This window comes from Chlamydotis macqueenii, chromosome 2 (genome assembly GCF_036417535.1).
Source record: "Chlamydotis macqueenii isolate bChlMac1 chromosome 2, bChlMac1.mat, whole genome shotgun sequence".
In the NCBI taxonomy this organism is placed as follows: domain Eukaryota; kingdom Metazoa; phylum Chordata; class Aves; order Otidiformes; family Otididae; genus Chlamydotis; species Chlamydotis macqueenii.
Window position 1 is genome coordinate 102,303,205 of NC_141557.1, and position 144,179 is coordinate 102,447,383.

The 144,179-nt window shown below is 37.1% G+C and overlaps 1 protein-coding gene across 1 annotated transcript; it reads left to right on the top strand.

Moving 5' to 3' along the window:
- The first annotated feature begins 6,266 nt into the window (after positions 1–6,266).
- NETO1 (neuropilin and tolloid like 1) lies at positions 6,267–78,258 on the top strand. Its single transcript, XM_086742166.1, has 11 exons — positions 6,267–6,661; positions 10,264–10,317; positions 12,241–12,378; positions 20,906–21,154; positions 45,434–45,475; positions 45,609–45,736; positions 60,179–60,407; positions 72,207–72,320; positions 74,619–75,177; positions 76,331–76,405; positions 77,651–78,258. Exons 1-10 carry the CDS (start codon positions 6,634–6,636, stop codon positions 76,389–76,391), a joined length of 1,602 nt encoding a protein of 533 aa, XP_086598292.1. The 5' UTR covers positions 6,267–6,633; the 3' UTR covers positions 76,392–76,405; positions 77,651–78,258.
- Positions 78,259–144,179: the final 65,921 nt, after the last annotated feature.

Here is a 144,179-nt window from a genome sequence, read left to right on the forward strand (position 1 = left end):
GCCTAAAAATTGGAATCCTGGCTAGCACTTTCGCAAGTATCATTTGCTCCAAAGAGGATAGTTGGTAGTGGTTTTCTAGGTCAGTGGTCTCCAAACTTTTTTGATTGTGAACTTCTATCAGTAAAAGATTTTTGAGCACACAATCCCAATATAGTATATTTATTTATTTATAAATTATATACATGTATTACTATACTAATGTATTTTGTACATTATAAAACATACACAAAAATATAAATTAAAAAGGATAAGATAAAGATGAAATAAACACTATTTTAAAAAATATATTTTGTTTATTAATGGTGCAAAAAAAAATTTCTTCCTACATCCCAATGGGTTGTTTTGTGCACCTCGTGAATGCACAATCTTCCCCCATTTTGGAGACCACTGTTCTAGATAAAGCAAAGAAAACTGAGTACAGTAGACAACTTTGTAAATTCCTGTGTCGCATAACAAATACTTCCTAATTCATTCCATTTCAGAGTGAGACTAACCAACTAACCAAATGAGAAGGAAAAAAAAAAAAAAAAGTAAGGATCTGTAGAAGAGAAATTTGCTATCTCATTGAAATTGTGGGGTACTGTGTAAAGCCAGATTGCACTTAATAAATCCTAGGCCAATTATGAGTAACTCTGCAGATAAAAAGTGTCAGATTTTTTTCTTCTTTCCTTGTTAGGACTGCTTTCTTCTCATATTCCAATACATTTCTAATACAAGTTTGTGAGAAGAGGTGTTTGAACCCTGCTGTCTTCAGTAAAGCCTTTGCCAGAAGGGTGCTGACCCAGAGTCCTCCCGCATTTACAGGAGAGAGGTCTGCGAATGACCAGAAAATGGATAATGAGAGAATAGATTTTATTTTAAGGGACCAAAAGATGCCATTATCCTGATATCAAACAGGGAGACATATATATATATATATATAAAATGCCTCTCGGTAGGTGTTTCATCAAAAGAAAAGAATGCAGCATATTTCATTTTTTTTTCTTGTTTCAGCTTCTATCCCAGTGGAAAGAAATATTGGATAAGTCCTCATGAATAAGCAACTCAGTGCAAAAGGAGCTTATCTGAAAGGTGAAATGGTTGGTACTGAGATCTCCACACCTTCTCTGTATCTGTTTTAAGGGGTATTTATTTAGCATGAATTGTACTCTGTTCCTGTGGACTGCATGCCCTTTAGAAGTTGGAAAATAGAGTCTGCTCCTGGAACATTATCTCTCAGCTTAGTTTCATCCATAAGTAACACAGCTCACACACTCAAAGACTGCTCCAATTTTTGATCCAAAATGCAGGAAGTGGAGGCAATTGGGAGATTCACTTCAAAACCAAACTAAAACACAAACGATAGATGTGCTGATTGACATGGTGATTCATTTTAGCATTTCCAAATGTCACACTGCGCAGAGCAGTATTATTCTGAGCCTGCAGTTTGGATTTGCTACATTCTAGCAACACAAACCATTCACAAAGATATCGTGACAAAAAGTGCATCTGCGATTACATATGTCAGCACAGAATTCACACTGTTTTTAAAGAAAGTGTAGAGAAGTGACATATCACTCTCTTATTTCTTCTTTTCCACCCTCAGATGGGTAGATTGCTCTGTAAAACAGGAAGCCAATGTGTCCTCCATTTCATAACTTTGCTGTTTCTTGCAGTTCAAGGAGTGTCTCAGTAGAAACATGGCTACTTTGAATCCTTTGAGTCTTATTTACACACGGAGCAATTAATTCACTTAGTTATTAAGGAGCATAGTTAGGACAGTAGTCAATGGCAGAGTAGGGACAGCACAAGATGGAGGCAATTTACCTGGGATGCCTCCACATCGGGAAATTTTTAACTGAGGCTGAATAATTTTCCATTGTAACTGAAACTCAATAATCTCTTGTTCAAGGAGAAGACAGTTCAGGTATATTGTCTAATTCTATTATATCTTACAAATGAAAGTAAGCTAATTAAATCTTGAATATTAAGGAGTTTCTTTTCCTCACTAACCATAACAATGAATCTGTTCCCCTCCTTTATGCTTCTTTGTCCCCTAGTGCTTATAGAATCACAGAATGCTTGAGGTTGAAAGGGACCTCTGGAGGTCATCTGGTCATCCCTCCTCGGGTAAGGCCACCTACAGCTACTTGCCCAGGACTTATTTCTGCTCTTTGTCATATAAACACAGAGATTAATCACAAAGGGGGAAAGCAAAGTAATGGGTTTTTTTAATCTTTTCTTGTGATTGAAACTTCAGCATAACACAGTTCAGAGGCAAAAGCTTTTCTTCTGTCTGTTAAAGAAAAGTGTCCAGTCCTTCACTTAGCTCTCAATAGGAGACTGTACACTACTGTTCTGATCAAACTGTAAGAAATATTTTTGTACTTATCTTTTTTTCACTTTGTAATCTCAATTTGAAAATGTTCCATAGTGCTTAAATTGTGCTAACCGTCATCAGGCTGACCAGTGTCTTAGGTTGGCCTAAAGATGTCAGACCACAGGAAGGAAGTGCTTCATATCTTGCTGAATATAATATTCTGAGTTCAAACAAACTCCCATAAAAATCAATAGAAAAACTCATCTGTGAAAGAGAGGCTGACAGAATGTGCTATATGAAGACATTACCATCTAATGGATGGTTTAAAACTACAAAGAATAACATTGTATGTACTGAATCAAGGAAGATAATTGTATTTGGTTGTCTTGCTTATTTTTAAAAATAAGATTTCAGCTGACATCCAATAAAGAATAAAAGTACATTTCTAATCTAAAAGTGTAGGTGTCATTCCATGTAATAAAATAAGGCAATGTTCTTACTCTAAGGAAAATGCAAAACTTAAGACTTAAAAATAACTTAAACTCATTTAAAAATCAATAGGACTTTTGTCAAGTAAAATCCAAAGGATTCCAAACAATACTAAGTTGTCATTTGAAACAATTGTTTATGGTCACTATTGTTTTCCATTAACTTTTTTTTAACTTTTCATTTTTTATTAAATGTGAATCTCCTTCTCCCTTTTTTAGTTTACTACCTAGTAGAAAGGCTATTAGCTAATTAAACATACAAAAAAAATGCACACTAATTATATTAATATTTTCCCATATAAAACCAGGGTAGTGAAAGGAGCATGCTGGTTGGAGAGCTACTACCTTTTTAAAACAAGTATTTACCAAAACTCACATAAACAGATTTTGCAATGAAAAGAGACATGAAGCAAAAAAAAAAAAGGTGATGGTGAGGACTTTAATAGTCATATGAAGCTCAAAATTTCATACTTTCTACAGGAGGGAGATCTATTGAGGTAGCGAGTGATTTTGACCAGCCTCTAACTTACAAGCTCTGTGTGCTTGCTTATAAACACATTTGAGCAAGCTTTTAGCATCCAGCTAAGCAGGTCCTGAGGTATCCCCTTAAGGTCCCATTAGCAGAATATGCAATGGTCACTGTGGCCATTCCACAGCTATTTTGTGGATGTCTCCCTTCGTAACAATGGTGACTGATTACATTTTGACATATTTTAAACATAGTTGGTATGTATCACACGCTATTCATCAATACTATTGCCATGGTGTCCTTAAAATTAAGAGTGCCAATCGAAAGAGATCTAAGACCTTTAAAGATGAAACACCCTATTTCAGAGAAGGAAAAATGTTGAAGCTCGCTGTTATATGATGTGACACAGCACATTTTCCCAGAACAGCAAAATCAGCTGTTTTCTGCCTACTTGTTCTATAACCTTTTTTTTTTTTTTAAGTAACTATAACTTGAAACTTAGCCATATGGATGTCTGCATCATCCTGCAGAAGAAACATCTGAGTGTCTATAAACACTCCTATGACTGTTTCCATGCTATCCTTTCTCAGTTACTCTACTGTTGCTTGACTGAGGCAGATGGCACATCTGTACTGTAGAAGTTTATCCTATGGATAAATCAGGTGACTTTCAATTACTGCACAAATAAAGTTCTTTAACTTGAGGCGGGAGAGAATAGGGAAGGTCAGAGAAAGTGCTGAGAGAGTTAGACAGCAGAGTAGGACAGTTTATTAAGATTAACAGCTGCAGACGAGATGTTGCTAATGGCAAGACAGATTACACAAAACATAGGTGAATCCTTTCATGGAGTCTTATATCTTCTATATTCCTTACTATAAGGAGCTTACTGCAGAGCCCTGTAGCTGAATCCTGTGCCCTTCTCACCCAGCAGGATTTTTAAATGCTTAAAGTCAGGCTGGCTGGGGTGATGGCCGGCTGGCTGGTTGAATGGATGAATTCTGCTGGCCAAGATCACCTCAGATTTATCCTAATGTGCATACTGCTATGGCTGACTGTCTGCATTCGTAAGCATCGATGGCAGATATATTCTTGATTTCACAGTACAAAGCAGACAATCCACAAGCTGAAAAAAAAAAAAAAAAAAGCCCTGAGGTTCTTTGTTAAAATAAGGCGATTTACTGAGGAAAAAAAAAATAATAAAAATCGAAGCTTCCTCATCATTCAGCTTCTGGAACAGCAGTTGTGCTGTTCGGTGCTGTCCCAAAGGGAGCAAAGGTACCAGCCTCATTCAAAAGCCGTCCTGAAGACAACAGCTCACCTGACCACATTATTAGTGTCCCCCCAGGCAGCCGGCAGACTCCGGGCCGTGGGTCCGGACCCCCGGCGAGCAGCCTGGCTCCGCGGGCGCGCACCGCCCCTCCGCGCCCACCTGCGGCACCCCCGGCGCCGCCTGGCCCGCGCTCGCCTCCCCTTTGCCTTTCCTCATCCACGCAAAGGTGGACCCTGGGCCATTTTTTATTTTTAATTGATTTACAGCCTCCTCCCCCCGACTCCCCGCACCCCCCCCCCCCCCCCCCCGCGCTCCCGGACACACTTTTCTCTTTTCGCAAACGGCGTGAGCATCAGGTGTGAGCGGGGAGAAGCGGGGCTCCCCTATCTCCGAGGTGCCGGCTGCGGCGTCGGGAGCCCGCGGAAGGGGCTGGGGGGACCCAGATCCCCCTGCTCTGTCCCCCATCCCCCCCGGGGGCGGGGAGGTGGGGCGGTTCTCCCGCGCCTGTTCTGCCCCAGCCTCGCCGCCGCAGCAGCGGTGCGGAGCTGGCGGGGGACCGTATGCTGCTCCCTTCGCATTTCTGCGGCACAAAGCTTCCTTTCTCTTCGGCCCCCGCTCACCCTCGCCGCCCTCCCCTTGCCCAGCCCCCTCCAAGGCCGGCTCACGGGGGCCAGAAGGGGACGCTGCCCTTTATCTCCATCCACTCCTCGTCCTCTCTTGTTTTTTTTTCGCTGAAATCGTTTCAGGTCCTCTCAGTACTGTTATTATCGATATATTTTCCCTACTCTTCAGCTCCCTGGCAGCTAGCCCTCGACAACCTCGTCAAAGGGACCGGTGTTTGGGGTGGGATGTAGCTGGAGAGGAAGAAAAGCCTGAGGAAGGGAAGGGGGAGCGAAAGGGAGAGGTTTTGCTGTCGTCTCTGGGCTGATTGGAAGAGGCAATCATTGTATCTGCGGCCGGAGGATTATCAGCTAAACTTTTATTGCTCCCTTTCCTTCGTGTCTCTGTGTGTGTGTGTGCGTGCGTGTGTGTGTGTGGGGGGTGTAAATAAGAGTCGCCTCTCAAAGGGGAAAATCTTTTCAATTTCCTTTTGGCAGGTGCAGTTCAAGGAGGAACTCACGAGCATTCTGTCTGATCCATGAACTGATTAGGGGAGGGGAAACCATCCCTCTCCTCTTACTCTTCCTTTCCCAGTTTTGAAATCATTCTTCCCCCACTACCGTCACCCTCCCGCCCTTCTCCTCGCCTTCCCCTGCACTGAGTGAATGGAAGAGTCTCCAGGGTTTTCTTCTGCTTCTCGCCCTGGACTGGAGAAGTGAGGGGACATCTCTTTATCCTCATCCGTCTCTATCTCGCTCCATCCATTCCCGAGAGGATTTCAGACGGTGCAATGTGTTTCCAGCCTCCTGCCGCTGCTACCGCTTGAGACGACGCTGCGCGCAGGGTTTGCAAAAAAAAAAAAATGGATTTGTTCGATTTTAAAGAATTTCTTCCTTAATAAGGATCGCATTGCACACAAATATGACTAAATCCCCTATTTGGTAAATCTTTCTCCCCCACTCCCCCCTACCCACCCCTCCTCTTTGGGTTCCCTCCTGCCCGCCCCCACCCCTTCAGAGGGAGCAAGCACAGGGAGGCTGATGACGGACCCATTAATCCCTTCTTCAATGCCTCAAAAGAAGCCGAAGGGCTGGAAGTCGCTGGGCTCGGAGTCCTGCAGGAAATGCTTCGACCTGCTTTTGGTTTTGTATGAAACTGGTGACTAGGGGCTCGGCTCGCCCCTCCGCCGCCGCCGCCGCCGCCCGCCGGCACCTGGATGCGCGGGTCCGCTGCCGCCGCCGCCGCGATGCAGCGCTCATGGTGGTGCTGGTGATGGCCCGGCTGTGATGGGATCGAGCCGGCGGTGATCATTTGAAGGCGGTGAGGGAGAGCGACCGAGAGGAAGGGCTGCTCCGCTCTGCTGCGTGTGGGCTTCGGGATTTTTCTTTTTCTTTTTTTTTTTTTTTTTTTCTTCTTTTCCTACTTCCATCCTCTCCCCGCCACTGGAAGTCCTCCCGTATCTAAATGGAATTAGTGGAGACCGAAGCCCCTTGTGTAAGGAACAGACATGACCCATGGGCGCAGCTTCTTTCACAGTGAGTATCTCCCCCTTCTCGGCCCCCCCGGGCTGAGCTCCGCCGCCGTGAACGGGCTCCTGCCCTCCGCAACTCGCGTAACGGGACGCCCAGATCCCCGCGGCGTGGGGCTAAACTCCCCCCCCCCCCCCCCCCCACGCACACACGAGACCCCCTTCCCCACTGCTCTGCGGTGCAGCGGAGAGGAGCTGGTGTTTGTCAGCCCTATGGGGAGGGGTGGGAGGGGGGCACGCTCCTGCGGGTTTCCACCTGGGCGCGATCTGTCTGATGGCTTTGGGCGTGTGGGGGAAGACAGGAGGAGAAGGGACCCCCACCGCACGCGGCCGTGCGGTGCAGCTCCGGGCGGGGCTCGAACCGGCGGTCTCGGGGTGAGGGGGCGCGGGGCAGCACTGAGCACCGCGGCGGGGGCGGCCCCGGCGGGCGCGGATCCCGGAGGGCTGCGGGGCGGAGGCGACCTCCTCCGGGGAAATCCTCCGGGAGCAGCAGGGAGGCACCGAAACGTAACCATTATTCGTCGAAGAACACCCCCCCGCCCCCGGGGTCTCAAGCTGCGTGGACGGGACACCCTCTCCCGCCCCAGTTTTGCAGAGGGTCCGCTCTACTGAAGGGGCTTGACTGACTGCACAGTTCCTCCCAGCACCTTTCTCTACGCCCACACCTGTAAAACAGAAGCGCTGTGGCTAGGTATTGTTTGTCCAACAACTCTTCACTGGGCTAAGCCGCATCCGTGCCAAATCACAGCCTCCAAAAAGCTGCCTGGCCAAGGAATAAATCTCTTCATGTACAGCTTGTAACGGAAAAATGCACAGGTCCAGAAAGATGGAAAGATGTGTAATCAGAGTGGCACTAGAAAGCATGATTATAATTACACCCATGATTAGGAGGGAAACGGGGAGGAGGAAGACAGAGAGAACACAACAAGAAATTTGGTGGAAACTTCTTTAAAATGATCCCCAGACCCAGATAATAACAATATTGTTGCTCTGCTGTCAAAGCTTCCCGAGTGACAGTTTCAAATGAGTGAAGACTGTGTGATTGGTCTCTTTGTGGTCTTTTTTTTCTTCTTTTTTTTTTTTTTTTCTCTCTGTGAGAAGCACTGTTCTTTTCCTGTGGCTTGAGAAAGAAAAAGGCAAGGGGTCATAGAATAAAATGGACTGCTTTAACTGCTTAAGTGAAAAATACTGTGTTATCTTTTCCCATAAAGCTCATAATTTTAATTACCTTCTGGCAATATACAGATTTTGGTGATGCCAGTATTAATGTCACTAAATCAAGAGGCTTTCTCTCTGGAAACATGAGAGAAGCATTTGACTTCATCCAAATGTTAAATGTGATATGTCAAAAAAACCTTAGTCTCTTCCTGTCTATTACATTTTATTATCAAGATTATTTTGTTTTACTCCTTATTAATAATGAATACTGGCATAATTATATGTAAGTATAGCTCCTTGTCTTTGAATAACATGGCTCTGTGACTTGGAAGCAAGTCTAGGGGTTACAGCTGGAATTGAAAAGACCTGTGGTTTTTCTGTCCTCTTTGTAACAATATCTCAGTGACTTTTACCAACTCTCTTCACTTCTCTGAACTTCAATTTTTCCTGTATAGAAAAGGACTAACAGATAATGGTGCTTGAAATGAGCCTGTAAGAATCAGATGTGAATTGTCATTAACTGCCTAAGAAGAAACGTTTCTCACACAGGGTTTGTTTAGCTGCTGTGCCTCCTATTCTAGCTTCCATAAATTTGTGGGCAGAAAGAACGCCAGCAGCTGGCTCCATATTCTAACCTCAATCCACCTCACACTATTGAGAAATTAGGTTTTGATTGGTGAGGATTACAGGCGTAGATGCAGTATGTTCACTGCATGAAACACAGCTAAACTAAATGAGCAACACAGTAAATGGGTGAATCCTGCATTGCCTTCAGATTCTGACACAGCTGGTGGGCAGAGTCCCAGCTAGCATGTATTTCCAGAATCCATCCCTGAGGAGAGTAAGAGCATGAATGGCTGGGTAGCATTCAGATCAGAGCAGAAGATGTAATGTTCTCACTGAATGCTCATGACACAGAAGAGTTTTTAACTACCAGCTCTGCCAACATCCGTCTCTGTTAGCTGGGGAATTCAAAAAGACACAGGGGCTGTGAGCCTGACTAAGAAATAGTGAATATGCTGCCAAGCCTTCTTTTTCCCGGTGCTTCAGACTTTCCCTGTTTAATAAGATAGCCATCATTCATGCCTTAAATCCTCTGTCACATGGAAAGGGTCAAAAGCACAGAAATAGAGATCCCAATGCCATCAGAATACTTGAAATATGGAGAAGCTGGGTTCCTTTGGGGTAAAAATTGCACAGGACTTGCAGTATAAAAGCTGAAAATGATGCAAGCACTGTTTCTGAAAGGATGGTTTGGGTAGCTAGTTACTAGCCCGTGATGCCTTTTTGTATCTCTTGTGCATAAGAAGAGGAAAGTGTGCCATTCAGTTACATTTGTTAAAGACCAGAGATCCATCAATTTCTCATCATAGTCAATAATACAAATGGCAGCTGATTGGTCCAAAATACTCAAAATAAACATCCATCTCCACTTTAATTTTATGCAACCTGGGCACTATGTCTGGGCTTAATACCAAACTAGCTGAGGTCAAAACTCCGAGTGCTCCCAGAACTGATGGATCTGTTCATTTTGCTCTTGCTATCCCACTTTTCTCCAACAGCTAAAGAAGTTATGGGTGATGACAAGAAAATACTATCATCAGTGCATGATTTCTTCATCAGGTAGCTAGCTCGTCACTTTGATCTTCCAAAGTAGTCTCATTACAACTGTCTTAAGTGTTTACCTCTTAGCCTTTTCTAGTTAAAATGCTATCTTCAGAAACACCCAGAAACTCAGGAATTAGCTCCTGGTTGAAGTCCAGCTAAGAAAGGCCACATTTGTTCCCAAGAGGCACGGCTGTTGTATCATGATTGGAAACAGGAGATTGTAAAATGGGCTGCAGATTCATTGCAGCACAGAGCAACATCCTCTCAACAAGTCAAACAAACTAGATTAATGAGACTGTTAAGCACACACAATAATTTACTTCACTGGGGATTTGCAAATGCTTTGATGAATGTGAGGAGCCCAACCCCTCACTTCTTTCATAGTCCCAGTACTAATTTTCAAATTTTATTATGCCATGACGAGAGACATACATGAGACCAGTGGCACTGAAACTTAGCAGGCCTTTGTCTCCCTCTCTTAAAAGCCATCACTTTTCTATTACTGGCCCAAGTTATGCTTATATAAATAAATATTGGTAAAATGTTTTTCTCTAATAAAAAAGGAAAAAAAAAAGGAGGGAAACATCAGTGCCTGGGGATTTTGTTTTAAACTTAAAATATATCCTCTTCATTTGGATGCATTTACAAAGGTAAATACTTACAAGAACATATCACAAAGAAATTTCTTTATACAAAATGTTCCGTTTAAAGATGCAAGTAAACACGAAACATTTTTTTTACAGTAATTCTATTTAATTTGTATTCTTCTAAGATAGCTACTTACAATCAATATAATGACAGGCACTATCACATTGTGATATCTAATGCATATTTCTCTTTCAGTTGTAGCAAGTCTAATCATCCTACATTTGTCTGGGGCAACCAAAAAAGGAACAGGTATGTACACTTCAGACATTTTTTTTCAGACGTTATGTTAGAGTCCAAAGTATGGATTTGAGTTGTTAGTTTAGTTCTTGACATTTTTAGTAGTTCATCTACTTCCAGTGTCCATCCTTTGTTCATTGGTTTTGAGTATTAGTGTGCCCATACACACACAAAAATCCAGTGGTATTTTTTTTAACAAGTTAGTGACCTATCCACAGCTAGATCTAACTAGAGACTCAGCCTAAGTCTAACTAAAGACTGTAAAGTGCCCCCACTTTCAAACTGGGACACCTTCTAATACCTAAAAGGGGCCTAGAGGAAAGATGGGGAGAAACCCTTCAGTAGGGCCTCTTGCAATAGGATGAGGGCTAATGGTTTTAAAACAGGACGTAGATTCAGACTAGGTATTAGGAAAACATTTTTTACACTGAAGGTGGTGAAACACTGGAACTGGTTGCCTAGAGAGTGGTGGATGCCCCATCCTGGAAACATTCAAGACCAGTTGGACGGGACTCTGAGCAACCCGATCCAGTTGAAGACATCGCTACTTCCTGCAGGGAGGTTGGACTAGATGTCCTTCACAGGTCCTTTCCAACCCAAGCAATTCTATGTTTCTATGATTCTATGTCCAGTTTGGGCACTAAGCTATCTATTCTTAACATCTTTTTGCTTGGTGAACTAGAAATCTGAAATTGGTGGGGGTACAAAGAGGTTCTTGAAAGCCCTGGATGCTAAGTGTAATGAAAGCCAGGCAGGGAGAGCTGCTAAGCACAGTGTGTGTCTGAATTTGTGTCTGAATGCTCAGTCCCTGCAGGCCTGAATTCATTTCAGGAAATTAGGATCTATGTTGTACTCAGCTTGAACACAGACCAGGAAGAAAGTGAAATGCTTGCAGAGCATAAGGCAGATCTCAAGTGCTTAAAATCAACCTTTGAAGGTGCCTGTCTTGCTCCACTAATAGTAAGAGGGAGCCTCAAATGGCTCTACACACGAGAGGCTTGAGTTAGGTAGGACACTCCTTGGATATAGATACCTTATTCAGAGCAAACACGAGAGTCCTCCTTGGACACTTGTGTGCGGTCTACAACCTACTATCTTTCTTTTCAATACAAACCTAGGTATTTTTCCCTCTGAATAATCCATCTTCTTTTAGCCTACTCGTTAAAGCATGATGCTCAGGAAGCGATTCTTCATCTTCTTCAGCCTGTACAGACCCAAACCTTTGTCTCCAGGCTCTCTGCCAATGTGCAGAAAGGAGTGCAAGAGTTTCAGAGCTAGGAAGAAAGCAAATAAGAAGGTCTGACTCTGCTCTCTCATGATTCACTTAGGAGGAGGAAAGTTCTGGGCTGTGATTCCTGGCCTCAGAGCTATTTATTATTTTACAGCAAATAGCAAGATAAAAATAATCTATGAACTAGAATCTGGGAATTCCCCTGTCTATCTCTATCTAGTGAATATAGAGTCAAGCTACTGTGAATTTAAAACAATTTGTATATTCTATCATAATTCTGTGAGTTTTTTCCTTGATTTTGCAGCTCTGATGTATTCCTGTATTACAGCATGTAGCTTACTGATAGAGCACATGCTTGAGCCTTTTGACATGTATGAGTGGGAAACTCATGCCTCCCATTTCTTGAACACGTGTTTTCCCTACAAGGTTATTATTTAAAAAGCAATATAAATACATCTTCCCCTAGACATCTGAGCCTCTCATCTACTTTGAAAAAATGTTTTGAGTAAGAATTATATGTTTATACCCCTTAAGAACAGTCTCATTTTCCCCCAGGCTAATGATCATACTCTTAGTCTCACCGGAAAAAGTGCTGAGACTGCTGACAGAAGGGACTGTTTTATTCTGTAAGAGAGCACTAAGTGTCATAGGGACAAAATAATTTATGAGGTAATTATATAATGCTTAATGTGATCATTTCACAGAAAAGCAAGCTACTTCCGAAGGACAGAAACCAGTGCAGTGTGGAACTTGGACAAAATATGCAGAAGGAGGCATCTTTACTTCTCCCAATTACCCCAACAAGTATCCTCCTGACAGAGAGTGCGTCTACATTATAGAAGGTGACCAGCCAAAGGATCTTTATATTCTATCATCAATTGTAAAGTGTAAAAGTAAAAAAGTGTTTTATTTTATTGTATGTGAAGAGTAGGTAAAGCCTATATGATCATGATAAATCTTTTCAAGACACAAGATTTAGAGAAGCTCTATCCTTGAACCTTTTTTTTTTGTTAAAAGTTTTAAATTTTTGTAGAGCAGATGAAGAAATACTGGAAAATACTTGATTTCTTTCCTGACATCACTCATAAATTAGTTCAGATGGTAAGTATGCATGAGTCACTTAGTAATAAACACAGTATAATTTATTTCAGGATATTCAGAGAACTAATAGAATCTGAAATGCTGTAACATGACAGAAAAAAAAATAGTATTTTATAATTGGTAAAAAAAGTGAACACAGGAAACAAAAATGCTTTTGACTTTCATATAGGTGTTTTAAACTTACTGTAAGTGCATCAGAGTTGACAAGCATAGCTAGGCAAAGTAGACTAAAGAAAGTCATACAGAAAATATCCATATAGTGAGTGTAAAAATTATTTTCCATCCAAGTGTTCATGAGAAATGAAAATAAATTAAAAAACAAAACAAAGTAAAATCAGAAAAGACTAAGCATTAACACCAAATGGCTGTAAGAGATAGTTTTAAAGAGTAGACAGTTGCAGGCGTGGAGGTGGTGTAAGAAAGGCTAGAGGTGTATTACAAGCAAGTTTTGCAGTTTCTTTTCATCAGTCTTAGCACAATAGATGTTAAAGGGATTGTTGTAAAAATGAATCTGTGGAAAGTAATAGAGATTAGGTGCTGTCAGAGTCTAGTAGCAGAGAAGATAAATCAGGTACAGAATAGTAAGTCACTGGAAACAAGAAAATTGATTCATGAGTTGTGGATACATGCAGAATGCAACACTGACGCTTGTTCTGTCCATGCTTAGCTGGACAGAATTATTAGCTACAAATAATGGAACTAGGAATTATAGAAATATTTGTTTTACTAAAGATGCAGGTAGTTCCAAGGGCACTTTTCAAAGGTGTGTAGTGTATAGCTAATTCAAATTTAATTAGCTACTTTAGAACACCCCACTAGGTACTTTTACAAACCAGTCTATCTTTTCAAATCTAGTGCTGAGTTACTAAAAGAAATATATTTCATAGAAATCTTCTAGGGAAATTATGGATAGTAAATGTTGTATGTATTGGTTAGGAAAAAAAAAAGAATCACAGCAAAATGACTGAGATCTCTGAATTCCACTTCAGTGCTAGGTAACCTGACTGAAGTCAGAAATAGAGAGGTGTTCATAAATCATGGAGTCAAACAAGCCCTTTAAAGAAAATTTATGCTTGTCCAGTCTTGCCTCTTGAGTCTGGAATTTAAGCGGACTTATGGTAAACATTTAAGTTCTTTTATGGTTTAGGAATTGATTTTAAATAAAAATAAAATTGAAAAAAAAAGTATAGATTTAATACATGCTACTTTGTGTTATATTTTTGTTACACTTATGTTGCTAGATCAAGATCTTTTTGCATATATTAATCAAATTATCTTTCTAAAATTCCTATAAGACTGGTAAGAAGTAAGCCTATTTTGTCTTTAAGGATCTGAAACACAGAGGTGTTTTATCATTAAAGAGAAAGGCTGTGGAAAAAGAAATAAAATATAACCATTTTTGTAAACCTTAGTCCAGTATCTCAGGCTATAAGCTGTTTCTCATCTTTGTAAGAAGGTGCCTTTACTGTAAAGAGTTTTGTCTTTATTATATTAGTTAAGTACTCATAAAAATATAGTTAATAAGCTGAAAGGTGGCAAAGTATGCTAATGAAATAGCCTCTTCATATTGGAAATGTCTAAGAACAATTTAGGAAGGAAAGATTTAATCAAACAGCTTCTATGATGAAGATGAAATTCCATGCTGACAAGTTTGGAGCAATATATAGTAGAAGGAATTATCCAAATTCAACAGACATCTTGTTATATTTTATGGGAAAAATCAGTCATGCAAAAATAATTTCTTGTGACACTGATATGTTCTGCTTCCCGTCCAGCCATAATCAATGGCTTGGATTTTGCCTGCGTCTTTTAAAACGCCTGTTCATAGCAGCTCTATCAGTGTATAAATTGATGAGAACCTTGCATATTGACCAATGTTTTCAGCTGTGATCTCCCCCGTCTATTTCTGTTTTCTTAAAAGGTTAGGAATAGTCATGTCTAGAAAATGTCACAAATATAAACAAAGATATAGTAAGACTTCTAAGCAGTGACATTTTAAAAAGTGGTAGTTTTCAAAAAAGGCAAAAAGAGAAACACTGAAGGACAACAAGAATTATTTTGTAATTAAACACAATTATTTGTTCATATGTATTCCTTTTACAATGTATAAAGATGGCAGAAAATGATAAAGGCTAACAAGTGAAAATCTTTCCCCGTGTCTTTTATATTCTGTGGAACTCATTGGCATAAGATATTAAAATTAAAGGACTGCAAAAAAAGATTAATTATTTTACTAATAACAACATCTCTGAGGTAGGATAACAATCTACAGAGTTAATACTCCTTCTTAATCTGGGACATAAACATCCATTCAATTTTAAAGTAAGCCAGAAATATCTCTGTGTGCATCCTATCCCTATATTTATTGTTAAGATTCCAGCATGCTTCAATTAGCTTCTGGCTGCTGTTGAATACCAAGCACCAAACTAGAGGGCCTGTTGATGTGATCCATAATAACATTCCCACTTTACCATCTCCCCTTTGTATATCTTAGAGGGTTCAGGATACTAGGACTGTATATACCATACTGATAGCTGTGTGATGTGTTTAAATATATATATATGAATCAGTAGTTTCCTTCCTGCCTGCTTACTTTCATTCCTTCATTTTAGCTATCAAATGGGCAAATTTAGCTAGGGCAAATTCTGATGGCTTCCCTCAAACACAATTCCTACAGACCAGTGGATTTGAGTGAGGACTCCAGTATGTAGTGTGTTGTAATAAAATTGAATTTTGTCTAATGATACAATTTTTTTCCCCCACATTGTAGCTCATCTTAAATGTATGCAAGCCTTTTATCATTTCAAAAATACTTTGAGAAAGTAAAGGAGCTGGCAAAAATTGCCATGATCATAGGCCGACTTTCTAAGAGAGAAGCTGATTTCTGACTGCAGAGGCTTCTATCCTAGCAGTCAAAGGCGTAAGCAGATCAAACAGCTAGAAGTTTCTTTTTCTTTTCCTATTTTTTTCTTTTCTTCTATTTAGTACTAACGATAATTAACTATTGGAACAACTAGGAATTTTAAAGTTCATATTGGATGCCTTTCTTAAAGAAATCCTTTAGGTCATCCAGAAGTCATGGACTCAGTACAAAAATTGTTGCGCTATAGAGGAGGTTCTGGTGAAGCCCATCTGCCTTTCAAAATGCATTGAGAATTTGTTCTTTTTATTTCTTTTATTCTTATTTAGCATCTATAAAACATGGGAAATATCTGAGTATACACATTGAATTCCCTGTTAGGACCAATGTGACCCTTGTTTCTCATATTTGTGACTCTAACCTGGCAAAATTCACAGCTGCCCAGAACAGCTTCAGCAGTGGCAGCATTAGCCTTTGCTAGACTGTAGAAAATATGGCATATGTGCTCCAAAGGGAAATTTGCACAGGAGATTTTGTAGGAGCCAAGGTTTTTGTTTGTCTTAAAAATATTTGGGGAGTGGGATAGTCATACTTTGCAGAAAATATCTTAGGAATTGGTTTGAAAATCCTGTAAGATAAATACTTGTAAGATTTTATCTATTCTTCAGTTTTTAATAATAAAATGCTTATTTATAAATATAGGTATGGACTAGAATTGCTTCACAGAGATATGAAATAAATCTTCCACTTCATATGTTTGGGGACATTTAGAGTTAGCTCGCTTGAAGGTCTTCCATGTTTTCAGTAAAGACCATTAAACTCTTTAATCCTAAATATTTCACAGGTGTTAGAAAATGGTTATGTATCACTGTACGAAAAATCTCTGCTCAAAGTCCTTTTGTATTTCATAGTGATTTTTGTGTCCAAAAAGTTTTCATCAGAACAAGGAAAGAATCGTCTGTTAAAAGGAGACTGTAGGGGGCTTTCTTATCAATAATAGCTGGACAAGCAGAAAGACCAAAGATTATTGAAAACTATTAGTACTGTAGCAGCTCAGATAGATAGAGGAAGATGTTGAGTTCAATGGCTCATTTCCATGCAGTCTGGTAAATTGAAACAAATTTTTTGCCTAACTGCAGCTGTCAGTTACACAGACTTAGAGGCTGATCAGAATTAAAACCTTAATCATGTGTTTTTGCTGCAACTGTTCTTCTACTGCAAGTTGGAACCCAATGCCTTTTTTTTTCACTGAATGTAAAATCTCAAGACAGCAATTGTATGAGATAATTAGGTGAAAAATATGACAAGACATGCAAGCATTAAGTAGTCTTTCCATGGTATTAGAAATTTTTGAAGAAAGATAATTGGAAGCTAAATAGGTAAGATTTTAAAGATTTGTAGAAAAATAATTTTATGAGAAAGCTTCAATGTATTTCATTTGGATTTGATAGCAACTTTTTCCTGACATTGTAGCCACAGAAAAAGTTCTGAAGATTTGAATGGGCTTTAACTGTGAATAAGGATACCAGAAATGACCATTTCACCCTTCCTTTTCTGATTAGATGGACAGATTCCAATTAAGTCTGGAAGAATTGCATATTCTGGGCTTTTTGTTTGTTTGTTTTACTTTGATTTTCAGTAGCTATACATACATTATTATTAGTCATTATTCTGGACTTGTTCTCAATGTATTTCTGTAAGTTTGACTGTGACCACATTTGCACACACTTTGTTGTAAAAGCTGTGGCACAAGATGTGTATATATACAATATCTGCTTGGTTTAGCTTGTGTTTGGCAAATAAACTCTTTGCTGAAGCCAGAGTATGAGTTCAAAATGATACCCTTTTTTGCAGAAAGGAAGTTAAAGTTTGGAGTTTGAATTGTGTGTTTTCATCCCTTAGGACTGATGGAAGATTTAAATAATTTTATTTCTTAGGTAGATTATCGCAAACAAAGCATTTACCTTTAACTTTAAATATTGTACAAGATGAAGAGCGGAGATGCATTTAAAAGCACATGATTAAGAGATGCTTGTATAACCTCTCTTCTTCCGTTCACCTAATATTTTGTGATCACTACAGTCTTCACGGTTACGGAAATATGAGGTGTTGCATTCCTTGGGAGAGTTAAGAGAAAGGACCTCGTCCTGTTTGGAATAGATTGCAGAGCAGGCAATGCCTATGCTAATACCTAAAACAGGTCAGGAAGTGTTCACTGGCCTCAAGGCTGATAGGCACAATCATACATGTACAGATTAACTCTTTTAATCTGCCCAGTCAAGAGTACAGATACAAAGTGCTTGCTATGATTGGTCCTTGACTGGTCAAACCACCACATCATGTTTAAGAAAGGGTTTTGACAGTTCTGACTGGCATGGCCAAAATGATGCCAGGAGGTGACTTTAACATTTAAGGAGTGTGAACAGCCAGAGGTCTAGCCCCCAAACTCATTCCCCAGCCTTGTTTTATTTAGTAGTGGAGAAGCAGTGCTAATGAATGGTCAATACTCCATTCTCAGAGTGGAGAGGCCTCTACACATGGGAGCTTTGGGGGAAAGTAGAAACTTCCTTGAGTGCTCTTGAGTTGATGCAATTCTCTGTGATCCTCTAGCAAGAACCAAGCTTCACTAAGAAAAACTTCATCTTGACTTTGTTGAAAAATAAATAAAAGCAGAGAAGAGTAAACTATAGCTATATTCTGTTCCTAAAACTAGTTTGCAATGCAAGATTCAGAGTGCTATATGGAGGTTGTGGAAATTGAGCAGTCTTTTCTCAAGTCGTGCTTTCACCGAGTCAATAGATCTCATGCATAACTCTGTAGGCCTAATTCTCTTTCATCCAGGAAGACTCCTTTTATATTATACTGAGGCTATAAATGGCTTTAATGCTCTTTTTCAAAATGGTATCAAATAACCAAGCTATAACTCAGAGGGGACCTCCTGCCTATTTTTATCATGTTACACAAGTCTTGGATTCAGAGAAGACCTGTTAAGGATTTCACTATGGACCAGTACTTGTAAGCCTCCTCTTGGTATGAAATGGAATAGCAAAGTCCTAACACAGAAAGTTTATAAAGGAAAAATGTGTTATGTTAGTGGCATATACACAAGCACAATGACAGGCAATTTTTGAAGCAGGTATTTCTTTGTTGCTGTGGAAAGCAGAGCAGCCATAAACTCTGCTATGATGCTGTTTGACACTCATACTAGCAGAATTCCTCTTCATATCTAGTTTGCAACATCAAAACATTACAATAAAGCTTTAGGTAGGTTAATAACATAATATTTGAATAGTGTGTATATAAGACTTTCAAGTCCTAAAGAGTATTCTTAAGATGACCTAAAGCATTTCCAGGATGTATTTTCTGATACCTGCCTCTGCAGTACCTAGGTGAAAGGTGAGCAGTTCTCAACAAATCTCCTTAAATGGAATAAGAGCATACAAAATACAATCCCAGATGGAAAGATGTTGATTGCTTTCTTCTGCTTTAGTATTGCTCAGCTATGTTTAATCAATATTTGTTACAAATAAGTGAAGTCAAGGGTACAGATATCTGAATAAAATTAATTGATGATGTCTTCACTATAATCTAAAAGATCTACTTTGGTCTTCAGACATCACCAAGGGTAGCATTAATAAGATCTTTTTTGCAAACTTTATTAACTGATTTTAATATTGTAAGGTTTTTTTTTTCACACTTTCAAAGTGGTTTCATGTCCATGGGCTGTGAATTTGGTGCAATTATTTGTATAGTTTTAGGTTTTGATTTTGCTATTGAATTTGTATGGGCACAAAGATTATAAATTTCTTACAAATTGGTACAAATAATAACGAGGCAATAGTAAGTGCTTTCCTAAATGTGAATTTCTTCAAATAGAGACAAGTAGGTAATGTTTCTTTCCTACACTAAAATAAATATTTCTGTAAAAATGAATCACCCAATGATATTAACATTGAATGTAAAGCTATTAAAATAATCTTTCTTCTCAAATATCCTGTATTATTAACTTCTTCAATACTTCACATAAAATGAGACTGTATTTATTTACATGTAGTAGTTGTAAATGGGATCTGACTGTGTGCTCTTATATAAAGATTATAAGATTTACTAATTTCTTATTTAGCTCATTTTAAATACTCTCGTCTTAAGTGAGTGATGAGCTTATGCCGAATGCTCCAATTTAAAACATTTCAAAATAGATACATGATCTAGGTTCTAGTTACACTGATAGTTTTCCTATTATTCCCGAGGAAAGAAATGGAAGGATATTGACTGTTGGAGTTGCAGCAGTGTCCATGTTAAGCTTATGTGCTCGACTTGGAGTTTGATCTTGCATGTTTCAATGTGAAAAGCATGGTAACTCAGGCAAAACTCATAACAATTTCAATCTTTTCTAATATTTGTAAAGCATAGGACACAATCCCATAAGAGGCACAGCGTGCAGTGACACAACAAACCCTTTTCTTAGCAGAAGACTTTGTCAGCAAAAGGCTATATCGCACTATGATCTGTACACTGAAGGCATATTTTTTTTGCTATGAACATAGGAACAGCACAGCACAGGGATGCTGCAGCTGTTAAAATTTGTAGAAAAAACAATTTTTTTTCTCCTTTTAAGAAAATACTGCAGTTCAACCAGTAATTACTTTGCTTTATACAAGAGATGCCAAGGAATATTTGTTTTAGAGTTCATTCTGACTGCCACTAGCCTTAGTGTCTATGAATAAAGATGCTTTTTATATCTAATTGAGTAACCACTACAAAGTTTCTTAAAGATTTTCAGTAGAATGTTTTTTACTCTTTAGTTAGACATTAATTTTTCTTCATCCTTATCTAGTTTCTTAAGTGAGAATTCACTACACTTGTCCTTATATTTCAAATGAGATGATAAGTAATTCTGAGTATGAGCAATTACACTCAAGCCTGTCATTAACTGTAATACATATAGTAACAGAATTTGACCTTCTTACTATAGCACAATTCTGATCAGTTTTTTCTTAATCTTTGTTCATCTTTTTTCTTCATCTATCTTCATTAGATAAAAAAGAATTCTGATTAACTTCCACTCCCCAATATAAGAAAACACAGGTTTTCCAGATGCATAAGTTCTTTAGAAAGACTTTGTGTTTGAAATCATTGTTCCTGAAGTGTATTTTGCTTTACATCATAGACATCTCTGTTACTTTTGCTAAGAACTACTATCATGAACACTTTTTAAAAGAAAATTAGACAAGTAAGCTGATGGTGGTAAAATCCATAAAAATATAGCTGTACTCATTTTCAAACATTTTTTAAGCAAAGCATTAATATGCATACAAATTTGATATATCTGATTTACTTTAATTTTGTTTTAAGTTTGAAGGATCTTGGTTTAGAAAATAATAAGATAATTTTCTTTTCATCTCTAGCTGCCCCTAGACAATGCATTGAACTACACTTTGATGAAAAATATTCCATAGAGCCTTCTTGGGAGTGTAAATTTGACCATATTGAAGTACGAGATGGACCTTTTGGCTTTTCCCCAATCATTGGACGTTTCTGTGGACAGCAAAATCCACCTATGATAAAATCCAGTGGCAGATTCCTATGGATTAAATTTTTTGCTGATGGTGAGCTGGAATCTATCGGGTTTTCTGCTCGGTATAATTTTACACCTGGTGAGTACAAATCATCACACTTTTTGATAGAAAAAGCTTAGCAGAGTAACTTTGTTAATGTTGTATAATTGTGCTGTTGAACAATATCTTTAACTGGAACATGTTTACTATCAAGGAAAGTATTAACAGATAGGAAAACAATAGAAGGTATATATATCTTTTGCATAACAAGTAAGGCTTATTCAAGGAAAAAAAAATTCAATGTAGTTTTGTCCAAGATGCACATAATCAGCCCCTGCAGTTTTTAAAAGAATTGTTTTCAATCACATTTTATTATAGAAAATAATTCAAAATGTTTCATGGGAAGTTACGTGGTTTATGCTTGATTGCTACACTGCGCAGCTTTTCTTTCAAAATGATCACAGTTAAAGTATTCTAATAAAAAAATGCAATTATCTCACAAAATTCTGTCATTACTTTTCCACTTCACCAATCGTTCCCCCAACTGAGGAGTGGAATAGTTCTCCCTTTTCAATAAAGCTAACTATAACAAGTATTGCTAGAGGAAGTGTGAGGTTCAAATAGTAGAATGTATTAAATATTTTTCTAAAAAAGATGTAAATCTTAATTGTAATTGTACAATTATTCCTTGTCACTTTTTTATTTTAATTCATTAAAGTAAAACAAAATTCATAGTCATACTTTCCATTAATTCCCCTCCTCCTACTACTTATTAACAAAAGATTGCTGATTTTAAATTTCATTTTTGGCTGAAGCTACACTATACTGCACTACACTGATGGATTTGACGTAGTTCTGTACCTTCTTATGTATTGAGTGATGAGTCATATCTTAATATAGCTTGCTCTAAAACACTGTAATTATTATGTAATTTTGTCAATTATGTCACTATTGTTTCAACTAAATTGTTGTATTAGTTGGAACAATGTTCTTTAGAATATGTGTTAAAATTAACAGGCCCAGAATTTTACTTGCTTAATTATTCCAGTAGCATCACAGAAGATAGCAGGACAATCTGAATATTCCCCTTTGCAGTTTTCTTTCCCTAATGCAAGGAAAATAGTTACAGAATTACCCAGGATAGTTCAATTTTCTTTTAAGTCAAAGATACAATCTTCCGGAGGGTAAATTTATTTAAGAGGTTCAAACAACAACAGAACACAGAATTTCTGTAGCAAACAACCCAACAGCCAGATATCTCTGTCTATTATAAATGCAAAGACAATGCGTGAAATTTTAATATATCCACACATACTTGTCTGTGAAAAATGAGTTAAATTTGTATCTCTCATTTACTATGGCTCTCTGGACTTTTGCCATTTTCCTCCCTATCTCCACCCAAATTCTTTGCTTTAGATTTCATGTCCTTCTTGTTTCAAAGAGTTATGTATTATGGTTGAAAAGATGTTCATAGCACAATCTGCAGCTTATTCTGTCTAAAAAACTCTCAAGTGAAAAACAATTTCATGGACCATGTTTTATCCTCGTTCATTTTCTACTGATGTAAGGTGGATTTCTACAGAGATCAATGCTGGTAAATTGCTATAGCAGCATAAATTATTCCAGACTTCAGATGGAATAGCTATGTCTTTTTTTCTTTCTTTTTTTTTTTTTCTTTTCTGCATAGATTTCAATAGGAAGCTCTGCAAATGATAGAGGGTTTCTAGGGATATCGGCCGAAATGAAAATACAATTAACCTGACAAGTACAAAACAGCACTGCTCTCTCCTTGGTCACCAGTAACAGGATGATTGCTTGACCAGTCCTTTATTATGTAGGCATGCATAAGGCTTGACATTTTGAGATCTGTGGTCCAAATATGCGCAGTGGGAGGGGGTCACTGTCAACTCATAAAAAAGAGTGATGGCTTTCAAGACTATATATAAGAGTAGCATAAAGAAGAATTACCTCCAGAAATTAGCACATAAACCATCTAGAACCATCTTGAGTAGTGACAACTTATGAAATTAAACTATGAATAAAGGAGAGATCAGAAGAAGATTTTCAGCTAACCTCTCTTTAAAGAACATCAAGAAAATGATCCAAAGCAAAGATTCTTTTGGAAACTATTTGTGTCTAGAGCAGCCGAACACTGAGAGGAGACACAGTTTGTTGCATCTATCTCACTAGATGCAAGCAGTATACTCTGCCTAACACAGCATGCATAGGAGCCATTCTCCATCCCAGTGACAAACATAACAGAGCTGTCTCTTTAGTACCAGCAATCTTTGATGTTTCCCACCTGTGTGGTCCCCACCCACCCTTGAAATGTTCCTCAGCTGCCACTTTTGCGTTAGATATCTTGATGGAGGCTCTGTGATGTTGAATGTGTGGGTGCATGGCAAGATTTAAAAAAATTAAGTAGATTTGACTAAATGTAAGCTGCAACCTTTTATTATTATTTGAATGGTACCTGGAGAAGTTGGGAAATAAATTATTTATTATGTCTCCAGGTTTACAAAACCAGATAACTGGGTGAAGTTGAAAAAAAGATCAATTAGGCTATCAGGAAAAATGTTCCAATGAAGATCTATTAGTTTGTGCAAATGGAAACAGCCCTGTCACCTGAGGCATTTTAAAACTAGTTTGTACTAAGTCCTAAGAAAAGAAATTATATAGAACAATACTAAGGAATAGACTAATATTTTGCAATTACTAGAAATTTTATGTTTAATAATTTCTTTGGCTACTTGGTATTGAAATGGTTGGAACTCCATCCACCAATGCAAATGCTCAGCGGAGTTTCAGCAGTCTCTCAACAGGCTAGTAGTACAGGCATCTTGAAACAAACATAATCCTCCTGCATAAATTCTGTTCCATTTAAATAGGGGTTTTTTTCGGAGCACTTTTCAGCACTCGAAAAGGTGAGATCTAGCAAAATAAGCAACTTAAAAGACAAATTCAGAATTGCACACAAAACCAACACAAACACACCCAGTAAGTGGTAAAAGGACTGAAAATTTTGAAAAAAATATTTTCTCATCAAGAGGATAATTTAGCTTTCATTTTTGTGATTTTATAAATTATAGGGTTAAGCAAGATGTAATTGAACAAAACTGTATATATACTGTAAGGATCGACTACTTTAAATGTAAAAACTCTGGGTTAAGGGAAGAGGTTGTTTTCTTTTTTATTATTACAGCTAAATACTAGTAATAACCAGATGCAATTCGTATGTAACGTAAATTTTCAACCATTTTGTATACATGATAGTTTGTAAGCAAAACAAGACATACTTATTCTTTATGTACTATTTATTTTTTTTTATTATTGTTGAGTGCTGATTAACTGTGATCATTTCTAAGTGGAACTGTCTGTAACCATGAAACCTTCACAAATGTATACAAGCATATTGTTGATTTTTTTTTCAAATTGCAGGTATAAAAGAAATAACATATCAGACTACTATATTTTCAGGTTGCTGTGGTTCATTTTGAATCATAGGATCATAGAATAGTTTGGATTGGAAGGGATCTTTAAAGGTCATCTAGTCCAATGCTCCTGCAAGGACCAGGGACATCTCCAACCAAAGCAGGTTGCTCTGAGCCCCATCTAACCTGGCCTTGAATATTTCCAGGGATGGGACATCAGCCACCTCTCTGGGCAATCTATTCTAGTGTTCCACTACCCTCATTGTAAAAAAAAAAATTCTTGGTGTCTAATCTGAATATGCTTCTTTCTATTTTAAAACCATTACCCCTTGTCCTGTTAAAGAGTTTCTCCCCATCTTTCTTATAGTTCCCCTTTAAGTACTGGAAGGCTGCTGTAAGGTCTCCCTGGACCCTCCTCTTCTCCAGGCTGAACAGCTCCAACTCTCTCAGCCTGTCCTCATAGGAGAGGTGCTCCAGCCCTCTGATCATCTTTGTGACCCTCCTCTGGACTCACTCCAAGAGGTCCATGTCCTTATGGACCATCCAGAGCTGGATGAATGCAAATATGATTAGGTAGGGAAAGACACACAAGGCAAGTCACATAGTAATTCTTTCTTGCTCTTGTTTTGTCATTCTTTGAGCCTACAGCTGACATTTCATTTCACATCTCTGGGTCCTTGGGCTCAATCTGTTACCCTCATTTTTCCTCAAAAGTTATATCTCAAGAGCATTTTCTGAAATGGTGTTGAATCACTGTTTTGTGTAGGAAAATTCAAGTATTCCTTCAACGGGATTTATTCTTGACAACTGTTCATTAAAATGAGTCAATTTTTTAGTGTAGACAAGGATTCAGACAAAGAGCGGATATGTTTATTTGAGCTTTCTTGCTCAGCTAGAATAATCAGATTTGTGTTTATCCTGGTCCCTGATTTTGCAGGACAGTGGCTTAAGATAGCACATCATTACTTTCAGTTCCTTAACTTAGTAGAAGCCATCTGTGGTTTTATTTAGCCTCATTAATATAAAGGTCAGTCAGTAACGTTTTCTGTTCAACTGCCTGATAATGGAAAAAGAAAAAAAATCTGTACACTCTTATGTCTTGAAAAGTCGAGTGTAAAACACTGTCTAATCAGAATAACAATACTTTTATATCCCCATTGCAGTGGTACAAGTAGCAGTAGAATGTCAGAGTAACAAAATAATGACATCATCTATCTTGAGGAAAAAAAAAAAACCAACCCAAATTCTTCCTAATTGGGGAATTTCCATATCTTAGGATTGATGAAAAATTTATCATGAATTTATTAATTCAATCACAGTTTTAAAGAACTTAGATAAGATACCATCAGATCACTTTGCCATTTAATGTCCATGTCTTGCCTTGTGTATATTTAAGGAAGGGATATTTCTCATTAGTTATTAGAAATTAACATTAGTGATGACAACAACTTTTAATCGAATCACAGAGTAGTTTGGATTGGAAGGGAATTTTAAAGATCATCTAGTTCAACTTTCCCCTGCAAGGTGCAGGGATATCTCCAATCAGATCAGGTTGCTCAGAGCCCTGTCCAGCCTGGCCTTGAATGTTTCCAAGGATGGGACATTTACCACCTCTCTGAGCAGTCTGTTCCAGCGACTCACCACTGTTGTAAAAAATTTCTTCCTTAGATCTAATCTAAATCTACCCCCTTTTAGTTTAAAACCATTACCCCTTGTCCTATTGTTACAGGCCCTACTAAAAACTCTGTCCTCTTTCAGTACTGAAAGGCCACAATAAGGTCTCCTTGGAGCCTTCTCTTCTTCAGGCTGAACAACTCCAGCCTCTCATAGGAGAGGTTCCATCCCTCTGACCAATTTTGTGGCCTCCTCTGGACTCACTCCAACAAATCCATGTCTTCCCTTTGCTGAGGACTTCAGAGCTGGACGCAGTACTCCAGGTGGGGTCTCATGAGAGCAGAGTAGAGGGGAAGAATCACCTCCCTTGACCTACTGGCCAAGCTTATTTTTGTGCAGCCCAGGGTACAATTGGCCTTCTGGACTCTGAGCGCACATTGTTGGCTCATGTCCAGCTTTTCATCCACCAGCACCCCCAAATCCTTTTTGGCAGCACAGGGCTACTCTCAATCCCTTCATCCCTCAACCTGTATTGATACCAGCGGTTGCCCCGATCCATGTGCAGGACTTTGCACATGGCCTTTCAAACCTCATAAGGTTCACATGGACCCACTTCTTGAGCTTGTCCAGGTCCCTCGGGATGGCACCCCATCCCTCAGACGTGTCAACAGCACCACTCAGCTTGATGTTGTTTGCAAACTTGCTGAGAGTGCACACGATCTCACTCTCTCTGTCATTGATGAAGATATTAAACAGTCACAATACAGATATCTGAGGGACACCACTTGTCACTAATCTCCATCTGGACATTGAGCTATCAATGGACCACTATCCTCTGGATGCCTCTGGATCTGAGCAATTCCTCAGTCACTGAACCATCCATCCATCAAATCCGTATGTCTCCAATTTAGAGAGAAGGATGTTGTGTGGGAGTGCGTCAAAGGCGTTATAGAGTTCCAGATAGATGACATCCATAGCTCTTCCTTTGTCCACTGGTGTTGTCACTCTGTCACAGAAGGTCACTGGATTGGTCAGCAACCAACTTGTAATCCAGTTAAGTTTTTTGAGAAATGATAAACGATCTCAGAGCCATGTGACTTTGAATGAGTCAATGTTTTTCCTTTGGGATCAGAGTTGGTTTGTAATTATAAGAAATTACTCATCATAACTCTTCATGTAAACTTTTAAGCCAGAACCTTCTGATGTCTAAAAAAAAAAAAAGTCTGATTTTGTTTTATTTATTGACATTTCTAACTCCCAGTACTTCAAAATGTTATAAGCAGCTTCCTTGAGTTATGAACTTTTAGTATGTCCATACAAGTGCACAACAGTCAAGCACTTCATTGTTGTTTACAATGTGTTAGGACTTCTGGTCTTGTGAATGACAATTAATTTCACTGTAGCATCTAGGATGTTGCATTTGCATGTTACAGTGAAAACCATGATCAGCTCATAAATATTGTCCTTTCAAGGTAACTTGATTTGCATTATGCTGTTCTATAGATTCCATTGACTTTAATAAATTGTGGGATTACACCCAGAGTATTTCAGTACTATAAATATGAGAATATAATGGGATAATATGTTTCTTTTAAATGTCAAGTGAAAAAGAATTCCTTGTGTGGAGCAAATGAGTATCTAAAAGATCTCACAGGATTCTCAGGTCCCACATTACCTCTTTTTATCACATACTTATATGTTTCTTTCTACAATACCCAAAAGGCAACTGAGGAACTTCCTGGTTTAGAAATCCCTTCATGCTGGGAGTATATTACCAACAGGAAGAAGCTGAACACCTGAGTTCCTAATCTGTTGAGTTTTGCTGTAAAAATAAGAGTAATAGAAAATAAGATGCAGTTTTAAGTATTCTAACTCTGGAAGAAAGAAAACACTATCGCCTGCTGTGGTAAGAGCTGCATTAATTAGGGACATTAGAGTTGCATTTGTATTGACTGTGTATGAACATCTGAATGAAAGGGCTTTCCAAGTCCAAGTGTTGTCTCACACACTGGGACCACAAGTAGCAAGTTTCCAACTCATCTCATAAGTGTTTACATTCATATCCCTCTGTTGATGGACCTTGAAAGACTTTCAGAGCTAATTTTATTTGGATGTTTTCTGCTTCAGCCATTGTTATGGAAGGCTGTTTCAGGATCCAAATTATTAGGAATGTTCTTCTCATGTCTTACCTAAAATTTTTCACAGCCAGCTTATGTCTTTGTATGCTTATACCAATATTACTTGTTAGCTTTGAAACCTTTTTTCTCTCCAGGACTATATGCCACTGCATCATGGGCTTACAGATGGCAGTCATCTCTTTTTTAAGATGTCAGTTTGCTTGTCTACCCAAGCCAAGTTCTTATATTCCCTCTTTATGCCATAGACTCTTTGTTCCCCTTGCTATTGGTACCACACCCACCTCTCTCCAAGAATCTCTCCTCTGTTTCTATTCCACAACAAGTTGAACATAGACTCCTAGAGGAGGTTTACTAGGATTTTTACAGGTACAAATAGTTATTTTCTAGCTCTGCATGAAATACCTCTCTTGATATGTAGGCGATATCACCAATAAAGGTGATTATGATGTTGCATTGCCAGATATTATTTACAGAGCAACCTCATTTCCCTGACAAAGTCTATCTTTTCATCAGCACCTGGGAGGAACCTTTAGCAAGCTTAGATGTGCATTCAAAAATAATGCTAGAAAATCAACTTTTTTAGGTTAAGCTGTGTTTTTACACCACCATTGTAATAATTCTCGAAATAGTTTAGATTATTACTTGTTGCAGAACAATTAAAACTAAAATGTGGAGGCAGGAGAGGATTTTCCTTGAATATATTCCTTTTCTTATGCTCTTTCCCCTAAGGATATACATTTGGCTTTATGCAAATACTATACTAAATTAGCTTAACCTTGGGTCCAATATAGAGTGATTACTCTTTGCTTTAAACACTTTAAAAATGTGGAAATAACTAGTGAGCCCTGGGCATTATTTTTCCCTATTAATCCTTGATTTTTCTGTAATGTTTGTGAAGCACCTGGAAATGGCAGAGCAGGGAAAATAATATGGAATGTTTACTGAACAGAAAGCCTAGGTAGACATCTTCCACAAGTGTTTGGAAACAACATGTTTACAATGAGAATTTTAACTACAAATATGCATGTTCAGAAGAGCAGCTCCAAAACCTGTTGTTAAGTATCTTACTTTGTAGTTCTCATTCAAGCATTTTAACACCTATTTCTTCAGGTAAAAGATTAGAAACTTCATGCCTCATATGTAATGACTAAAGAGGTTTTGAATACTCTTTAAAGTTGTTCCAGTTCATCTGACTTACTTATCTGGCAGATTTTCTAATAGCTCTTACTGGGATGCACTTCTGGCTGATTGTGTTGTGGCCTCATCCTGGCAACAATGCTGTCTCTAATAGTTTCTTTTAGTGACCTTGGCAATGTGGATGTCTGCAGAGATTCTGCTGACATTGAAGCAATTCCTTTTCTGTACTTACACATTCCTTAAGTCGTTGAATTTTCATCTTTATGTATTGTATCTACAGGTTTCTGAGGCGTTATGGGTATAGCCAATAAATCTTGACAATCACCTCAGTGCTTCTTTTCTAATCAGCATGATTGTGGACCTTCTGTTAGGCAGAGAAATTATTTTTCATTCTAACTGCAGAGTTGCAAGTGGTCTGATTCTTTAGCTGCCCATATAGAAAATAATGCTTTTACGCTAGATACAAAAACATGTTTATATCACTTGTTTTCAGTCAGTTAGTTATATTTGTTAATTTGATATTTGCATAGGTTCAAGTAACTGTGACTGTTGATTTTGTTGTCATTGTCTGTCATTTAGTGAAGTATTTCTCAATTCTAACAGCAATTAATAAGGATTTTTATTGACATATTTTGCTTTCCTTAACAGATTTTTTACTCTTTGAATAGTGCTTCTAGCTAATTCTCCTAAAAGATATGCACACAAACCCTTGTTAGAAAGATCGCAGTCCTCTGTAACTAATAAAAAGAGTTATTGCCAAATAATTAACAGCTCTGGTTCTGCACACTGTAGTCTTTGGAAAAGTCAGTCATGTTTCTGCTTTTAGAATTGAGTATTTTAAATGAGTAAATGTGTCAAATTCAAAATGTATCCTCTCTCAGCCTTTGCTATGTATACGCATCAACTGTTTAGCATTGGTTCAATTTCTTAGGGTAGTATTTTTTTTTTTTGTTAAAGAGGTCAATCTAGAGAGTCTCTTTCGCTTACCAGGACTGAGGTGAATGTTGCTGAATATTATTTTGTATATTTGTAGTGCTAGTGGATGTATGTTGTAACCTTAATATATCATTTGTGATACTGATGGCTATGACCAATGTTGATTTGTTTACTGTCTGTTGAGAAATGCAGACCATGTAATTATTTAATCTCAGATATTGAATTTCTTTGGTGCTCAGGTCCAAAAGTAAGGTTGTGCATCCTAACTTTTTTTTTGTAAATAAACTTTTTACTGGCCCATTAGATTATCTATGCCTTTGATCTGTATTCTCTTTCTCTCTTATTATGTGGTATCAAAGACCCTGCAATCTTTAATATCAGACTACACTTATGGGGTAGAGAAATACTATTATACATATTCTTTTCCATGTGGGGATAGAGAAATACTATCATGCATAGTCCTTTCCATAAGAAGAACAGAAATACAAAGATTTCTATGACAGGTAGATATCATCTCTATGACTAATTCTGGCAAATGTATATATTACTAGACATGAACGTGGTGGAAAATCAAGAGCTTGAATCAAGCATCTGAATACCTGGACTTACTTCCATCTCTTTTTTTCCCTTTCTCTCTTTCACTCTCTCTCTGTGCAATTATAACCTACCTCAGGCTACCGACAAGGTCTTTTAACCATATATACCTTTACCCTGTACATGCATTAAGGAGTTATGAACAAACCTCATCTCAGTGATGTTAACTGATATTATGTTTAAAATAAATGCAGGTATGTTATCCTAAAAATCATCATAACAAATTAAGGAAGTGAGAAGTTAATTTTTAAAGTCCAATCTTAAAACAATCCAAGCTTTAAAATACAAAAATCTATAATGAAGAGGTATATAATGGTAATAATGTGTTCATACAGGAGTTACCAGCTTATTGCAAGTGTTGTTTAATGTTTGTGAATTCTGAGTAAATTAAAGAGTTTTTTCTTTATCATACTAATTCATATTATTTCATATTATGCAGAGATATTCCTTTAAAATCTCATAAGTAGCATATTCTTCTGGTCAATACGGTAAGGTTGACAAAAAGTTCAGCCACCTAATACAAGATGCCACAAGTGTCTGACATCCCTATTTAAAATTCCAGAAGTTACTAGCCTCCTGCAGTCTATTTCCATAAAGGCAAATAATGTAATTTCCACTGTATCTTCTAAGTGTTTTATCAGTTAGCTTTGAAATAAAGAAAAAAAGAATCACATTGTTTTCGTTCTTGCAAATGTTTGAGTTAATGTTTACATGCAGAATACCACTAGCACAGCTAACGTTTGTCTTTTATTTGGGAACACCTATAAGTAATTTTTGTTCAATTTATATTCAATGTGTAGATACTTCCAATTTGCACACTTTTTTTTTTTTTATTCGAGTCCAAATGATTAGTGTCTTTATTTTTTTTTTCTCTGCAAAACCTGTTCATTTCACTAATGCCCTCAGGCTAAATAAGAATAACTACAAATAATTTAACACTATAATCCATCAGAAATCTCTGAAATTGCTTTCTGATATGCCCAAAGATCATTCCAATGAACAGTTGCTTAAGCTCACTATACTCAAATGCTGCCCAGACAAGCCATTAAATCTAGTCCTAATTTAGCAAAGAACTTCAGGAAGCTTACATTTAAGCATGTGCCTAAATCTGGGCAATCTCTAGGCTTGAGTACTTGCTTAAAGGTAAGTATGTTTAAATACTGTCCTCTACTTTTTACTCTATTGAACTAAGTGAAAATGAAATATTTTTTTTTATTTTGAAGAACTTAACTACTATTTATTCAAATCTTTTCATGAATTAAAAACTAGTTTTCTACCTTTACACAAATTATGTTGTAGATATTTACAAATTCAGTCTTTGTCTATTTGATCAATATTGCACTAACATAGCATTAAGTAACCTCAACTCTTTTGCTAACTCCTGGTTTTCACTTGTTTTCATATTCTGTTACAGTAAGTTGAGTTTTTGTTGGAGTTAGAACGTCATGATTACTGTTTTATCTGTCTTTTTATACTATTCTTCCTCTAGATATCTTTGTCCCTAAAAAAAAATCACCTCAGAATCATCTGAAACAAAATTATTTTCTGTGTGTAAACATGTATAATTTTCTTCAACCATGCTGGGCACTGAATTAATTCAGATAAGTTTCCAGGTCAACTCAGTTTGTCAATCAGGTTTACTACTTGTAAAATGAAGTGATATTAGTTCTCCAACCATTTGCAATGAGTACTAGTTAAACTCTTTGGATTTAAAATTTTAAACATAAAGTAAATTTCCCAGTAAATTTTTACTGCATTCCCACTACTTAAACTTGTGGTAGTGCATGCCAAATGGGCTTTTTAAATAAAGATGGAGCAATACTTAAAGATAATTTTTGAAAGGAACAATTATTTATTGATAGGAAAAGAAGCTGTCATTTTTTTGTGTTACCATGTGTTCTTTTCTCTAAAATTGGAAGTTAAGCTCCCAGATAAAATCTCCACAAGCAAGAGGAACCTAGGAAAAGCCAAGATGATCTTCAGTATCTTGCTCTTTCTGCAAAATCTCATCTCCCCACTCTAGCTGATTTTGGAACTCAGTAGATGTGAGGACCGAGGAGTAGTTGCCTTTACTGCATGCCTTTCCAATAATGAAGAAACTCAGATGTCTTGAGGCTGAGTTGGCTCAGCTGCGGATCCTCCAAAGCATGGTGTCTGTCTTCCATGTTGTACGTTGTAGACAACTATGACTATTTATTTACTCTTCACTCATTAATTTATTCAGCAATCTGCAGACATTTAAAGATGCCTACATTCTCTGTTAATTTATTTTCTCAATTCATTTAGGATCAAGCATGAAGACATTTAGGCGGTGAGATGTCTGTTGAAATAAACAATCGTTTAAGCAAAAGAACTAGATTTAGTGAGATTCAAATTTAAGAATTTAACTTTCTTTGTGGACTTGGCACTTTGTTATCTTCCAATTACATTTTTCATATTTGTGTTGTCTGCCTTTTCTTTCCCCTTTAGCTAAAAAAAAAAACGAAAACTTGATTGTTTGCTAGAAATTACATTCTATTAATAAAAATATGATCTTTTAATTTTATTACTCTAAGGAAATATTTAAAACTACTTTAAAAACTCGCATTTATTACTGAATGAAAACTACAGAATTCCTTAACTCCTCATCTTCCTAAAGTTTGATTTTTTTTTTTTTCCCAAAGTGGTTTTGCTACAGTCCAGTGTTCATTTAACTAGCATAATCTGATGCATAAAAGCATTATCTATAACTTCATACAATATAGAAAAGATTTCAGCTAAGCAGACCCAGTTTGTCTCTGGTTTAAGCATGAGACTTCTATTCCTACCAGTGAAGCTGGATTCAAAGTCAGGCAGGTTGGATTTAGTCCTGTATTGTGGTCTGCCATGATATTTCCAATCTGTTTTGAGAGTGCTTTGTAATCATACGGACATACAGTCTAACTGAAAACCTTTTATTAAAAATATGCTGGTCATTCATAATCAAATCAGGTAACATTACTGTTAGCAAAATTACTTCAGCCTTTAGAGAGTAATTATCAAGAAAGACATTTTGTTTCTTATTAAAAATGCATTATATAATAAATACCACAAATATTCAAGTACATAAATATCTTTTGAAATTGAAAGATGCAGTGACCTCAAATTATTTTTGCTCTGAAGACTCTTCTCACTTATATCAAATGCACATTGTTTAGAGGATCACAGCAGAGTCTGCAATTCACTAGGTAAATGAGTGTCTGACGTTAGTGTTTCCTCAATAGATTTGTGGAGGAGGATTTAACTTCAGTGAGACAGTTTTATTCTGTGCTACACAGTCTGAAATAGACTTTTGATTAGGTGTTGGGTTTTTTTTTTATGTTTAGGATGATGAGATCTACCAAACCATTAAGAATGCCTTGTAAAGGAATAAATTCATTGCGAAATTGTAAAAATAATAAGCAAATGCTTTTGATTAATATTTTAAAATACTATTTCAGAGATCATTACACATTAAAAAGGTTATTTGAATACTTTGATGTCAAAAGATTACATCTAATATCCAGCAATTTGTGTAAAGAAAGGTTGCTTGAGTCATGAGTGAGATGAAGAGAACAGGATCGCCAAGTATTTCCTGAGAATTTAGATTCAAATAAACTGACATCTGTGGCACCTCCATTATTAAATTTTTTTACTAGCATGACAGAAGCAGACAGCGTGAAATGTGTTATGCTAGTCACATATCAGTCACCTAGATGACACTGAGAAGCCAGAAGATGTTGTGTAACAGGCCTTACAAACATAATTTGCCAGATGTTATCTGATAGTTGAAGCTCAAGAGACAATGTTATAAAATCTGCTGGTTGCAGTATGTGGGTTAATAAAAGATTGTATGATACCACTTCTTTCTTTCTCTTGATTTTTTTTCCTTTCTTTTTTTTTCTTTCCTGTAGCTCATTTCTCAACACTATGTGCAAATAAATATTAAAAGAGAATGCAAAAAAACCCTATTATTAAAAATATTTTACTCTTTATTACTGATCTCATTATGTGTATTACATGGTTGGTTATTAACTGCTACCAACTGCAAAACCCATACTGAAATTATATACAATAAGTTTATAGATTGTGGGTTTTTTAATAAAATGCATACTGACTTAGCAGTTTAAAAACTATATTTGAGTAATTTGAATCTCTGTAATTGTCTGTGCTCTCCCCACAAGAATAATTTGTTGCATTAGTATAGTTGTTTATATTCCAGAATACTGCATATCAGTGCTATTCCACTATACATATAAATTAATGATTTGCAAAGTGCTTTTAAATGAAAGGGATTTTTTTTTGTTTTGTTGTTTGTTTTTTTTTTATCGCTAGAGCTTTAAATGACTCTTTCAAATCAAGCTAAGAAAAATCCCGCTGTTTGGCAGTCAAAAACCTGGTCTGGTCAAATGAAATTTAATTATTGCCTGCTTGTTGGATAAGCAGCTGACCCATACTTAAAAATCCCTAGTGCTGTGACTGACCATCGTGTTTGACCTGCTGCTGCTGAAAGTGAAAACTATCTTGAGAGTTCATTTCTGCTAAATATTGCCACATCAACAGAAGAACTGGACAATCTCTAATCAGTACTCAGTTTGCTGTTCTTTTCCCAGTCCCTTCATCCACTTAATGGCAAAATGGATATTGTATAAAGCAGTATATTTGCATTGTATGTGTGGCTTTTAGAGTTACTCTTCTTGCTCACTAAAACTGTATGTTTAAGCGCTATTGTATTGTCTGTGGTGGACATATATAATTACAATTAGACTTGACAATTTGGTTTTGTTCTTCCTTTAATTTGTTTGGGTTTTTGTTCATTTGTTGTTGTTTTTTTTAGAAAGAGAGCATTCAGGTTCCAGTGGCAATGAATGCTTAGAATGCCCCCTTTGATGCTAAATACTGATAAATTTCTACTCTGGATGTAGAATACATTTTTAAGACATCTTGTGACATTGGCTTTTGGAATCATACAAAGACTTTGTTATAGGAGAGGACTACAATATAATTAATCCAATAACTTAAAAATCTATCAGTTGCACAGTAAACTAATGAATGGCTTTTTGTATATGGCTATTTCACTTCTTTCTAGTCTAAGAATCGTATTTTCTGGAGTATTGTGTCTGGTTAATCTTTCTGGTATCTTATACAGCCAGATGATTAAGCAATCAATTGTTTTTACAAACACAATTCAATTCCCTTCCAGTGCTCTCTGACACGGTTATTCACTTTAACAAAAGTGCACCTGGTGTTTTGCTAGGCTGTAAGAGAAAAATATTCAGAGTCAGCACAAGAAATCTCTTATTAAATTGGGAGATGAACTAGTCACACTTGGAAACTAGAGGAGATATTTGAGTTTCTCACGTGAGATGCAGTTGCCTTAAGAAATATGCCAGTAGCCTACATAGTATAGCTGGTGTTGCCAGCTGCCAGTGAGGAAATGTCAGCAGGTGTGAACATGATCCTGAGATTTCTGTTTATATTGGAACTGTGTCTTAATGGGTGGTCAACTACAGGTTATTCAGTACTTTTGAAGTAGCACAAATAATATATTCTGTTGAATATGATAGTGGAAAAAGATGTAGGTCTTCAAAATTTGGAACACTGTAGTGAATTTATTAATTCTGTTGAATTTTCTGAGGTAAAACTAGGAGAAAGCATTTTTCCTATGATAACATAAGGTTACTTATGTCACCAAGTTATAGAATCATAGAATAGTTAGAGTTCTAAGGCACCTTCAAAGGTCATCTAGTCCAACCACCCTGCAAGGAGCAGGGACATCTTTGACTAGATCAGGTTGCTCAGAGCCTCATCCAACCTCGCCTTGAATGTTTCCAGGGATGGGGCATCTACCACCTCTCTGGGCAACCTCTTCCAGTGTTCCATCACCCTCATTGTAAAATATTTTTTCCTTATGTCCAGTCTGAATCTACCTCCCTCTATTTTAAAACCGTTACCCCTTGTCCTATTACAACAGGCCAAAGGCATAATAAGGCACAACTTGTTCCCATAAGTTCCCTCTGTCCTAGGAAACCCACTCTATGGACTGACATAGCATGAATGGCTTCTCCGAAAAGGATATGTAGATTTAGCACTCAATGGTAGCAAGCAGTAACCATATATAAATTGGTTCAATCTGAAGAAGTAATGCCTAGCAACCAGTTGTGGCTAGGCTCTGTACAATTTTTCCTATACTTCTGCCATGAACTTAAAGTGTTATTTCCTTGGGCTAGGCTAGAAGTCATCTCTAACACACCAGTGAGACAAATCTGAGGCATTAGTAGTTTTAAGCTGAAATTGCATGACTAGGCCATACTTAGCGTCATTCAGGAAGAGCTCCATAGCACTTTTATGTTGCAAATCTTTCTTTCTAGTCAAAGTCAGAGACCATTAGTCAATCACAGAAAGCCACAGGGATGTTATATTGGGGAGATGCATATGAGATAATGCCCTTGACTGACAGTCAGTCGTGGCAGTCAAGTCAGCTGCACTGTTGCAGCAAGGCTACATTGCTCAGATAAAGTCGGTTCCTGAGCTCATTCATTCTTGTTCCACACATTTCTGGGCAACTGGCAGATAAAGGTATGCAGCCCCTGGAATATCCTCATAGGATCATTTTTCCCTGTGTTTCCATACACAGTGTACTGCATAAAGGGAATATGATGTCTAATTGGAGCACTCAGCTGCTAGTGTAAATATCTAACATAAGATAAATGATCTGCCAAATAATCCTGTATAAATCATCAAGGCTCCTAGACTTCCTCTTCCCACTCAGAAATCTGATTACGACATTGTTGCCTGTTCTTGCTTTATTTTCTCACTAGGTCTGTTGCAAGGAGCACGTCTCACTTCTGGGATTTAAGAGCACATATGAAATAGTCCAAACGCTGTTTGAGGATCAGACCCAGGCTCTCATGAGTCCTCCTACCTTCTGACATGGTTCCCACTCGTAAAAAATTTACCCTGGAGAAAAAACCTACTCTAAACTGTTCACAGAGTAGACAAAGGATAAAGGCAAGCTAAGATCTCAGAGCCTGCCATTGTGTGGGTGAAAAGAGAAATATAGGTGCAACCTCTATAGTCATGTGGTCTGTTCCAGTGGAGTTCATTCAGGCACTTCTTGTTGGCTCAGTTTGACCAATCATAGCAAGAAGTTATGCCGAGGCATAGGTTTTCTTTTTCTGATAAGACTGCCTTCTCATTTCCAAGTAGATGTTAAAGAAACAAGTATTAAATTTTGGTATACAGATGTCTGACTGTTGCTAACACTTGCAGCATATCTCATCTTAATGAAGTCACCATAGCTGTGCAGTTTGTAAATCACTATAATATATTAATTACACTATAAAGATACTTTGATTGTGAGTATGTAATTGTGATATGTTGTAATCAGTACATGTGACAGAAGAAAAAAACCTAAAAAAAATAATTGAGTGTTTTAGAAATCAAACTTCTAGGGGGGCAGTTTGTGTTATTTCAATAATATAAGGAATCTAGCTAAAGCAACTAGAGTAGGTTGACTATATTTTTCTAAATATTATTTTACTTCACCTACTGCTCACAGAATTTATTTATAAAATTTCTTCCTAAGACAAATAGCAGCTTTAGTGTACTTACTGTGAGTGAGATCACCACAAGCAAAACAAAGTAGTATGTGCTTATGGAGCTGCATCCTCAAACACAGAGTTTCTCAAACTTCTCTAGAGTACAAGTCTTTTTTGGCTTATTTGTCTTCGTATGACTTCTTAGTGATCTAATAGCAAGTAGAACTTCAAGGCGAAAAACAAGAATCATATTTGCTTCTACGTTTGCACTTACGACCTTTAAGTTCCTAAGGAGTGAAAAATTTCACAAACATTGTTTTAGATTATAAAAAGTTAGCCTCCAAAATAGCTGCCCTTGCTTACAATATTGTTCCTAAAAGAAAGAACATAGAAGAAAAAGAGCAAATAAAGCACATACTATTGCCAGCTATAATTATTATAGAACTGTTTTTCAGGGTGTCTAGCAAACTGTAGGCTTTCTTTGAAGATCCTTTTGTGTCTTTATTAAACATAAACATATATATTGAATTTTCAACAAGAATACAGAGCTGAAAAAAAAATTGTCAGAACAAATTTAATTTTTGGCTAACATGACAATAATTTGTGTACTTTTGCACATCTATTTCATCTAGGTTTGTTTTTTTTTTTACTTCCTACTTTTCCTCCCCAGCAGAATAGCTAAGTCCACTTGTTTGTACACCTCACAAAAAAGGTTTACTTATATAAATGGTTTTTTTTTCTGTTTTAGAATTGCTTTAGTCATTCTCTGAGCAGACTTTTATACTTTTAAAATCTTTTAGTCATCATCTTCCAATATTTTCACTGTATCATCAAATACTAGGAGAAAACCACATAAAAAACCTTAGAATAATCCTGCTGCTCTATACTGAGTTCTGCAAGCTCTGTTTTTACCAAGAATTATATTTCACCCCTCAAGAGGGTAGGACTGATTTGGGCTCCCAGAAATGATTGTAAAAGAACCTAACTTCATAAACTTGAAAACAAATAGCTGGTGGCTTGCTGAATAGTGCGATTCTCTTCACTTTTCCATGAGCATTTACATGTAAAATCAGGTGTCTAATCAGTTCTATGACTGATTAGAGAACAACATGCATGCATTTAAATTTCTTAAATATTGAAGTTGAATACCTATTTCTAGTCATTCAAAGACAAGAAAATGAAAAGACATATCTACAGCTGTCTGTTCAATGAGTAAAAATGGAGTTTCCCTATTTATCATTAGGAAATAGGATTTCTCTGTATTGTGGCTACTTTGTGTATATATTCATTAAAAAAGGAGATTTTTGTATTCACAAAGAGCAAAAACTCCTTTATGTTTCAAATGACAACTCTTTGTAGTGTATAGCTTGATCAAATAATTCCTTCATTTCTCATTTATAGATGAGAAGAAAGCATAATACCTCAAAACTTAATCACAATTGGGTCTCATATCTGCATCAGGATTTTGTGGTACATGTTTCCTTCATCTGGACTTCTGGCCATACAGTAATTGCTCATATTAATCACTCTGTATACTGTATTTCAAATAGAAAAAAAAACGGTTTAATTAAGTATATTCTAGTCCAGATATGCTAAGAAAAATACCAGCTCAATCTTCAATTTTTAAAAAAGAGATATTGAAACATCTGTTAATCTAAATAATTTGACTTCTAAGAGTGAGATACCTATTATTTCTGTCAGTACAAGCAACAGGTTTGACGTTGACAGTGTAAGAAAGACTCCAAATGAACTTCATATGAAAACCTAAAGAAACTGATGAAAAAAATATGACAGATTTACTCACAAATATATGCATTTGTAAGAAGAAGATACTGTAATTTTTCAGTATGACTTAAAATTACGTTTAAAAGCCTTGAGGAATCTGTCTTTGAAGACAAGTTGAACAGTTTTTATAACTGTGGATTTTTATTCAAAATTTGTTCTTTTAAAATAGATTTATAATATTTACCAGCAGAATATCAAGTTGCTAATAATTAGTTTGATCTTTATGCATTTTCCCTATTTCTATTAGATAGTATCTACCTGTCTCTTACAGAATTCACTCAGGTAATAGAATTTTAAACAATTTCACTGTCTGTGCAAGTGACTTAAAGTGAGAGAGTGCATGCATAGGTGTATGCATAGGCGGGTAAATATGTTTCTGTGTGGATATGTCACAGCTGGGCAAACACATAAGATGCTGCATTTTACTTGTAAACAAAGTGGTTTACGTGCTTCTTGAAGAGTAAATCCAGTTAATCTACAATCCCTTTTTACTTCACAATTTTCTTTATTTTATAAGATTTTTGAGCAATCAGTTTTCCTAACTCATTATAATTGTCCTCTAGTTTTTGTGTTTAAATTCCATGATTGCCCACTGCTTAGAAAATCTAGACTTGTTGCATCTTAACAGTGAAACTAAAACCAAAGAAATGTAGCATGGTTTCCATGGGGGAGGAATAGAATAGATCCCAGAGTTGGCATTCAAAACTTTTAAAGGCTCCCATTAAGACCTAGAGGATCCATTTGAAAAAAAGTCCTAAATATTACAGATTTCTCCAGGGGGATATATAAGTTCCCATGACTCAAAGTAAATTCCACCAAAACAAGTCTACATTGTGATAGAGATTTGTTTAACCTCTGCTATTACCTTAGATTTGTCTTTCGACTAGTTGTTTCAATATTAGCCAATTCCAGTATTCAGTTATTGCAGAATCACAAGATCACAAAATGGCTGGGGTTAGAAGGGATCTTTGAAGCTGATCTTGTCCAACTCCCTGCTCAAGCAAGGTCACCTACAGCTACTTTCCCAGGACCATGTCTAGACCGCTTTTGGATATCTCCAAGGATGGAGAGTCCACAGCTTCTCTGGGCAACCTGTGCCAGTACTCAGTCACCCTCATAGAGGAAGAGTGTTTCCTGTTGTTCACTGGGAACCTCCTGTGTTTCAGTTTGCGCCCATTGCCTCTTGTTTTGTCACTAGGCACAGCTGGAAAGAGCCTGGCTCCATCCTCTTATAAATATCTTCATTCAGATATTTATACACATTGGTAGAATCACCTCTGACCCTTCTTTTCTCCAAGCTTAACAGTCCAATCTCTCTCAGCCTTTCCTCATATGAGAGATGCTTCAGTCACTTACTCAGCTTCATGACCCTTTGCTAGACTGTCTCCAGTAGATCCATATCACTTTTATATTGGGGAGTCCAGAACTGAACACAGCACTCCAGGTGTGGCCTTACCAGTGCTGAGTAGAGGGGAAGGATCACCTCCCTCAACCTGTTGCAGGATTCTCCCTAATGCAGGCTGGGATACTGGTGGCCTTTTTTGCCACAAGGATACCTTATTGGCTCATGTTCAACTTGATGTCCACCAGGACCCCTGGGTCCTTTTCTGCAAAACTGCATTCCATCTGGGTTGACCCAGCATATACTGGTGCATGGAGCTGTTGTCCCTCCCCAGGTGAAGGTATTTCCTTTTCCCCTTGTTGAACTTCGTAAGGTTCCTATCAGCACATTTCTCTGGTGTGTTGAGGCATCTCTGAAGGGCAGCATGACCTTCTAGTATATCAACCGCTCCTCCCAGTTTCGTGTCATCAGCAAACATGCTGAGGGTACACTCTGCTTCATCATCCAGGTCATTAATGTAGATATTAAACAGGATCAGACCCAGTATTGACCCCTTGAGTACACCACTCATTAGTGGCTTCCAACTAGACTTTATGCTGCTCATCACCACTATTACAGGCCTGGTTGTTTGGCCAGTTTCCAGTCCAACTCACTGTTTGCTCATCCATTCCATTTTTTTACTGATTAAGACAATCTACAGGTTATCATTATTTTCTCCTTGGGCCACTCTAAAGTTTCTCATTCTACTTGTTTGCCAGTGATTCTAAGAACCTGGCACAGATTTTTGCATTTTATAAGGAGTTTCAAATGTAATTCTGTGCTTCACAGAGACTTTACAGAAAAGCTTATGGTAATACACATAGCAGAAATCTATTATTTGTGGAATAGGTTGTAATATATCACCAAAGGAAATTTCTGGATAGTCTTTATTTATTTGGTTTTTGGTTGGTTATAAAAGAGACATTGAATGCTTCAGGAAAGAGCCACAGAACTTCTTTTGGATGTCGGGTCTTTCATTTACATAACCTTTACACATTTTCACATTTCTTATGAAAATGCCTGGTTTCCTTTTTAAATACTTCATTTCCCCATTAAGAGATTCCCATTAAAAATGTACATGTAGAATCAGAGAATCATTACAATTGGAAAAGACCTCCAAGATCATCAAGTCCAACCATTATGCCAACACCACTATACCTACTAAACCATGTCTCGAAGTGACATGTCTATGTGTTTTTTGAACACCTCCACGGATGGTGACTCCACCACTTCCCTGGGCAGCTTGTTCCAATGCTTGACCACTCTCAGTAAATAAATTTTTCCTGATATCCAATCTAAACCTCCCCTGACGCAACTTGAGGCCATTTCCTCTAGTCCTGAATGTATTGCATTCCACTCAAGGCCTATTTCTTCCTGTTTTTCCTCTCTCGTTATAGGTGATCAGTCTTATTTTTCATAGCAAAATTTTCTTTTCTTGGGAGGTTTTCCTAATGGGAACATGATTTTCATCAGGGCTATCTGTCTATTGGAAGATCTAGCCAGTCACTGTTTAGATATCATTAAAAGGATTCTGACTCAGCCAGACTGATAATAACAATTTGATTGAATTAGCATACAAAAGATCTGCTAAAGTATAATCTATTTAATGGTAGACTATTTAAAAAACAAACATTTGCTGGGTAAATATGCTTAAATATGGTTGAATTTTCAGCATCTCTGATAATACCTTATTTATAGATTGTTGGTTTATTAAAATACTGTTGGTATATTATTAATGTTTGATGAAGTGTATCACCTCAGGTGTCATAGATTTTATTTCATTGTTATTCTTGATATGTTGAAAGTTTGCAAAATGATAATTTTTTAAAACTGAGCAAGATCTACCATATTTCTAGAATTTTAACAGCTCATGGACTTCTATGTGTTTTTTTTCTAACTGTATTGTTAGCAAGTGAGAACACACCTTCAGAATTGTTTTATGGGTCAAATTGCACGGTCTAGATTACACTTCAGCCTGGACTCTTGCTCCTAGCTCTTCTTTATATGAAAAGTCCTTCATATGGGAGAAATCCTGTGTGGACGTTTTTCTCCTTTCCTCCTCTGTACTTTGCTGATATGGTGGCATGTTTTCAGTAGACCAGAGTGATTCTTGCAAACTCAGCAAAAGGTAATGGTTATACTAGACACGGTTTGGATGTTAATTTCAACCAGTAGTCAAAGTAGATTTCCTTTAAGTATCTTCCTTTCAGCATTAGATATTAACATCTGAATACATTAATTACATTTAGTGTTCTTGGTTATCATAACTATCTACTTTTCTATAAAACTGCTTAACAATTAATGTTAATTACCTACTCAATTACATTTGCAGTGCCTTAAGTTCATGCGTACTCACAATTTGTATTCTGCAATTGTAAAAGATAACTGGGAAGAACAACAGACACATGGTTATAGAGCAACAGTTTTTAAAAGTGATTTTACAACGACAATTTTTGAAGTCAACACATTCTTGTTGTTCAGATTATAAAGGCTGATCTTGTTTACAGAGCACTGGACTTTTGGGGGATATTATTTAGTTATGATTCTTACTGTTCTGACTTGACTAAGGCTAGAGGAGGACTGCAGTTTTCATTTTGTGGTTTTTGTTTTTTTTTTTTATTTGATACATTTCCTACGTCCAGACTTTCTTTATATTAATTTACTTATTTATAGATTTTTCTACACTAACCCAATCCTTAAACAATAAGACCAGTTTCATGAGTGGACTACATAACTTAAACTCTACCTTGGTTTTCCTCTTGTGCAATCTTTTTGAAGCATGGGCACTATGTATGTGGTTCAGGAGAAGCTTAATGCAGAGTGTTTGTATGTAAGCATGTATCACTGATTTCAGAAGACCGGATACTAACAACTGTCCAGAAAAAATGTAAAGGCCAGTAGATTTCTTTCTTGTTCTTTTTTTTTTCTCCTGAAAATGAGAAAAAATAGTGCAACAACTGAGAAAAGCAGTACAAGTAATAAAAATCTGCCAGACAAGACCCATCTATTCTGAAAAGATCATCTTTTCTTGAAATACTGCAGCCTCTTTCACATTTGTGGTTTTGGACAGGATCTTCAAAGTAGGCCAAAATTTGTGAAATGATGATTTGTTTATGGATAGCTGTCTGTTGAAGCATAGGTCTAAGACCAAAGTCATTTCATCTATGTGTTATACCTAGCTATAAAAGCATGATACAAAGCATCTCAGATAGTAAATATAATCATGTTTATCTGATCAAAAATAGCACATATATTAGATGTATTACCTTGTTAGTACAATGAATTCCATGATAAATCCTTATGGTATTTATTCCAGGAAAACCGAATGAATGCTTCTGACAAAGACAGTTTCTCCTCTTTGTCAGTAGGGATGACAGAGTATTTATAAATATGGAATGAAGTTTAGATTTCTCTAGTTAACTTGAGTGTTATCATCATATCACAAAATGCAAAGTAGGCAAAATGGTTCAGAGTGGATCTGTAAATATATCTCTTTTCATTGGATTGATGTATTAAAATACCATGTGGTTAGCTAAGTGATATTCTTGTTTGATAGTGTATGCAGAAATATTTTTGAATGCACTCTTCTGAAAGAGAGAGGTAGAGAAAAGCAAGATTGCATAACAGAAGAAAAAGAACTTGGTATGATAATATCAATAATTTCTGCATTAATAATTACTGTATTGCCATAGTTTTGAAACATTTCTCATTTCCAAGAAATATGTGTATAATTATATCACTGGAGTGCAATGTCAAATTTTAGCACACTGACGTTATAGTCAAGATATTGAACAAAATTAATTTTCTCTTTCTCGATTTTTAAGATCCGGATTTTAAGGACCTTGGTGTTTTGAAACCATTGCCAGGTTGGTATGTTGTTGGTTTTTTTTGTTGTTGGTTTGTTTTTTTTTTTTTAACATGGAGGCCTTTGCACTCTGCTGTAGAAAATATTTTTGTTTGCTGTTCAGGTTTCATTTTTTCTGGTATTTTGTTATTCAGTTTGTGAGTTTGAGATGGGAGGACCTGAAGGAATTGTGGAATCTGTACAAATTGTCAAAGAAGGAAAAGCTTCTGAAGCTGAAGCAGTAGACTGTAAATGGTTCATCCGAGCACCACCCCGATCCAAGGTCAGTCTTTCATCCACTTGCTGATTTGCCATTTAATTTAACAAATTGACTTTTCTAATATCTTATGCATTTCTTAGTACAGTCAGATCTTGTTTAATAACTTTACAGCTTGAACTTGTAAACTATTTTTTTCCCTCTACTGTGGAAGGGTAATTTGTCACCTCAGCCAAAATAACCTTCCTTCTCTATAAATAATGATATGGGCAGCATTAATGTGCTTTTTGCACCATAAGTAATTTTCTTAAATCCATCTTTAATTTTGCTCATATTTTTAAAGAATCAATGTGTTTTCCTAAGCAAGAGGTAATTTTGTTACTTTAATTTTCAATATATTTCACAAACCTAGTATAGAGACTACTAAGGGAACAATACTGACTCCCTAAGGTCATCATTGTTTCTCATCTGGGAACCATGAAAATGGAGCCAAGGTAAATTCACGTTCCTCTGTACAAGACCTTTAGTTCCTTTGGTTTAGAGCCACAGACAAAAAGAGATAGTGTTCTCATTTTTCTCCCACCACAGTCAGTGAGCCATGCCTTTGTAACCAACAGGAGAGGGCTGCAATTAATTTAACAACTCTTTTCTTGGATTCTGTTTGAGTTCCTCTCTTATCCATGGCTTATCAGTTATTATATGTGTTCATTGTTGATGGCTACACTACTGTTTTTCCACTCCTTGCAATTGGAACAGCTTTGTTCCTCCCACCTACTTTCATTCCCTGTGTTAAAGACAACTCCACATTGTATTTTTTTCTAGCTGTCTTTTATTGGACAGAAAGGATTTTATGAAGTAGAATTTATATATCCGCTAATCTCTGCCTTCTTTAAACAGATAAGATTTTTTTTTGGTATGATTTCAGAGCAGACTGTACTGAATATATCTAACTGTTCCAGCATTTGATATTGAATAAGCAGGAGTAAGGGTTTCCAGAAGAGAAAAAGTCATTAGTATCAGCATTTTTCTGTTGTGTAAATTTAGGAGAGGAGTTGAATAGTTGGTTTATAAAGACTACATATAAATTATTTACAGAATATAATTTAATATATTTTAAAAAAAAACTTTTGGATAAATTCAATATTCATAGAGGTTTTCAGTTAAGTAGGTGAGCTTCCTGCTTTGCTACAGTAAGTAGCTATAGATGTGAAATGACTGGACCAATGAATGATTATTGCATATGTTATATACTTAGGTATAAGTAGAAAGAAAACAAGTAAACACAAAATTAGAATGGTGCTTATTAGAATCAGCACAACAAACTAATAAAATTTTCCTACAATCTTAATTTCAGTTTATGCTTGGATGGTCAGATAATGTCATTGTGATATTCTTACTTGATCTGACTCTAAAATTCTATATGATTGAAAGTCCTACTAGAAATCCTGTACTTACTTACTGGTAGGATTTATGCACACTTCAGTCCTGATGTAAAAAAACAAATTGTGTAGCTACGTAACCATAAACACAGTGTGTAACAGAAGAACGCCACACTACTGCTGCTAATAGAGGATTAAGGATTGTTTAGTTCTTCATGACGTTCTATATCTGCAGTTAGTTGTGTTGCATTTCAAAAGGTTTATACTAGCTGAAGAGCATTTGGAAGGGAGACCAATGAGAGAGTTCTAGAAAACCCAAGGAAAGACAAAATTATTTAATGTCATCTAGAAGATTTTGTGAAGGTGCATGATACCAGGTAATAAAAGACTTTCACAATTGAGGAAGGAGTGCTCTGATGTCCATGTCTCTAGATTAAGTCATGGTCCTGCACTCTGAAAGAAAGATTCTGGTTACATCCTAGGGAAAAAAAAAATCAAACAGCGAGGAGAAGATGGTCAATATTTGCTTAAGGAAGTTTGTTCAGCCAGCATTGCTAGTGGTCTTAAAGTGCAAGTTAGGTAACAATCTATGAAAAATGAGAGAAACATTACTAATCCTACCTTTAGGCAGAGTGGTGGGCTGGGTCATTTCGATGAATCTTGCTGCTCCCATTTTACATAATTCTCTAGGTAGAGAGATAGGGCAATATAAAAGGATATAAATCAGTGTTTCCTAACATGTGGAGCTGAAAGCCTTTTTCAGCAAGCTATGAAAAAAAGTTTTCAAGTCTAGATTCATCTTAGAGGGGTAAATCCAATTTAGCACTTGAACTTTCTTACTGTGGTTTTCAGATACATATATAAACACAAATATGTATGTGTATGTATACACACATAAACACACACATGTTTATGGTATCACCATATTGGGAAAGCCTGAACATTTTTCAGATATTAAGGAAGGAATTATGGTTACAATTTGAAAAAAAAACCCAAACTGGTATGAGGTAAGATTTATGGTAACATTGTTTATGGGCCTGATTCAATTGAACTGGATTCTATTGTCCATATTTTATAGTCAGCTTCCTTTGTGCATATCTAACCTTGAACTAATGACATATTCAGTACAATAATTTAGTGATATCTTTATAATTTATGGCAGCTTGTACCTATGAGAACAGGCTTTCCTGCTAAAAACAGTTAGAACTCAGCAGAGGTCTTTAAAACCGCATGTTCCTGTACTCCAGGCTGCACAGTTTGTTACTGGGAACTATGCCTAAAAGGCCAGAGTTTCTCAGACAGAGTTTGATTTGGATCTTTATATCTTTAGTTTCTTAATTAAACTGTGCCAGAATATGGGCTGCTTGCAATTTCATTTGGCTTAAGCTCATCCAATCTAAACTGTCTGCAGAAGCAAGATGCAAGCCCTTTCCTTCGTTTGCAATTCCAGATTCAAGCCAAGTCTGAGCTCAACATACGAGCAATGAGATCAGTTAGGAGTATGAACCTGAGATCTCTAAACCCGAGCTTCAAACTAACAATCTGGATGTAACATTGCTGCTATCTTCAGCAAGCTGGCGTGGTACAGGGACACAGCAAATTTCTTGCACACATTTAAAATACAGCCATTACTGTTTACTTTATTGAATGAAAAGTAAAATGCTGAAAATGCATGCAGAACTGAAACTTTCTGGAAGTACCAAAGACAGGAGAAGGCAGTTTAAACATGACTTCAATTCATGCACAGATTGAAGCCTTATATTTGATAGTGACTTGTTGCAAAGTGTATGTTTCTTGTAATCATCTGAAGTCCGTTCCTGCTCAATAAGATGGATGTGAATCTGCAGTTCAGAAATGCTGGGAGTTTTGCACTTTGTATAGAAGCAGACTTCAAGAGGTAGAAAGCAAGAATGGAAAATGAAGAAGAGAGCTGCTGAGCAAATGTGCCAGCCTACTCAAAACAGTAAAGAGCTGGAGGAACCTTCTCATCCCCAAATTCTTCACTCTACAACAAAGCCCAAAGGAGGAAGTGTATGAGCTTATTGCACTAGGATCTGAAAAAAAAAAAATCAGAGATATCATTGGCTACAGCAGTGGATAAGTAGAGAATCTTCTATTTATGAATAGAAAATATTAAAATGAGGAAAAAATGGTAGTATTTGATTACTTTCTGTTAAGGGTGAATTGTTAGAAGATAATATTGGTGACAAGCCTTTTTCTATTTTGGATGTGTCAGCTGAGTTTGACAAGGCCCTCAAGAAGACAGAAGGCATGTTTGTACTCAGGTAGTGCTCCCTTTGGTGGGTAGCTTTCCCAACAAGGTATTGTTGTATCATGCTTGTTCCGTGAGAGGTTTATAGGGAAAAAAAAAAAAAGACAGCAGAATTTGATGGCAAAAGTAAAATAAGCTTTACAAAGATGATGTTCTGATGCTGAGAAAAAAAACAGTGAACGGTGCTTATAAGCCGAAGCTCTAGTCTGCTTAGGAAAGACCATCCAAGCCACAGATATAGAAGTATTAATTTGAGTCCAGCCGAGTGGAAGTTATCTGTTCAGGAGAAATGAGCAAAAAGTACATTTAGGCTGGGCAAGTAGACTAGACACACCACAAGAAATAAAATGAAGTTGTAAGCTAGTTAGGCAAAGTGGTGCCTAATTCTCCCACCCCACCTGAACACACTACTGGCAAAGAAGACACTTTACAGATTATAGGATGCAATAACTTAAAATAAACTTACATACGACTGGAGCGTCAACATGGAGGGGTATAGGCTTTTTAGAAAAGACAGGAAGGGGAGACGAGGAGGGGGTGTCACTCTCTACGTCAGCAACCGGCTGGAGTGTGTGGAGCTCCACCTGGGGATGGAGGAGGAGCTGACAGAGAGCTTATGGGTCAAGATTAGAGGATGGGGATGGACAGGGGACGTCACGGTAGGGGTCTGTTACAGGCCGCCTGGCCAGGAGGATAGAGCGGACGAAGTGCTCTATAGGCAGATAGGAGCAGCCTCACGGTCACAGGCCCTGGTCCTCATGGGGGACTTCAACCACCCTGACATCTGTTGGAGAGACAACACAGCAGGGCACAGGCAGTCCAGGAGGTTCCTGGAATGCATGGATGACAACTTCCTCCTGCAGGCGATAGAGGAGCCGACAAGGAGGGGTGCCATGCTCGACCTTGTGCTCACCAACAGGGAGGGGCTGGTGGGGGATGTGAAACTAAAGGACAGCCTTGGCTGCAGCGACCATGACATGGTGGAGTTCAAGATCCACGGGGCAGCAAGGAAAATACATGGCAAGCTCTCTGCCCTAGACTTCAGGAAGGCGGACTTCGGCCTCTTCAGGGACCTGATGGGCCAAGTGCCATGGGAGGTGGCCCTGGAGGGAAGAGGGGCCCAGGAAAGTTGGTCCATATTCAAGGAGCACCTCCTCCAAGCTCAGCAGAGGTGCATCCCGATGAAAAACAAGGCTGGCAAAAAGGCCAGGAGGCAGGCGTGGATGAGCAAGGAGCTCCTGGACCAACTGAAAGTGAAAAAGGAAGCCTATAGAGGGTGGAAGTGGGGACAGGTATCCTGGGAGGAGTACAAAGAGGCTGTGCGAGTGGCCAGGGATAAGGTAAGGAAGGCCAAAGCCCTGGCAGAACTGAATCTGGCCAGGGATATAAAATGTAACAGGAAGAGCTTTTATAGGTACGTAGGGGACAAAAGTAAGTCCAGGGTAAATGTAGGCCCCCTCCAGAAGGTTACCCAGGACATGGAGAAGGCTGAGGTTCTCAATGACTTTTTTGCCTCAGTCTTCACCGACAAGAGTTCCTGTCCCACCGCCCAAGCTGTAGAAGGTGCAAGCAGGGACTGCGAGAATGAAGAACAGCCCATTGTACTCGAAGAGCAGGTTCGGGATCATCTGAGGAACCTGAAGGTGCACAAGTCCATGGGTCCTGATGAGATCCATCCACAGGTCCTGAGGGAACTGGCGGATGAAGTTGCCAAGCCACTGGCTATGGTATTTGAGAAGTCGTGGCGGTCTGGTGAGGTCCCCGATGACTGGAAGAGAGGGAACATAACCCCAATTTTTAAAAAGGGGAATAAGGAAGACCCGGGTAACTACAGGCCGGTCAGCCTCACCTCTGTGCCTGGCAAGGTCATGGAGCAGATTCTCCTGGAAACCATGCTAAGGCACATGGAGAGCAAGGAGGTGGTTGGTGACAGCCAACATGGCTTCACCAAGGGCAGATCGTGCCTGACCAATTTGGTGGCCTTCTATGATGGGGTGACGGCATCGGTGGACAAGGGACGAGCAACTGACATCATCTACCTGGACTTGTGCAAAGCTTTTGACACTGTCCCGCACGGCATCCTTCTCTCTAAACTAGAGAGACATGGGTTTGATGGACGGACCACTCGGTGGATAAGGAGTTGGCTGGATGGCCGCACTCAGAGAGTGGTGGTCAACGGCTCAATGTCCATGTGGAGACCAGTCACGAGTGGTGTCCCTCAGGGGTCCGTGCTGGGCCCGGCCCTGTTCAACATCTTTGTCGGCGACATGGACAGTGGGATAGAGTGCACCCTCAGCAGGTTCGCCGACGACACCAAGTTGTGTGGTGCCGTTGACACGCTGGAAGGGAGGGATGCCATCCAGAGGGACCTTGACAGGCTGGAGAGGTGGGCCCATGCCAACCTCATGAAGTTCAACCAGGCCAAGTGCAAGGTCCTGCACCTGGGTCATGGCAATCCCAGGCACAAATACAGGCTGGGCGGGGAATGGATTGAGAGCAGCCCTGAGGAGAAGGACTTGGGAGTGCTGGTGGATGAGAAGCTTAACATGATCAGGCAATGCGCCCTTGCAGCCCAGAAGGCCAACCACATCCGGGGCTGCATCAAGAGAAGCGTGGCCAGCAGGTCGAGGGAGGTGATTCTCCCCCTCTACTCTGCCCTGGTGAGACCCCACCTGGAGTACTGTGTCCAGTTCTGGAGCCCCCAGCACAAGAAGGACATGGACCAGTTGGAGAAGGTCCAGAGGAGGGCCACGAAGATGATCAAAGGGCTGGAGCACCTCTCCTATGAGGACAGGCTGAGAGAGTTGGGGCTGTTCAGCCTGGAAAAGAGGAGGCTCTGGGGAGACCTGATAGCGGTCTTCCAGTACCTCAAGGGGGCCTACAAGAAAGATGGGGAGAGGCTGTTTAGTAGGGCCTGTTGCGATAGGACGAGAGGTGATGGTTTTAAAATAGAGGGGGGTAGATTTAGATTAGAAATTAGGAAAAAAATTTTTACGATGCGAGTTATAGAACACTGGAACAGGTTGCCCAGAAAGGTGGTGGAGGCCCCATCTCTGGAAACGTTCAAGGCCAGGCTGGATGAGGCTCTGAGCAACCTGACCTAGTCAGGGATGTTCCTGCTCCTTGCAGGGGGGTTGGACTAGATGGCCTTTGAAGGTCCCTTCCAACCCCAACCATTCTATGATTCTATGATTCTATGATTCTAAAAAGCTTAAGAAACTGAAAGAATTAATTAACAAGTATCTAGTTTTGACATATTGTTGCAGTATCCTTAAACCTGTACTGTTAGTGAGTAGTCACGTGTTTCAAGCAGAGGTGTTAGGGAGCAGTGCACAGGGTGAGGGCAGGGCGAGGGAAGCCACAGAGCCAGGGCACGGCTGATGAGGAGAGCCGGGCAGGCCCAGCCATGGCAGCTAGGGCATGGTGATGGCTTGGCTCGCCTGTGACAATGGCACCAGCCATAACTTGAGCTGGGGTGGCAGCTTGGTGAGGCAAGACTGGGGCAGTGAGACTCAAGGCCGGGTGTGAGCCAAAAGCGCAAGTGGGACCAAGACGTTTGCATATTTACAAAGAACAGGTACTGCTACCTGGTAGAGGCTCTAAATCATTTATCACTGTTTTCATGGTAGACCTGGTATCCGCATACCTGATCAGGGAGATGACGTTTTCAGTTTCAGATACTTGACTTTCAGATCAAATATTGTCTGGAGAGAGAATGGGCTGTTGCGCACACATTTCCCGGACAGTTAGGAACAAACATGTGGCAGAGCTGCAAGCCAGTATAAACCAATCTGACTATACCAAAACATTTTCTTTTCTCACATGTGAAGTGGAAACTTGTGCTTTCAGATAAGACCTGCATGAAAAACATTTTAAGCTGTCAGCACTAGCAGACTAGCATATCCTTAATTTTTGGAAGTTTCTTAATCAGATGTAGAAGAGAAGCATTAAGTAGTAGACTAAAATTTGTTAGGAGGCATTTGAATGGTGATTCCTGAAATGTTACAGAAAAAAAAATGAAATTTAGAGACTAAAAAACCTAATAGGCAGAGGCACTTTTTACAGGATCCATCTCTGAAAAAGCTCTGAAACTCACTAACATACAGATAATGTGAGGAATATTATGAATGGAAAAAAAATCCCAGCACATTTATGTGGCATCCCTGGAACAACTTGTTTTTAAATAAGTAGAAAATATTGTTTACCTATGTTAAAAATCACCTCTTTGAAAGAGTTTTCTTAGATGAAGATGTGAGACAAGCATGTGTGTAGAGTTGTGTATGTAGAATCGTTTCTAGCAGGCATGGTAATGCATGTCCCAGAGTAGCACTGACAAAAAAACCACCCACTTTTATGTTAACATTAATCTATTCCATTCAGGTATAGAAATACAATCAACCTCAGCATCTTCAAACCAAGTAATTGTTAGGAAGTGCAATAAAAAAAGCTAGTGATGAAAGTAATAAAGCATCTACCAAAGAGAACAGCGGAATCAGTATGTGATCTACAGTTTTCAGTGTTAAAAAGCAGCACAGCATCAAGGACCTGTAAAGGTTGTCACTTGCAAGCGTTTTACCACTGTATAAGAGAAAAATGAGGATGACTTGACAGTTAGAATGAATGTCAGTTATTGGAGATTTGCAGAAGCCTGAAGAAACAAATAGGACAAAGTGAAGAAATATGAAAAGCTTCACTTGTCCAGGAAAATGGTGTTTTGATGTCTGAGCCTGGCTGTGAATCACAGGGTGTTAGAAGAGATACCATATGAGGTTGTCACCTTCAAGAGACAGTATTCTCCAAACCCCTCTTAGCAGAGAGGAAAATATGAGTTATAGAGTTCTCTACACAGCATGGTCCTAGACTAGTAACAGCAGGCCCAAAAATGTCAAAAAATCTGAAACAAACAAAAAATGAAACTAAACATATACTGTTAACACTTTTGAGCTGAAGCAATATTGATTTTCAGGAAATAAATTTAGGATTCAAGTGATAGAACTGGCTACTTTAGAAGACAAATTCAGTATTGTTAGTAATATGCTTTTTGGGCTGATAAGTTTGTCATCCTTTTGCCTTGAAGGAAATGAATTAGCATTGCACAATCTGCTTTAAAAAACTAGACTTCTCAGGCCTAAATACTGGAGGTATCATTTTGAAACTCCTTTGTTAATCGCGTAGAGCTGAGCAAGATGCAGAACAAAGCAAACACTGTAACTGATCACTGAGCAATGGGGAAGGACGTAGGACCATTTAACCCAGTCCTGTGCATGCAAAAGAATTGACTGAACCTAGAAGCCGAATATGCAAAAACTGATGTGAGGCCCTGAAGAGATGTTTGCCTTACATCTAAATTACTTTTGGCAGTTAAACAATGGGTTTTTGTTTGGTTGGTTTGTTGTGTTTTATGTTGATGCATTATAAAGGACTGAATGTCTGTGCACATATATTAAGTCTGATATGCTGGGATATGGTTTGAAGCTTTTCCTGACTGGACTGATCAATCATATTGTCAACCCTAACCTTCATCGATTGATTAAAAAGCAGAACTCATCAAAAGTGATTCACTATGAAGAGATGGTAATCTGACCATTTTACTGAGGTGATATATTATTCATAGTTTACAACCATTCTTTTTTTTTTCTAATATATGCAGTCAGAGCCTTCTGTTGTTTCCAAATTTAAATTAAAAAATACTAAAACTTATACAGCATTTTCTTTTTCATTGCTATGATGACAATACAAATCTTAAAGGTGACAAATCAATTTAAAATATAATGTGACTGAGTATAAATTGCATATGCCACAGTTGCAGTGAGGCTTTATCAGTTTTGTTGCTAATGGCATTGGCATTTGCAGTGACATCTCAAAGCTCAGTAAAAGCTAATACTTGGGCACTAGCCACCTGTTCTTCTAAGTAATGTGGAACTGATAATTTGAGTAAAGCACCTTTTTGAAACTTTACAACAAAAATGTGAAAGAAGAAGATATGGCAATTATGCTGCTTCTTTCAAATAAGATGTTCTCTTCAACAAGAATGTCCCGATTATGCTAATACAATGTGTCAGTACCTGCGGTAATGTTATCGTTCTAAAAGCTCCCATTGGCATCAATGAAAAAAGGCTTAATGAAGGCAGGCGGTGGTATTTGAGTTTGTGACCTCTTTTTTTTATTCATTTGTTTTCTTTTGGGGAAGCAAAGTTTCTTATCCACTGCTGGTAGAAGTAATGAATAAGATCTCAGTAAAAGAAATAACCAGAAATATTGATAATTTTTCTCTCACTTTCTGCTTAATTTCTTTTAGTGACATCCATACCAGTCAAAGTAATGAGAATATTGCCACTGGTTTCAGAGAACTATGTATCAAGAACATTTTGCATTAGATAAGAGTTTGTCATATAATCAGTTTTATTCATTCCCTGGGGAACTCAAATTATTAGTCATTTTCTTCTGCCAGTGTGGGTCTCACAGCCAGTGAAATGAACAATGGCAAATATATAGTAATAAAATAATAAAAATTGGCAGAGGTGTGCAGATGCAATTAAATTATTCCAGTTCTTTAAAATAAAATCTAATTTAATATCAGGTTGTCAGTTTGTGTAATCAGTTTCCAGTTTTTAAAAATGCACTGCAGTCTTAATCCATAGGTCTGATCCAAATAAACTTAAGCAAGTGGAAAGATACCCACTGATTTCCGTGAGCTTTGGATCAAGTTCTCATTACTTTATGTAAAATTCTGGGAATAGTCATCTCCAAAGGAGACTGTGAGAATGAAACTCCAACTCACCTCAGAATGTCAGGAATTTATTTTCTCTGATTTACAAAACTTCGTGTCATTGGAGAAGGTGCCATCTTGCTTCTGAAGGATGGACATAGATTTTAAAGCTAAATATATATTTCCAGTGGTTCCAATACCTGTCAAGTATATGTATGTTATGATCTTAGCTGAATTTATCACACGGAGAAACGAACTGGTAGGACCAACATCAGAATTGAGGTTTGGGAAGGTCTGAAAGTGTTGGCTTCTGCACTGAAAGACTCAAAGTGAAATGTTAAGTTACCGTTCTCTTGATTCCTTCTCAAGATTTACAAGTGCTACTTTAAGAAATATTTTACTATCTTATAAGTCTAGTGTGCCACTAGAAACTAGAGAATGTCAAATGATAAGCCCATAGAAATAAGACTTTGGCAGGATTGTTATATGAACAATCTGTTTGAACAGATCAGGAATAATTGATGAATGCTGGAAATTGCTGTGAGAGCTGCTATTTTACAACCACAGTGAGCATTAGCACACATTTCTTGTAAGAATGAAAACTGGTATAAATTACATCTCAGCACTGGAATGAGATACCCTAGGCAATATGTAATTGTGCTTATGTATATGTATACACACATATGTATGTACATATAGGCATATATTTATAAGATAGTAGGACAGAAATAAAGAACAAGTAGGCAAGTGTAAGAGGTGCTTCCCGCATTAGTTAAAGTATAGTTTTACTATTGTTCTGCAGTCAGACTAATGTATTTTTTTCTGGAGCAAGTAAGAGCTTTCCTGAATAATGTAGCAAGACAAAAATATATGTACATTGCATTGTATCTGTATGGTCTAGCCTATCTATACATGGCATATTAGAACATACATATGGTATACACGTGATAGGCATATATGGCATAAAAATAATTACTCATGACAATCATATGTTGGAAGCCTTCTGTGTATTCCTATGAGATATTTATCTGACATGCTTTGCTTCCTGGAAAGCAGTCATGTGTACAGTACTGCATATAATCAGCTGGAGAAGGATTTTATTGCATTACCTGTAACAAAGCTGGCAAGCACTGAACCACCCGTCTGAAGCTGGCAGCTTCTGCTAGTGGAGGAAAGCAAAGCAAGGTGGACATTTAACTTCAAATTCTAGGTAAAATGTTATGCAATGATGGACTGAGGACTATCTAAGAAGCTTCACAGGAGAGGCTCGGTGCCAGGGTTTCACAGTGCCTATTGTGCTCCTGTTCGAGCAGCAATGACTGGTCTCGAGGACATAGAAAGCAGCTCTCCAGTGCGTCCCAGCATTGACCAGTTGCTGGATGGGAGTATTGTGGCTCTGCCTCTTCACATACATCCCTTCCTCACACATAATCTTGCTCTGATAGGACAATATCGTGCCTGTGCCAGCTGGACCCCAGGAGCCACTAATACTACAGGATCTTATCAAACCACAGGAGCGAGGACTAAGAGCTCATCTCACGTTGTCCACTCCGGTTCAGTATGGCTGCTTTCCAGTCACTGACTGATCCAAAATTCCTGTCTGCAACCGTCTCATTGGCCTTTTGCTGCTCATTTTTTTTGCTTGGTTCCAGTTAATCTCTGCATGTTGTCATATACTTCCTATCAGAGGTGTAACTATTTCTAGGAAGTAGCTGACACCTGCCTGGTGGCCATGGAAGTGGCTGATGCTCTATAAACAGAAGAGAGCAGAAGCCACACTGAAGATGAGGTTTACCAAGCGGGCTAAAGTAGTCAGACATCATAGCTGGATAACACCAAGAGCAAGGATTTGGAGCACACGGAGTAAAGAGTCAGGTGCTTGAGCACCTGGGGAAGGGAGGAAGAAGTAGAGAATGAAAGAGTGACTTGTAAAGGGATGTAGCTAGTGCAGAGGAGCTTCAGAAGTGCATTTTCTGCAGTCAGCGTATCTTCAGAATTCAAAACAAGCCTTTAAGTATGACTTTGCCAAGGAAGTAGGCAACCTGGTTTAACAGGAATGGAAACTGCGTGTCCCTCAGTAGGAGAGGAAATCACAAGACATCTCAAGACAACACATTTGTAAAAAGTAGCGGATAATGTGAGAAAATTTCAGCAATGTTGGATGACGTATGTAGGACGAGAGGTAATGGTTTTAAAATAGAGGGGGGTAGATTTAGATTAGAAATTAGGAAAAAAATTTTTACGATGCGAGTTATAGAACACTGGAACAGGTTGCCCAGAAAGGTGGTGGAGGCCCCATCTCTGGAAACGTTCAAGGCCAGGCTGGATGAGGCTCTGAGCAACCTGATCTAGTTGGGGATGTCCCTGCTCCTTGCAGGGGGGTTGGACTAGATGACCTTTGAAGGTCCCTTCCAACCCTAACCATTCTATGATTCTATGATTCTATGACTGAACTCTAGTAATTTTTCATTCCACTGCAGGGATGGAGCAACCTGCAAATTAAATGAAAAACATATCAAAAAGTATTCCTGGATGTAAGATATTTCTATCTGAATTTTACTTTGTGTATTGCTGTTAACTGTTCTGTTTTGTAGACATCAATATAAGCAGCTTCCTTAATTGATAGTATTGAAAAAACAGGATATGTGGTGAAAGTAGAATTCAGTAAACTGCAGTTTAACTGAAATATATTGCTGTGAGTTCTTCTGCAGGATGCGAATGTTGGAACAGAAGTAAGGATTACTGTAAGAAATAACATGCTAGAAAGAGGTAGGCAAGCAAAATGAAACTTAGTATACCAAATTTCATATGCTAGTAAAAATTGGTTTATAAATATTCTCTCCAGAGAGACTAGCTGCAAAGCATAGCAAGGAATGCAAATGTACTATAATACACTATCTGAAAAGGCTCATTTAAAAATCTGAGCTATTATTAAACAGTGACAGACTGATAATAGCACATGATTCTCAAACCATAAAAACTTTAATATAGTAATGAGGTGAAGTGGTGAGTTCTGTTGCTACTAGGATGGGCTATGTTTGTGTACTTCATGCAAATACAGAGAAGCTTTTAAAGCAATTGTTCTGTGCATGTAAAAAACTATCTGAAGTTAATAAGATTGTTTGTAAAGAAGTATATCTGGTGTGTAATACAGTGGAGTTTCCTTTTGGTTAGTTTTTCAAATGAAGATGCATATAGCTGGATGATGGATGTGTTTTCTGGCTTTTTATGCTATTTCTACCCTACTTCACTTTTCTGTATCTTTCTCCTGAAGACTCTTGGGTACACTTGGCAGTTTAATTATGTATCATGTGTTTATTTAAAATATTGCTTAGCTTCTCTGTTACTGCTTGTATTAGCAGTTGCATTTAAAATTAGTGGTTTTCCCTATTAAAGTTCACATAAAGTTGAATATTAAATAATAGCATTTTCTCCTCATCTTTGCTTCTTTTTTTGGGGTAGATTTAAAGAGTTCTTTGCAAAGGGCAAGACATCTATTACATTTGCTAGAGAACTTAGCTTGTATGCAAGAGACATTTCCTAAAAAAACTTTCTAGGTTTCTAGTAGTTTCCATGAAATAGTCTTGATTTCAACCCTGTTAAATTATGAAGATATATACCATAAGGCTTTGTTTATAAAAGCTGAGATGGTGGCCAAATTGCTTGAGGAAACATAAAAAGATTAATGATTGAGTTCTCCCTGGCTCCCAGATTCTCACTTCCTGAATCAGTGTAGCTGAGACATATTACAAAGATGACACATATTGACTCTGGGGAGGGAGCAGCAATTATTTGCCTTATTATTTTCCATGTCAGGCCACTAATAGAGCAATATTGTGCCAGCCAGCAAAAGAAGAAATTTCTAGCTTGTCTGTCCTTCAGTTTGAAGGACTGTTGTACATACTTCTCAAAGACGGGTATATATTTGAAAATTAGGACCTTACTGCAAAGAAGAAAAAAAATATCTAGATCAATTTCTATATTAATGCTCTTCCAGAGAAGTGGCCTATGGATCACCAGCTCCAGACAAATTATTTTGATGGTGGTGTTGTGCAGTCTTTCTCCCACAAGGCAGAGCAAAGCTGTTGAATGTTTGTTTAGTCGTTATCAAATGGCTGTACATGTTGCCTTTCTTGTTTGTTTCACAGATCTATTTGCGGTTCTTGGACTATGAGATGCAGAATTCCAATGAATGTAAAAGGAATTTTGTAGCTGTCTATGATGGAAGCAGCTCTGTGGAGGATTTGAAAGCAAAGTTTTGCAGCACTGTTGCTAATGATGTAATGCTGCGGACTGGTCTTGGTGTGATCCGCATGTGGGCCGACGAAGGCAGTCGAAGCAGCCGATTCCAGATGCTCTTCACATCGTTCCAAGAACGTAAGACCCTAATCAATATGTCTGCCTTTCAGTTTGTTAAATTATACAAGTCTCAAAAACTGTTAATGTTTTCTTCATGCAGATTAGTCACTGAGTAATATTTCCAAACAAACTGTGTAAATATTCAGAATAGATTTTTATTCCAAGCATTTATAGTGTGCAATAATTTGTAATACAGTAGACAGAGCATAGGATTCAGAGACAGGAAGACAGGTGCAAGTAGCCACGACCTGTCCAGTCATACGACCACAACTTTTATCTGATCCCTAAGCTACTGGGCCGCTATGTCTCAGTTTTCCCTTACACAATGTGGAAAATAAGACAGCTCTGAAGTTTTTTACTAAGCCTGATCCCTTTATATGGATTTGATTTTTTAGATCTCATTATGATAGGCATTTGAAAAATACCTTATGATTATTTTGTCACAGATGGTAGATGTGTTTGTGCATATTCCAGAATGCATATATCAATACACTTACACATCAGATATTGTTAAGCAATGAATTTAGAGGGGTTTTTGTTAGTAACAGAAGTTTTCTAAAGCCTTACTTGATATTTTGGTTAATATTCTCTCTATACACCTTGCCTGTATTCATATGATTTCTGGACTCAGATATTAAGCAAAAAAAAAGCCTTTGAAAGAAACAAAAGATGGTTCTAGCCAGTTAAAAAAAAAATAAAAAATAAACAAGCAAACCACAAAAAAAAAAAACAAAACCCTCACCAAAACCTAATAATCCCATTCACTGAAAATTATTGACTCAGGTAGTCACCTGTGAAAGATACCGATTTATTTTCTTTGATGGAAATAATGCATATTTCATCCCTTAAGGAAGGAGTATACGCATTTGTTTTCACATGCTGATTCATATTCATTTTTATTGTATTTTTTGGTTTGTGTGTCACATGTCTGACAGGAAGATTTCTGTGCAGCTGTCAGTGTTTGGAATGAAGGTGCAATCTTACCAAAAACGTTCTTCATCTGTATTCTATGTGTGTGTACCCTGCAATGAGGCAATGAGACTCTGTTGAGAACAGCCTCTGTAATTCCTTAATTATGGCTCTGATCAAAAATTTCTGACAGTCTACATGCCTAAAAACTGCATACACCACTGTACTCTCACAGCCTTAGGGTAGATTATATTTTTCTTGTCTGTAAATCAGGCCAAAGTCTAAAAGATCTTGAGATCCCTCAGTTAAGATGATACTGACCTTTTCTTATTTCTGCAACTGGAGATGTCTTGAATATTCAAGATCGGATTCATTTTTTTCACAAGGCATCCTGATCTGTTACCTTAGAAACAACTGCATAGACACTGGAGGTTCACAGCATATAAAGAACTGGGGAGTGAAGCACTATGATGACTAACTTGAAATGAAGGCTTGAATAAGTGTCTGTTTGCGAGACTTTCATATTTTGAAGGAAAATAAGGAAAAAATGTATTTTTTTCTCTTATAGTATTCCTAATATGTTTACCTGACATGCTATACCTTATGAGCTACTCTATTCTTGCAAACAGATGATTCATGGTAGTCTGACTGGGAAGCTGAAAATATTAACATGATGTGTTTTCTGTAATTTGTTCTGAATAGTTATTGGCGCTAAATCTGAAAATTTATTAAGGGCTCAATTGTGCTTTGAGATATGTATACACAACCTGCTCATAAATATTAGAAGAAAATGCATTCATGTTTTTAGTGCTGGAAGTTGACTTTAAAGATTTAAAGGTGATGCCGACTGTGCTTTCCGTGCCACATCAGTTGTCCGTAAGTTCTGCCCTATGCTGCAGATTGGTGCTGGCTGTCAGGATTCAGCTAGAGCAGATGTCCGGTGTGCACACTGTGAGACACAGCTCATAGCATGTAAACGGCAACAGCTTTTGGCAGCATGTGGGAATAATTAGATCATCTGCATGGAAAAGAAGGGATGTCAGACCTCATTCAGGGAGATGTGCATCAAGGAACAGACACCTGTGTCTCTACTCGGGTACAAAGAGGAAAAAAAGCTGTTTCATTCACCTAGAGCTGAGAAAGAAACTAGAAGATGGTATTTACGTTATGGTTATGTGCATGAGGAAGAGTGACAAAGTGAAATTCCTGTATTTACTGTTGCTGTGGAAATGGCCAGGAGATATTGTGATCTGTAGCTTCCCAAGTTTCTCTCCTTTGTGTGGAGTTAAGTTGTCAAGATTGTCGGTCTTCACTAACACAAGGCTCTGAACTGGAAGTGGGTTTTTTTGGAAACAAGCTGCTTAGCCTGAGGAATGTTTTCTTTCTATCTAAGTCTGCTCAGTGTTAATTCTTGTTATAGAACCTTTTCCTGGGGACTTGAAATCTTAAAGAGATTTCTTATATGATTATCTTCATATGGTTTGATCAGTGTGCTCCAATTACATTTGAAATATATATGGTTGGTGTCTGAAAAGTGGTATTACAAATTTCCAAACCTCTAGCAAAGCAGCAGTGCTATAAATATAGCAGCAGAGCTCTAAGTAACACTTAATAACCAATTAATTCTTCATAGTTGATAATTTAGAGTGATGATCTGATATTTCGTGATCAGCATTATTAGCTATTCCAAATAGCATTATGGGTTTTGTCTGCTTATGACTTTAACTTTTAAATCTTTAATATATCTTCTAAGCATATATATCTAATCGTATTTTTGTGTATGGTAGTCCCTGTCTACAAAAGATTTCAAATATCTAATAAACTAATTTAAGAATCAGAAAAAGGAAAACAAGAAAGCTGGTGTCATCAAAAGGTGTCTGTTCATCTGGTAAGAAGACTTGAAAAATGAGTCTTTGTTTTTTCGCCCACTGACTAACTGTTCGTTTCATTTTCCATGACTGCGAGAGTGATCTCCAGCCTGATTAATAACAGATGTGCTGCACCTAGAGCTTCTTCAAAGAGCTGCTCCTGAGCAGACACAACTATGCTTTAACCTAAAAGCATAGAACCAGGGCATATGGGATAAGAGAAAATCCCTCTGTATGTGCAGCAGAGATGTTCATTCTCTCACCTCTGATTGCTATTAGGTAGCACTGCTTCCTTCTCCATCCATAACCCTGCATCAAAAACCCTAGACCAGTAAAACATCATTCCTTTTCTTATTTTGTTGCCCCTTTGAGCTCTAAGCCTGTTTTTAAAGCCCTGTCACACGTGGCTTTCCTAAAGGAGCACAAGTTCTATCACTCATTTTCTTTTTATTAACAAAACCCATATTTGGATAGAAATCTTGGGCCATCTTTAGAAGAGTAGTGCATAGTTCACAACTTGCCTTTGCAAGGACTTCTGAGTGTAAATAGATTGCAACTTTGCTGGTTTTGCTTCCTACTTTCACTCTAATATATATAAACCAAGAAACTAGTGAGCACTCATCTGTGATTGACTGCCCCCCTCTGTGCTATTTGCAGTTATCTCTGGTGAAAAGCCCTCACTGGCTAAGCATCCCAATGCCTCTTTACCCCTGAACAAAATAACTTTTTGTGGTGCATAGAGCATACAAACTGAACACTGACTGGAGCTCTGAGTACATGGTCCTGAGCTGCCATTCTCTGGTGAGTTCGTATGCCCAAAAAAACCCCAAGAAACCACATATAAGTGTTTTTTAAAGACTAGATTATCGATGTGTATCTGCTATTATCTCTCCGTAAAAGTTACATTTATCTTGAACTGAGATGTCTGAGGGTGACCGAGAAAGGAAATTCAGTGTTAAGCACATTTCATTTTTAAGTTTTCAATAGCTATATTTTAATGATTTTTTTTTCATTACTGGCAAATGAAAAGATAAGTAATTTTACTTCAGGTAATATACTTGTAGTGTACAGTACTAAAACCATCGTAATAATCTTATAATTTTAATAAAATAAGTGAAACTGTCTCTCGGCATGACTGATGAACTGTTCCTTGGAGAGGCAGAGAGAACAACTTCTCCTGTTTCAAGGATGATTCAAGGAACATCTGAAGAATTTCATTTTTCTTTCTCTTGTGAATAAAAGAAACCTCTATTTTTCAGTACGGAACAGTGGGAAAATTAAATTATATGTACTAGAAGAATTCATTTGCAGAGCATGATGCAGTGAGCTATCTTGAGGATGTGAGGAGTAGGTGTGAAATGTCTAACAAGTTCAGTGTAAAGTATTTCTCACATATAACCATTATTAAGATTTCAGAATTTTCCCATTCACCCTCAGGAGAAAGCAAGACCTCTAAACAATGTTATGAAAAGAAGGGAAGGGGGGAAGAGAGAGAAGTCTAAAAACAGCAAGTAGGGTAGGGCATTCATCTAAAATTAGGGAGTCCCGGGCTGAAAACCCTGTCTTGAAATACACTCAAAGGGTAAATGCAGATGGTGCAACGAGGTACAACATAGAGACCCAAGCTAGCTTGCTCAGAGCTACTTCACACCCTAGAAGCAAAGGAATTGCACTGACTCTGTGTGGTGCTGAGAAACATGTAAGTACACTGGGGAAGGCACTGCACTGAAGTGGAGCAGCCAGGCTTCCCACCAGGTCCGTAACAAATCAACTTTTAAGTTCATCTTGTAAAAATGTTTTGACCTGGCCATGTTTGCATTTTATACACAAAGTATTCTGTAATACACAACAAAATGATGGTCAGCACACACAGATAATGTATTCTATTATTGTCATAAGATCACAGTAGTATAATAATTATTAATAAAATGCAGAATGTTTAATTCCTGTAGTGCTTTATAAATATTGTTATTTTACAGTATAAATGTGAATGTATTACTTGTGATTATTCATTTTATTGCCTCAGTGAAAATAATAATTTTTTAAAATATAGAATATTGCTGCTTTTATTTCATGTTATTTTCTAAACATGGTGTATAGCAGTACTATTAATGCTGCTTATGTTTCTCTGCCTTAAGGCTACACAAGATTAAAAGAATTTGTGATCATTTTGCATTATTAAATGAAAAAGTAGAGATTATTGGCTCCATGTGCATTCCCCAAACCTTCCAACAGTAAGAAAATATATGCAACTCCATTGGCTCAATTTTTATAAATTTGAAAACAGTAACCTTCAAATACTAAACTCAGGCTTTTTTGAATACTGTAATAGTAACCTTCTGGAAGTATGATCATTATAATAATCTCCTAACTTGCACTAGAAACAAAATATATTTACGTGACAGATGACAGAAATAGGGTTATTATGATAGGATTTTTAAAAGTATAGGCTTCCCAAACCTGAAAAAGGCTCTGGGATATCATGTCTATTCCTGTTAATGCACTTGCTTATGCATCTTTTAGGATAAGTGCACCATCTTGTGTTCATTATAAATACTTGTTGCAAAGCAGAAGACACTTCATTATAATTAATTCAATAACTATAAAATCTGTTTGTGTATTAAGATACAAGGTGTCCCTACACATACCACACAAATTTTTAAAAAGAAAATATTATCATAGAATCATAGAAAGGTTTGGGTTGGAAGTGACGTTAAAGATCATCTAGTTCCACAACCCCTGCCCTGGGCAGGGACATCTTCCACTAGACCAGGTCCCTCAAAGCCCCGTCCAACCTGGCCTTGAAAATTCCAAGGGTGGGGCATTCACAGCTTCTCTGGGCAACGCATTCCAGTGCCTCACCACCCTCACAGTAAAGAATTTCTTCCTTATAGCTAATCTAAATCTACCCTCTTTCAGTTTAAAGCAGTTACCCCTTGTCCTATCGCTACATGCCCTTGTCAAAAGTCTCTCTCCAGCTTTCTTGTAGGCCCCCTTTAGGTACTGGAAAGCTGTTATAAGGCCTCCTCAGAGCCTTATTATTAAAAATCACGTAGAAAGTAATTTAAAATAATGTAGAATGAAATGGTTTGAAGCTTTTTTGTTTGTTTATATTATTTTCTATGAACTATAATTTTTCATAAAAATAATTATTGGTTCAAATCCAAACTGGAAAAAGAACCTTTAATAATACCTTTTTTTCTGTAACTGGTGATTTAATTTAAATTATGGTATTTTCATGTTCTAAAAATCCAACAATTTGTCAAAGACTTAAAGTTATTAAAATACATCAGGTTGAGTTATATGTATAGTTTTAATCTGCTCACTTGTGTTGCAATCATTTTGAATTGCTCATTGTACTGAATATGCTATCTCACTTATTTCTAGGCCAGTACCTTGGCAGGGCTTGACTCGAGGCAGCTTTGGGACGCAGGAGAAATAAAAGAACTGAGTGTTCCCAGCTGTTACTTTTAATCTAATTATGAAGCCATCTTTTCAGTGAGTTACAGAAGAGTTGAGGTTGGAAGGGGCTCCGGGATATTGTCTAGTCCAATCCTCCTGCTCAAAGCAGGATTGGCTACAGGAAGTTACTCAGGACTGTGTCCAGTTGGGTTTTGAATATCTTCAATGATGGAGACTCCACAACCTCTCTGGGAAACCAGCTCCTATACAGTGTTTGACCAGCCTCCAAGTAAAAATTTGATCTTGCATTTAAGGGGGATTTCTTGTATTTCATTTAGTACACATTGTTTCTTGTCATGTCACTGGGCACCACTGAGAAGAGCCTGACTCTCTCTTCTTTATTCCCTCCCATCAGGTATTGGTACATATTGATAAGAGCCCCCTTGAGCTTTCTCTTCTCCAGGCTGAATAGTCCCAGCTCTCTCAGCCTCTCCTCATATGTCAGATGACCCAGCCTTTAATGGTCTTTGTGGCCCCTTGTTGGACTCAGTCCAGTACGTCCATATCTCTCTTGTGCTGAGAAGCCCAGAACTGAACACAGCACTGCAGATGTGGCCTCACCAGTGCTGAGTAGAGGGGAAGGATCACATCTCAGTTTTCTGACAATGCTCTTTCTAATGCAGCCCAGGATACTGGTGGTCGCTTTTGCCACAAGGACACATTGCTGGGTCATGGTCAGCTTATTGCACACCAGCACCTTTTCTGTTAATATGCTTTCCAGATAGTCAGTCCCCAGCATATACTGGTGCATGAAGATATTCCTTCCCAGGCACAGGACTTTGGTGTTCCTTTTGTTAATCTGCTTGAAGTTCCAGTTTCTCCAGCCTATTGAGGCCCATCTGTACAGTCACCCAACCACTTGGTCTATCAACCAGTCCTCCCAGTTTTGCACTACCTGTGAACTTGCTGAGGATATACTTTGTCCCATCATCTTGGATATTAATGAAGAGGGTAGAGTATTGGTCTTAGTACTGACCCCTTGGGTATATCACTAGTGACTGCCCTCCAGCTGGACTTCATGCCACCAATCACAACTTTCTGAGCTAGGCAGTTCAGCCAGTTTCAGTTCAACTCACTGTCAATTTATCTAGCCCATATTCATCAGTTTGTCTGTGAGGATGTTATGGGAAACAGGACTGAAAGCTTTTCTAAGTAGAGAAACACAACATCCACTGCTTTCCCCTCACTCACCACGCCAGTCATCCAAATGTAGAAGGCTGTCATGTTGATCAAGCATGATAACTGTTTTATAAGTCCATGTAGAAAACACTCTTCTTGTCTATCATGTGTTTGGAAGTGGTTTGCAGGATTGTTTGCTCTGTTACCTTCCCAGGGATCGAGGTGAGGCTGACTGACCTGTAGCTCTCAAGATTCTCCATATTGTCTTTCTCAAAGACAGGAGGACATTTGCTTTCTTCCAGTCCTCAGAAACCGCCTGCAATCACGATGACCTTTCAGAGATAATCAAGAGTGGCCCCACAATGACATTTGCCAACTACTAGGGGCATCACATCAGGGTCCCTGGGCTCACGTCTATCCGGTTTGTTTAAATGTTCCCTAACCTAGTCCTCTTCTACTGAGGGTAAGTCTTCCTTGCTCCAGGCTTTCTCCCTCATCTCAAGTGCTTGCAAATCCAAAAGGCAAATCTCACCAAAAAAAAGATGGGGGAGAAGAAGGCATTCAGTACCTCAGCCTTTTCCATGTCCTTTGTCACCAAGTCCCCTGCCCCATTCAGCATCACATTCATATTTTCCCCTGTCTTGCTTTGGCAGCTGACACCTGTAGAAGTCCTTTTTGTGGCCCGTTACAGGGCTCACAAGATTCAACTCCAGGTGGGCTTCAGCTTTCCCAACTGTATCACTGTATCTTTGGTCAGTGCCCCTATATTTCTGCTAGGGTCATCTAACCCTGCTGCCACCTCTTACATGTGTCCTTTTTATATTTGAGTTTAGTCAGGAGCTCATTGTTCATCTGTGCAGGCTAACTGGCACCAGCACTGGATTTTCTGCTTGTCTGGGTACTATTGAGCTTGGAGGAGGTGATCTTACAGAATCAACCAACTCTCCTGGAACTTTTATCTTTCCAGGACAACCTCCCACGGCATTCTTCCAACCAGACTCCTCAACAGTGAAATTTTACTCTCTGAGGCCCAGAGTTGTGATCCTGCTTTTCGCCTTATTCCTTCTTTGCAGTATCCTGAACTCCACCATCTCATGATCACTGCAGCCAGGGCTGCACCTGACATTCACATCCCCGACCAGTTCTTCCTTTTTTATAAAAGGCTGAGGCCCAGCAGAGCTCCCCTCACCAGCTCCTTGATCACCTGTATCAGGTAGTTATCATCAATGCAATCTGGAAACCTCCTGGATTGCTTGTGTTCTGCTTTGTTGCCCTCTGCTGAAATCAAGTGGTTAAAATCCCTGACAAGGACCAGGACGTGTGAACATGAGGCTTCTTCCAGTTGTCTGAAGAAGGTTTCGTCTACTTCTTGTCACTGATCAGGTAGTCCCTTGCAGGCAGATGTCCACTACAATATTAGTAGCTGTGGGCTGACGCTGAACTGCCCACTAATCCTGACCCCAAAACTCTCACTTGGCTCCTTGCTCAACCTAAGGCAGAGCTCTGGGCATTCCCACTGCTCTCTCATATTAAGGGCATTTATATAGATTACAGTCTTTATATAGAAGACTGTAGTCTGATAGAGTAGAGCTTCTGCTGGATGAAGAGGTTTGTGCTGCTTTATCTATTTGAATAATAGTAGCTTCCTTTTTTTTTTGTAAACATCCACAGCCTTTCCTCTGGTTTAAATGTTTGCATATTGAGGCATGGCCGTAGATGATGGTTAAGACTTAGGTTAAGCTATCAAGTGTTGCTGCTGCATACCTTGTCTATTTGATTCCACTCCCATCCTGGGTTCTGTAACAGCTTCAGGAAAGCATCAGGACCAGATCCACCTTGCTATAGAAGAATCCTGTTTGCTACCAGTTCATTTATCTTTTCGCTGTTACTGGAATGCCCTTGATGCAACATCCCAAGACCCCTTTGCTATTCCTCTTCAAGGGCAAAAAACATAATTCCTCCAATGTACAATGGGATCGACAAGCTTTCAGCTTTCCTTGTTGCTTTCATTCATTCCAACAAAAAACCTTCATTAGAGTGAGGAAAATATATTGATTCTTGTCCAGCTTAATCACTCCAGGTTCAAGGGACCACAAAGAGGACTTGACTATATTGATTTTATAAATATGAACAACAGGGGGCTGTTTGTTATTAGGTTTAGGAATCTTACATTTGGGTTTCACTCATGCTACATTTGCTGTATTTACTCTGAAATTGCTCTGCCTCGCTATTCATCTAGTTTTGACATTTATTCACATACCATCTCTTTCCTCCATAGTTCAACAGTACCACTTAGAGAAACTTATATTTTCTTTCTTTTTTCTTCCTTTCTCTTGCCTTTCATTTCCAGATCTCCCTGCCATCACTTTTCATAATTATCCCTTCTTCTTAAATCTGTAAAAAGTGTCTTTTGTACTGCTCTTATTTTTTTTCTCTCTTATTTCTGAAATATTTCCTAATATTTTTCACTTGATAGAAAATCTATTGTCATTCCTTTCAGTGCAGAATGCCTTAAGCATTCCTTGTGCTTTCTCCATTCGTCATTTGGGTCTTCTTTTCTTGTGCACTTCCTACATGTTACCATGTATTTTGACTAGGTGGCTACTTAGGTCTTCTTAGCTTTCACTTTCATAAATTCTCACCTTCTCTATTTCAGTTTTTTTCTTAGAGTAGACAGTGAGACTCTGTGTGTTGGAAAGAACCAGTCCCAAAAGATCCTCGCCTTGCCCAGAAACAGGGATTGCAGCTTGAGTGTGAAAGGATGATAGTGCCTCTGGTGGATCCTCTGTGTGATGTGTCACATCATGATGTGACACAGCATCCTCCAGGCTTAGTCTTCACTGTCCACAAATGACAGCAACAGATAAGGACTGTCCCTAAGCACCCTCCCTTGCAACATACATGTCTGTTGTTCTGCTCTTTCTGTTCAGTTTAGAGTAAAATCCTTCTGGTAACAAACTTAACACCTAACCAGGGTCGCTGCAGCTTAGAAGATTTTTGCAAGAAGTGAACAGTGGGCAGAACCAGTCTGGCTGACCAGTCTTCTGCATTGGCTAAGAGAAACAGTATACATATGCTGCTATATATGTGTGGATGGTTGTGTATTTGGGGATGTGTACAAGTTTTGATAGCATTTACTATTTGTTTAACAGACCATAACTGCTCTGAATAAGCCATTATAGTCAGTTATGGATATCCGAACTTAAGCACTTATTGAAAAGTGAATTTCTTGACATGATATATGGAGTCATTAAGTTCTGCAAGATAAATCCTTTACACTGTCCTTCGGTAGCAAACTACTGAAGCAGTCATCTGCTCTGAGCCAGTCTCTACTCTGTGCATATATGTTATCATAGGAACTGCTTTTAAAGTTGCAGAGGAGAAAAATCTTCGTGAAACACAAAATTCTAAGTATCAAGAATATAAGCATCATAACTGCTTTCTGAGTATTTTGTTATTTTTTTAACTTTCCCTTAAAAATAATTCTTACAATGCTTTTGGGTTGTTTGAGCTAAAAAAAAAATACATAAACTGTTAATTTTTACTGATTTAACACTCAAAGTTTGTAGCTCTTTTTCTAAAAATGTTCTAGTTTGCTTTTAATAAAAGAAATATGAGGAGTAATTTATATTTACTATGTTATATAATTTTGGAGTAGTATCTTTACAACTTCAACACCTAAGGATCTCCCAACCTTTGAGTAAGTAGCACAGTTTAGCAGCATATACAATTCCTTCTGATGGCTTCCAAGCTGCTTCTTCACAGTAACAGTATATGGCCTTCAGTAAAGCCTTCATCCTGCAGCTCTAATCTGCATGATCCTCCTAGGCCATGGGCTTCAGAGATGCTGAAGACTGTTGCTTTTTTTAAACTTCACACTTGTGATGAAAGGGGTCCTTTTTTCCTGTAGGCTTCCTTATGACCAAAAGGGTTTAAAAATAATTTTATTTCCTCTGTGTATAAATGTTCAGGCACTGTTGATACAGGCACTAAAGAACATATCTTCTTTGAATCTCAGAAGTTTTCTTATAAAACTGGAGTTTCAGCAACAAACTTTAAAACAAATTATTTTCCATACAACAGGTCTGCCTGGGATACAGTTAACTTTTTTTAATAGGAGCCCCTAGGCTGCTGTGTTTTGGATCTCTGGCTAAAACTGTTGATAACATATTAGTGCCCCCCCACCAATGTACAGGGGGCCAACCTGCTGCAGTCATGAGAGTTAGACTATGGGAAAGTTCATCCATCTTAGAACTGAAAATCTCTTGCCACGGTATAGTAAACAGTGTGTGACTTGAGTGCTCTCAGTGCTGCACGTTGAATATTAAATATACTCAAGGAATCTGTGTTGTATAACTTTCTCCTATTACAGATTACATGATCACTCCTAGATGTGTTTGTTGCAGAGAACTGAATGATTTACTACTTAATATCAGCTTTTTTTCTCTCTTGTTTTTAGCCCCTTGTGAAGCCAACACATTCTTCTGCCACAGTAATATGTGTATTAATAATACATTGGTCTGCAATGGACTCCAGAATTGTGTGTATCCTTGGGATGAAAACCACTGCAAAGGTAATGTGTAGAATTGGAAATGTCAAGTCATTTAGACTGTGTGGGATACAGCATATTATCCTTAGTGTCTTGTTAAGTATGTGCCAGATGGGTCAAAGCTCAGGAAGAGTAATTCAGGGAGAGCATACATCAAGCAACAGAGAAAATGAAGAGAGGTAAAAATACCAATGGATTTTACTTTCAGTGTTTGCATTTGTTTTACTTGGTGTTGGTTTGCCTTGGTTATGTCCTTCTAGCAGGCTTTCTGGTCACTTAACCTCTGTATCCCGTACAAACTAAAATGTAATTAAAAGTTGTATTTTGGTTCCTTTGTCATAGTTACCTTTGTAGTGGAGTAACATATGGGTAGCAGGTGTCTTTTAGCTGCATGCCACGCCCATAACAGTCCAGGTGGGCTAAAAAGCCAAGGTGAAGTGGAATTCACACTGTAAGAAAGCAACCAAATCTACCTATAATCAAGTGAAATTGAGGGGCAAGGAACAAGCACAGGAAATCAGGCGTAATGTCTATTTCATAGGTAGGGACTGATGTTCCCAGCCAGGTGCTGACAATGGTTTCTAAATATTGTACTGTTTTCTGGAAAAATAAAAAATCAGCATCTGTGTCGTCTTCAGGGACAAGGGCTTAACTAACTTACGTTGCAGGCTAGGGAGACAGTTCACTTCCCTCTCTCCCCCCGCCCCACTACTGCAGATTTGTTCCTGGAAACATGGGATATGCCAAATTTAGGAACCAATCAAGAAAAAAAAATTCGGAATGAGGTGGATTAGCAGTCAGCCCATAAGTCTGCTGAAGCCTGTAAAATCCTGACAAGCAGTGCAATAGGGTAAAACACAAATGAAAATAAAAAACAAATGAAAAAAATGTGTTCAAAAGAACACAACAAAACTGTGGCATGGAATAAAGAAAGAAATTAAAGAAACTAAACATACAGTTGGGAAATAATTATCTGTTCTTTACTTATTCAGCACAGAGGGGAACAGAAAACCTTCTCCACTTGTTAATTTCCAGATTTTTTTTCGTCTTTCATTTGACAAGTATCTTTTTATTGGGTCTTGTATGTTTATCCTAGAAAAATGAGGTTTGCTGATTCCAGAAAAAAAAAAAAAAGTTGTTTACTGCTGTGTTGCATTTTCTAACTCTTCTACTTCCCCGGAGTCTGTGCCAGTCAGTCAGAGAAACCTCAGGTGAATCTACAAGAGTAGACAATGGGGACTACTGAAAAGTTCATTTTTGGTATCTAGGAGATTATCAAGAGATTAATGGTATTTTTTTGGTGCCAATAACTTACCTTTCAAAGGCTTTCTATTAAGTCCTTTGATATGTTTTAGATTGCCAGGAAAAATTACCCTAAACTGGGTGTTGAAACTTAATTGCAGTTGTCGAGTCTTGCTGTGCCTGTGAGAGACCGGTGTAAATGCTTTCAGCTTGGATTTCTACAAGGCTCAGCCACCATGTCATGTGTCTGCAGCCATTTGAAAGCAAATCACAGAGAAATATACATGACAGTAGGGTGAACCTGTTTTTCTTTTTATTATTTTACTGCAAATCTTCTGGTTTTCTTCATTCACAACAATTCATTTGCTGACTAACTTCCTAGAGGCCTCTCAATAAAGGATAGTAGGTAGGATCAGCTTTTTGTTTAGAAAAGTTGTAAGAATTAATAGGTGAGGAATAAAAGAAATAACTTGCACACATTTTTTTTCCCTTTCTGAAACCTAAATTTGAATAACTTTTTTTATTTTCTCTTGATTTAACTTTTTCGTTGAATACTGTCAACAGTCCCGATCAACTCATAAATATTAGGACTTCACTGAAGTTCACAATGTAAAGAAGAATTTCTTTTTAAATCCTGTAAAGTCTTGCTCTTTCATTGATCTTAATGTCCTAGCTGCATGTATTGACTGAAAGAGACAGAAAATAATGAAGAGAACATCTGTAACAGTCTTGGGGGCTTTAGCATGCAAATGGAGTTCAGAGGTGACACTGAAGCCATCTGCTTGTTATGGTGGTTGCTTTTTTATTAAAAAAAAAAAATATTTTTTCTAATTAAGCTTGAAATAGATTCTGAATAAATCACTTTCCAAGCAAATAGGCAGACAGTAGATCTGTGTGTCATTTATTTGGCTTTCACAAATACTTTATTTTCCCTTTTTTCTTGTTGTCAGTGAGATTGATTAAGTGAACTCAGACATAGACTAGGCTCAGTTTTGCAGTAATCTGTGAACCCATCATGGTTGTTTTAATTCTTGAACTGCAATTAATGCTGTACTTTTTTTTTTTTCTCCTGTCACACAGAAAAAAGAAAAGCTAACCTATTGGACCAACTTACCAATACCAGTGGGACTGTAATTGGGGTGACTTCTTGCATTGTGATCATCCTCATTGTTATCTCTGTTATAGTACAGCTCAAGCAGCCTCGTAAAAAATTTGTCCAAAGGAAAACAGACTTTGATCAAACAGTGTTCCAGGAGGTGTTTGAGCCTCCTCATTATGAGTTATGCACCCTCAGAGGGACAGGGCCTACAGCTGACCTTGCTGATATTGCAGATGACTTTGAAAATTATCATAAACTGCGGAGATCATCTTCAAAATGCATTCATGACCATCACTGTGGATCACAAGTGTCTAGCATTAAGGGCAGCCGTAGTAACCTCAGCACAAGAGATGCTTCTGTCTTGACAGAAATACAACCTCAGCCTGTAAAACCACTAATTCAGCCCATGAACAGGAGAAATATCCTTGTCATGAAGCATAGCTACTCACAAGATGCTGCAGATGCGTGTGAGATTGATGAAATTGAAGAGGTACCAACCACAAGTCACAGGCTGTCCAGACATGATAAAGCTGTTCAGCGGTCAGTATCAATAGATTTTTGATGAAGACTATTGTGTAAGGACTTGATTGCCCAAATATATTCACTCTTTATGCAGTAAAGATGCATTTTCTTTCTTCTTTATTTATTGTTTAAATTTCTATTTCCTGATACCACATACCATTATATTATCTCTCTCTTTCTGTCTCTTTCTCTCATCTCTGCCTCTGTTTCCTGAAGGATCCTGTATCTCAGTTTTACCTTTCTACTTTATATCTTTCTTTTTCTTTTACTGTTTTACACATATCCACATACATAAACAGAGAACAGGTACAACAGAGAACAGGTACAATTTTTAAAAACCAAAGATTTTATATTAATCTAGTTTTTGACAGAGCCACATAGATGTGGTTTCCTTGTAACTGAGGTGGCCTTGAATATCATACACTATTGATCTAACATCCCTGAATCAATAAATCAATAAATGAAAAATACATGTATCCATTATGATGCATGGCACACTAATAAGAAACACAATCCTGGGGTAAGGAAACCTCTTTTCTCATGAATCATTGTATTTTATATAATGAATGACAATATTTGCAAAACTTTACTGTATCTGTTCCATTATTAATCACAGTATCTTGGCTTGTCATATTAACATATCAATTAGAACATCGGACATCATAGTGAATAGAGAATGCTCATATATTTACATATTAGAATGTAGTTAAAAGGAATCTTTCTAATAAATGAAAAGTAAAGTCAAGCATGATATTTTTAATGAAAGAGCTATTTCTACTGTGTATTGCACTTTGAATGACTGTAGATATGACTGATTAAAAGTTTACAAGTAAAAGAAAAAGAAAAGCAGAAACATTTATGAACCATTTATTTGAAAAAAAAACACTAAATTTTAAAATATATATTTGTGCTTTCTCTTGCATGCATTATTTATGCATTTCTTGTGACTGTTTACATGCCACCATATTTTCTTTGACCATTAAGGCATTTCTGTCTCTTAAGAAAATTAAGTTATTTGATTATTTCAATCTAATTGCATGCCAATGTAAATTAATTAATGAATATTTATCAGATTATCAAGATGTACTGTTTATTAAGTATCTATATGCATATATTTCTTTTTTTCTATGCAAACATTATTATTTTGAATGAAATAGCCATAACATTCCAGGTTCTGCCTCATTGGGTCTCTAAGCAAACATGAGTCTGAGTACAACACAACTAGGGTCTAAGAGACAAACTTGAGGTAAGTAAACGTACCTATACCACAACTGAACCATCTGTTGTTTTCCATTTTATTTGTTATATTGCTAAAATGCATGTTAGTTCTCAAGTTAATATGTCACCTTGTGTGAATAGAGCCAGATTTGAATACTTAGAAAACTGAAAGACAGATGATCACTTTAGCATTGTAAACTGAGCAAAATCTTTTAATACCCTATTCTTGACAGCACTGTAATAATCCCCTAGATAAATATAATCTTCATTCAAAACACATTATAAAGACAGATGCTTTGCATGGCTCTGGTATTTCACTTATTTTTTTTTGTTTGTGAAAATACAATTTAGAGTCCTAGCATGTGAAATAATATGTAAAATATGTAAATGTAATCCAAGCCAGGAGGAAATTGAACTCTCTTTTCAGTTCATTCTATTCATTCAACCTTGTGAAGTGTTGGGAGAAGGGAATGGGGTAGTACCAATACATTTAGAGATTCTCTAGCACTGATGTTAATGTTTGCAAATTAAACTTCACTTTTTGCATCTTTTCCTAGGTTTTTAATTTTGTATAATTTGTTATCAACACTTAATCTCAATAAACATAATCTCAGATGTTTATAATGAAATTATAGATAGCTTTCAGTCTGTCAATCCATATATGTATATGTGTGTATATATATATAAACACAGATATGTGTATATACATGTTTATTTGTGTATATATGTAGACAGCAGTTCTTCTGGGAAAAAAAATCTATTAAGGCTTTTATTGCTTCTAGATAGTTTAGGTAAATATTTGTCTGTATTTTTCCTTATAGAGAGAACACGTGTTAATTTTGTTTTGCTTGCAGACAACTATTCATGCAATCATACAAACTCTAAATGGAAAAATCTATGGTGAATTATTTCAGTTGTCTGAAAGAGAGAGCAGATATGTTTCTAGTTTCATTTCATTGCCTTTATCCAAACCTAAATACAGACATATCTTACTTCTTTAGCAAGATATTCCCATTGCACAATATTTTGCTTCTTTTGTAATTCAGTTGCTGGCCACCAAGTGCTCCTTAGTTTTTAAATATATTTGGAGATTTGCTGCAAACTTGAAGAAGAAATTAGCTCTTAATTGAGATTGTCTCTCTTTTTTTTTTTTAACCTTAGTTTGATTTCACTTTGTATGTTTTATGTCTGTTATTTACTTGTATGTTGTGTGATATGTGGCAGAAGATTTACATTGAACTTTTGTTATATGTACGTTGTTTTCATTATATAGACTGCTTGAGAATAGTGCGCTCCTGGGTGATTTTGAACATGCTACAATGAAATGTGAAACTGTCGTCCTTGGGAACACCAGCTAGAGGTTTTATGGACTCTCTGACCAGCTATTCTCATATCATGACAAAATTCAGCAGTGTTGAGCAAAATTACTAGAAGGCAATAAGACTTTGGTTATTATGCTTATTGGTCATTTCTCTTTTTCTTTTTCTCTCTTCTTTTTGTTGCAAGTTAAATTCCCAATTTCAGGAACAATTTATTGAAATCAGGTATTTAGCCATTCATAATCACTTCAATAGAAATGTTTGTTGGATAAGCATCTAGCAATATGACTGAATTTGACATTGAGAAAATAATCTGCATGTATGTTACTGAATATTTGAGTTGGCAAAAATCCCTTTGTTAGATACATTGTAAAAAGCATGCATTCACAATTACTGCGGTTTACTGTTCCATTTCTGTGTCATATGCTTGCTACCTGTAACTTTTTATATAAAGATACATAAAACAACGTATAATAATTTCTTACCTTGAGTTTAATGGCAATGTTTTCTTTTACCAAATTTACAAATCTTGTGTAATTCTGGAGATTAAGCTCAAAATGTAGCTTCTAGAAATCTGAAGCCCAGATTTATCAGAGAACCAGCTGTCTGTCATCCTTCACTTACTGAAAGGGAAAATACATTAATTTCTTAAGAGTTAAATGACTTCATAATTCATAAAATTGATCACCTAATTTCAGTTAAAAGGGTCTGTACTCTTAACTAATTTATTTTCATGATGATTATTAGGAAAATTGGTTCAGTGTAGGAGAGTATCAGATTGTTATCAGTGATACAAATGTTATGGCTGGGCTCCAATTTTAGAGATACAGAAATAAACCACTTCATTATGCCATATAAAATAATACTGATAATTCAAACTATAAAGGTTAGTAATCAACACTGAAATCAAACCTGAGAAGTTAAGTTATTAAGGAATTATTGTAGGCCGAAAAGTCACTATTATGTAAAGTTGAAAACCTCCTCATTTAGGAACTCAATAACCATGCATAAAATCATAATTTTCTGATCTATTTAAAGTGTTAACTTCAAAATTCTGTTTCAAAACAAATCCCAGTTCCTTCTGAAACATATTATGTCATTCATGATTGTTAGGTTTTTCTGTATAAAACTTTTGCTAGTTCTATTGAAAGAGTGGGAAGAATTCCATGGATTTTCCCAAGGTACAGATAGATGGGAAAAGAGAAAACCTGAAGGATTGACATAAAACACAAGGTGATCTATGTCAGCTATTTAAATACATAGTACCTAATTTACATAATTTAAAAACACAGGAAATCTGATTTCTACAAAACCATTTCTACAAATATGATTCAGGAATGACAGGAGAAGAAGAAGAGTTTCAGATATTTTGCCTCCTTTTTTTTTATACACTATATTTGCAATGTATTTTATGTAATTTGATTTTAGCTTGATTAGTTTGTTTGTTATCACGTATTAACTGCATAAAACAGTCCTCCATCCTCTGAATACATTGAGAGTCATTGAATCATCTCTCAGTTACATGGATTTTTGGCATGCACTAATAGTCCATTTCCAGATCAGTATCTCTTTCCAAGTTCATATACTTTATCACAGTTCTTTTCCTTACTCTTTCAAGTCCTCTCTCATGATCCTTTCTTAAGTATATTATATTAAGATATTTGCCACATCCATGCTTAAAATGGATGCATCCATGCATCCATTATAAAATCAAGGAAGGATGAAAGACTTGGAAAGAAATGCATATACATTCACACACATTTATGTATATTTATAAATACTTGCTAATGGAGATAGCATATCAATAAATATATAAGGAGAAATCTAAATATCTTAATTTAGCTTTGAATTAATTACATTTGTTACCTAGAAAAATTATGAAGCCTTAGATTTCAAAGTTCTTAAATGTTTAAGTAAGTGCCTAAATCCCACTGAAACAGAATTGATCTAGTCCTTCCTAGACAAGCACACAATTAAATCCATTGTATGATTTTTCCAGTGAGGTGTTGACTGAAAGAACTTACCTGGAGAAGTCATAGGTATTAATACTTAAGTTGCAGGCACAGTCATACTTTCTTAAAAAAAAAACCAAAACAAAAAACTAATTGCATCAGGGAGAAAGAGTGACAAACGTAAAAATCTCTGTAAGTAGAGCAGGTCAAGCAAAGTGAGAATGGTAATGCTTACTTTATCTTGGAAACATTATTAGACAAAACATGTTGTCTAATAGCTAGGTACACCCTTAAACAAAAACACCATTGCAAGTGACAAACTAAGTGCATACTGAGGGAACAGGGTCAAATTATAAAACTATCTATTAAAACATAAGCAACAATAAATTCAAACCCAATTAATATCTTACAATGGAAATATTTAATTTTAAGTAATTATATTTGGTATATAATCAGTATAAATAATAGCCTAGTCCACTATACTGCAAACAGTAAAGATACCTTTTGTTTGGTGTCGCACAATAGTAGGGTATCTTAATGTGATCTATAAAATTCAAAATATTAAAATAAAAGGGGCTATTGCTGAAAGTAAAGAGTTTGCCTTTCCTATGAGCATTTTTTAGTATTATAAAGCCACTTTTTTTAAAAAACAGAGCAGTTCAAGCAAGCTAGTTCAAACAGACGAGCTAGTTCAAGCAACTTCAAGTTCACGCAAGTTCGAATATCTATAAAGAGAGTGCTCAAAACTGGTATTTGACCACATACTATAAGTGAAATGTAAGCTATTCTATTACACCTTTTCCGTTTTATGGAAAGAAGATTTGGCATGTTAAATTAACACAGCTACATGTATTCTGTAGAACTACTTAGTAAGTTACTGGTGACTAGCTGAGCTGGTAGTGTTAGCTTCATGCATTTTACCTCATTTTTGCCTTAAGCTAAAACTAAGAATGGTAGTTACTAGACCATTTTGGTTTGACTGGTGCAATGTGTGTGATGTATAGTCATGTTGACAGTACACTTATTTCTTATATATTTTGTAAAGATGAGTTTTTGTTACCACAATGCATTGCCATATTGTTCATAGTTTTGCTTTTTTTTTTCTTTCTCCCATGGGTGTAATGTTATGTATGTACTTTTCTTTTTAGATTATAGCATAAACAACCACTCGCAAACATTTTTCTCTCCTCCGGGAAATATGGCCTTTTCAGGTTGTAAAGTCTTCTCTGCAGCATCATTTTAAAATCTCAGGAAGTCCATTTTGTAAACCATCCCAGTGTAAACCTTTTCTATCTTCCCAATTCTATAAACAGCTTAAAGAAAGAGAGAGAAAAAAAAAAAAGGCTCTGAGAAATGTTAGTACCTAATCCTTCTATTTTTCTCCATTTTTATGCTGGAGATACTCTCCTGAACATACAATGATGTAAACAACGGGAGTGAATAAGAGAAAGTAGAAAGGTTTCCTGCTCAAAAGAAATTTATAGCACCAAAAAAAAAAAAAAGGTAGACAAAGAAAAGAAACAGACAAAGGTATACTAATGAGAAGAAGAGTGTGAAGACTTGTTGCTCATACCCATTCACAAATCTACAGACACATTCAGGGCAGATAAATTCCTTAGCCACCAAATAAAAATGGATTGTCCCTGTCCAGCTCCAAAATCTAGCTGTAACACCTGTGCTTTATAGAACACTGTCCTGCAAACAAGAAGTTGGCCTTCTGTGTTTTTTTGTCTTCTACTTCATGTGCGATCTCCCTGCTACCACAAAGATTTCCACTTGAGCGAGCACAGCTGAAGAGCTAAGTGATACAAAGGATGAAAACTGCACCATTCAAAACTCTTTGTAACACAGAAGTCTGTATCTGATCTGGAGGCCCCTTATCTCCTCACTTCTGACTTAACATTTGGTGTGAAGTCCTGGACTCACAGCTCCACTGCTTTTCCTCAACATTAACTTAGCATCATCTCTCTTTACTCTTTGATTATCATTTTACATCTTTATCACTGCTGCCTTTCATTTCTGTCCACAGTGAGTTTAGTTCTGTTCCCTTCCCCCCTCCAAATTCATCGAAAGTGCTGAAATCCTAGCAGCTCACTGACCTTGTGTTACCCATGCATCCACCTGGCTCTTTCCCATCTATCACTTCAGAGCCATCTTAACCTTACCTTGCCTATAAACGGCAAAATGCGAACATGTGACCACAGTATATCTTAATTACCTTTAGTTTATGCAACACAACAAAAACTGTGAATATATATTGGGATGAACTGGAGTATGGGCTTATTAGGGATACTGGATTTGTGTTTTAATGAGTGTGCATCAGTGTTGTCTGGGCCATCTCCCTCCGGGTTGGCATGCCTGCTCCTGCTATAGTCACACGTCTATGTGCCGCAAAGAGAAACTCACTTCCACCCCTTTCCTTCTCCCAGTGTACGATTGTCAAACCAAGTTTTCTTTCATATGCTTCTATGTTTCCTCCTATGCTGTATTTGCATTAATATATCCCTCCACACAACATAAATCACTGTCCTAGCCTCCTTCACATGCCCATTAAAACACATTTGAGCTTCATAGCCTGGCAAAAACCTGCCAGTGATGTGGAGAGCTATCATCAGCAAGGTAAGCATGTCAGCTACAAGAAGAAGCAGGAGTTGCTGCTTCCCTGCATTTTTTTTTTCCCCAGGAAAAGGAATCATGCTGATCTGCAATCTCCCAACAAAGTCACTATAGGAAAAAAAATGAAGCTACCATCTACGTCAAGCAACAAACTATAACTAAGAGAGACAATCTAAGCAGCCCATGATAAAAAATGGAAGGAACAAGATTGCTCAGATTTCATTACCAAAGTAACAGGCCTGACCAATACTGTGCAGCAGCATTGCCTCTCTGCACTCTCAGATAAGGGAAGACTGAAGTGCAATCCTTCTTTATCCCAGGGATCAGGATACTACAACTGTGAGTACCGATTCTGTTCAGGGTTCTGGAAGGACTTAACAGCTGCTTGCATAAGTGTAGGCAGAGAAGGACTTACTACTTCAGTCTGTCCTCCTCAGCTCCAGCGAGAGACGTAGTAAGTGCACTCAACTATTCCTAAAATGGTGGCTCTATTGGAAAGTGATTACTAGGCATTTAGTTTAGTTGGATGTGAAAGGCATCCATGGCACTTGTTGCAGCCATTGTGAAAAAAAATAATAATTGGAGATTTTTGCACAGATCCTAGATACATGTATCTGGTTAAATGAACCCTACAGCTGCATCAACTGCATTAGTACATGAAGACACCTTCCATCTGAGGTTTCGCTAATAAAACTGATTCATGCTCTATTGACAACATCCCTCTAGATCCTGCTTTTTTCTGAATTCAGTGAAAATTTTCATGAGGAAAAAGCAATTTGCTGAAAGCAAAGGGCTTTCACCATCTTTAGTGAAGACACAATTTACATTTGGGAAGGAGAACTTAATTCCTCTGTTCTTCGTGATTCAAAGCAAACTTAATGCTCTGTACTTAGCTGATCCAGGTAAGTTAGAAAAAGAAGTAAAACAATGAAAGAAAACACCAGAAATCTAAAGTAAGCATGTTTTCCCAATTATTAATGCAGCGATAATATTTTTAACAGTTATAAGACTAACAGTTGAACACTTGGTTACTACATAAACCCAATCCTAACCCTCGTTTTCTGTAACCATTCGCATATTATCATAAAATGCAGTTCAGCCAAGGAATATGAATGATTTTATACTTCCATATCCTTTTAAAATTATAAATCTAACATTTAAAAATCTGTAACAGGAAGCTGATATCCTTTATTTTGGGACAGGCATTTTAAATACAACAGATTTTGCTGGCCAGAAAGAGTTATATTCTTTTTTTTTTCAGAGCCAAGTCCCTGCATCTTGAGTTTCCTTGCCAAATGGAAGAAATTTTAAATTCCTTTCCAACTTTTTCACTCCCGTATTCTACTGACTGGCTTTGTGTAGAAAACACCCATGGGGTAGTTGTTTGATATTCTGAGCATATCTGGCACCTCTTTAGTAATGAAATAGTACATTACAGCTTTGCCTCCAGGAGGAATTTCTTCAACTGTTAGCTAAGTTTCATGGCAAAGATCGGGGCCCAGAGACTTGTGCTGTCATTTGAGAGCAACTTCAGTGACATAAAGGATCTTGTTAACTTCTAGTGTTTTAGTGGAAAGTCTACACCAATCTAGGCAAATATTGCATATTAGTTAGCTAGTAATAACTTAAATTTTAAATTATTAGAAATAATATGAACATGGCATCTTCATTTGTTAATATCGCCATCACACTAGTGATTGAAAAAGAAAGTGCTATTAAGATGGAAAACTTCCAGTTTGTAGCAGAAGGGAGCAAAGGTAATGTGACATTATTATTATATATGCTAAGGTTTTCAGATCTGTTTTTTTTTCTCCTTTAGTTCAGCCAGAATTCTTAGGTTCACTCCTCCTCCCTCATTTGTAATGCAAACATTGTATTCCCTATATGTGTACTGGATGAACATCTCTTATCCAATTCAGTAGTTTATCTTGATGGGAGCTCAAAAGGAAAAAAATATTTGCTGTGATAATATATAATATACAGCTTTTTAAAAAAAAGACTGTCAGATGTCATTGGAGTTAAGCTGACTCACTTAATGTGCTGCTGGAAAGTGATTAGATCAAAGGTGTATAAAAATAAGAAAGTACTTTGGAAGCTCAGCATGATTTTAGTTCCCTAGGATTTTATGATTCAACTCACTTTGATCAAAAGACAGAAATCTCAACAGACATAAACTTTTATGGAACTCTCAACAGGGATATAAACTTTACATAGCGTAAAGTTTTAAACACACATCTGTTTGGAGTACATGGAGAAAAGAAAGGGAGCATTTAGGAACTTTTTGAACGGTTTGAGGAAATAAGTGGTTCTTCTATCTCAGAATTAGTCAAGTAGACTTTGCATAGGCTCCTTTCTGTAGAATCTGTGTATCATGATGAACAAAACATTTAAATAGAAGGTATAAAATGCAATCTTTAAGAAGGTACAGAAGTAGATCATGGTAGTGAAAGTGGTAGAAGTATGATATGCAATTCTGAACCTAGTAAATACTACCCTGAAATACTGCAAATCTTAACATCTTCCTTTGGTTTCCTTACTAGAAGACATATGGTTTCAAGTTGCAACGTACCAAGGGGCTAATATCCAATAAAGTCATTAGGAAACTTCTTTTCTTACTGAGTCTTTCATCTAGTTCCTGAATCAGGATCTCTCTATCCAGTCTGTGAGGGTGGGCTCACCACCCTCTGTTGTTAATGACATTAAATAGGCTGATTAGTCAGAGGTGATGCTCTTTGTGACAAACCTGTTGTCATTTTTTTGTTAGCACTGCAAATCCCACCTCCAGCTATAATGGTAATAACAGAAGTTAGAAGGCCATGGAGAACTTGGTCTAGTTAAGCCTTAACTATGTATCTGTCTCTGTATTTTAGAAGTCAAATTAGAAATAACAGAGTAGCTAATTTAATTTAAAATACATTCTATCACTATGTTTGGATTTTCTTTAGCATTCTTGAGCCATGTTCATTGCTAAACACCTATCTGAAGCATTTCTTGTTGAACACCATGGTTCAAACAATGTTTAGCTTGGGCATGAAACTCTGGAGATTTAAATTTTTATATTCTGCCCCGGCCAACATTTATTAACATTTTAAGCTCTCCAAGCCTCACAGGAACTGCTATCCAGTTTGGAGCTGACTTTTATCAGTGATGAGCATCAGCTGGATCAGAAGAAAGAAGAAAATCTTTGCTTCTGAAGATTGCTAATATATTTTCTCAATGTGAAGAACAACCTGAGTACTATAGCCACATGGATCCTTCTTCTGTTAGGGGAGAAACAAAACCTAAAGTTCCAACTGGTGAGATTTATGCCATAGTTGTATTTTCACCATGTGAAAACAGTCCTTATTATCTTCAGTTTCAAAGTACATACACGAGAAAGTGATGCTACTAAATAAAAAAAAAACCACCCCAAACCCCAACAGTGGTAAGTAAATACATCTTTGTGCACTTGTGCATAAAATTAATGTACAGCATATCATGGAGTGGAGCCACTTCTGTTCCTTTTGAACAATTTATAAATCTAATGAGTTTATGAGTTTTCTTTTTAGACATGGATCAGACATTGCCTGCTATCATTTCACTTACATTTGCTTCATCTAGTTCTAAGAATTATGAACTCTCTACATTCCTAGATACTTTTGAAAGCTACTAGCCAGACAGTTCCAACACCTTCCTCTGCTCTACTTATTTTACAGATCATTTAGAAACAGGAACTACACTATGGAACTCCCTTTGAGCCTAGGAAAATATTACATAGCTAAGGCATCTAGCGAGTACAGTAATCATAGTGCATTGTTTGAAGGGGAAAAATGCACTGATACAGTATAAAGTCACATTCGAGGACTCTATCCACAGAACCCTGGAAAAAGATCTTTTAGTGAAAAGGCAGTGCAGTCATTTCTGAGGAGCTTGATTTTGTCCTTTTTTTTTTTTGTGCTGATGTCTAAAATGATAGCAAACATTGTGAAGGAGAAAGGGAGAACAAAACATAATCTAGATTTTTTTTTTCTTTCATTACAGTAGTAATGCTTATCTCTACATCTGCTGCTTGGGTGATGTATTGTTTGGGGAGAATTCTGTGCTGATACAGGCTTTCGATCATAACATGTAATGCTGATGCTTATGCAAGCCTCCTCCAAGCTTGTTATTGAAGTTACATACATTTCATAAATCCAATAAACGTGATATGAGAATATGACAACATTTTGCATTTGCTGTTTTCAACAGGAAATTCATTCTAGATTAAAAATTTACAGGAAGCTCAAATTTGAGCTTCAAATTTCAAAACTAATGAATCCCTCCCCTCCCTGCAGTCATGCGTATTGTGAAGTTTAACACAGACTAATTCGTAAAAATGTGGTGCATATGCTGACATATGCAATCAATTTTCTATGGCATTCTTTCCATCACTTAGTATTCATATCTCCCAGGTACCTGGATACTCCATTATGAACACAAGAGCTTATATGTCCCCAGACAGCAATAAGCAGTCACCAGATTGCTGAAAACTGCAACTGTGCCCAAGGTAATGCTGCAAGTATTTGGACTGATACTGTACAAAGAAGTTGGACAGAGAAATACAAAGGAAGGCTTTCATCCATTTACAGAACATTTCATGCTTGGCACTACAAAATGTGTTTCAATTGCTATAATGATAAACACAAATTAAAAAGATTTATCAGTTCACTTTCTGAATATGCTGATAATGTTTTATTCTGCAGGGGAAAAAAAAAAAGATGTAGCTAAAATGTCATGATACTTAGAAAACATCTGTTCTACCAGATCATGACTGAAGAAACTCTACACTTACTTTATTTGTGTTTTGGTATTGGTTTTTATGTCTTTCAGTCACTTTCAATGAACTGTTTAAAAGCTGTTAGTCAAAGGTATGTAATGTCCCAAAGCCAAATCTTGCTTCAAGATCTTGGATGGGTTGGACCCTTGATTGGGTAAACACAGCAGAGCCAAAGAGAATGATGCGTACTTGGCATTTCCACAAGCCTGTGCCATTGCAGGGAGAGTAGGGAACTGAACAGCCTTGTCTGAAAAACTTCTAGAGGTTTGTGGGACTTCTTAACTCTATTGTACACTAGAAACTAAAGCATTGTAAATAAAGTCCTTTTTCTGTAAAAGCACTTCTTTCGCTGCCATCAAAAGAATGTGAGAGGCAGATTCAAGCTGTCTGACATTCTTCTGATTTGTTACTAGATTATTGTTCATCTGCATTAGCTTTCATTAAATACAATTGGAATTTCCTTCTGAAACTGATCTGGAAGGTTTCAAGCTTAGTCTTCCACATGAAAGAAAATGGCCTCTAACCACTGGGCCAGGGAATTGGACTCTTCCTTACTTCTCTCGCTTGACTTTTCCTTTTGTTCTAGTGAATGGTTGAGTTTAAACAGAAAAGAAATAGCTCTCATGAGAGCAATTTAACAGAGAACTATGCAAGAACAGCTAGAGCATTGCACTTGTAGGCGATTAATTTTAGAATAATTCATTATTTTCACTAAGTTACTTGAATTCACAGCTTTAGGTAAGACTATCTGAAGTCTTCCAGTTGAAGGGAGGCTCTGACGTTGCATATGTGTTTCCATGTTTCAGTTCTACTATACCAGTAAACTTTGGAAGCTACTGCTTCTGAGGACTGGAAGAAAATCCCTACAGGAGGGGCTGCTCGCCAACATAAGCCTAAGATAGCCAAGTCTCCCTTCCCCCCCAGGTCAGTCACTCTCACAGATGACAAAGGTCAAAGAAGTGGAAGCAACCAGTAGCAACTGGAGGAATGAGACCCTGAGGTGGTGTTGTTGGCAAAGGGAAATTGAAGTCTTTTCCTTGTCTACTATTACTATTATTTTACCAGTAACAACCAATAAATTGTCTTGCATCCAGTAAAAGTGAGTGAAGGTTTCTTTGGGCAGCTGCTCTTTATATGAACTCACACAACTTTTGTGAATTTACAGCAAGTGCTGACTGGCAGAGGGAACTGTAAGCACAAGGGGATGTGCCTTTTTCCCTCAACTAATTCTGCTTTTTTTTTTTTTTCAGAAAAGGGTTCAGTATTTATTATGTTTAAATAGAGCTACTTTATTAGCAAGGTATTTAGACACCTCAGGTTTTAGTGCAGGACAGGTTTTAGACACTTCAGTAGGGCAATCAGTTTCTATCAGAAAGCTCAGTGTCCAGCATTGTTACTTCAATGAATTCATAGTCAAAGTTATTTTCTTTGTGAGTACTTATTTCTTTTGATCCAGGTCAAAACAAACTCAATTACCTGCCTCTGTGACAGATTTCAATAAATCTTTCATATTTTTTTCTTCTAGAATGGGAAAATGAAGGGAAGAATGTAACATCTTTAATCTGAAGTCGATTCCTAATTCAATTAGAGCTTCATCTTGGCCCCATTGAACTCACTGGGCTTTCTTCCACTGACTTTAATAAGGTTAGAATCAGACTCATAACATGCAGTTTCTTATTTCTTCCAGATAACCAATTAAATATTAAATATCTCAGAGTGAATGCTTCCTTCTCATCTACCTGTCCCGTGTGCTATTGCTTTTTCTTCTGTCCTTCATTAAGTTTTAATTAAGAGTTCCTTTGTGTGTAGGTAAAGGGGGCTGTTTTATTTTAACACTTTTCATTATATCCTTCAGTGTTGATGATTTCTAAAGAGAGAAAAAATATGAACAAGATTTTTTTTTTCTTGTAGAGGCCTAATCTATCAAATGTGCTTGCCTGAGGATGAATTGGGAAATGAGATGACAAATAAGGGATATGAGAGCAAGCATGCAGTCTCCCTCCTCTTTTAATTAAAAAAAAAAGAAAAAGAAAAAAAAAAGAAAGCATTTGGTTAATAAGAATCCTGGTTCTCATCAAGGTTCTCCAGAGAAAATAAACCTCCTTTCTATTTCGCAGTGCGTCCATTGTGAAAACAAGATTAATATTACAGATAGTTGTTTTCATTTCTAAAGCCTCATTACATTCTTATCCCTTCATTCTTTTTTTAAAACCTGTCAGATCAGTGCTTATTATTTTACATCAGTGACAACTAAAAGTAATGCCTTTTGATCCAGTTTGCAGCATTGGTTGCCATGACTGAGAGTACAAGTGAAAAGAATGTGATACCAGGGACTTCAGATTAATATAAGAGCATGAAGGAAGAGATGTGGGCAAAGCAACATCTCTGAAAACATACTTGAATGCTGGCATGTTCTTCCATGAAGAAGTAAGATACTTTCTTGAGTGGCAGAGAGAAGGAGAGAAAGGGAATTATTTGCCTTGATTTTCATTCAGACTTGTTCTAGTGACCATGTACTTGTTGGGTTGCAGTATAAGCACCAGTAGTACTACCTGACTAATACTGGAATGTATGTGTATTGCCCTCTTTTCAGTTTATGATTTGAAAATCATAACTTTGGTCTAAGTGAAGATTTTGCACTACAGTTATTGACCTAGGCCTTATGTGCAAGGCCAAAATTATATTAGTTAACTCTATTCTGTGCAGGCATACACAACATCTTGGTATATAGAAGATGATATTGAAGACCTTTGTAGGACACCTGAAATTAATGAAAAATTATTTTTTTACTTGGCTTTAATAACTGTAGGGGGATAGAAGAAAAGAAAGCAAAATTCCATCCAATTTACCGACTTGCCAAGTCAGTTAGAAGTTATTTCTAACAGTGTGTGATGTAATTAGTCTACTAAATTTTTATTCTAAAAACCTAAAATTACACAGTCTGGGTTGTTAGGTACATGATAGCAATTCCCGCTCCTTGTAAGAATTAAACTGTTGTCTGCTTACAAGGTTTTCTAACAACAAAACTGTCTTGTGAATTCATTACAGCCTTGTTTATCGATTTCCCTAGGTCTCTGGGGAACATTACAGACTGATCTGAATTTTTTTTCTCAGACATATATTGGAAGACTTAGAACTGCTGAAAACAATCTATTTAACATACAAATACCTTTGTTTAATTGTTGACTTTAAAACTAGCTTAAACAATGTATTGGATGTCATCATGGCATTAACTTTTCCCTCTGTCCTGCATGTTTTAAGTTCTTTGCTGTAGAAGTATTAAGGACAAGAAAGAATTTTTCTCAATACAGCACTGTGCTGCAAAATCCTCACCAGTAAAGCTTTTTATCTTGACTAACAGTTTTTCCTTCTGTGTGAAAATCAATGGGGGACATTTGCTATGCACTGCACATCCTGGACAACTTCCAGGGTTTGAATTTTGAACAGTGTCACTTGTGAGACTTTAGGGGCAGGAATTTAACATTTGTTTAGTTAAATGAAATGGGAGCCATAGATTAAGATGTTATTTATAATCCAGGGACCCAGGCTAATTTTAGTAGCCAAGCTATGTATGCCTCAAGCAAGCAGTTGCTAAACCTTGCTCAGAGAGCTTTGATGTCTATTGGTCTTGCTGATTTTAGCCATACCTTTCATCTGGAGAGTAGTAAATGGAGAACCTTGGATAAATTGAAAACCGCATCAAAGCGAATGAATGCCTTTTATTTAAACAAATATATGTGAAACTTTATTTTGTCTACTTTGGCTTCAGCCAACAGCAGATAAACAGCCTTAATTTTCTTCTTTTTTTCACGTGATCCATGTGATGGGAGGCTTTAATTTTCTCCATCAAGTTTAAGAGAATACAGTTTGAACGAAACAGTACTGACTAGAGATTGGTTTAAACAATTTAATGAAATGTGAGCAATAGATAACTCTACGGATCTTTTGGCATGGCTAATCTGTCCAGTAGCTTATCAGAAATGCAAATTGTAAACAGTAAAAGCACAAACTGTGTTTGTTTCAGATTTGTATTTTATATGATACTGATCATAATACAGATAGATTTTTATATCTGGTTTAATAACACTGTAGTAATTCTAGCCGTCTACTGTCTGTCTGTCAAAGTTTGTACTAATACAACATTCACAATTCACCTGCAAGTTTGGAGAATTTGAGAGTGTTATTATTATTTATAATGTTAATATCTTTCTGCCACTTTTCATTATTTCTAAACTGATCATGGTTTGTTGTGCAACCTGAGAAAACACTTTGAGAATCCTTGTATCTGGCCTTGTCTGCTAGTTTAAAAAGAAATACAACCTCAAATCTTATGTAGTTGACTGTGCTATAATAATTTAATTTGTCCTATGTATTCAGACTCTATGCTGGTCTCTCCAAAAGCAACAACATGTATCTGTTCATTGATCAAATCAGAGCCAACAATGTGTTTCTGAAGTGTGCACTGAACAACATCTATTTTTTTGGCTTCACTTGTTCTTGCTGTTTTCTCATTAGGATGCCGAAGGATTTTGACTGAACTGATGGGATTTAATATAACAAGGAACTGAAAATGCCCCCAGTTAAGGTTTTCTTGTCACTGAAAAAGACCTCAGCTTCACCTTTCAAATTCCAGTGGATGGCAATCTAAAGTGAAATTTTTCAGCTGAAATAATTGCAAGGACTTTAAAAGGCATCTTATAAATAATCCTGCTTTAATGAAGACATTGGACTTAGGGCATGATCCAGAGCCCATTGTAGTCAATGGGAGTCTTTTTCCATTGACTTCAGCGGGGTTTGGATCAGGCCTTTACTTCCTAAAATGAATACACCCCCAGCAAAAGTCTACTGTAAGCAAGTGACATCCTTTCCTGACATCTTAGAAGATACTGAAGACAATAGTATATTAATTCTTCGGTCATGAGTATGGCTATATGTATGGCTTACTGCTCATGCAGAGTGTAAAATAAAGAAAACCCTCGAAGTATAACATTGCTGATCACATTCAGAATACTTGTTGTAGAAAGTAGGAATTTCTGTTGATATAATAAATTGGTAAATTATGAGAAACAATGCAGATAAATTTATAAGTATTTTTTAGTTTCCAAGGGAAAGGGGAGAATTTAAGTTTTAAACTCCCAGAACTCTAGTATGCGAATACTTGACATTCAGAAATAAAAAGCGGTGATATCACTCGAGACTTTGCTTTCTGTCACAATAACTAATAGTAATGAAAACTAATAGTACCAACATGAAACCATAGCTTTTCCTGTAAGAAGTGACTATTTTCAAAATTCTATTTCTATATCAGACATCTAGATATGTTACAAAATTGAAAAAAACTAAAGGATTTATCTAGAAAGAACAAATACTGGAGGGTTACTATGTCCATGTTGTTTTTTGATTGCTGTAGGTTTTCTTTCCTGAGTAAATTTAAAGAATTTTCCTAAATTGAAGAGTAAGTAGAAAAAATTTAAATCCTCCTTTACCTCTTGAGCTCATATACTTTCCAAGAAAAACATTCTGTTTCATGTCATGTAAATGTCAGAAATTCTGAATGTCTGAGAGCAAAGAGTGAGCAATGGCTTTGAGGCTTTCAGCTCCTTAGTCTTGGTTAGTTATGTGACGTCTGACTTACCTAGACATCTGCTGGACTATCTCTGTGTCTGAGCTAGTTTCTCAAGATTTCCTTTACAGAAAGCACTTTTGTAGCAGAAATCTTATCATGCTCATGCAGTCATTTAAAGTCGATCCGATGAACTATGCCCCCAAAATACCTCTCCACTGATTATGGAGGAAAAAAAATATGACAACTCAAAAATACATGTATACATTTCAGCACATGATTTGCTTCTGCCTCTCACCTCTGTTGATACAAACAGAACTTTAAAACCTTGTGATGAGGACCAACAAAAAGCTTGTAATCAAGGCTACAGGTTCAAGAGTGAAGTGGCTGGGAAAGCCTTTGAACTTCCAGCAGTCCTTATTGTAACAGTGAGAGGACTTGCACACTGCCAATTGCAATTTCCACAGCTCTGAAACAAGTGATTTGCAGAGGGAAGGGGAGGGAGCCTGAAATATTTCTACCAGGTGTTTAGAGACATGTCAAGTCCAGAAACTCCTGATACCTTCTTCTCTTTTTCCTCCTTCCACGTGAGGCTGCTCGTATCTTCCGTTTCTGGCCAACAGACTGAAGCAATTACTTTCTGGTACCTTGTAGAAAATTCAGTCAAAATTTGTCTTATTTTAATAGAGAGTTCTGTCCTCCTTTCCTAGACATAATGAGGTGCATAAAGAGAAAGAAAATATCTCTGAAATTTTTGTTCTATCTGGCACCTCTGAAGAGAGTTATCTGTAGTGTTTAACTACCATAATTGTTTGTTGCCAAAACTAATAATTTTTAGTGAACGAATAGTATGGCCTGATTGTTGGTGCTTTTGAGATAGTTCCATCCTCTACAATAATTCAGTAAAGGTAGATACCCCTGACTGACTGCAATGGGACTTAAATGGAAACAGAGCTGCTGGAAAAGTCTGCTTTGGAAATAGAATGACATAGTGGAATTCCTCAAGAATTCTTGGTTTTCTATCTCATCCAAATTTATTTTCTCATTACAAGTTGAACACATTAATCTTGTCGGATAATACAAATTTTACAGGAAACTTTTAGTCAAAGTATGTATCGTAATTGGGATCATTACTTCACCTGATAATTTATTCTTTTATAAAAAGTTACATTTCTTACTAGGCAACTCTTGTGGTGGTTTGTGTCTTCCTTGATTTATGTGACCCTATTTGACCTCATTTGTGCAGTTTACAATGTCATATAGGTCAAAAATTCTTTTTCAGCACTGGAAAGATGCCCTATTAAGTTTTGAAAAGTTATGTTCTGTGGGCTAGATTGGCATGGCTGTAGTTTATAATGCAACAAAACTGTAAATCTGTATATGTAAATTGTAAATATGGTCTTGATGTTGACTTTGGGCTACTAGTTTTAGAAGATTGCTCTTACATTGTATAGTTTCCTAATAAATGTTACACTCGTCCTTTTATTTGATATAGTCTCTTCACTTCAGTTTATCATTTTCTTATTGCTAGTTCTTAGATTTCATGCAAGAACACTAATTAAAACTGTTAATATATTGCCTTCTCTAATGAATCTCTTCTCTTAAATTGCAATAGAATGTTGGTATCATGAATCTTTATATTCTTGAAAAAATACTATTATAACACTACTGAAAAGTTGTGGAATTGTTTTCCTTTATACTGTGTAAATTATTTCTGTCAGCTATGTTATTAGATTTTAATTCAGTATAGCTAACAAACTATGAAGGGCACAGACTACAAACCTTTCAACAGCTTTGGCAAGAAAAGTCACAGAAAGAAAATATGTGTGCAAGTATAGAATCATAGAATAGTTAGGGTTGGAAGGGACCTTTAAAGGTCATCTAGTCCAACCCCCCTGCAAGGAGGAGGGACATCCCCAACTAGATCAGGTTGCTGAGAGCCCAGCCCAACCTGGCCTGAATATTTCCAGGGATGGGGCATCCACTACCTCTCTGGGCAATCTGTTCCAGTGTTCCACCACTCTCAGTGTAAAATATTTTTTCCTTATGTCTAGTCTGAATCTACCTCCCTCTATTTTAAAACCATTACACCTCGTCCTTTCAAACAGGCCCTGCTGAAGAGTTTCTCCCCGTCTTTCCTGTAGGTCCCCTTTGGGTATTGGAAGATCACTATGAGGTCTCCCCAGACTCTCCTCCTCTCCAGGCTGAACCATCCCAACTCTCTCAGCCTGTCCTCATAGGACAAGTATGAATGAAGATTTGAAAGACCAGCTGTGGGAGTGAGTGATTTTATAAAAGAGGGACTGTATTTAGTATTACTGATGATGATCTACATCTTCAGCCTGAGAAATAATCTGCGTATGTTTTACAGAGTGTAATAACGCAAAGCAACCAAATTACAGGGCTGTAAATAAACTTCCTTTTCTGGTATCTACCTAAAACTAATAATTTTCTTTTTCTTTTTTTCTTTTTTTGAGACAACACAGAAATAATAATTGCAATAATTAATTCAAGCTCAACATGAGCCGGCAATGCGCCCTTGCGGCCCAGAAGGCCAGCCACATCCTGGGCTGCATCAAGAGGAGGTGGCCAGCAGGTCGAGGGAAGTGATTCTCCCCCTCTACCCTGCCCTGGTGAGACCCCACCTGGAGTACTGTGTCCAGTTCTGGAGCCCCCAACATAAGAAGGACATGGACCAGTTGGAGAAGGTCCAGAGGAGGGCCACGAAGATGATAAAAGGGCTGGAGCACCTTCCCTATGAGGACAGGCTGAGAGAGTTGTGACTGTTCAGCCTGGAGAAGAGGAGGCTCCGGGGAGACCTGATAGCGGTCTTCCAGTACCTCAAGGGGGCCTATAAGAAAGATGGGGAGAGGCTGTTCAGTAGGGCCTGTTGCAGTAGGACAAGGAGTAATGGTTTTAAAGTAGTGGGGGGTAGATTTAGATTGGAAATTAGGAAAAAAATTTTTACGATGCGAGTTATAGAACACTGGAACAGGTTGTCCAGAAAGGCGGTGGAAGCCCCATCCCTGGAAACGTTCAAGGCCAGGCTGGATGAGGCTCTGAGCAACCTAATCTAGTCGGGGATGTCCCTGCTCCTTGCAGAGGGGTTGGACTAGATGACCTTTGAAGGTCCCTTCCAACCCTAACCATTCTATGAAGTATGCCACTGTAGTTGGTGATTTGCATATTGTCCCAGCTCAGACAGTGTTCTGCAGAAACTTTACATGTTATCTCTAGAACTTTATGTTATCTACAGACAATCTAAGAGTTGCCAGCAGTCTTATTTTTAAGAATCTTTTAAGAGCTGTTAGCTATGTAGCCATCTGTGAAACTATAACTTTAAATACATCAGGAATTTCTTATGGCTACTTTCTCCTATCAGATTAATGTGTATGTATTAGCTGAGAATAGAAGTGAAATGGCTCAACATTAGAAAACCATTCTGATGGGCATGTTAGTAAAAAAAAAAAAAAACAAAAAATATGGGGAATTGGATGTCTGTATATGTGTGTTTTCTCATTGATTAAGGTTTATTTAGGTCAATAACTCCAAAGTATACAGAAAAATAATTCATCTTCTCTTACAAAAAGACAACAAATAGGCATTGATATGAAAATTAATTGCTTAAATAGTGTTTACACACAGTGATATTGAATGAAGCATTGTTGTTGGCAAACGGTATTGATTTCTTTATACTGCATGTAATGATTGAAATAAGGCTATAAAACAATGCATTAATGTGGAAAGACATCTTTTATGAGTAGTAGGGAGTAATAATGTTGGTTTTGTGCAAAAGGGAGGCATGTTAGAAGATAAATCATATCAATGCCTCTTAATCTGAGAGTTTATACCCAGAAAGCAGAATAAAAATTTTGATTCACAGTTGATAGTCTCAAATAGATTTATGCAATTGGAAATTAGTTTCATTTTTCAGAGCTGGTGTATCCCAAATTACTAGTACGTAGGCAATCCTGTGTCTTGAGAGCTTGTAACAAAGTCTCTGTTGCCATACTCACCTATGCAAGGTAAAAATACTGTTCCTTAACTAAGCTGTGGAAATGTGCTACACATAGATACAGACAGAGACACAGATGCTCAGACACCCTTCCCATACACAGTTGGTACATTTGCTATTCACTATTTTGACAACTCAGTTTCGCTACTTCTGGTATATTTTATTTTTGAGAGAATATCTTGCATGAATTATATGAACAGCAAAAGAGATACAATTTTGGCACATGTAAGAATAAGATGTAGGAATAACTTCAGTTTCTGTAGTATATTGTCCCAGAAACACAGCTGTGTGATAGTACGGCCTCTAACATGATCTGCAGAAGATGTTTATTCAGCCTGGCAACCTGCATTATTGGCTCTGTTGAATCTTTCCCACGCAAGCTGATCAGAGCTACTGTGGATCAACCACCACCTCTTTATTTTGATAGACACACAGACGTGAATGTTTCAGCAGTTTCAGTGTGCATAAAACCTGCATCCTTTGCGTGACTACAGTGGGCCTTTCCTATTACTCCTCTAAGTATTCAAACTCTTAAAATGAAATATCTTAATATTGCTTTCTTCCATGTCCTTTACAAATTATTGTCACTAACGAATTCTGGAGCTGAAGTTCTGTATTGCTGTCAACTGTTACAAACTGCCAAATAAAGTTGAAAACTGTAAATGTCATGTGAATATGATGTTGAAGAAGACAACTACTGCAACTATTAATTTAGATTTCAAATTATCTATTCTTGGTGTTCAACTATCTCTTAATCTCTCAAACTAGCGCTTAAGGTGTGATTATTTTTTTTTTTTTTACCAGAGAAAAACCTGCCCATGCATTCTCTAGGGTATGTTGGCTTGGAAATAAAGATGATTAAGGGTAGTTTAGGTTTATATTGACAGACAAGAATATTTTAATTTCAGTCTCTGTGGGATTAAAATCGTTAATTCTGAACTTCTAAGGGTCAGAGAAGAGAGAGGTGTTAGATAAACTACTTTATTTTTAATCCATTTCTACATAGCGCACAGTGAAAACACAGAATATAATTTTGTAAGGAGATCTGACAGGTGAGCTATCAGACTTATCTTTTGCTTTATGTCTTTCATAATCTTATCAGGTTAAAAGGAAGTAAAGGTTTCAACAAGGCTCCTTTATGTTGTCAGATATTAATCTGTTTGTGTGTGATCTTCTTAATTTTCCTTTTTGTAGTTCACAGCACTGTCTCTTCCAAGCTTCTCATTTATTTCTTTTTCAGGAGTGACCCAGAGGAAAAATAGCAAGATGCATCTGATTTTGCATATTAACTGTCAGAGCTTTAACATATAAGCATAGGTGTTTCTACCGTTGCAAGAGACAAAATACATCCTTTTGGCCTGTGGGTATATTGAAAGTATTGTATCCTTTTGTGATACCAGATGGTTTCTAATTACTAAGGCTGTTGCCTGGAAGACTGTTTTTAGTCACTGACAAACTCATATCCTATTTGCATTTAAATGACTCTCAGACGTACCGAATAGCTTCGCAATGCACTGTCAGTAGGGACAGGGTTGTACACTCCAGTTCTATACAGCAGCTACACTGAAGTAGCTGCTAGCCTGCTGCTTGTCTAGAAAATGAACATTTTGCATTGCGGTAAATATCTGTGGCTCTAGTGTGATGACTGGTTACCTTTTACCTCATTCTTTAGAGCAGGGCTTGCCCCTTGCCCTCCCCTGATAAATAAACCTCTGTCTTTAACACGACAACCTATTACCTTTCTTTCATTATCATTTTCCCAGGGCTAATACACTCTTCCCTAATGAAGTTAATTACTTCCAAGTACTACGGGTACTCTGCTTAAAAATCTTCATTCTAATTAGAACAAAGAAAATTTTTAAAAAAATAAACTCTATTCAGTTCAGATTAACTTCATAGAGTAGATTGTACAAAACTGCATTTTGCGTCAAATGTAACAACTTTGCTGTGTTTCTTGTGAATACTGTGTTCACAAAAAAATTGTTTGGAGAATGTGTGTAGCATAAAAATGCAGATATTTAAAAGTTTAGGCAACAGCTGTGGTATCCCCAAACTTGTGCACTGCTAATCACTGACATACAGAAACTTCTCTTTGAACATTGTTTCAAAGATTGTGCTTCTGAATTTGACTATTCTAAGATCAAATGATCAGAGATAATTATTTTCTGATTGGTATAACTTAATGAAGGTGATAGGGTGTCTATTAAGTGATTATGTTACTATATCTCCATAATATTAATGCAAAGGCAATCCTTCAAATTTTTCCGTATACAGAAGTTTCATTTGTTTACAAATTTACTATAAGATTTTTAAAACATTTAATTTTAACATTAGAATTCATAAAGATGAGAAAAACACTAGCTCCTCATAGTTCCATTATCACAGCTAATGGTGTGTACTATTAATTTCTGCAAGCTCTTTCTTTTTAATTTCTGTTTCAGTGATAGCCCAATGTATTGGGCTAAATTGCTATAGCAGGCTTACATTTTGTTGCTGTTGAACAACTGCAACGTCAGCAAACTGCAGTGTCAGACTGTGATCCTCTTGAACGTGGTGGAAAGACGTGTATTATGGACAGTTTTTGTGAACTGTCAGATGAGGTGAGCATGTACTGATGTTAAAGGAATTGTAAGACGGGCAGTCAATTTTTTGCACATAATGTATTGTTACTCTATGTATTTTTTGTAGTTTAGAGTTTAGCTCACAAAAAGAGGGGCTTTTCTGGGACAAAACCTCAGTACTGTTGAAGTCAATGTTAAAAGGCTTACTGAGCTGGACAGATACTACCTCTGGTATTTACATTTACTGTAGACCAAGGTAAAACTCAGTGATAGCTCCTCTGGATTGCTCTGTTTTGGGGATGGGGGTGTGAAATTAGCGAGATATGAATGCAGACAGTTGGAATAGGATTGTTTTCATGAGTGAATGAGCATGAGTCATATTCTGGATCAGGAAAACCAGCTGCTAGAATTTTCAACACCCGCAGCTTTAAAAGAAATATGTACTTTGCTGAGGACCATTATTATTGTGTAACTGGTGGCAGTAGTCCTACAGCTGGCAGTTCACACTACAAAAGATGGGGGCCTGATAACAACTGACAGTGATAGAAATTTTTTCTCTGACTTCAATATGATTCTGGAATGAAATGCTGGCCCTATCTATAGTTTATCTATATCTTGTTTTGCTCAATTCCCCGTGCAGTCAGTGGGAAGGCACAGGCCTCTCTGGAGAGTGATTAATTACATCGAAAGGCAATTGTAGAAGTATATGGAGGGTGATTCACCTGAATTATTTCTTTCCATCCACTTGGAGGGGAATGAAAAACATGACTAATATAGGCAAGTCAAATATCCAGATCTCTAATGAATCTTCTAAATAGGATCTTCAAAATATCATGTTTAAAATCTTGACATGGCTAAATATAGCAGACAAAAATAAGTTTAAATTTAGTTTCAAGACCCACAGTCAAACTGTGCTCAAGTTTTCTAACTGAGTAGGAAACAAAGATTAAAATAGTTTTCTTTGTTAAAACTGGTCTCCTATATAAGGTGCTTCCTACAGTGCAGCCTGCTCTTCCAGTAGCATTTTTAAAGCCATCTGTATAAAGAGGAACTGTCAAGGGGCAAAACTCCACTGGTGTCCGCCAGTCAAACTGGGTAGGCATATGCTCTGTATTGCTGGAGGGATATAAAAGCAGGCATGGGAGTGAACAGACCAAGAACCTACATAAAAATATTGTTTACCCAACATGTTGGTATGACTCCCTTGGTTCTAATAAAAGACTAATTTTCAAATCAGCATTGTGATGGCTGCCTTTAGGAAGATATACTTCTCTAGCAATGCTGTAGTAAAAAATATTTGAAATTGATCCTGACTTGAAAATGTCAGAATCTGTAAAGGCTGCATCTAGTTTCTGATGAAAGAAACTTTCAACCACTGTTGAAAGTCCCCTGCCCAGGGAAAGGAGAAGACATTCTGGTAGGTACTTAATATGTTACGGTGAGCAAATAGAGAAAAAGAAGGGAACTGTAAACTCCAGATCCAGGTCCCACATCAGGAAATTATCTGTACAGACATGCAAGCTTAGGGTATGCCTTTCACCTGCATGCGCCCGTGGCAGGGCTGGGTGCTCAGGCGGCATTCAGAGGAGTGGAGCAGCTCATCTCTTGGGAACTTGCAGCAAATATTTGTCTCTCATACAGAAAAAAATATTACAGAATATTAGCATAGATTATGATGAAACAGAGCCAACCAACATTTTTGAGATATCACATGTTTTTTTTTTTAATAATGTGACTGTAACAGGCACAGACTTATAGATCCCTAAGACAGTTTTTGGTAATATTTTGCCTCTGATCCACAGCAGAAAATGTAAGGATCTGAAAATCCTGATAAACTAACTGGGTTAAGAGTTGTTTGGCTTACAGTTTAAAAATGGTAAAGAAGACATCCTTGGTACTACTTGGTACTACATTGATATTAAATTAAATCAAGGAAATGAAGTACACTGAATATGACTGTGGAAAAAGTGGCACAATCACTGTGTTCTAAATTCTAAATCACTAAACTCTCAAACTGGACTAAATGTAAGGTGTTTGAGAAATATTTTGGCTAGGCTCAAGTTTTAGTTGGTGTATGCAGAAAAGACCAGTAAATGCCTTGAAAACAAAGAGTCCAGAATTTGGCTGCCAACAGGGAAGAGTACTATACTTGAAAAATTAAATGTAACAAATTTTATGATAGTCTGGGCAAAGTAGGATAAACAGAGAAAGCTATTTCCCAGATAGAGAAGACCTATGAATTACAATGAATTACAGTCAAGCAGGGAAAAAAATATGTTCTTGGTACAAGACTGTGATCATGAATGAAGGCTGTGACCCTGCCACCTGGTTCACAGTATGCACAGCAAAGCAACTGCTCTGTTTAAGAAGAGAGAAATATCAGGAGCTGGATGGTAACTGCTGGGTTTGAGAGCAGCAGCAATAGCTCTTGGGTCTTGTCCTATACCCTCTTGAGCAGCAAGCTTGGATCTACAAGGCCTTTACTACTCTTTTCTCCATCCCCTTTCATGCTCAACCTTTCATTTTTAGGGCAGGAAAATTCAGTTCTGGTTTTATAATCTTCATTGCCACTGTCTTAGAAAGAGGCAAGGGTAAATTGTGAGAGCAACCAAGGAACTTTGGGATATCTAGATCCGTAAAGCATTTGCAAAAATTTACTAAATCACGAATTTTCTGCCATGTCTGCTTTCTATAAATTAGATATTTTAAAATTTATTTGCCTGGTATGCCATTCTTCTACATTTTTTTGCTAATAAAATGGCTGCCATTCTTTAATCCTTTAATCTCAAGCAGTCTGGTGTATTAAAAAAAGGAAAAATGTGTCTACTAGAAGTATTATGCTATTACAAATCAAGCTAGTAAAGTAGTGTTATCAGCTGAATGTATTAATTTGATTTTTATTCTTTCAACCTACCCAAACCTGGTTTTCTCATTATAGTTTTTCCTATTCATCAGTCAATCCTGTCTAATTTTTGGCAATTTCTGCTAACCAGTGGAACAATATCACATTTATTTTTTTTATAATTAAGAAAGAACTATGTCTCTGTATGAAGTATAAAAAGATATGGCCAGTGCATAAATTAGCCAACAAGCAGACCACAAGCTAATCCATTTATTCATTCCAGTACCATTTACTTCTGGACTTGTTTTGCATCAACAGCAATTGCTACCATCTTATATAATTAAAAGAATAAATCTTTTTGCTTTATAGCATTGTTCACTAAACCCAAAGCCTCTTTCAAAGCTGAAGGATGATTTCACTTGCTTTATGGAGCCACTTCCCAGCAGAATTTAATATGTATATGTGTGCATACATATTTAAGCTAGCCTAGTTACAGAATTTCTCTGTTGCCTTTGTAATAGTAACTGCTTTAGTGAGATACATGTCTGGGTACAGCACTGCAGCCTGGAAAGAAGACCAAGATAACCTTTTGCATATCTGATAACTGTGAAATTATTGAAAGTCCTTTCAGTATGATTTTTAAGAGCTTGTTGAACACAATGAAAACATCAAAATTGCTATTCCTGATTCAGTTACACTCAATGAATTCTATTTGTCTAAAGTTGGAATTTAAAAATCATCTACAGTTGCCAGCTAAAGAAATTACCTTAGATATGAAACATCCTGAGCAAACTTTTTATCATCTAAAGCAGTAATTCCTGAAAGGAATCCACATACTGGAATTTGGAAAAAAAAAAAACAAAACAAAACATGGAATTCAGGTAATATTAATAGAATTCTGAACAGGTTTGTTTCCTTTAAGGTTAGCTATTCATTTTCTTTTTGATATGATGTGATCATGCTACAGTAATCAAATACTGCAAAGAGTTACTAGAGTATGGTCACTGTGATTACTTATGGCAAGATTTATGAGACATTTGTGCAGCAGTATACCTCCTTGTTATTAGTTGTTTGAAGATATTGTCTCCATGACTGCCTCTCCGTGGATATAGAATTGTAACATGCAACACTGAGCTATGATGTTAAAAATAATTTTATTACTTGTCTTGTTATGCCTCCCACTGAAGATTTTAAGTTAGCCCTTGCCATCTGAAGACAAGCAATTTTATTAGTTGCAGAACTACCAAGGATATTACACGGCTCCCTGGAATTCTTTCAAGGAAATATCAATTTGATCAATACTTAGGGAATTCAGAGCTGTATGAAAACAAAGCAAAGGAAGACAGAGCACACTTATCACATGAAATAGACACAACTGAAGATTCAGGAACATTTATTTTGAGGTACAGATCTTAGAATCATAGAATAGTTAGGGTTGGAAAAGACCTTTAAGGGTCATCTAGTCCAACCCCATTGCAAGGAGCAGGGACATCTCCAACAAGATCAGGTTGCTCAGAGCCTCATCCAACCTGGCCTTGAACGTTTCCAAGGATTGGGCATCCACTACTTCTCTGAGCAATCTGTTCCAGTGTTCTATCACCCTCATTGTAAATTTTTTTTCCTAATGCCTAGTCTGAATCTACCTCCCTCTATTTTAAAACCATTACCTCTCATCTTTCCATAACAGGCCCTGCTGAAGAGCCTGTCCCCATCTTTCCTATAAACCACCCCCTAGGTACTGGAAGACCACTATAAGGTCTCCCCAGAGCCTCCTCTTCTCTGGGCTGAACAGCCCCAACTCTCTTAGCCTGTCCTCATAGGAGAGGCGCTCCAGCCCTCTGATCATCTTTATGGTCCTCCTCTGGACTCGCTCCAACAGGTCCATGTCCTTCTTATGCTGGGGACTCGAGAGCTGGATGCAGTACTCCAGATGGGGTCTCACCAGAGCAGAGTAGAGGTGGAGAATCGCCTGCCTTGACCTGCTGGCCAAGCTTCTTTTGATAGGATTGGCTTTCTGGGCTGCAAGCGCACATTGCCACCCCATGTTGAGCTTCTCATCCACCATCACTCCCAAGTCCTTCTCCTCAGGGCTGCTGTCAACTCATTCTCCGCCCAGCCTGTATTTGTGCTTGGGATTGCCCCAACCCATGTGCAGGACCTTGCAGTTGGCCTAGTTGGACTTCATGAGGTTTGCATAAGCCCACCTCTCCAGCCTATCAAGGTCCCACTGGATGGCATCCCTTCCGTCCAGCGTGTCGACTGTTCATATCACTGACAAAGATGTTAAACAGGGCTAATCTCAATACCAGTCCCTGAGGAAAGCTACTCATCACCAGTTTCCACTTTGACATCAAGCCATTGACCACCACTCTCTGAATGCAGCCATCCAGCTAATTCTGTATGTGTAAAATTGCAGTTCAGATTGTAAGGGGATGTGTAAGGTAGAATAAATTAGGTAAATTTATGTACACTTAGAAGCTCATAAACCTCTTAACACCCTACTCCCAGATGAGTAAATTCGAGTGCCACATGTAAATCTACTACTACCACTACTGATGTCATTTAGAAATTTAGACCCACACCTTCAAATAAGTTTAAAATATCAACATCAGAAAAACCAAGACAAATTTTACAAAGGGAGTAGGTTAGACTACACACACTCTTAATCAGTAAAGTTCTGTGAGATGATTTCACCATTTGTTTCTGACAATTTTGACAGTAATTTTGATCTAATTGACTTGAACAGGTAGATTACACCTACTGTTGACAAATGTTCAGTGTAGGTGCTGAGACATAACTGGGCCAGAAGTTAATATAGCTCTTGTGAACTAGAATATAAATCATCATGGGTGAGAAATACAACAGGACACTGAATTAAAGCCAGTGGTGATTCATAACTTACATGTTTTCAATGAAATCTGAAAAGTCTTTGAAAAATAACTGGCTTTGATATATGTTGCTTTCTGTGTTTTATTATTTCAAATTAGTGAATAGAAAAGGCATCTGGTTTGTGCTCTAGATGGATCAACAAAACTAGCAAATGTTCCTCACCCAAAAGGCCGAACATTAATAGACAATACTAAAAAGATTTCAGCAACTTGTTGTCTGTCACAAAAACACTTGTGTCTGTTTTCTTAAACCATTCAGGATGAGAAAGAGCACTTCACAGAAAATAAAAGCAATGAACTACCATCTAGCAGACAATAGGCTAAACAAACTTCTTAAATCATAGCCTTGATTATCTGAAGGTTTGAAAATGTATATTATACAGAGGGTTTATAATGTTAAATTTTCAAATGAAGGAGAAGTAATACAGGTCCACTCCTTTGTAATTCAATGTTGAGCTTGTCAAGGGGACCTGTAATATAGATTGGCTGTGCTGTTATCTGTGTGCCACGCCCCAGTACATGAGCATTCACAGGACCAAGACCTATGTTACAACTAATCTTATTGTAGCAAGATATATTAAGCTGGACACCTCTGTGAAAAAAAAAAGTCTTTAATTTGTCACAAGAGTCTCTTCTCAAGATAGATAGATAGATAGATAGATTGATAGATAGATATACATGATGACTTTTTCATACCACCTGTTAGGTTGTGAGAAGTGTGACAATTCTGTACAAGACATAATTATTTCCCCTAAGGTTGGAAAGTTTTAATGGAATGAATCTATCACCCTATGTGTGCTTTAGACAGGAAATGCTTCTCCCATCATCTTGTGGACCAGTGAAGAGAGCTTGCAATTTGCCTGGCACAGGGTTTGTTAAAAATCCTGTGTTGCCTTATCTTTTGAGAACAGCTGGCTGCTAAAAGTTGCATGTTGAATTGCTTGAGCTCATTCATATTTCAAACCATGTTTATATCTGTCAGTGAGCAGTTTTATAACATCCCTCTTATATTTCACATCAACAGTATCAACTACAACTCATGTTGTTCATTTGCTATTAAAAGTAACAGATGGTACACTAAGCTGTTTTTTCTTCAACATAAAGCTGCACTCAGTTGACACTAAAATGTGTTTCTGCTCTGAAAAGTGGTTTTTGTAAAATACACTTTGTGGATTCCACATTTATTGTTTCTCAATGACTCTTGGATGAAATAATCTCTTTATAAGTTATAAATTAGGTTCTTCAACTGCTTGCACGCTTGAGTGGTTTGTGAAAATAAAACTGTTTTTAGTGGTACTGGAATCCACAAAGGAAAAATGAGGATTTAAGTACCAATTTTTCATGTCATGCAGTCAAGCAGATTCTAGCTCAGTCCCCAGATCTGTACTAGTCGCACCAGAAAAGGAAGACCAAAATAAAAATATGTGAAAGAGAATATGACTAACCTTTCTCTTAAACGAGCCAGCTAATCTCTTGAAGTGCTTCTGTCAGCTTAATGGAGTCCACACCAGTCTGCAGTTGGAATTGCTGCCACACTGTCTGTCACTCCTCAGTGTGAGGAGTGGGCTGCTGGTGTTTGCTTAGGAGGTATCTATCTTACTTAGGCAGATCATGTGTCTTTGGCTAATCTGTCAGATGAAGTTTCCTTGCTGCCCAGATAATACAGATTATTATGAAAAATGCTAATCTGTCATTGTTACTTGCGTCAGGGCTATTTTCTAAGGTTTCTGTTTTGATTGTGCAACTTTGATTAATCTCTTCATGTAAAGTAACAGAAGTTGCTGAGAGATGTTATATTACAGCTCTCTCTGATTTTCATTTATTTTCCTAACTCTTTTCATGCTGGTATGGAGGCATCTCGCATAATGTTAGCTGAATGGTTTGCACTGTAGAAAAACTTGGAAACTTTGGAAAGCTGTAATATAGAGAAAATAAAAAGTTGGTGCATTTTTATTAGAAGACCAGTCAACAATCAAATGACAGTATAGAAGTGAGGGCGTAGAAATTCAAGAGGCAATGTAAGACCTCATCATTGTAAGGCTTTATCTCCCTGTTTTGCTCCACTTAAGAAAGAGGTATGCTAAGGGAAGACATATAGAAAATTGATGGATAAATACTTTTTCATATGCCTTTTTATTGTTCCTTCTACTTTTATTTGTAATCTGACAAACCAGTATTAAAGAACTCCTCTCTCCATGTTGGGATGCAACACTGCAAAATTTTTCCTAGTTAGTTGTCTTGTGTAAACTTTAAAGACATAGGGAGAGATGCATTCTGTCATCTTTAAAACAGCTAATATATTTGTTCTTTCTTCCAAACAAAAGCGTGAGAGAGAGGGATAAAGAGACGCCTCTAAGCACAATTCAGGAAACGCTGGAAAAGTGATGCAGCACTCGGTGTTTTAGAAAGGTTAACAGAGACACCTAGTGGTAAAAACGGGGAACTTGTTTAATATTAATCCCGAGCAAAACGTACCTTTCAGGGAGATTCGAGGTAGCATGAGAAGTGATCCAAAGGAAATTTTCCTTTTGATATTCTAGCCTGGTTTTAATATAGCTGGATGCAGAAAGGATGTGAATTTATGCACCTGGACAATAGTTGGCGATAGCTGTTACCTGATAGTTTCTTCAGTTTGAATTTCTGACCTCCAAATACTTAATTCTATTTTTTAAAATTCTTTTCTTGTCTTCTGTACAAATATCACTGCAAAAATAATTGGCTAGTGGTGGGAGAAATGTAATTTTTATTTATTTTAAAAGACTATTCAATCAAAATATAGTTCTTTATCAAAACTTCAACTTCATTGAATAGGATATTCGATAGAAGCCCAAGCAGTTAGGAAGACATTAAAGAACTTATTCTGAGGATTTTCTTAAAAAGAAAAGCAAACAGTTAAAAAGGAACCATCCTTGTCCTCTGTCTTCTTCCTAGAAATTTGGTGGAAGTGGAAATCAAGTGACAAGCAAAAATCAAGTTCCACTTGTTCATTAGCAGGCAAAGATCGAATTCAAACAAGCATGTTAGATTCACATAAAAACCAGATACTGACAGTGCCTGAAATTCAATGCATTTGGAATAGCTGCCTTGCTAAGCAATTGCTACTCTTCTGGCATCAACAGAGAGCTCCCCAAAATCACAGTGATGCATGGAGGTGAAATGTTGAAATAATGTGGTTCCTGGGTATGATAGACAGAATAGAAATGGGTAAAGACTAGTAGTCTACAGCCTCTATAAAAATCCCATGGAGTTACAGACTTGCATAAAACATGTTGAGCTCTCACATTGTAAGAGAAAGAAGGGCACAGACAGTCTTCCATGTGTTTAAGATATTAGGTTGTACAAGAGAAGAAAAACACACAGTCAGCCACTGCTGCTTCTCCTATTAATCAACAAAGGAGCAAGGGTGAGTGTGAGGTGTCCTCCTCCATGCTCAAGCATCAACAAGAGCAAAGGGTCAGAAATTAGCAAACAGATTATTGCAAAGTACTCATGTCAGCAGCAAGAGAAAGGTGGGACTCTTGTTCTGGTCACCTCTTTGCCCCTGGGAATGTCTGGCTGTTCCTTAATTAGGCTGGATTGTAGGGTTATGATACATTTGGAAGTGAAAGTGCCAACATCAGTTACAAAGTACTCAAAGACATCCATAAAACTGCACAGTTATACTATAATTCTCATCTGATTTCTTTGCTTTTAGATTAATTGCTGTAGTATGCAGCAATGCATACAGTATGCTGTAGCTGCAGTATGTGCTACTGACTTCATGCCTATTAGACTGGTTTGAAAAATGAACAGGTTTTGTGACTCATTTAAGGAAGTGTTTAAAAGATTATTAATTCCAAAAGACCTCAATTTTTGGGTTTTTTTTAATCACCTTTCTATAGACAGTCTTCTACTTGAAAAATATTCCATGTTATCTGGCTACGTTTTCCTACTCTATCCTAGCCACATAAAAAGAAAGAGGAGGAAGTCTGAGGAAAATTAAGGGATTCTATTTCCCTTTTCCTCTCTCAGTAGCAAAAGTCAAAAAAGGTCTCATTCCCACAATGTATAAAAAACATTTGTGGTAATTAAAATTTTGTTTTCTTCCTCGTTGAAGAACTCCTGTTCAAAAATGATATTTCTAACCTTTTCATGCATTTTCTCACTCATACTACTCTCTATACTCTGTTTTCATATAAACACTCTATAAACGTCATGTAAGTGTCTTTTTACCTCCTTTTTTATTTCAGTATCAGCAAATATAAACCTCAGGAAATAGTTTTGTCTAACATAGAAAAGTGAGCTCTTCATCCAATATGTATTTATAAATACAGGAGGAGATTAACATAGAGAATATATTTCCATTTTTAAATGTTGTAGTCCTTTAATTTTCTTCATTATGAAATATTGAATTATTTACTAGTGAAAAATATATTCATAGAGAGACAATAGATAAACTTGAGGGTCATTGTGCGTTTTACGCCTCTGTCACTAGAAAATACTTATCAATAGGCAAATCTATCCCAGTCTAAAGCTTTGTGCTTGATCTGACCAGGAGCTTTCCCCATCCTTGCAATGCCTCCTCTTGATAATAAGCTTCAAGTCTAAAGTTTGCCAAGATAAATTTTAAATATAATTCATACAAATTGGCGTCAAGTCCTGTAGTGTCCTATGGTGTCATGTTGTGGAAACACTTGTGCCGAGAGGTTCAATAAAAATTTGAACAGAGAACCTTACCTGCAAAAATAAAAAAAAAAAATTACTTGGTTTCAGACTCATTAATCTGTATGTGGTAAACCCGTCTGAGCCTAGAGGTGTTCTATTGACTTAATCCTAACCTGGCCCCTAGCTTTAATCACAATCATGCAGATCCTGCCAGACCAACACAAAGCTCGCTGGCCCTGTAGATGCTTGCATTAAATTTATACTAGGGGCCACCCTACAAACATAGAATCATAGAACAGTTTGGGTTGGAACGGATCTTTAAAGGTCATCTAGTCCAACCCCCCTGCAAGAAGCAGGGACATCTTCAACTAGACCAGGTTTCTAGAGCCTCATCCAACCTGGCCTTGAATGTTTCCAGGGATGGGGCTTCTACCACCTCTCTGGGCAACCTGTTCCAGTGTTCTACCACCCTCATTGTGAAATTTTTTTTCCTAATATCTAATGTGAATCTACCTCCCTCTACTTTAAAACTATTACATTGCAACAGACCCTGCTGCAGAGTTTCTCCCCGTCTTTCTTGTAGGCCCCCTTTAGGTACATGAAGAACGCTATAAGGTCTCCTCAGAGCCCTCTCTTCTCCAGGCTGAACAGCCCCAACTTTTTCAGGCTGTCCTCATAGGAAAGGTGTTCCAGCCCTCTGATCATCTTCAGCTCTAAATTATCAGATCTCTGTAACAATCTTTCTGTATCCAGTGCCAATTCCAGAAAACAAAACTAAACAAAACAGAACTACATTTTTCCCAATAGCCTCTTCTATTTCTCTTGGAGGCAGTGGCCAAAGCTGTAGCTCACCAGGATCTGACAGTCCGAGCAACCGAGCCATCCTTGGTAGAATCAGAACAAATTGAGAAAGGTGACAACTATGGGAGTCTGATCAAAGCTGGCCACCCTTGGTAGCCCCAGACACCACCACTGGCTTTCCAACCCTTGCTGGTTGTAGTCCTAATTCTGGTCTAATCTTATCTTTAATTACACTCAGGAGTCATTAGCAGTTCCAGAGCAACACAAAGCAAGCAGATCTCTGCTGATATATACATTAGTACTGTAATGGGGACCTTTAAAGCACGTAAACATACCCTTATGTAATCTAAATCAAAATCTGCTCTGGTGGTCTCTGCTGAACACAGAGCTAATTTTAGGCTTTTCCTGGTAAGTACCAGTCTCATAATAAACAAAGCCCAACATCCCTTTCTGGTCTAGCCATGACCTTAGTTTATTGGCTTCTTTTCATCTGAATCCGACATTTATCCCTCGCTGCAGACTTAATGCAGGTCTAAGATCTAGCCTTGACAATCTCCAAAACCTCTTTTCCCCATGTAACATCTGGGGAGAAATTGATCCAGACTGATGTCACAGTATCTTATCATGGAGCTAAAATGAGAGGTTTTGATAGGTTTTTAAGGGAAGGTAAAATAGGTGGACTTACTCTGAATCCTAGAGGATCTTCCAGGAAATGGCTTTTATGTGTCTGTTTCTTAGAACCACATACATACAAAACCCCAAACAGGGCAAATGCTTCCCACGTCCAGAAACCCACAGGGGAAAGAGACTGAGCAAGTGTCATGTATGACATACGTGTCCTATTTTCAAATATTTGCATTAGCCTTATTTTATTCTACATCTGTCAGCTGGATAAAAGTTTATTTTATTCATAGATCTGCAAAAAGGAGTTACAAGTTTCGTGAAACTAAAGAAGATTTCGTGTTTTCTCTTGTATGTGTGGATTGTTATATTTTCTAACCAGAACTTTCGTATGCTCAAAACTAAATTCAGTAAGTAATAGCTGACATGACGGACCGGAGTTTCATTTCTCAATAACTATGATTACTGGAGCTGAAATCTGCATTCAGCATAAACAGCATATCCATCCATAAAGAAAATGTGAAAGAGAATAGAATAGAATAGAAAGCAAAAGTAAACATGATGAACAGTATATTAAATTTTCCTTACCAGTTGAAGGAAAATAACCATGCATATTCATTGAGGGAGGAAAAAAGACTTGAGGACAAGTGACAGACATTAGCAAACAACATTACCTATATTGAAGGTCTTAGCTGACATTTCGAGAATTCTTCCCCTCAACTTAATTGACTTTAAAGACTACATAGTGCATAAAGAGACTTGAAAACTTATTTTCTGAGACAATTTCAGACCACATCTATAGTAAACAACAGTGCAGAACATGTGAAAGCTTCCCAGACTGAAGAACATTTGTGTAAATATAAAACAAATATTGCAACTGTATGTTATGCTGCCAGAGAAAAAGTTATATCATAGATACTTAAATGAAGACCAATTAGGTTTTTTTTTTTTTTAGAATTAGTTTTAAATAGAATTAGGGGTTTTCTTAGAATTGTGGTGGAAGTATGACCTTCCTTAAACTATTGCAATCAATAGCTGAATTATTACCTTGCTAAATAAATGGGCTGTTTTCCAGTTCCTCCATGTCCTGAGGTGGAAGACAACAAGATTAAACCTATCTCAGCCTTAGATTCTGTACTTCTAGTCACCAGGGGGGGCTGACACAATCTTTGTAAATGAAATTTGGAGAGTTTAGCTGATGACAGAGAGAGTTTAGTGAAAATGAGTGTATACATACCCTACCATCAACTAGAGAATATTCTTTTTTTCCCTACCATTAAAAATTCTTCATGAAGCATTTATGGAATATATCTATTCCATATGGAAGTAGTGCTTTCATCTCATCAGGTGTCACTGGGACTTGTGGTTCTGTGCAACCTTGTAGCTGTTCCTTTGCTGGACCATCCAATTTCAGCCCATTTTTGTCTGATTGGGTGTCACCAATCAGAAGAAGGAAGAAGAAACTGAGGAATTGCCCTGGCCTGAAAAAAAAAAAAAAAGTGGTAAATGATGCTTAAATAGAGCTTATTTTCAGATATGAGTTTCACAAAATACTGTACCAAAGGAAGAGTTTTAAGGATGGGGAAGGAGAAATTTTTTTAATGAATCCTTACATTTCTTTTACAAATATATTGTAATGTATTGGTGAATTGGATGAACCTTGATCAACCCCAAACACCTTTGAAGTTAGCTCTGATTTGAACAGGATATTGGACTATGTGACTTTCAAAGACACTTTTTGACCTGTATTTTTTTTTTGTGATATGGGTTTTAAGAAAATCAAGTGGAAAATATTACTCTTAGTGTTTCCATCTAAGTCCTTTAGTTACCAAAACAGATTCTTGAGCTTAGTGGAAGATGGTTGTGTTGGTAGGGCAATAAATTAGTAGCAGGAACTTGATGCCAACAGCCTATGTTACATTGCACAAGGCACCTTGTAAATCTTTATTTCAGTTTTGCTATTGGTGTGATGGAGATACTAGCCATCTCCTCTTCAAAATGGTGATCATCCAGCTTGGTGATGGAAGTATTCAAAAGTGTATTAAATACTAGTCTATTTGTGAAATAAGCAAACTGGGTCCAAAATATGGTGGATCTGCCTGCCACTGGATCTCTCCAGTTGCTCCCTTTCTTAAGAAGAAAGGCAAAGCATGACCTAATGCATTTCTGTGAAAACAGTTACAAGACTGGATTGCTACTAGGGAAAATACTTTTTTTTTTCATGAGGAAAAGGTAATTAAGACAATTGTTTCCATTGAACATGGCCTCTAAACTATCTAATATACATGGAAATTACTTCTTTTTTTTTTTAGCAAATTGATCAATACATCACCAAAATTATTACTAGGCAGATGAGATGGTTATTAGGGCAGTGTTGAATAAACTGAAGCTCCCACCTGTACTTTATAAATGTGAAGTGCTGTCTGCAAGTTATATCATTTTGCAAAATCAGTCAACTCTATCCCACTAGTTCACGTACTGTCAGAGTAACGGCCATGACATTCTCAATATTGTCAGCAATAACGCTCCATTGATGAAAAGAAAAGAATGAGAACGCACATAGCCCCAAGTCTGATAATATTTGCCTTTTTGCCCTTCATAACATGACATTGTGATGTGTATGGCTCTGTGTGTTGCCCTTTCTATGAACAAGTGCTTTGGGGGAGCTTACATAATCTTCTGCATGACTGAGTAAGCACCAGTAAAGCCAGTTTTCTTGTTCCTACATGTCAAATAAACTATCTAAAATTTGAATTAGATTAGCTCTGTCATTGAAATCATACTTTGCTATTGTAAAAGAAAAGAAAAAAAAATAAGGAAAAATAAACCAGTCAAAACCAGATCTTAATTCCACTGTAGTATTTCCCATAGGATGAGACAGATGGGTAAGAAAGCAACTGCAAAGCAGTCTGCATAGTTCTGTTATCTTCCTGCTCGACTTCATTTTAATTGCCTATGGTGTTTTTGTAGACTTTCAATATCTTAAATACAAAGAAAAGGTAAAAATTTAAACTGATGCTTTTGTTTTGGTTTGGTTTGGTTTTTTCAAATGCTTAGGTACTGAGAAGAGGAATGGCTTTTTCCTAATCATTTCTGACTCTGGAGATCATGGTGGGTTGAAATCTAAGCAGTTTAATGTAGTAGAGTCTGCTTTCAGGTTTGAGCATCTCTGGCATTTTTCCCAGGGCTTGTAAGTAATTTTGTCATTGTGTCAGAAGTTGGTACCATACTTTTGGCACAGCATATGTCATTTGGGGAGAAAGCTCTGAAGCTGTAGGAGTCACACACCACCAGAGGGTGCCAATCACTTTCATAAGCAGGCTCTCTGAAATAATTTTGTTAGAGAACTGCTACATTATTTACTGCATGGGCATGTTCAGAAGATTGTGCTGGGCATTATACAGACCACCAAAAGCCTCTGGGTGATGCTTCTCATGAGCACAAAGCCATGTGAACCAAAGCATTCAGCACAGCATGCTGCAATCAAGGGCGGTGCGGCAAATGCCTCTGGGCCCAATTGCTGAGACAGGATCAGGTGTCCGATTTGAATGACTGCCTGCAAGAGCTATTTTAAAGCAAATGATGTTCCACAGCTGAGAAACATGCAGGCAAACGGGTGAGTAATAAGGTGTGAGGACACAGGGATGTGTTAGGGGTGGTTGCCTTGGTCTCCTTGAGCAGGCAGCAAACCTGCAGCGCAGCATTTTAACTGTGATACGTGCAGAGAGTTTGGTCATCTTTGCAAATACTGTCCTCTGCAAGGATGAAATTTAACAGTGTGATGGCAGGGGAGATTTCCTTGTTACAGAGCAATACATTTGATAAGAATCTTCCCTTGCCTTTTCCTCTCTGCTACTGCAGCTGCTCCCTTCTGCAAATGCTCCCATTATTAACAGCCTTAGTGCTTCTCTGAGCCTCCAAAGAAGCTATTAGTAGGAAACACAGAGAAAGGAAGAGAGGTTTGCTGGTAATTGTACTGAAGGAACAACTTATGAATTACGAGCATTTTAAAGTGATAGTAATATCTTAGAGTTCTACAGTTATAGAGTATTAAAACAGTCTGTACTCCAACAATTTAGATTTTTGTTTGTTTTGTTTACATAGATGTGCTGTGCACTGAAAGAATATGTAATACTCCAGTAGAATTAAAAGTACAGTGGTGGTCCTACTTTGGTTTGTTTAATTATTTTTTTTTAGGGGGTGGTGATGGTTGGGGATGTGGTGGGTTGACCTTAGCTGGCTGCCAGACGCCCACCTAGCTGCTCCCTTTCTCCACCTACACAACAGGGCAAATAGAAAATAGGATGTAAAAGTGCATGGGTTAACATAAAGACAGGGAGATTGTTTACTGATTACTGTCACAAGCAAAAGAGACTTGCCTTGGGGAAAATTAATTTAATTTATCACCAGTTAAGTATAGAACAGAACAGTGAGGATCAAAGACAAAAACTTAAACACCTTTCTTCCACCCCTCCCTTCTTCCCAGGCTCAACTTCACTCCTAACTCCTCAACCTCCACCTCACCACTTCAAGCAATGCAGGGGGATGGGGAATGGGGGATTGCAGTCAATCCCTAAAAGCTCCTCCCTGCCCCTCATTCCTTCTCATGCTGTTTTCCTGCTCCAGGTGGGTCCTTCCCACAGGCTGCAGCTTCCTTCAGGGCATGTCCACTTGTCCCATTGTGGGGTCCTTTCCAGCGAAGATATCTACTTCACCATCATCCTCTCTAGGGGTTGAAAGGGAGACTCTGGCACCTGGAGCACCCTCTGTCCCTCCTTCTTCTCTCACCTTGGTGTTTGCAGGGCTATTTCTCACACACATTTCTCACTCCTCTCTCTTAGCTGCCGTGCAGCATAATTTACTCTTTTAAAAATACATGTTCTTAGAGACACCCCACCCATGGCAGAGGGACTCAACTGTGCCCTGAGGTGGGTTGGTTGGAACCAGCTGTGTTGGTCACAGGACAGCCCCAACCTCTCCTCACAGAGATCATCCCAGCAGCCCCCACCAAACCAGTGCCGGGGCATCTGCACCCAATACAAGGCATTAGGGAAAAACTAAATTATTTAAATACCAAGATGAAGGGAGAAATGGAGAAAAGACGGAAGGAGGAAGTGGCATCTGTTGAGTTAATAGACAGGATGAGGTTTCCTGGTTGAAAGGAGCTGCAGGCTGTACAGCAGGGCACCCAGGTCCTGCAGGATATTAGCCAAGTTGTGCTGTAGCCAGAGCTCTGAAGAGTTTTCTAATGTAGACGGATGACCAACAAAAGAAAACACTTCAGAGGCAGAATAATTAATAATAACCTTATTATTTCATTTTCTCTGAGGGATTATTTTCCCAAAAGAAATAACAGAATCCATTTAGGAGGAAGATGGGGAAAGAATAAAGTGGAAGTGAATTAAACTCAGAATTTCTCCATGTCCTGTGGCTTCCCGTCTTTGTAGAAATTTACTAGTTAGCTTTACAGCTTTGCCGTGAGATACTTTTGTGTTTTACCCATAAGCACATGAATTAATTTAGACGTCCACCCACATCCCATGCCAAGCCACTGTCTGACCCAAGGTAATGTTATTGATATCTTCTTCACTTTCCAGCAATTAAGTTCTTCCCGTACAACAATGATAAATCAATTAATTGTCTGATGGTTTACTTTTAGAAAGGTTGAGAGCAGCAGGTAACTAAATGTGTCTGTGATTAGTAGGAAATCTCATTCTTGGCTATTGGGACTGTTGACGAGTAGTTTTGACCATAATCAAAACACATTAAGGAAGGATGCTCACAGTTGCCTGCTGCTGTAAAACGTCTAAGATATCACTATTTTCACTGTGAAATTTGTCCTGTTTTGAATGTAGTAGGCCTTCTTATGGGCTTACAGTTAAGCCTCTGCAGAATCTAGGTCAAAATGATAGGAAGGATCTTGCATAACTACTGTGTTTGTACCATATTCCCCTCTGCCTCCAGCTTCAAAAAAGTTGTCCAGTGTTCTCACACGGCTGCCTCTGCTCAGAGCTGACCAAGCAGAGGAAATACATTAGAAAGGAATTGTCTGTATGTGGGGAAATATTAACTCTTATGTCTCTTTAAAGCATTGTAAGTGCCCATTAGTGAGGAAGTCAAGGAGTCGGTTGTTCTCAGGAGGGATATACCAGCACTCACTGCAGTGTTTGTGTTGTGACCCATCCCTTAATTCTGTATGAACCCCTGGCAGATCTGAAGCTCGTGTGATTGGGAACGTCATCAGGAAACATATAGGGGACCAGATCTGCAAAGGCAGACACTTGCCTGTCCTGGATCTTCATGTTAAGTAGGTACAGGATTCCCTCCAGAAAATCTGCATATTTGGCATCTAAAATGCTGACTATTTTTATCAGTTTCAGGCTGCTTCTACTGCACATGGAAATGACTAATTTTCTACTTTATTGTCTTTGGTATGGTGTAAATTTGTTTAGACTGCTGGGAATGTGACAGAATGGATCAGAGAGATTTTGGCAGGAAATTGCCTTTCTGGATTTGTATGGCGTTCCTGAGGCACTGACTGCAGGTTCATCCACATCACACAAAGCCATGTCTTTGTTTTTAGAGTCTTGGAGACAAGGAGGCCATCTGAGGGACCTGAGGGAAATTCTGCAAATGATCCTTGATGTCAATGGGGCATATAGGAGTTCATTAAGATCTTCTGGAGGATGAAAAGTGATTTTAAGTACATCACTCATGATTTCTGACCTGACAAAAGTGTGTGAAATGTATGGAGGAGTTGCAGATTGATTTCAAGTGCTTGTCAGTTTGGTCGTGGGTGGGATTACAAATGGAATAGCATGCCACCCTCCAGTGTTAAGGAAATTCTTTTGGTGTTCATGGAAAATATAGATATTGTTAATGGTAGTATCTGACTATAATTTGTTATGTCATTTGTTGTTTCTAATGCCTTTCTGCTATAAATAGTACAACTTAGTAGGAAGATGGCCATCAGTAGAAATGATAGTTGGACTTTTCCTTCTTTATGCTTAATTACATTATATTCTTTCCTTAGAGACTGGGTGAGGTAGAGCAACTTGAAAGGGAGATTATTCCTTGCCTTCAGTGACTACTGATCCTACTCAAATACAGAAGATAGAAACTGCAAGGGGTGTTGGGAAGAGCTAATGGAAAGCCTGTCAGCAGTTCAAACACTGACATTGCAAGGCTGCTGAAAGCAGCAGGGGGAGGCCAGTTCTACTGCAGAAGGAAGGGCTTCTCCTTTTCTAAGCTGTGCAGAATTTGCTGCAGCTCAGAAAGTTACTAAGTGACTCAAACCAAGGCTGGAAGCAAGACTCGCTTGCAAAGACCTATGAGGCAGCGGGTGTTGGGTGTGAATCCTTTTATCCATGTTATGCTTGCCCAAGCCACTTTGAATTTTCTTTGTTGAAGTTTTCTGTCTTGGTTTATAGTCTAATAAAACTGTGCTTTCAGAACTTAAAAGCCTTGGCCCTTATGGGGAGCTCTCTATAAAAGAAGGTCTGAACACTTGAACATCTCAGAGCTTTCACCAGCTCAGGAATCCGTCACAGGCTCTTAAGACAACTACTGTTTATGATCTGTCTCTCTGTCTGTCTGAGCTCTGCCTATGTTTTGTCTATGTGGCTTTCATTCCCACTGCCTTATTTTCATTAAAATAGCCATAAAGTTGTTCATGTTGATGTTACACCAGAACTGCCAATTACATTCTCAGCATACATCCCGTTGATATCAGTGGGCTACAGTGAAATGTTTACGTCTATTTTTTATTAATGCTGGTAAGTACTTTAAACTTTATAACTGAAATTTATGGCAAATTGCAAAATATAGTCTAATGGAATCTTATTTATGTGTCCAAATTTTCTGTTAACTTTTCTGAAAACTCAAGAAGACATTGTTCTGTATAAAGTTACATTTACTTCTTCTCTGTACTTAAGGTCTTAGTTTATAAAAAAATACATATTAAATTGAAAGTTTGAAGAGCTACAGTAATCCTACTGTGCAAACCAGAAATAATTTTACAAAATCTTGAATGGCAAGAAATTTCAACTCTGTTTTCAAATCCAAATTCTCTCAGCCACAAGTGACAAGTGGATTGCCACTATCATATTTTATTCATATCCCTATCCAGCTATTTAGGTAGTTCTGAATAAAACATATTCTTTTTAATTTACAGAATTATGTCTATTTGAAGGTATTTAATCAAAAGTTTGCATGGAAAAAAATAGATATAAACTTAAACGTTATTTTTTGATAAATATTTTTTACCATTTCTTTCAAAATAAAGCAATAAAATAAAGCCATAAAAATTAAAGTTACATCTAGAAATTACTTAGAAAGTTTACAGAGTTCATTTTCATTTTATGTAAAAGTAACTTTAATTAGCCAAAGACCTTGATTTCAAGAAAGGATAATTTAAAGTGTTAAACTCCAGTGCTGCATTTTAGGCCAAATGCAAAAAAATGTAGCACAAAATGTAAATATATTTATGTAATGTGCTCATAAATGATTCAGTGTTTAGACACCAATCTAATTTTGTTTAAACTGTATCACTTTATTGTAGGCTAAAAGATTTTGAAGTTTAGATTAAATTAATGAGCAATATAGATTTAGCTTGTGGGTAGGTTTTATTTGCTTGTTTTTACTCTTTGTTGTTTTTCATTGTGGGGAAAAAACTTCGCATTTGGGAGAGGAAAAAATAAAAAGGAATAGAAAAAGATCTTCCCCAGTAAATAGCTGTTCCTGAATTTCCTTGCATTTGACAGTCTGTAACTATTATAGTAGGACCTTATTTAGAGCAGACGTTCTAGCTTTCTCTTTGGCGACTCTCATATCCATAGCATTTTCAGGAGGGGAAAAAAAAAAAAAGTAGCCTTTAGTAAATTAAACTAAGTTTCTCAAACTACTGTCCAAATGGATCTACTAATAATGAAAACAAATTATCTGAAAATATTGTGCATGAGTTAGTTTAATTGATGCAGTGGCTTTATGTGGGTATGATCTGCTGTTTGATTATCTGTATACTAGTCTCAGGGCCATCCAAGATCTTGATTGGAGACATGTTTTGCAAATTTCCTCTATTGTACACATATGGAGTGTTAGACTTTCCCAGAGAGAAAATAAATCCAAAACAGAAGAAGCCAGATGCCTGGATGCTTGTATTTCCTTCTGTAAAAGAAAATCTCCCCTTTTGGAAAGAGGAGATTTCCCATTCCTTAATACAAAAAAAAATATATTTCAATGAAAAGATATGCAGAGTTTTACCATCCCTAGAAAGAGATGGACTTCAAGAAACAGAAAGCACTTCTAGGCATTAAATCCTCAATTAACAAGAAAAAACTCAGTACAAAATCTACAACTAATTCTAAAATAGGTGGTAGTTTCAATTTGTTTGTTTTAATTTGCATTGGAGGAGGAGGTTTTTTTCCTTGTTGTTGTGGGTTTGTGGCCTTTTTTTTTTATGTAGAACAAAAGCCTCTAGGTTATTAAACTGGACTAAGATGTGAGCAAAAAGTAAGTGACCAACATATGATCAAAAGAAGAACACCAATGAGATGCAGTGCAAGTTAATAGATGTCACTGACTTTTTTTATGCTTAGGGAAAAAAAAAAAAACCAAAACAAATATTAAAATGATATAATGTTTCAACAGAGTCAAACAGACAGAGGTGTGGCCAATAGAAAGATCATAACACATGGCAGAGAAGGGAATGACACAACCTCGTGCATGTATGAGCCACCCTGAATGGCCATTTGGGTTAAAAGCTCCTGAGCAGAGTTTTCTTTTGACCTATTCTCTTCAGCATGGTAGTAAAATTCCTGAAAATTGTAGACCTTCAAGGACAAGCCAGTTACAGTAATTTCCCAAAACTGACTCTCAGAGTACGGACAATAAATTTTGAGGTGGGTAAAAACTTGGTAGTAGGAAAGAGTTCTGGGCATCTACTTCTCCAGTCTTGTACAACTGGAGACTGAAGGTCAGGGTTATTGGGAGATGGTTCTCTTAGCAACTCGTATTTGAGTTTTTCAGCTTGATGTGTTTTCCCTTTAACCCTTTGCACAGATTCTATTTGATTTAGTTTACTTGTTATTGGGAAAGAAAACCTGCTAATTTCTGAGCATCCAAACTAAGAGATATGGATGTGTTTCAATCACAACAAATGATTTTATGAATGCATTTTCCAGCTATCAATGAAAGCTAAGACAGGTAAGCTATGATGTCTTTCATGCCTTAAAGAGTGTACCGACATAACTATCTGGATATAATATACTTGTTCTGAAAAAATACATGGTGTGGAGAATATGACTTTTTTTCCTCAATCAAATGACATCATTCTTGAATTTGTAATAAAATGTTGTGTTGCAGTGTGGAACAGCCTTCCTTTTCCCTGTAGGCCCATCTCATTGCTTGTAAGTGGTTCTCCAGTCTTTCTGAACCGTGGGGTTAGCTGTGGTCTGAACTCTGGAAGCTACTGAAAAGCTTATTTTGCTTTGAAAAGCACTTGTGTTTTTACTTGCTTTTAAAAAACTGTAAAATACAGTTTCTTTAGTTAATTATGTAAACTTGATTTAATTTATTCTAAGAATCTGTTTGTTTCTTCAAATTGTCTCAAGAAAAATCTATACTGCTCAATACTGTTATTTTTGCTTAATGTAAGTATTGGAGAGAGCCTTTGAAATACATTTAATGATCAAGTTGCTACCATCATGTGAAGGTTTCCTCCAACTCAGTATTCTCAAAGTGTTGCTATTTCCACTGAGCAAAATAGGATGCTTTCTATGTGTAATTGTGCTGAAGAAAATGCTCTGCTACAGCATTCACTAGAGTCGTGTTTTCTGTGTAATAAAGTCTCAGTAACAGAATAGGAATTTACTTTAAATATGAGAAATTTAGTTAAAATAGAAGAAGCACCATGTAGAAGAAGTTTTATTTTTTTTTTAATAGCTGTCACAATAAAGGTCTGTTATTTCAAAATATTAACATTTTATATTTTTATTGCAATACCATAAATGTTTCTGAAGGGAAAGAGAAAATCTCAGCAGGGTTTATTATCTCATCTGCAGGTTCCATCTATTTAGGTGGAGATGAAACCTCTTGTAAATTAGATTGCCTGCAGTGGCTTTCCCTCCCTACTCCTGTCCCAGCTTGAACTGCTTGTGTACTCAGAGCTGTACAAAGCGTTTCACTGGCAGTTCCACAAGGGCCTTGTGCAACGACTGTACTTCTTCCCTAGTCCTACCCTGAATATTTTGTTTGTTTTCATTCCTTTGTCTCTCCCTCTGAGCTGACCAAAGGAAATGTTCCTTGTGATTTCAGTCATTTGGAACAAAATGACAGTAGCTTTGTAGGTTTCTTTTGTAGATCTGTTTTCCTGAATTCAGGCTTGAAGTCTTTGAAGACCACCTCTGACAGTATGAAACTTTTCATAAGGTGAAGTTTTTGTTCTTTTATTTTACTGTTATTTCTTGTGCTCTCAGCATTTTAATTACAGTCTGGTTATTACCACTTTTCCTGTTGTTCCCCAAAATGAAATCTGTGGGAGACAAAAATAATTGGAAGCATGATAAATCTCAAAAGAAACTGAAACTGAGTCTATGATCTTTTGTTTGTTTCTTTCTGCAGACTCTTAAATCTGATTGATAGCACCTTCAGACATTAGCATCTGACTAGTCTGAATAGTCCTGACATTTGAAGATATCATGAATAACCACTTAACATAATACTCCTTAGAGATTTGAACAATTCCTGAATAAAACTGTATATGTGTCAAAACTGAATGTGGTGGCTTCACTTGTTTGCTCAGGCTTATTCTAAAATGCAGTTTCAATTTCAACTTCAGACTCAGAGACAGTATTATTTATTAGGAAAAAAAATATTAAGGGCATTTTTTTGGAGGAGGAGGAAAGAAGTCTGCCATTGAAGTGAGAGCAGAATGAGTTGAATTTTGTCACTCTATATAAGGACTGATACTCAGAAATAGTTGGGATATCTGGAAGATTGTGCTTCAGTAGTTTTTATCAATTGTGCTAGACTATGTTTTCTTTAATTTCTTGTATCATATGGTTAACTTCTTTTTTTTTCCGTTAGTAGTATGTTAACATTTCTATGGTACAGAGTTAATGACCCTTGTCATATAGCTGCCTAAAGTCCCATTACACTTGTGCCGTTATTAAAAACATCTTATTTCATGATCAAAACAATTGTCTTTGAAAGCTATAAAAAGAGGACACATCACGTATTAACAGTGTCAGTTTGGGAAAGAGATGTTTTAATACCATATATACCGAAATAAGTAAACATTATGCACAGAGTCTTTAATTAACACAATTTCTTTTAAGTGTTGATAGTTAGGATTCATGTTGTTGGTTATAAAGTGACTTTTTTTTTTCTGCCACAAATATAATACGGGATTTAGAAACTGAGAATTGAGGTGCTGACCTTAATTTTCCCCAGGGCAAAATAAAGCATTATGCTAAATCAGACTCCTTCCATCTTCATGTCAGAGTGATGTAAACATTAATTTATACTTTTTTGTTGTTGTTGTCTTTACCTAACTGTGTATGTAAATTCTGATTATTTGAAGTTTGTGCTGCTTTCAACTACAATATCTTCGTGTAACAGTTTTAATCATTGTTGAATTTTAATGCTTTGGATTAGAGCATAAGAAATAGAAGAAGAGCAAAAAGGAAATAAATAATCCATATAAATCATGATAATTAGGAGGTTTAATAAATTATATTCCAGTGAGCCCTTTGTACTTTCTGAAGGTGAAAGAGGAAAGCATATGGAAGAGCCTTCTTCAAAACCACTCTAATGATGCCAACCCCTAATTCCTTCTTATATTCATGTTTCCATTGAGCACCGTAGTATTCAGCCTATAAATTCTCACTGAAGACAGAAGGAAAGGTGTTACAAGCTAAAAATTCTGCTTTCTTGCTTTCTACACCTTTAAAGATGGTACCCAAAAGGATAATGAGAGCAAACCCATGTTAGCCTTTTCTAACACACAACTTTACCCCATGTTATGGTTATTCTGTGAAAACAGCACTGAAAGGTTCAGTCATGAAAAAATGCAAAATACCACCTACTTAATAATATCTCTTTTAAAGATATCAGGTCTTGGTTGTTATTGACAAAATGTGAGGGCTAACCCAATGAAATGCAAGGGCTAACCCAACAAACTGTGATATTGTTACAGCGATGTATTTGAGATAATAATGGATGCCGATCTCTTGGCTTTTCTCAGTAGCTTAATCTTCACATGAAGGATAGCTGTGTTGTCCCTTCTCTTTGTGTTGCTCTAAGCTCTACAATGCTGATTTATAATTCATAAGTTAAGAAATATGAACTCTCTGCCCCAGTTATTTATAGAACTGACTCTCCATTTTTGATAAGTATTTTAAATTAATAATGTAAAAATCTATTGATTTTATTTATGTGTTTCATTTAATATACAGGAATACTCGTTGAGGCATTTATGGAATAGTAAAAATAACTCAAAGGGATAGATGATGGCTTACATTTAAAGTCTGCACTGGAGATGAGTTCGGATTGTTGTGATTTTAAATTATTACTTCAACTTTTGAATGTCAAGGCAGGGCTACATGCACACACTTGGGAGTGCTTTAAATAAAGTGTTGCAACAATTTAACCCACTTCTTTTATGCTGGTGAGTTAACGTTCCCCAAACAAATTAGACTTTACATTATGAGATACAGCAAGAAAACACAATGGATGAAATTGTAAGTTCTAACAAATTTACAAGTCCTATGGCTGTTAGTCTTTTATTTTATTTAAGTATTGGTTATAGGAACCAAATGCTCCTTGAAGAAAACCAGTACTAGATTTATTCTAAGTCAAAAAGCAGCTAGACATTGCTCCATATTCTGAAAAATAGCCATTTCAGACTATTATGAGCAGGAACATTGTTCTGATCTCATTGGTCCCCTGCTCTATAAAAGTATCTATACTAGTATATAAAAGGGTCCAGAGGAGGGCCACAAAGATGATAAGACGGCTGGAGCACCTTTCCTATGAGGACAGGCTGAGAGAGTTGGGGCTGTTCAGCCTGGAGAAGAGGAGGCTCTGGGGAGACCTTATAGCGGTCTTCCAGTTCTTCAAGGAGGCCTACAAGACAGACGGGGAGAAAGTCTTCAGTAGGGCCTGTTGTGACAGGACTAGGGGTAATAGTTTCAAAATAGAGGGAGATAGATTTAGATTAGATATTAGGAAAAAAAAATTTACAATGAGGGTGGTGGAACACTGGAACATGTTGCCCAGAGAGGTGGTGGATGCCCCATCCCTGGAAACGTTCAAGGCCAGGCTGGATAAGTCTCTGAGCAACCCGATCTAGCTGAAGATGTCCCTGCTCCTTGAAGATGTCCCAATGCCCTCCTGTCCCTGCAGGGGGTTGGACTAGATTACCTTTGAAGGTCCCTTCCAACCCTAACCGTTCTTTGATTCTATTATTATATCTATTAGTCAAAATTATCTGTCAGCTTTCTTGGCTTGTGATATGTACTTATCCACTGACTCATTTTCCATTGAACTTCGTCAGTTAGTATTTTGTAAGAGTTAGTACAGCATTCAAAATATCGTAAATGGAGTAAATCTTAAGCTGTGTTGCTGTTGTAATTATGTTTTTGAAAACATGCAAGCTTAATGATAAGTCTTTACTTTGTAAGAAATTACTGAGGGCAGATAAATTAGCTCTAAAGTGAGTGTGTTTAAGAATAAATTTGGTGCATTTCTGTTATTTCTGAATGATTTATAGTGCCTTGTGAACTACCTTACAGTCCTTGACAAGCCGATCAACTTGAGCCCAAAAAATATCAAGATGGAATATCTAGTTCTTTTTGTGGACCAAACTCAAATTAGGGGCAAAAATCATGTATTAAACTCAGAAGAACTCTGTCAAGAAAAAAAAAAAAACAAAAGTAGATCAAACAATCATTTATTTGCTTCAGTACCTACTTGCTACTTACCATGACGTTAATTTGCAGACAGTAATAAGGACTACTAATTGCCCATAATGGTGTTCTGTCCAAATTCTACTAGAACAGCTACTTAAAGCTAGTCACATCTTTTTATTTCCTGAACTCCACAGAAGATGCCTTTTCTCCTTTCTTTGACATAAATGTGACCATTAAAGCACAGAAGAAGATACTAAAAATGCTTTATAGAATCATGGAATGGTTAGGGTCGGAAGGGACCTTCGAAGGTCATCTAGTCCACCCCCCCTGCAAGTAGCAGGGACATCCCCGACTAGACCATGTTGCTCACAGTCCCCTCCAACCGGGCCTTGAACATTTCCAGGGATGGGGCATCTATCACCTCTCTGGGCAACATGTTCCAGTGTTCCACCACCCTCATTGTGAAAATTTTTCTCCTAATATCTAATCTAAATCTATCTCCCTCTATTTTGAAACTATTGCCCCTAGTTCTGTCACAACAGACCCTACTGAACAGTCTCTCCCTATCTTTCTTGTAGGCCCCCTTGAGGTACTGGAAGACCGCTATAAGGTCTCCTCAGAGCCTCTTCTCCAGGCTGAACAGCCCCAACTCTTTCAGCCTGTCCTCACAGGAAAGGTGTTCCAGCCCTCTGATCATCTTTATGGCCCTCCTCTGGATCCTCTCTAACTGGTCCATGTCCTCCTTATGCTGGGGGCTCCAGAACTCGATACAGTACTCCAGGTGGGGTCTCACCAGGGCAGAGCAGGGGGAGAATCACCTCCCTCGACCTGCTGGCCATGCTTCTTTTGATGCAGCCCAGGATGTGGTTGGCCTTCTGGCTGCAAGCACACATTGCCAGCTCATATTGAGCTTCTCATCCACCAGCACTTCCCAAGTCCTTCTCCTCAAGGCTGATCTCAATCCATTCTCCACCCAGCCTGTGTTTGTGCCTGGGATTGCCACGACCCAGGTGCAGGACCTTGCACTTGGTAAGGAGGCACATGTGGTTTCACCAGGCTCGTTTCCTTTTACTGCCTGACACTGTTCTTTATGCTGATTTTTCTGTGTGTGAGCTGAGATGCTCAAACTGCTAAATGTGAATCTGAGGAGACTTTAGAGCAAATTGTAAAACTACACTAAAAGGAAGTTTATTTTTTTCATAATATAAATATCTAAATTTATCTTGTAAGTTAGGTTTTTATCTGATGTTTGTCTGCATGGGGAGAAGGGTTGTTTATTTTTATTTTGTGTTTTCTCAAGCAAATTTTGTAATATGCTTATATGAGCTAGGAAATACACTTCAAGCATTACTACCGTGATTCTTAGCATGGTGCAGCCAACAACTTTCTGGTAATCAATATGGTTCCTGTAGAAGGATTCACTTTAAGTATCTTACTGATTTCTTTAAATTCATAAGGTAAAAATCTATTTCAAATTTCCTTTGCTCTTGCTAAATTATGTGCTGTTTGAAAGGTTTGGTTTTTTTTTTAATCTTGCCATGACTAAATACATCATACATTAATGCCTTGGAATGGCTGTCAAGGGGAAAACTTTCAGTGTCTTTTTTTTTAAGCAATATAAAGGAGAGAGTTTTGGTACTTCTGATACTTATGAGAGAAGGAAAGGAAATATTACAATTTCTAACCACACTAATTCTACATGATTTGGTCCATATGGGTTCTGTTAATATTACAGGTAAGACAACATTTTCCTGTCAGAAGTGCTGGAAGTAATAAATCTTAGTTCATCCTTTCTTATTAATATTGCACTGGATGTTTTGTTTCATTTTTGTTGCATTATCTAAGGGCATTTTCAGTCCAATGTTAGATTCTCAAGTGATTTCTAGAGTAGAGAGAGATTAACGCAGCATTTCTGAGACCCAGGTATTTGTTATGTGTCCTAGCACACATTTTTATGTGTACTGTGCACTTTTTTAGAAAATAGTTGTATCATCAACACTGCTAAATAGCAGCCTCTTACTTTTTTTTTTTCTACATCCTGAGTTGAAAGACTTCAATATTCCAAATGCTAAACTATCAAGACAGGCAGTTATGTGTTAATTAGTTTCATCAGTTCAGCCTGCTGTGGTTCTTGGACTTTGCTTGCTACCTTGTTTGTACTTTGTCTTCTTCAGAACATCTACAAATCTTGATTTATTTTACTTGCACAGTCTCCACTAACCACAATATCTTTTAATGAGGAATCAGGCACCCACCTTCATCTTTCTTATTTTATCTGTACAAGTTTGCTCCTTTTTTACTTGTTTATTTTTTTATTTAATTAGTTATGTTGGATTTTTTTTTATTGCTATCAAGATGGCCAGTTCCATGCAGAGACCCATGTCATTGAGCTAAGGGCTATAAAATGTGTAGTATCATTCTTAATGCCATGTTTCAGCTTATCTGGCCTTCTCCTGAGCTTTCTCCAAAATGAAAAAAAACCCTGAAATTAAAATCCCTGCTCAAACTTTACAAATTTTTTTTCCCTTCCCATTATAGTTGTCAGGCCATTCATACTTTTCCGAATGAGTTTTATCTAGCAATTAATTTAATTTTCTTCATATTTATTGATCTACCTCTGAGAGGGTACCAAAATTCTCAAGTAGGTTTAGGAAAAAATAAGAGCTTTAATTGTCAATAATCATGCTGGAGAGGTAGCTTTCTATTTGCCAATTTCCCCCTTTTTCAGTCAGATGTGGAAATGCTTCTAATGTGCCTTTCGTCTGAGAAAAGTACTGCCAGAGTATCTTTCCCTAATGATTGCAATATATATTGACAGCTTACTTAATTATATGGCAGGGTAGCAGCCAGGGTCCATTACAAAGAGAAGAAATCAAAATTCCAACCTGGGATTTCCCTGTGGTTTTCTCAAATGAAACATTGTCAGATAAAATATGCACTATTGTCAGATAGACAGAAAACTCCCTCAATCTGTTAATTTAATTAGAAGGAAAAAGGAAAACCTGAGTTGCACTTTTCAGGACCCTTCAGGCTCAATGCATGTTCATAATAATATGTCTTACCTTGCTGTTTGATTTAGAGTGCAAGCTAGTAGGATTTGCCTGGAACATCTTTCTTTTGTTGCAGATAGAAAATGCTAAATGGGTCTCAGAAATAATGACTTTCATAGAAAAAAAAGAATCATTCCTAAGATAGCAATGCTAAGAGCAGTTGAGGCCAGAGAAAAGTTTCAGCTGAACTTTTTCACATTATGACCATTATTGATAATACAAAGCTCTAACAAGATAGTGAGCTTTTCACTCCAAGTAATGTTCAGACTTTGTGTTAAAAAAAGGGGGAAAAAGAAAAAAAAAAAAGGCAGCTCAAGTCTAAGCCAATGTCATATTACTCAAAGGAAATAATTTAGAACTAGTTCCTGGTTATGTGCAATATTCAGTTGCTGAAGCTGCAATCAGGCTCAGGAAGGACAAGCGCAACTGGGAAGACTCAGCACAAATTCACCAAGGGCAATTATACCGGGCCAATAAGATTGCCTTCTGTGATGTGATTACTGGCACTATACAAGGAGAGAGCCCTTGATGTGTTGATCTTGGCTTTTGACATATCCTCCCATAATATACTTGAAGGCAAATCTATGAGATATGGATGGAATAAATGGATAAGAAACTTGACAGGCAACTGTCTGGAGCCCTAGGTTGAAAAGGTTGTGATTAAAGCTACAAAGTTCTTGGTTGGTTTGGAGAGGCATTTCTCAGTTTGCTGCTGGACCAAACTGGGGACAGTGGTCAATACTTGGGAGTACAGAGCTGCTATTCAGAGGGATATCAATATGCTGGAGAAGTGGGCTGAGAAGAATCTCAAGAAGTTCAACAAAAGGAAATGAAAAATCCTACATCTGGGAAGGAATAACCCCATACCACATACAGGCTGGTACATAGAGTAGCTCTGCAGAAAAGATCTTGAGCATCCTGGTGGTCCACAAGTTAAACACAAGTCAGCAGTGTGTCCTTGTGGTGATGTCTTTTCCAGATACATTCTGGACTGTATTAGCATGAATGTAACCAACAGACTAGAAGCAATTATTCTCTATCCAATGCTTGTGAGACTGTATCTGGAGCACTGTGTCCAGTTTGGGGCTCTACAGAAGAAGACATGGACATACTGAAGCGGATCCAGTAGACAGGCACCAAGATGGTCAAGGGGCTGCAGCATATGAAGTGCAAGAAAAGGCTGAGAGAACTGACTTTATTAAATCCTAAAATGAGAAGGCTAATGGGAGATCTGGTTACTGTTGTCAAATACATTCTGATAAAAGACACGGTTGAAGATGGATCCAGACTCATCCTGGAAGGGCACAGTGACAGGATGAGAGGCAACACACACAATCTGTAACAGGTAAAATTCCAATTTTATACTAGGATAATGTTTTTACTGTGATATAGTACAATACAGGTGATTAGGCATCTGTCTGTGTTGTCCCTGCTGTGCGAAGTTGAACCAGATGACCTCCAGAGGTAACCCCAACCTAAATTATTCGGTAATCATGTGCTAAAACATATTTTCCCTTTCTGTTTGACTACTTAACTAATATTCAAACTTATGAAGATACTGTTGTGTTAGAAGATATTAATCTGGATATTTTACTAGTACATATCTGTTTATTTAGACTGAAGATACAGAGAGAATATACTATTTCTTTAAACCCAACAGGGACAATACCAGAAAGAAGTTTCTCAGCTCATAGTTCACATTTCCTTTTCTGTCTCTCTCTGTTAAAATAAATTCTCCATCTTCCTTGTGGTTACCATGCTACAGTTCCTCTTCCTCTAGTTTCTCTAGAGGTTTTTGTTTTCAGCATACTCCAGCTGACATGCCACTCTTGCTTTCCCAACCCGTTCCCAAGAAACCAAGAGTTTGAGCTACTCCTTGCTCCAGCTTTCCTACACTCTGAGCAGTAATCTATCTTGTACCACGTATACCTTACTGCGTTTTTGGTTTATTTTGGGGTTTTCTTGTCTGTTTGGATTTTTTTTTTTAGTTTTATTTTATTTTGGGGGGTTGAGGGGTTTGTTTTTCTTTTCTTTTTTAGGGAAAAAGAAAGTCAGGTGACATTCTTAACACAACTGTTTGGCTAGAAAGCATAATCTATTTTAAGATTGGATGGAAGAGAAATTATCATAATTTATATGAAACTAAAAGCCTTGAATTTTGTAACTCCATGATTTCTTTATAGAAAAGTTTACATTCTCACTGGAAGATGTGAAAATAATAAGAGCCCCTCAGACAGACAGTTGACTTACCATTGCATCAAGATTATATCACAAGATGGAATTTTCACCATGGATGTGTTATCTTATTGTGATAAATTTATTCTAAACCATATTCATTCTAGACATAACACCAACAAGTTCTTTCAAGGTCTTTAAATGCTCAGAAATGAAAGACATGATTGTGTAAAGTCATCAACAGCCTTCATATCAATATACTAGAAATAGATCTCTATTCTTCAATAGGAAGTTTGTTTTGTTTGTTGTGATTTTTTGGGGTTCATGTGAGGTTTTTTTAAGACATTCGTAAAATGCCACAGGCTTTCAAAATTCAGTGACACAAAAAGTCCACCAAAGAAACACTAAGGTGTTTCTTTCTTGTTTTAAGATAGAAACAATCTCTGTATAGACAGAATGTTTGTAAAACTACCATAAAATAAGGAAAAGTTAGATTAATCTGATTGTTTTCTTACTTTTTACTGGCATACTTACGTAAAATTTAAAAATAAAAACCATATAGGTGAACGGAAACAATTTTAGCTGTAGCGTAGTATATTTTAATAGATATAATTTTTTGAGCACTTTTAAAAATCTCTGATGCATAACTATGCATTTCCCTTTTTTTAATGTGAATCATTGCTTTCTGCTTGTACTTGAATGTCTGATTAATATTCTACAATTGTGTTGTGTAGGAATTCCCATATGTGACTATAATTACAATTATTGCATCTCAACCACTTTTATGGCATGCATATACATGTCTTCTTGGCCACTCTTGTACTTCAGCACCACATGGCTCCTCCGTGTGGAGGATTATTAGCAGTAAAAAGCCTACCTTGACTTTTCATCTCTTTGCTTGTATAACAATTCCTCCTTTCGCTCAAAAAAAAAAGGTGCATTCTGACATAAAAATGAAGTGTGGGTGAAAAGTTCTCAGGTGGATTTTTCCTTTACAGGAACAATAATTGCATCAAACTTTATACATTGATTGGCAGAACAGAAATTGAGTGTTGGAGAAAGATTTTTCTGGCTATTCATTCCACATCGTTACTGAATATTTTGAAGCAATACGCCATTGCTTTTTTTTTTTTTTTTTTACATTATATTTGAACATCTTACATAGATTGTGAATATTTTTAGGGAGATGTGTTTCTGTAGACAAGTTACAGTTGGCTCTATATGATCAGCTTTTTTTTTTTGTTTCTTTTGCAATACAAAGAGTAGTCATTCAGTTACGATTAGATTCACATTTGGTCCAGAGCACCATCTAGTATTTTTAACTATGACAGGAGAGTGTTACAGATAAATCCTTTGTATATATATAAGACGTGCATTTTGCTTCTGATAACTTTTGAAAAATAATAGTTCATCTTCAACTTTGATAATGTGAGTATAAGATTCAACTTTAGTGGAGTCAGAATTTCATCCCCAGAGGTAAAATACTGAAGAACTTTCTCAACGTAACTACAAAATGTTTTTCAGGACAGTATTTAAGCAGAAATGTTTTAGTTATGCAAATGATACTTCATTTCAAAACATTAAAGAAAAAAGCCTGATCTCAACTCATTGCACTTTCACGGGGAAAAATCACTGCTTTCAGGCATGTTATCTATGTCCTGCTTTTTTTTTTTTTTATCCTAATAGAGCAGGAATATAGGGCACAGGTGGCCATGGGATAATTTTCACATGTTTCTTGAAGCATAAAATATTTCCTGGTTTCATATTTGATATTTGTTGATATTTATGAAGAGCAGAAACAGAAATATGTTCAGAAACACTGAAATAAATATAGAATAGTACTTCTTGGTACAACCTTCTTCACTGTTGTATTAAAAACCATAAGCAGCAACATTTTGAAAAGTATTAACCTCCTGGAAAGTATTAAACTCCAGAAAAGTGATCAATATAAAATAGACTTTGCTTTAAAAAGTATAAAAAAATGTTGTTGAATATCTAGAAGTAATGAAACACTAATGTGTTTCCTATCATATAACTCGTGAAGTCCAGAAAACTGAGAGCAAGAAAAGGTTTCAGCAATCATTTATGTGTTTTCATATGTATTTGTTAAGTTCTTACTTTTATACATATATTACAGCTTGCACATATGTAAATAAATACGTGTGAATGTGTAAACTTAAATGTTTGTATACACATATACAGAGAATTCATGGTGTAGCACCATGCATGGGTTTTAATAAAATAGATTTGAGGCACCATGATAAACTGTGATAAAACATTTGTGCAGATCCTTGAAGAAATAATACATTCTTAGATGTAATAGTTGTTTTATGTGTAGGAGCAGTCTGCTTTTGGGGACCATTATTTTTGGCCACACTGGATTTAAAAGCTATAGTTAGGCCTATCAAGAAAGCAGGAATTGCTCTTTCCCAGACAGCCTCTGCTGTCCTATCACTATAATTATAGTGATAATTATGGTACAATATGCATGTAAGTTTGTGTACACAAGAATGAATTTCTTTAAAATAGTACAGCTTCTTATTGTCTCACAACTTCATGTCCCTCGAACTACTTTCATTCTTGAAGCAAGAAAACCAAATCAAATCTGATCCTTGTGGCCCTTTCACACAAAGTTGCTGGATTGAAAACTGAATTCTAGGAAGACATTAACAAATAGTAAAGTTCAAGCAATACAGATATTTGAATGAAAGTTTCTTTAAGTTTATTTCAAAATTTCTGTAACAAAAAGTTAAAACTAAGTGAGAAGAGTAACCATAGCCTCCTGAACTATTATGCTGGTTTAGATATGGTGATTTGACCTTTAAATGTATATAAACATACCTTAAATATGCATATTTTAAAGAGCAGTTAAAGAGATAAGCTATAGCTTTTATCTTGATGTTAATATAGTACAGGCATCATGATAATTGTTGGAATTCTTACAATAAAAAGCTAATTAAACTGCAAAGAGGACCTTATTATTTAGTTTCATAGGGAAAAAAAACATAGATTTCCAGAGTTTTGGTTTAAAGTTTACATGTTCTACTCTAGGACATAAACTTTGTATACAAAACCAGGCAGCTATTTATAGATGTGACCCCTCATATCTGTCAGGGATAACACAATAAAATACACAGATTTTAGGAGTGTGACATGATAATTTAAATGTACTGAAATGTATGTGGTGAGAATCTGTCTTCTGTCTGTAAAAACATTTGTTGTCATGAAAATACAATGAGTTATGAGTGACTTCCTTTATCTCTCTTCTCTGTAATTTCATTTCCATCCAAGAAAAGCAGATGTCGACTCCTTGAAAGAGAAAACAATGTTTGTTATCATAAATAGCGGTTGTCAAATCAATACATCCCTCAATCTAGCTCAAGATAAATGCCCTACTTGAAGTCCATGAATGAAGATTATATGAGAAAAATTTCTTAAATATCATTATCCTTACCCTTTCTCAGTCTTTCAGAGGAAGCAGAGTTCTCTTCATTCTCATCCATAGGAAGACAAGAAGAGTGTAAGTATGTCCTAGAAAGTAAAATTATGCTGATACTGCAGTGCCGGTCTCATTTCTGCTGGGTGCACCTACATTAAAATTTTAGCTTTAATAGCTAGCTGTGCTTGGATTGTTTTGAAAGCCATGCTTTTCAGACTGCTTTGGTTCTTGGAGTGGAGCAGCTTCAGGAGCACAGGAGCTAGATTTCTTTTGGATGAAGCTATTCTGGAAGATGGTCTCTAGGATCACATTGAATGCCATCCAACATGCAATCAGGCTGTTCGACCAAACTAAAACAAATCTAAAGTAAACTCCCATGAAAAACAAGTAGTGTGGACACTGGATCCTTAGCACCATCCATTTCACTTGGTATTCCTGAGCTACTTGCTGGTGAAGATGTAATCCTTGTGTCCACTCCTCTACCAGGAAGTTTCTTAGGAATGAAAAACTTTAATTCTCGCTTCATTTCTCAAATATCACTAGTTTTAATCTTTCAATTAGACTAAATACTGTCATTCTGTTGCTGAGTCAAGGACTGTTATCCAGCTTTTAAACTAATTTGAAATTATCTACCCCTTGGATCTCCATATTCAAGATCAGCCATTCACTCTAATCTCATTGAACAAACGGGGATTCTATCTCTTGGCCATGTAAAAGACAGTAACAAGAAATACAATACAAAGTGTAGCAGCCTTCTGCAACCCAGCTGGCTGCTAATACAGATTTTGACCACATGGTAAATGAAACCCTCGTCTATTTGGACAAGAAAAGGGTGGTGGATGATATAAAGGTGTTGATTCTGCAGATCAGACACTGTAAGATAGATGTACACACTTTGTACCTGAATTTGAAAATCATATCCATTCTGCCATTAGCAGTACATACTTAACTTAGCATGTTATCTGAATATTCAACAGAGTTAAGTTAAATATCAAGGTCACTACCTTTCTATTTCTGGTGTAGGGTGTGATATTAATGTGACAAAAGGCTAACTGTTTACGAAAGCTGGACGTACTCTGGCACTGAGTAGCAAATAATTCAGCTTTCCTAAGTAGCAGCAATTTTATTAAAGAAAAAAAAAGTATCTGTTGATCATTTGTTGTCTCCTTTCCAGGAATGTTGTAAAGAATCTTCCTTCAAAGAGTACGTGGACAAGGTAGTTCGGATACTAAAAGCTCAGTTTCTGGAGGCAGTCTAGCTGCAGGGTAAATTACACAATATGGCACTCTACTGCTGTTACCATTGCTTGACTTATGTCTGTGAAATGTCAGTGTTTTGCTTCATTCATGTGTTCCGTACATTATTTTCATTAACTTCTTTTTCTCTAACTTATTTGAATGCACTACAATATGAGTTGGTTTTCTCCTGTCTCACCCATTCTTTCTCTATTCCCAATTTCTGCACACCAGTTAATTCTTGTCTTGCCAAGCTCAGGTCCTCCTTCCTGAACATTTTCTTTCTGTTTTCTGCCAAGGGATTCTTTTGCCTGCCTCCTTACCCAGCAATTCCTGGTCTGTCTCTGCTCAGAAGTTTTCTCTTTAGTCTGTTTTTTAAATTTTTGTTTGTTTGTTTTTTGTTTGGTTTTGGTTGTTTAAGAAACATATCTCCAGTCAGTGATAACTTAAATTTAATGTGTGTGTGTGTGTGTTTTGATGAGGATGAGTATACATGTGTACAGGCATGAATTTAAGGGAAATTAGGCATTGTGCTTCTTGTTCTGGCTTCCTTTACCAAGATGTAATTTTACAAGTGTTATTCTAGCTTTACAGTCTTCTGTTGTATGTGGAAGGTCAACAAGTCAGATTAGATGTGTGTAAAGTGTTGAAAATAACTCTATATGATGCCTACCTAAGTAAATGCATTTCTTTCAGTGGAAAGATGTCTTTTTTCCCCTTCTCATCTCTTTGTATTACCAGAGTCTGAGACACTGTTTATAATAATAGTAGGGTACACTGTGGGGAGTGGGAGTGGGGGGAGAAAAACAAAAAACAAACCAAAAAGTATGATTTAAAAATTGAAAGTGTCCTTTTAAATATCATCATTTTCTTCAACAAAAAATATAAAAGTACCTTTATTCTTTTGTTTATATGTCAGCTCTTTGTGGGTCTCGAAGGGGTTTATTTTAAAATGTCAATCCATAATAAACCTGCAAGATGGGTATACTTTGAGATGAAAAAGAAAATATCAAAAAAACAACCCTAAACCTCCAAAATGAACACAGATTTTTCATGCAAGTAGAGCTAGAAATACACATTTGCCAAACTACAGTAATATATTTGCATCTGGTATTCATCCTCTTAGCAGTCACACACTCTAGGGGCATAAGAAGAGGATGGCCTTTTTCCTTTTGGGGCAGTGATATGTTTTGCAAACCAATGAAGCAGGAATCCCTTTCTGAACATTTATGAACTATTTCATAACCTGGAGTGGTGATGTATCTGTATAGTTTCTATAAAACCAAACATTTTGTGTCTTAAAACTAGTCAGCCTCTATACCACGAAAGACAGGGAAAAAAAACGCTGGAATACAAGAGAGTCCATTGCCAGAAATATTGCTGTATTTTTATATATTAACAGCGTTTTTAGAAAGGGGGAGAGAGGAGTCTAAAAATAACTAGATTTCTACATACAAATCTTGCTACCTTTCATGAAATCAATTCCTTGTTATTTCTCCAGCATATTATGTTAAACTTGTAGCCGTACTTAGCATGTAAGCTAAGATTCACTGGTTCTCACCATTTACTTTTTAGCATGACATTTTTTGGTTTAATTGTCCTGCTCTGAAAATGATCAAAAGACTTATTTGACTCGGGAACATCACTGAGCTCATCCCACAGATATCAAGATTTTCATGTGTTGGGACAGGTGACAGAAAACATGTGGCCAGTGCACGAATGAGAGTGGTATGAAATTATACAGATGCCATCAAAATAACTGGATTTCTTAATGAGCGTTGTTCTACTTGTCTACAAGTTCTACTTGTCTCCAATGACTAGCTACCCACTATCTCTCTTTGTAGAGCAAGAAGAAGAAAATGTGTATTATGTGATAAATCATAGTATATAACTGGTGTTCACTATCTGCTAGGAGTTCATTCTTATGCTGAGAGACACTCTCATATCCAGTCCTATGGAAAATGCTCTTCTCATTAAGAATTAAAATGTTGTTGTGAGGTGGATTCAACTCTGTCAATAAAAATTTGCAAAAAAAAAAAAAAAAGAAAAAAAGGATTAGTCAATGATTGTTCAGATGGTTAAAAAAATGTATTAGAAAAACATAATTGTTTGCTATTTTTTTTTTTGGTCAATTTTAATCAGAATTTCAGTATGCCGTACCACTTCAATTTTGGTAGTTGGTGGACTTTGGGCATTTGTTGTTTATTTTTTAATATAAAAGTTTATACTAAATTAAAATGATTTTGTTTGGTTTTTTAAACATCAACTTAAATTAAAAATAATATTGGCATTTCCAAATTATATTTTACTATAATTGACATTTTCCTGTGAAAAAAAAAATATGGTTTAATTACAACTGTATTTTTAATTGGGAAAAATCTGTGTGAATCATTTCAGCGATTTGTAACATTCCCTTCTAAATTCAATAGTAGTTCAAGAGATTCACTTCTCACTCAGAAGTTAGTATTCATAGGGGATTAGTCCTTTGAATGTTCTCATGGAAAAAAAAAAATGTAAGTATATAAGTATTTTGAGCAACTGAAACAGATTACTGAGCATTTCCAACTCAGTACACTAAAACTTTGAGTTCACCTAAGGAAAACTGCCTCCTTCTTGATAACCTCATCTGTTCCTCTCACTTGGCTTAACTTGGGATCCTAAGTAGAGGTAGGGCCTATTTTGAAATTTACAGGGCAATTTTCAAAAGCTCCTCTTTTGGGGTAAATCCCCTTCTACTGAAGCCTTTCTTTTCCGTTGGAAGATATCTGAAAAGAAAACTACCTAGGGTTTGTTCGTTTTTTTCTAAGCTTTTGATCTAGTATGACAAGATAAAATTTCATGAGGGAAGAGTATCAGTGATATTGAAGTGTCAGATAGCTCAGAAAGTTCGAGGTACTTCAGAAAGAAGTAGAAACCTCAAAGGCTATCAATACTTTCAGTTACTCTACAGAGGAGAGCAACTAGAGAAGGCAACAACATGCTGTCAAGTTCACAGTTGCATGATATGGAGTAGAAGTGTAGAGTTCAAGCAATGAGAGAATTGGAAAATCTTTTTTTTTAGCAGAATGACGATTATTTATCCACTAAATGTTGCCTGGCACAAGCCCTTTGGGAAGTAAGGCACTCAGTGTCTTGCTGTCGTTGCCGCCTTTTCTCCCGTTGTAACAAGATCACAAAATTGTTCCAGAATGTCTTTAGTTTTTGTTGCTGAGTTTCACAAACAGGGAAAATCCCTTCCTCTGCCAAGTAGCTGTGTGTGATGTTGCTTTCAGAAACAACTGGCAACATATTCAGTTTCTCCTTTCAGTCAATATAAAACATAGTGTTATGCCTATAGACAAAGCAATAGCAAGTGAGCAAAGTAGCTTAAGTCTCTTTTATGTCCTTAGTAAAAAATAAAATAAGTCAGCTAAAAAATTCTGGTTTGAAATAGACTGGTTAGAAGATAATGGACACAACAGTAATGTTAGGTTAATCTATGACTCACTGATGCCTGCCAGCTGCCAAATTACTTCTGATATAGTGTAAGTTAGTAAATAATTTACTGTCTCTTAATAGAACCAAAATCTGAGGTTCCTGTTGTAGAACTATATTGTGACAAGGCATCCAGACTTAGTAATGAAAAAAAGCTAAAACATGCTGTTTAGTTAAAGTGCTTTAGGATGTTTACTTAGAGTGTCCTATGGACTAGCCATCATAAGCACCTGATTCTCACTAAAAACTGTAAACCTAAATGTAAGAAAAAGGAGATGGACTCGATGATCCTTCTGGGTCCCTTACAACTTGAGATATTCTATCATTCTATTATTCTATGCATGAGGAAGAAAGCAACTAGCTTGAATGTTTGACTCCATTTCCCTTTGTAACTGTTACTATTTACATAGCTGAACCTGCATTGTTAGCACAAAGAACCAACTTCCAATATAACCCTCTATTCCATAGTGTATTTGTTTTGGGCTGAAACGCTTTGTGCTTTAAATTAAATGAGTCAACCGAAGAGTCAGTCACAGTCTTCCTTCAAAGGAAGGCAGCTTAGAACCAATTTGTCAAAACAGTAAAATTAGAGATATGCTTTACTAGAGCATACGTATATTTAAAAATCAACGTAAGAGCTCTGCTGAAATATGATTTTACTGAAGAAATGGGACTTCTATGCATCTTCTATTCCAGCTTCCATTTCATTTACAGAAAGGCACACTTTTGTCTACAGCTATGAAACACAAATTGGTCTCTAGTTCAACACTAATATAAAGACAAGCACACTTGACAGTACTCAACATGTTAAACTTAACCAGTGACTAGCAGCAGGCAAGGAATTACAACTTTTATTACACAATTATTAACACTATTTAATTTTTTTAACGTAAGCAGATAAACATGAGCAGTAAAAAGGTACAATATTATGATATTTTTCTCCATCAATATTACAGAGGTACATTAAAATAAGTATTAGTAAAGGAGGTGAAATAAATTGACACTCAACACATAATTAGCTTCTGCTGAATTTGATTATCCAAGTTCACCAGACTCTAGAATTAGGCTACTAATACATAATTACATACTGTTTTCAGGGAGTAAATATAAATATAAATATAAATATATATATATATATATAAAATTTACAAAATCTGTAGTTTACTGCTAGAAAAAAAAATATTTGGGAGCTGCACAAAAAACATTAACAAATGTGGTCTAATGGACTGCACAAATGACTGCCTTTTAGCCCATGTTTACTGCACAAATCACAGATGTTTGCTACTTTCCACTAGCCACATTCCAATTCACTTGGCTATTCCTCTTATAACCCCAAGAGACTTTATTTTCAAAATTACTTTTATCTGTCCTACTATGTAAAATGTTCTTTAGAAGTCTAAACAAAACAATGTCAACTGCTCCCTTTTGTCACTTTGCTCTATTATCTTCAGAAAAATCAAATATATATTGCAAACTCGAGCTGCTGTCCCTGAATTCTCGCTGATCTGGAATTTAATGACATTTTCTCCCTCAAAATAACTTCTTTAATATACAAACTGTACTTCAGTTAGCTTCAAAACATTCAGTTGTACAAGAGAAAGGGATGTTTTAAGTTACCAAATACTAGGTAAATTTATTCCAGAAATTACTAACTTGTGAAAATGTAGATCACAATAAATAGTAGGCCAATTCTCATAATCTCTCTTAATGCCTCTAGAGATTTCTAGTATTGCACTTGTCTTTGCCTTGCTAAAATAATATCCAATTAAAAAAAACCAAACACAATAATTACAATGACCAACTTTCATCATTGAATTATAAATTAAATAAATCTGAGGGGAAAAAAAGTGAAAGCCACGAGCAAAAAATAATCATCATCTCAGTGCGAATACCTTTTTTGTGTCCTTCTTTTAGAGAGTTTGGATAATGGTAACATCATTATGGAGAAGGTCTCCATCCACAAATTCAAAGACAAATTGTATTATTTCCAGAATTAAAAGTCAGCTCTCATTGAATATGTCATCAATCAGCCAAGAGTTTTCATTGTAGGATGTGTACTTGATTTTGTAGGACTTTACACTAACTTCTTATTACTATTTCAATAACTCAATGCATTTCAAAACTGAAGAAAATTCCTAAGAGAAGCTCCTGAAGGTGTTATCTTAAGCCAGCTAAGTTAGTGGAAATTAGAAATCTCTAATTCAGATAAATGCAACTATTTCTCTGTATTCACAAGGAAGAGTCACCCCACTAGAATTAGAAGTTCGAATAGTAAAAACAGTGTAAAATGAGGAGTTGCCACCTTTTTCAGTTGCAACAGGATTTAAGCATGCCATTTAGAGAGTGACAAAACCATTTTCATGACATTTCCTTTATACTATCTTTGCAAAATACTGACAGAGTAGCCTTGAAGCCATATGGTGTTATGTACTTGCTTGGGGAAAGAAAAAAAAAAAAAAGAAAAGAAAAAAAAAAAAAGAAAAAAGAAATAAAGGAAAAAGGAAAAAAAAAGACAAAAAACTGTATAGAAATAAAATTAAAGGTCTGAGACAGAAGGGCTACACAAACTGAAAGAAGAATATGTCACTGTCTACAACAGAACAGATATAGTTTCCATTACAATCAATGCTTTTGCAATCTTTTCTTGCACACACACCCAAGTTAACATCCTCAGTCCCTTCTGTAGGTCTCAACATGACCTAATCCTCAAGATTCACCCTTGGGGAACCTTACAGAGTGCATATTGCAAAAGCCAGATCAACGTAGGCAGCCACAAAATAACATTAACTGTCCAAAGACTGCGCTCCTCAGAGTCTCACTGAAGCTGCACGACACAAGTGCGTAGAGCTTGACTGAACATAGTTGCTATTGTCCTTTCATTGACTCAGTACGTGCATGTGTAGGTTCTGTAGCTGGTGAAGACATTCTTAATAAGTACGCAATAGATCTTAATTACTCCTGCTCTTGAGAACATGGAACCCCAGAACATGTTTCTAGTTGTTTTTTTCTTTTTTTTTTTTTTCTCCATCTTCTGAAGGACTTTTAATGTCACTATAGCTTAATGGGATTTGAAATTTATTTCAAGGAAGTCCAAATGTTACTACATCCCATAGAAAGAAAGTTTCTAGTTCTGTGAATCATCTTGATTAATTGCACAGTCCTTAAGGAGAATGTTTTAAAGCTGAATTATTGTAAAAGGAGTCCATGTATGTTCCTATCTGTCTCTGGAAAGATTTCTTCTACCTTTTTAGTTATAGTAAGGAATTTGCTTAAGATGCACTAGAAACCTAAATAACTTCTTAATTTTTAACAGCACTTTATACAAAATCATAGAATTTTTAGGGTTGGAAGGGACCTTTAGAGGTCATCTAGTCTAACCCCCCTGTAAGGAGCAGGGACATCTCCAACTAGATGAGGTTGCTCAGAGCACTGTCCAGCTTGGCCTTGAATGTTTCCAGGGATGGGGCATCTACCACCTCTCTGGGGATATGCCATTATCCATTTCTATACAGAAGATGTAATATAATGCCTAGTCTTCTTTCCAAATTAAACTGTTAATTGATGTCAATCACACCACAATCTATTAATATTTTTAATAAAACACTTTTCATTAGTTCTTTCAAAAAAATCTGTTCACCAAATATTAGCAAATGTCAGCTTGCTAGTCACTGCTCCTAAAGGGCTGAGAAAGGACAGGAAAGCCCCCCTACATATTTTGTTAAAACTTTAAATAGATGCCAAGTATATTTGTGCCTGAGTGAGAACTCTAGGGTTTGATTTTCATAAGTATACTGTCCAGGGGAAAAAAAACTACAATACAACCAAAAAAAACAGAGAGGACCCAAACTGAACTTGTGCATACTGCTTGAGAAAATTTATCTCCTAAAGTCCAAGATAGGTTTGCTATTTATGAGGCCTGAAGTAAACGTAAGGTATCAAAGGTCTGAAGAGGAGACTAGAACCGTGGGTTGTTTCCATGGATGACTGTATTAGAGATGATAAATTTGGCAGAACATCTGATGCCATGAATGAGATGAACATCCAAATTAACCTCTGACTTACAGTCTTCCAAGAGTCTTGCCTCAAACTCAATAGTCAAACTATTTGTTTGGCTACCAAGGTGGTTTTTAGGTAATCAGCATTTATGGAAAGGAAGTATTAAAATGTTAATTATGTATTTGGGAAATAAATGTAACATTATTTTAGACCACAAAAGAAATGCAAATTGTTTAAATTCATAAATATTTACTAGGAGACCAGAAGATCCTAATTCCAACCAGGAAAAATAAAAATTTGAAACTTAAATATTCTTTACAAAATTTCTAATGGTCATATCCTTCATGGATGTTTTGTTCTGTGTTTTGAGATACTTCAGCACATAATCTAAGCAGAATTGTGGTTTTTTGATAAGAAATCTTTGTTATGTTCTTGTAGCATAACTCATATTTCTTATTCCTGATATTGATTTCAGGTAAGAAATTGATCAGTAAGTGAATATGTAGCTAATCCACATTTTTTAGTCTGATTGTTGCTCTATTTCCTCTTCATATAAAAAAACCCTAGTAAATCTAGTTGTTATTTATTCATTGACTGGTTCCTCAGCTAGTGAGAAACACCATAGCTTAATCCATTTTGGTACAATTACATTGATCTTTCACATGGCAAGGTTAAAAGAGTTAGGACTCATCTAAATACCTTACTTTATTTCCATTTCCGTTGTCTAACTTGATTATTTTCAGTGGCCTAGTTCCTAATTTATTTGGCAAGAGTGGGTTCAAATTTAGATCTTAGTGACTTTGTTTGACCCCTGGAGTTGTGACCTCTCCAAGATAGACTAATGACTTCACTGGAAGACATTTGTGGGAGGTGCTGCTGCTACTTGAATCTTGGTAGGATTGTATAC

What these genes read in the sequence shown, in the direction of transcription:
- NETO1 (XM_086742166.1), top strand. Translation starts at nt 6,634, where the DNA reads ATGACCCATGGGCGCAGCTTCTTTCACA. An exon ending in CTTCACATCGTTCCAAGAAC is followed by an intron (nt 60,408 to 72,206) that starts GTAAGACCCTAA and finishes TCTTGTTTTTAG; the next exon opens with CCCCTTGTGAAGCCAACACA. An exon ending in GGATGAAAACCACTGCAAAG is followed by an intron (nt 72,321 to 74,618) that starts GTAATGTGTAGA and finishes CCTGTCACACAG; the next exon opens with AAAAAAGAAAAGCTAACCTA.